General features: G+C 41.4%; 1 protein-coding gene and 1 long non-coding RNA gene across 2 annotated transcripts in view; both read right to left on the reverse strand.

Annotated features, from left to right (window-relative positions):
- The window catches only part of LOC137658130 (uncharacterized), an 11,180-nt gene extending 4,625 nt beyond the window's left edge, over positions 1–6,555 (reverse strand). The window contains exons 1-3 of the long non-coding RNA XR_011047256.1: positions 6,392–6,555; positions 4,931–5,823; positions 4,555–4,719 (exon numbers count right to left, since the gene is read on the reverse strand). This is a non-coding gene — a long non-coding RNA (uncharacterized lncRNA). The remainder of the gene's footprint in view (positions 1–4,554; positions 4,720–4,930; positions 5,824–6,391) is intronic.
- Positions 6,556–24,311: 17,756 nt separating this feature from the next.
- Positions 24,312–93,244, reverse strand: LOC137658414 (mucosa-associated lymphoid tissue lymphoma translocation protein 1-like). Its single transcript, XM_068393104.1, has 17 exons — positions 93,155–93,244; positions 87,643–87,819; positions 82,958–83,109; positions 79,779–79,953; positions 72,014–72,176; positions 62,349–62,447; positions 59,609–59,701; positions 56,550–56,709; positions 52,652–52,864; positions 50,652–50,855; positions 47,994–48,201; positions 45,819–46,000; positions 44,072–44,188; positions 35,244–35,305; positions 34,215–34,394; positions 30,672–30,734; positions 24,312–25,409 (listed from the first exon to the last, which is right to left on the reverse strand). The coding sequence occupies exons 2-17, from the start codon at positions 87,786–87,788 to the stop codon at positions 25,290–25,292; spliced, it is 2,337 nt and encodes a 778-aa protein (XP_068249205.1). The 5' UTR covers positions 87,789–87,819; positions 93,155–93,244; the 3' UTR covers positions 24,312–25,289.
- Between the last annotated feature and the right edge of the window lie 13,496 nt (positions 93,245–106,740).

Raw genomic sequence — 106,740 nt, forward strand, 5'->3', positions numbered from 1 at the left:
AAGATAAAACCTATTGTAAAAAGTCCTCTAAATCAATAGTATATCAAGATAAAACCTATTGTAAAAAGTCCTCTAAATCAATAGTATTATAAAAAGTCCTCTAAATGAATAGTATATTGAGATAAAACCTATTAAACAATAGTATATTAAGATAAAACCTATTGTAAAAAGTCCTCTATATCAATAGTATTGTAAAAAGTCCTCTATATCAATAGTATTGCAAAAAGTCCTCTATATCAATAGTATATTAAGATAAAACCTATTGTAAAAAGTCCTCTGAATCAATAGTATTGTAAAAAGTCCTCTAAATCAATGGTATATTAAGATAAAACCTATTGTAAAAAGTCCTCTAAATCAATAGTATTGTAAAAAGTTCTCTAAAACAATAGTATATTAAGATAAAACCTATTGTAAAAAGTCCTCTAAATCAATAGTATATCAAGATAAAACCTATAGTAAAAAGTCCTCTAAATCAATAGTATATCAAGATAAAACCTATAGTAAAAAGTCCTCTAAATCAATAGTATATTAGGATAAAACCTATTGTAAAAAGTCCTCTATATCAATAGTATATTAGGATAAAACCTATTGTAAAAAGTCCTCTATATCAATAGTATTGTAAAAAGTCCTCTATATCAATAGTATTGTAAAAAGTCCTCTATATCAATAGTATTGTAAAAAGTCCTCTATATCAATAGTATTGTAAAAAGTCCTCTATATCAATAGTATATTAGGATAAAACCTATTGTAAAAAGTCCTCTATATCAATAGTATTGTAAAAAGTCCTCTATATCAATAGTATTGTAAAAAGTCCTCTATATCAATAGTATTGTAAAAAGTCCTCTATATCAATAGTATTGTAAAAAGTCCTCTATATCAATAGTATTGTAAAAAGTCCTCTATATCAATAGTATTGTAAAAAGTCCTCTATATCAATAGTATTGTAAAAAGTCCTCTATATCAATAGTATTGTAAAAAGTCCTCTATATCAATAGTATATTAAGATATAACCTATTGTAAAAAGTCCTCTAAATCAATAGTATTGTAAAAAGTCCTCTAAATCAATAGTATTGTAAAAAGTCCTCTAAATCAATAGTATTGTAAAAAGTCCTCTAAAACAATAGTATTGTAAAATAAAACCTATTGTAAAAAGGCCTCCAAATCAATAGTATTGTAAAAAGTCCTTTAAATCAATAGTATTGTAAAAAGTCCTTTAAATCAATAGTACTGTAAAAAGTCCTCTAAATCAATAGAATATAAAGATAAAACCTACCGCAAGAAATAAGCAAAAAATAAACTAATATATCTCGGGGAAACAAAGTGGAGAAAGGAAAAGTTTATTCTAAAGAAGTACCCAGAAATACAGTCGCGAAAGGTCCCCAAAAACTGCTAGAACATTACACTTTAGAGAAATACAAATCGTCATAGTTGTGTAGTAACGTTAGCCAAAATCTCTCAACCTAACCTGCAGCTGAAAGAAACCAACCAAGAGTATGCAAACAAAAAAGACCAGAAGAAAACTCAAGACTGCATCTAAAATGTTTAACACTTCCACAAGACTAAAATTACTGCGGGGTCTTTGTTCAGACAGCACCTATAACGTTTATGAAAAGAAGAAAACTAAGAAAATGCAGTATGAAAAAAGATAAAATGACCAGAGGATAACGCAATAGGCAGAAGAAATGTTTTAGTATAGCAGTTAAGAGACTATAATAAAACTCATGAAAAACGAGAAAACTCATTGCTAAAAAGACGAGATCAGAAGAAAAGCAAAATATTGGAAAATTACATTAAAAATAAAACAACAGTAATAATAGTTAAAAGGATATCTAGTATATTATAATATTAAACACATACAGTAACTTAACGTGAGCTAAAAATATTTTTGCTAAAAAGACGAGATCAGAAGAAAAGCAAAATATTGGAAAATTACATTAAAAATAAAACAACAGTAATAATAGTTAAAAGGATATCTAGTACAGTGATACCTCGGTAGTCGAACGACTCTATACTCGAACAATTCGGAGTTCGACCAAAATTTTCGAGAAATTTTTGCTGCGGTGCTCGACCAAAAATTCGGTACTCGACCAGCCGAACACGTGACGACCGCATGGGCTTTGTGATGATCGCGCCATCTCGGCCACTCTCGCTTGTTCGGGAAGCATCAGTTCTCTCGAGAGCGTCACTCAGACAACGCGCGATCAGCATTCGTTGTGATTTAGTGATTTTCAGTGCTTTTAATTGCTTTTTTAGCTTTCATAATGAGTCCCAAGAAAGTAATGAGTGTTAAGGGGAAGGAGAAGAGGAAAACAGTGCGAACAACGATCGAGTTGAAGAAGGAAATTATAGCGAAATATGAGAATGGTGTACGAGTGTCCGATTTAGCGGTAGAATACGGAATGGCGAAGTCGACCATTTCTACGTTTTTAAAGCATAAAGAAATGATTAAGAAGGCGAATGTTGCAACGGGAGTTACGGCGGTAACTAAGCAAAGGCCACAAGTGATTGAGGAGATGGAAAAGTTGCTTTTAATATTTATTAAAGAAAAACAGTTGGCCGGGGAAAGTGTTAGTGAAGCGTTCATTTGTGAAAAAGCGTTGCATATCTATGAAGAATTAGTGAAGAAAAGTCCGAGTACCAGTGAAAGTGATTCATTTACATTTAAAGCGAGCAGGGGTTGGTTTGAAAAGTTTCGTAATAGAACAGGTATTCATCGTGTTACTAGGCATGGGGAGGCAGCTAGTTCGGATCAAATTGCAGCCGATAAATACGTGGGGGAATTCGATCGGTACATAAATGAACAAAATTTGATCGCACAACAAGTCTTTAATTGTGATGAGACTGGGTTATTTTGGAAGAAAATGCCAGCCAATACGTACATTACCAAGGACGAGACGAAGATGCCAGGTCACAAGCCAATGAAAGATAGGCTAACATTGTTGCTGTGTGCAAATGCAAGTGGCGATTGCAAGATCAAACCCTTGTTAGTGTACCACTCGGACAACCCCCGGGTGTTCAAACGAAATAATATTTGTAAAAGTGCACTACCAGTTATGTGGCGCTCGAACACTAAATCTTGGGTCACAAGACAATTCTTTACTGAGTGGATAAACGAAGTGTTTGCCCCCCAGGTTAAGGCTTACCTCATTGAAAAGAGCTTGCCAATGAAATGTCTTCTGGTTATGGACAATGCTCCTGCACATCCTCCAGGTCTCGAGGATGACTTGAAAGAAGAATACAGCTTTATCAAAATCAAATTCTTGCCCCCCAATACTACTCCCATACTCCAGCCCATGGACCAACAGGTCATTTCAAACTTCAAAAAACTCTATACCAAGGCCCTTTTCAGAAAGTGTTTTGAAGTGACCAGTGACACGAAGTTGACCCTAAAGGAATTCTGGAAGGAACACTTCAGCATCCTCAACTCTGTTAACATGATTGACCAAGCTTGGCGAGGTGTGACCTATAGGACATTGAACTCTGCCTGGCGTAAGCTGTGGCCATCATGTGTCACAGAGAGGGAGTTTGAAGGTTTCCAACCAGAGGCGGGTCCAAGCACTGCTACCCCTGTAATTTCTGATGACACTGATGTCGTTGAGGAAATTGTTGTCATGGGCAGGAGTTTGGGGCTTGAGGTCGACAAGGATGATATTGATGAGCTTGTAGAAAGCCATTCTACCGAGTTGACTGTGGAGGAATTGTTGCACCTGCAACAACAACAGCAGCAGGATCTGATTGTGGAGCAGGAATCTTCAGAAGAGGATGAGGTAAGGGAGGATGTTCCAAGTTCTCTCATCAATGAAATTTGTTCCAAGTGGGCAGATGTGCAGGCTTTTGCTGAAAAATACCACCCAGAAATTGCAGTAGCAAACCGGGCAGTGCATATGTTTAATGATAGTGTCATGTATCATTTTCGAAGAATACTGCAGAGGAGGAAGAAACAATTAACAATAGACCAGTTTTTCACAAAAGAAAAGAAAGCTGCTACATCAAAGCCTGTTTCTCCTCCAAAGAAGAGACAAAGAAGAGAAGAAACCCCTGAAATAGATCTGCCCACCCTTTCATTGGAGAGAGAAACAACTCCTGAAGGAGAACTACCCCGCCACATCATGGAAGGGGACTCTCCTTCCAAGCAGTAACCTCCCCCTTCCATCCTCTCCACATCCATCCCTGTATGCCATCGAACCGCTGCTCAAAGGTATGTTCACTACAGTACAGAAAATGGTTTAAAATTGTTTTATTTTAGTACAGTAAATGGTTTAAAATTGTTTTATAGGATTTTCTGACCAATTTCATACACATTTAGATAATTATTGTTGTTTAGGTACACGTTTTATTAATATTTTGGGCCTGTTCGAGTGCTTGGGAACGGAATAGAATATATACCATTATTTCTTATGGGGAAAAAAAATTCGGTACTCGAACAAATCGGAGGTCGAACACGGATCTCGAACGGATTATGGTCGAGTACCGAGGTATCACTGTATATTATAATATTAAACACATACAGTAACTTAACGTGAGCTAAAAATATTTTTGCTACAATAGACTTACTATTTAAATTGACAAGTTTTTGTAGTAGGGCTATTTTATAAATTTTCTTCAGAGTCCCTTCGTTCTTGACTTCTCCAAATCTGTTGCTTTACTCTTGGTGTTTTAACGTTCATCCTGTTTGCAATTCCTTTCTTTTCTAGTTTCAAACATGAGTTTCAAATACACCTGGAAGAAATCAAAGCATATAGTGTACATATCAAATCTTTGGACTAGTCCTATCTTTGCCAGAAGTAGGCCTACTCTCTACCTCTGAAGTATCAAGCAATACTTTTTGAACTATCAAATAGATACCTTAAATTTCACATTGGATCACAAACTTTTTAATTAAAATCATTATGGATTTTTACGAAAAGTATATTACTAATTCCTCTCTTACCTTTCAAAATAGATATATTCTAATTGTCCTTGTAATCCTTGGAAAACCGTAGTTTCAACCACATCTTTTTCTTGAAGCTGAACATCTGAATCTGAAAAAAAATAAGTTTCATATATTCACAATCTTACAACCTATGAGCTATGCACATTCACATCTAGCTAGTTACACACATTTACAACTTTGTAGTTACATTCATAATCTCACAAGTTACATTCATAATCCTACATTCACAATCTCACAAGTTACACACTTTCACAATACTAAAAGTTACACTTTCACAATACTAAAAGTTACACACTTTCACAATACTAAAAGTTATACACATTCATAATCTTACAAGTTACATATTCACAATCTAACAAGTTATACATATTCACAATCTTACAACTTATACATAATCACAATCTTAACAAGTTATACATAATCACAATCTTACGCACATACAAGCACTTTCACAAATTCCATCTTTTGCGAGAAGGACATTAGTTATATGATAAATCTCACCTTAAATGACTAGTATATATCTTTTTAACGGCTCAAAATTAAGAATTTAAAACTATAAGTTACTTATTAAATCTATAACACAGGAAAAACAATACAACCGTTTATAGCCCACTGCAATACAAACGCCTTGGCCATGTCCTTGTTTATGTCTGGTGTTTGGCCAGATTTCATCTCACCCTGGCTACTGCGGATTGGTCCTGGTTGGGACCGGGCCAGGTGGTCCTGGTTGGGACCGGTTCAAGGTGGTCCTGGTTGGGACCGGTTCAAGGTGGTCCTGGTTGGGACCGGTTTAAGGTGGTCCTGGTTGGGACCGGTTCAAGGTGGTCCTGGTTGGGACCGGTTCAGGTGGTCCTGGTTGGGATTAGTCTGATCATTCACAGTAAACGAACCTGTAATATAAGTTTCATAAAGTCACTAGTTCTCGTTTTCCCTTAACTTTGAATATTTTATTCTTTTTTATACTAGACAATTTAGTTATAGACTTCAGATGCATTTACAAGCACAATATCTGCCCATCAAAACTAACTTAAACAATTCGAGAATTACGCATTAGTAACTAACGCCAAAAACTATGTTTATATCAAAGAGTTCTTTAATATTCCTTTTAAGGTCTCCATGGTTCAAATATAAAAATCTCTTAAAAGTCTACAACATTTCCTTCTACTTGATCTGGGTACCTAATGAACATATAATAATTTATTACGCTTCCGTCTCTTATGCATTCGAATCTCCTATTACTTTAGGCTACTTCTCTGATATTAAAGTTGCAGCCATTTAAAAATTATGAAACAAATTTTTCACCAGAAAGGACTTTTCCCCACTTAAAAGACCAAATTATCAATTTAAAATAAAACTTTAATTTTCAAATTCTAAAGTTTAATTTGAGCAAAAAAAAAAATCCTTTGCGTAATAGCCATGAAGCTAAACAAATGTCAAGTCAAAGTTTTATCCTCTTACCAGTACTGAAGGTTCTGAATTGGTGGGTAAATTTCCAATTAGATTTTCTTTTAACCAATTTACTCCACTTCAGCTGAATAAAATCTTCCCTCTTATAAATTTCTCTGGTTCGCATGCATCTAGTTCATCGTTCAAGCTTCAGCACCTCAGTCAGAATGCTCATTAAAAATCTGGAAAAAGAAAATTCATTAATGTGTGCAAACATTTCGGCTACTAAGACTTGCATTTGAAGACACTCATTACCAGCTGGATTGGGCATTTTTTAACGTTTACCAAGAACAGAATTAATAAAATAAAAACTCAATAAATGTTCTAAGATTTTAAATTTGCTTATCCACTTAAACTGCATGACTAAAAAATACTTGTGTATAAAGGTCATTCGTTGAAAGCACATTTAATGTAGTAAAAGATTCTCTTAGAAATGTTGTCCCGTGTTTTTCTGTAAATTTACCCATCCGGGAATTTGTTGAAAAATATTCGGAGGCTCATAATAGGTTAAAAATCAGGTAATAGTCAAGTCACAAAACAGAAAATCTGGCAAAATTGAATACAAAATTTATACGCAGTAACTCCAACTCTCCCAAAAGTATACAATGAACTTAAGAGTGAGACATAGGCTATACATTTTTATGACAGATTAAGGCAGTCATGCCCCAGGCCTATTCAACAGAAAGTACTAAACTAGCCAGTACTCGACAATTTCTTACAGAGAATTACAGTTGTGCTAGTAATTGGAGAATCGTCTTAACCCTAAAAATATGCAATTTACAAGCCCTTTAATATAAAAGTGCAGGAAATCTGTTCCTTTCAATTAAAAGCAAGCTTAAGTACTAATATTGCTAACAAAAACCTTCACAGGTCCGCAACCAAAACCACCAAACCTTCGCATGTCCGCAACCAAAACCACCAAACCTTGGCATGTCTGTAACCGAAACCACCAAACCTTGGCATGTCTGTAACCGAAACCAACCAACCTTGGCATGTCTGTAACCGAAACCAACCAACCTTGGCATGTCTGTAACCGAAACCAACCAACCTTGGCATGTCTGTAACCGAAACCAGCCAACCTTGGCATGTCCGCAACCGAAACCAGCCAACCTTGGCATGTCCGCAACCGAAACCAGCCAACCTTGGCATGTCCGCAACCGAAACCAGCCAACCTTGGCATGTCCGTAACCGAAACCAGCCAACCTTGGCATGTCCGTAACCGAAACCAGCCAACCTTGGCATGTCCGCAACCGAAACCAGCCAACCTTGGCATGTCCGCAACCGAAACCAGCCAACCTTGGCATGTCCGCAACCGAAACCAGCCAACCTTGGCATGTCCGCAACCGAAACCAGCCAACCTTGGCATGTCCGCAACCGAAACCAGCCAACCTTGGCATGTCTAAACGAAACCAACCAACCTTGGCATGTCTAAACGAAACCAACCAACCTTCACAGGTCCAAAACTACCAAACCATCACAGGTCTGTAACCAAAACCACCAAACCTTCGCAGGTCTGTAACCAAAACCACCAAACCTACGCAGGTCTGTAACCAAAACCACCAAACCTACGCAGGTCTGTAACCAAAACCACCAAACCTTCACAAGTGTGTAACAAACCTTCAAACCTTCACAAGCGTGTAACCGGAATCACTAAACCTTCACAAGCGTGTAACCAGCGTGTAACCAGAGTCGATAAACCTTCACAAGCGTGTAACCAGACTCGATAAACCTTCACAAGCGTGTAACCAGAGTAACTAAACCTTTACATGACCAAAACCACCAAACCATTCACAAGTGTGTAACCAGTCACTAAACCTTCGCATGTATGTAATTAGTCTCTAAATTTTCATAAGTGCGTAACCAATGTCACCAAACCTTCAGAGTGTGTATCCAAAGTCACTAAACCTTTACATAATTGTAACTAGAGTCACTAGCCTTTACATATGTGTAACCATTGTCAAACCTTTACATGTGTGTAACCATTGTCACCATACCTTCAAAAGTGTGTAACTGAAGTCACCATACCTTCAGTGTGTGTAACCGAAGTCACCATACCTTCAGAAGTGTGCAACCAGTGTCACCATACCTTCAGAAGTGTGTAACCGAAGTCACCATACCTTCAGAAGTGTGCAACCGAAGTCACCATACCTTCAGAAGTGTGCAACCGAAGTCACCATACATTCAGAAGTGTGCAACCGAAGTTACCATACCTTCAGAAGTGTGTAAAAGAAGTTACCATACCTTCAGAAGTGTATAACCAAAGTCACCATACCTAAACAAGTGTAACCAATGTCAATAAACCTAAACAACTGTGTAACCAATGTCACTAAACCTTAAACGTGTAACCTATGTTATTAAACCTAAAAAAAGTGTAACCAATGTCACTAAACCTTAACAAGTGTCTAACCAATGTCACCAAACCTTAACAAGTGTCTAACCAATGTCACCAAATCTTAACAAGTGTCTAACCAATGTCACCAAACCTTAACAAGTGTCTAACCAATATCATTAAGCCTAAACAAGTAACTAATGTCACTAAACCTTAAGTGCGTAAACCAATGTCACTAAACTTAACAAGTGTAACTAATATCACTAAACCTTAACAAGTGTGTAACCAATGCCACTAAACCTAAGTGTGTAACTAATGTCACTAAACCTAAACAAGTATGTAACTAATGTCACTAAACCTAAACAAGTGCGTAACTAATGTTGCTAAACATTCACAAGTGTAACCAAAGTCACAAACCTCCCCCAGTGTTTAACCAAAGTCACTAAACCTCCATCAGTGTGTAGCCAAAGTCACTAAACCTCCACCAGTGTCTAGCCAAAGTCACTAAACCTCCACCAGTGTCTAGCCAAAGTTACTAAACCTCCACCAGTGTCTAGCCAAAGTCACTAAACCTCGACCATTGTCTAGCCAAAGTCACTAAACCTTTACATATGTGTAACCAGAGTCACTAAACCTCGACCATTGTCTAGCCAAAGTCAGTAAACCTTTACATATGTGTAACCAGAGTCACTAAACCTTTACAAGTGTGTAACCATTAGTCACACTAAACCTTCACGTGTAACCAGAGCCACTAAACCTTTACATGCATGTAACCAAAGTCACCAAACCATCACAAGTGCGTAACCAAAGTCACCAAACCTTTTTAAGTGTATAACCAAAGTCACCATACTTTCAGAAGTATGTAACCAAAGTCACCATACCTTCAGAAGTGTGTAACCAAAGTCCCCAAACCTAGAAAAGTGTGTAAGCAATGTCACTAAACCTTAAAAAGTGTGTAACCAATGTCACTAAACCTAAATAAGTGTGTAACTTATCACTAAAACTTTACAAGTGTGTAAACAAAGTCACTAAACTCTCACAAGTGTAATCAAAACCTCCAAACCTTAAGAACCAAATTCACCAAACCTTCACAAGTGTGTAATCAAATTCACTAAACCTCCACCATTGTGTAGCCAAAGTTACTCTAAACCTCCACCATTGTCTTGCCAAAGTCACTCTAAACCTCCACCTTTGTCTAGCCAAAGTCACTCTAAACCTCCACCTTTGTCTAGCCAAAGTCACTCTAAACCTCCACCTTTGTCTAGCCAAAGTCACTCTAAACCTCCACCTTTGTCTAGCCAAAGTCACTCTAAACCTCCACCATTGTCTAGCCAAAGTCAATCTAAACCTCCATCATTGTCTAGCCAGTCACTCTAAACCTCCACCATTGTCTAGCCAGAGTCACTCTAAACCTCCACCAGGGTCTAGCCAGAGTCACTCTAAACCTCCACCAGGGTCTAGCCAGAGTCACTCTAAACCTCCACCAGGGTCTAGCCAGAGTCACTCTAAACCTCCACCAGGGTCTAGCCAGAGTCACTCTAAATCTCCACCAGGGTCTAGCCAGAGTCACTCTAAACCTCTCCCATTGTCTAGCCAAAGTCACTTCACCTCCACCATTGTCTAGCCAAAGTCACTTCACCTCCACCATTGTCTAGCCAAAGTCACTACACCTCCACCATTGTCTAGCCAAAGTCACTACACCTCCACCATTGTCTAGCCAAAGTCACTACACCTCCACCATTGTCTTGCCAAAGTCACTCTACACCTCCACCACTGTCTTGCCAAAGTCTCTAAACCTCCACCAGTGTGTAACCAAAGTCCCTACTCCCCCACCATTGTGTAGTCAAAAGTCACTAAACCACCATTGTGTAGCCAAGTCACTAAACCTCCACCAGTGTATAACCAAAGTCTCTAAACCACAACCAGTGTGTAACCAAAGTCTCTAAATCTCCACCATTGTCTAGCCAAAGTCACTAAACCTCCACCATTGTGTAGCCAAAGTCACTAAACCTCCACCAGTGTGTAACCAAAGTCACTAAACCTCCACCAGTGTGTAACCAAAGTCACTAAACCTCCACCATTGTTTAGCCAAAGTCACTAAACCTCCAGCATTGTTTAGCCAAAGTCACTAAACCTCCACCATTGTCTAGCCAAAGTCACTAAACCTCCACCATTGTCTAGCCAAAGTCACTAAACCTCCACCAGTGTGTATCCAAAGTCACTAAACCTCCACCAGTGTAACCAAAGTCCCTAAACCTCCACCAGTGTGTAACCAAAGTCTCTAAACCTCCACCAGTGTGTAACCAGTCACTAAACCACCAGTGTGTAACCAAAGTCACTAAACCTCCACCAGTGTGTAACCAAAGTCACTAAACCTCCACCATTGTGTAGCCAAAGTCCCTAAACCTCCACCAGTGTGTAACCAGAGTTGCTAAAACTCCTCCAGTGTAATTCACTAAAACTCCACCAGTGTGTAACCAAAGTCTCTAAAACTCCACCAGTGTGTAACCAAAGTCTCTAAACCTCCACCAGTGTGTAACCAAAGTCTCTAAACCTCCACCAGTGTGTAACCAGTCACTAAACAACCAGTGTGTAACCAAAGTCACTAAACCTCCACCATTATGTAGCCCAAGTCACTAAACACAAGTCACTAAACCTTCACCCGTGTAACCTAAGTCTCTAAACCTCCACCAGTGTGTAACCCAAGTCACTTAAACTCCACCATTGTGTAACCAAAGTCACAAACTCCACCAGTGTATAACTTAAGTCACTAAAATTCTACCAGCGTCTAACCTTAGTCACTAAACCTTCATAAGGGTGTAGCAAGAGTCAAACTTTCACAAGGGTGTAATCAGTCACTAAACCTTCACCAGTGTGTAACCAAGAGTCCAGAGTCAATAAACCTTCACGCAACATATTACTTTTAAAAAATCCAATAAATTTAATTTCCAAAAATCCTCTCGATGGTAACTAAAAATTAGGAGAGTTGCATGAAAATGTTTCTCCAGAAAACTACACAATTTCATAATGAGAGAACTGTATTAAAGTTTCATTGCTTTGCACGTTCATGGCTTCTTAGCCAAATATCTCGAGGCAAAACCCAGTTAAGCAAAGAATACTTGAAAATGCATAAGTGAACATTTATTTGTACAATATAAACGGACATTAAACCCCCTTTTCCGGTATGGAGGACTGCAAATAAAAATTATGAGAAACTGTAAAAATGGAATTTAGATGGTTTGACATGGCGATATCAGCTTAAAGATAAAATTCACAAAACCAGTATTTTAATTTCACCGTGTAAGCCTAATATTTGGAACATGGGAACGAAATACAACGTGAAAACCATAACAATGGCTCTTTTAAAAGAATACTTACATATGATATCTACGAATGGTCGTCACATATCAAGTCCATGACACAAATGGCTCAGTACAGGCTGAAGGTTCAGAACTTCAGAGTGAAAAACTTTGAAAATGAAGGAAGCAGAAATCCTTGTTCTAGCGTCCTTGGGAGACGGTGGCTCCATCTGTTTATGGCCATCATTGTTGATGCAAATCCTAATTTTTTCTTTCGTGGAATTGTCTATTGGAAGTCTTTATTGATACTGAAGAAATTTATTAAAATCAGAGCAAAATTTCCCTTCCAATTAAATTATTTTAAAAGTTTCTGCTCCTTTCCTAGGAAAAAAAGATTTTCAAATTTTAAATATTTTCAACTTTCATTTATTTTGTGAATAGCAGGATAACGCCAATTGCATAGGTGAAAAAGAGATGGAAAACAAAAACAGGGCATAACTAAAGTGAATCACTGGGCAAGATCTACCCTCTTATCTAGTACATTTAGTTTCAAAATGTATGATAACAAATATCATGTTAATAATCTCAATACTCGTATGGAACGTCCAAGAAGTGTTTTGCAATCAATTTGGTAGCATTGTTTCGAGCATTTAAGGCATCAAGGTGTGGTAGAACGCTTAGAATTAACTGGGTGTGGAAATGCGCTTTTATTTTTTAATTACCTTGCATAGATACTACTGAGTTTACCCAGAACTCACGTCCAAAATAAACTTCTTTTTTTTCTTCCCGTTGTTAATTCCAGTGTTTATACTCTTACATTGACATATTCTGATAAAAAGTGGTAACCAATTGTTACAATTTCAAGAATACTATACATAAGATCATGCACATGTCTAGTTATAAAGGCAGTTAGCCTGCTACTATAGAGGAGAGAGTTTACCTACCTTCTCAATGTTATATTTTGATATGTTCCAACTACTTCACTCACGAAATAATCAGCAAACGCGTTCCTCATGTCATCTGCTCGTACAGTACATTAATAAGATGTTCAAGCTCTTCTAATCCATTTATTGTTACAGTGATTTAGTTCATTTGACATAAGGTTTGTTTTGTCATTCCACCTTGCGTGTAACTGTCTCTACGAACTGGATAATTCCTACAAACGTATGAAGAACATAGCTCGCTTTGAGATACGGTATAGGGATGGTGGAATATCCTCCATTTGTTGCTTAAAATTCCAACATACCTTCTTCCTCTACATAATGACAATTGAATACTCTTTTTTTCACTTAATAGTCTTTCTCCATATGGCCGCATTAAGTTTTCATGCAGACCGAATTCTTCAACTCTTAAAAATGCATAAAGCAGGCTATGGTTTTGAACTTGATTGGGGGAGATAAAACAGATTCTGCAGAATATATATATATATATATATATATATATATATATATATATATATATATATATATATATATATATAATATAGAAAGATGTATTTTTGAAAGTGGTCGAAGTCTTTCCCATACGCTCCAATGTTCCTTAAATGTTACTTTGGACAATTTTAAGTTGTTAGAAAGAAATATAATTCTATTTCAATTCTCCAAAGAGAGTAGCATATGCGCTATGCACATGCATCTCTGGGTATTTAGTGGGTGCACACAGTGATCTTTTTATAGTTTCTTTCTTTTCTCTCTTTAGATATAATATACAAAGGCACAACAGGTCCCTCCTCTTATCCATTATTTATCACACTGCATATTATTTTCCATATTTAAAAAAAATCGTTGATATCCGTCTGTCTGTCGGGAATAGAAGAGTAAGAAAAGTGTGCTCTTTTTCTTTAATGGGACCTTCACCAGACCTGGAATTTGTGTAGTCTCTTTTCATTGGTATTTTAGCCAGCTGCTATTTTAAACACTTCCTCGAATTGGGTTTTCAATAGACCATCATTTAATTGATACTACCATGTTTAGCGTATTTGTTTTACTGCTGATTACAGAATAAATTTGTCAAAAGTTTGCTTTTTTTTCTATTGAATTTGACTCTAAACCAAAATATTTTTGTTTATTCATTATGAAGTGATAAATAGAATATTTAAAAAAAAAAATTTTTAATCGTGTTCTCTAAATGATGGTGAAGTGCAGTGAAAAAAAAATAATTGAAGTGAATATGTCATTTGGTAATAATTCCACAATAAATATATGTCTAAATATATAAAATTACTCGTTAGTAATAATGGGCTTTACCTTATACAGAAATATAATGAAAATATCCATTTGTTTCCTTTGACACAAGAAGTATTCTATAATGTATGATTATAAAAAAGCAGATAAAAAACCGATAACAAAAGAAAAATATTTCTGAGAGAGAGAGAGAGAGAGAGAGAGAGAGAGAGAGAGAGAGAGAGAGAGAGAGAGAGAGAGAGAGAGAGAGAGAGAGAGAGAGAGGAGGGGGGGAACAGACTATTGGACAGATGCAATAACAAAGAATGGAAAGTTTTTATATGTTTTTCATCACAAGGGTTCATAACTGGAGAAATTTACAGGTGAGAGAGAGAGAGAGAGAGAGAGAGAGAGAGAGAGAGAGAGAGAGAGAGAGAGAGAGAGAGAGAGAGAGAGAGAGGTTAATATGAATTTAGCTCATTTGACATAGGGGTTGTTCTGTCATTCCACCTTGCATGTAACTGTCCCTACTAACTGGATACAGTAATTCCTGTTTTTGGCATTTCACAGGCTTGGAAACGACATACTGCGTAGAATGTCAATACTGTAAATGGTAATTGTACAGAGGCACCAGTAAGATTATAACTGAGGGGCGAGGCAAATGACACTAACTTCATTTTAAGAGACAGCGAGCTTTTTATACAACAGTTTCAGTGGAAGAAGGTCACCAAAATTCTAACAGATCAATTCAAGAAAAACAGGCTCAAACCAGTTCAGTTGACAGAGAGGTGTAGAGCAAGAATATACAATACAAAAAAGAAAATACCATTACAATGTACGAGTGTAAAATACGCATGGTACATGGCTCCTCCCCCCCTAGAAATAACATACATGGGAAATATGGCACACTGCTCTTGAGAGGCGTACTGTAGGCGGGTCATATGGCTGGAGGTATGCAGGTTGTAGGCGATCAATGGAGACCCAGTTTTCTTTGCCACTCATGTTGATTAGAAATAATTTCGGCGTACAACATATCACGAGGAAAAGGCCCATATAAAGGGGCATCAGCAGTGGTTTCCTAGCGTCATTACACAGGAAAATGTGCGTTGCTGAGTGCAGATCTGTCGGCCTGTGTTGCTTAGCTGGGGGCTTGTAAGTTTGGTGGCATGGAGTCAATTTTCCCACAGTGTGACATAGGCGCTGGAGATTGTCGGAGGAGGTTGCTGACGGAAATAAATCGGCAGGGACGACTAATGGGAGCCATACACCATTTCTGCTGCCGAGATATCCAGGGCATCTTTAGGAGTGGTCCACAGTCCTAGGAGGACCCAGGGAAGCTCAGAAAAGCTGGGTAAACAGTTGGAGTCCTTGCAGAGGGATATCAAAGCTGCTTTGAGGGTGCGGTGAAAACATTCAACCATTCCATTGACAGCAGGGTTGTAGCCGGTTTCTGATGTTAGGAAATTCCCAGGATATTCGCTAATAATGTCCACAATTGAGGGGTGAAAGTGGTACCTTGTCAGAAGTAATATGCTCAGGGATACCAAATCTTGCTATCCATCCTGAGAGTAAGGCAGAGGTACACGAGGCGGACGTTGCAGTTTCCATGGGAATGGCTTCAAGTCAACGAGTGGAGCGGTCGATGATGGTAAACAGGTAATGATGTCCTTGTGAAGTGGGTAGGGGACCTACAACATCGGCGTGAATGTGGCAAAGCGCCGCTGAGGTTGAGGACAGATGCCCACTCCTGAATCTGTGTAGATGTACATTTGAGGTTTGGCATGAAGAACAGGCATGGACTCAATCCTTAGTAATGCCATTCCAAATGAACTTCGTCTTCAGTCGCTGTGCAGTAGAACAGCAAGAGGGATGTGAAATGGCATGAATGAAATCAGACACTTGTTGGCGCATGGGAGCAGGTATCCATGGTCTAGGTTAACCAGTGCTAACGTCACAGAGGAGAGTGGTGTTGGAGTCTTCGAGAGGGACATCCTCCCAACAAAGGGATGTGCAGGATGTCCTACATGGCTGGTACTCTGGATCTTTTCGTTGGGCTTCTGCCAAGGCATTGTAATCCAATGCCAGGTGAATGGCAGCCAAAGTGTTTCTTGACAGGGCATCGGCAATGGGATTAATTTTCCCAGGGAAGTGTTGAAGAGTACACTTGTATTCAGCCATGGCCTGAGATGTCAGCGTTGACGGGGGGAACAGGTGTCGAACTGTCGAGTAAAGGCATGTACCAGAGGCATGTGGTTTGTGCGAATAGTGGCGAAAGTGACGGACAGCCAAATGCCCCACCAACAATTTGTGGTCAAAGCTAGAGTAACCAGATTCTGCCTAAAACAGTTTTCTACCGAAGAAGGCCAATGGGCAGGACGAGCCGTTGACCACCTGCTCAAGTACTGCCCCAATAGCGACGTCTCTAGCATTGGTGGAGAGAAGGAGAGGTGCATGTGGCACAGGAAAAGTAAGAGCAGCAGCAACTGATAGGGCATTCTATGCTTTGCAGAAGCCCGCTTCTTGAAGGGGACCCCACTTCAGGTCTTTTGGCTTGCCCTTGAGGGAGGCGTATAGGGGGGAAAGAGTGGCGGCGATGCCTGGCAGAAAACAGTGATAATAGTTGATCATGCCCAAGAATTCTTGCAGTGCTTTGATGGTTGAGGGAGTGGAGAAGTTCTGAATGGCTGCTACCTTCTCAGGGAGAGGGTGGACTCCTTCAGGAGTGATGCGGTGCCCTAAGAACGATACTTTGTTGGCGCCACAAGTACACTTGTACCGGACAAGGCCATTCTGTTGTAGACGGTTGAGTACGATGTGTAGATAACAAAGTGTTCCTCTTTGGAGGAAGAGGACACAAGTATGTTGTCCACTTAACATACACAGAAGGGTAGGTCCCCTAAGATACCGTCCAACACAGATTACCAAACAATTCTTCATCACCCAAGGGGTTACTGCGCTGTAATTGTTCAGTGCCACTTTCCTCTTGGTAAGGGTAGAAGAGACTCTTTAGCTATGGTAAGCAGCTCTTCTAGGAGAAGGACACTCCAAAATCAAACCACTGTTCTCTAGTCTTGGGTAGTGCCATAGCCTCTGTACCATGGCCTTTCACTGTCTTGGGTTAGAGTTCTCTTGCTTGAGGGTACACTCGAGCACACTCTCCTATCTTATTTCTCTTCCTCTTGTTTTGTTAAAGTTTTTATAGTTTATATAGGAGATATTTATTGTTGTTACTCTTCTTAGAATATTTTATTTTCCTTTTTTCCTTTCCGCACTGAGCTATTTTCCCTGTTGGAGCCCCTGGGCTTATAGCATACTGCTTTTCCAACTAGGGTTGTAGCTTAGTAAGTAATAATAATAATAATAATAATGAGACATTGAAAAATGGTCCCAGCATTACGAAGGCCAAAACAGGAATAATTGAAGATGTCTGTAACGAAGGGGGTGGTGATGGCGGTCTTGGGGATGTCTTCTGGGTTCATGGCCACCTGATAATACCCCTTCAGGAGGTCGAGCGTGGAGAAAACCTTCGCTTTGTGCAAGTAGGAGGTCATGTCGGTGATGTCTGGGAGGGGGGTAATGATCTGATTCTGTCTGTATGTTCAGGCACCTGTAATCCCCACACAGACGCAGAGACCCATCTTTCTTCAGAACGATGTGTTGGGTGACGAACATGGGCTTAACGCCTTTTGGCAAAGGTTCATTTCTTCCATTTCAGCAAATGTTTGTTTAGCGGCTGCCAAACAAACTCAACTGAACCTGGCGAATACTGGTTGTCCCGTCATCTTGATATGGTGATAAACAGTGCTCGGCGGGTAACCATGGGTGTTTGACGAAGTTCTGGATGGAAAACATCCGGGTACGACGTGAGTAGGTGGGCGTAGCAGCCGTGGGTGCGCTGATGTGTCGAGGAGTATGAATCCACATTGACTAACCATCGGCGAGCTACATCAATCAGGGGGTGGAAATATGAGAGGAAATCCGCATCGAGGATTGGCAATCTGATGTCAGCAACGAGAAACTTCCAAATATATTTGGCGCTTCCAAATGATAATGTGAAGGTTTCATAACCGTGGGTGGGTATCGGAGATCCTTTGGCAGCTACCAGGTGGACGTCGGCAGACTTGGACAGACTATGTCGTGTCCTGGAGAGTGGCCTTGGCAGAAGGGAACGGCAAACACCCGTGTCTACCGAAAATCGCACCCTGTACCTGCATCACGTAAAAAAAAAAAATTAGTTACTGGGCAGGCCACCGCCGCAAGTGATGGCCTACTTACACGTTTTTTGGCCACTGATAAACATCCACACATTTCTTCGCAGCAGCCCCAAATTTGGAGTAGCAGTAGCATAACTGTGGCTGATGGGCGTCAGTAAGGGGTTGGAGAGGTCGTTGGTTGGGGCGTAAGCTAGGGGTGGTATATGTGGGTGGTGGGCGGCTTTATTGCTGTACGGTACGTCACAGGGTGGGCGTGTGTCCTAGCGCATTAGTTGAGGCGTTGATGTAGGTCTTGAAGGTGGTGAAGTGGGTGCCCATAAGGGCGTCGACCTTGGTCATCAGGTGCTTCGTGGGCAAAATGTAGACATTGGGATGGTAGCACATACAGTTCAGGTAGCCACCGTACCTAAAGGGCCCAAAGTAGATTCGCTTCAAGAGAGCCATCTGTGGCAGGTTGCAGGTGAGCGATACTGGTGATTTCCCTGAGGGCGAGCGAAGCCATTTGGGTCCCCAACGGTTGTTGAGAGAGTTGAAAAAGTTTACTCATTCTGGCGGCCGGTGATGGCGAATACTGCTCCAGGAGGTATGATGTGAGGGCGTTGTACATTCTTGGGGTGTCCCCTTGCTTGCATAGCCAATTGGAGATTTCCGGGAAAGTGTTCCTGGGGATCGCTGAGGGAACATAATCTGCATTGGTGCTTGACCGAGTCACACCCTTGATGCAAAACGGGACTTCAGCACGTTGAAACCAGCTAACGTTTCATTACTTGCGAAGGGCTATACAGTACAGTAGTTTCATTGAGGCAGCATGTGCCGAAGAGGCAGGTTCGGTGGGCGCCATCTTCAAACAGTAGGGCACAGCAGTGAGGAGCCAGGTTGGAGGGAGCAGACACTCCTCTGGTCACTAATATGTGGAGGCACCAGTTAGGTGATAATTGAGAGGCAAGTCGAATGGAACTAACTATTTCACCAGACAGAGAGCTTTTTATACAACAGAGGTGTAGAGCGAGAATGTACAAAAAAAAATTTAAAAATAAAAACAGTTACAATGTATGAGTGTACGTGCGATACAAAATAATGATAGTAGGATAACTTTTACTCCTGAAAACAAAGAACAATACTAATATGAGATACCAGTATATAAGACATGAAGATGATATTTTTTCTTTTATAAGGAGATATACATTTACAATTCTTTGTAGAAATGATAGTTGAGAAAAAGGGAATAAAACCACAAAAAAATATTGTGTCAACAAGTTCAACACTTGCATTACAGGGTGGAAGTCAGACGGGAGAAGCGATGATGGTTGAAGAACCCTATGTAGTACTTATTGTGTGATTTGAACTCTTATGCCTGTTGAGTTTCTATCTATAATGGTGGTAAATATTAATAATAGTAGGATGGTAAAACCTTTGACTGGTACTTAACGGGATATACTGTACTGTGGTACTCTCCACAAAGAGACTTATTACATCACCCTGGATCTTCTACAAGGATATGTAATAGAGTACTTAAGAAGTTGGAACGTACTACAGTGCCCTCTACTTTATTGATTTTCAACTATTATACACATGTACATATGTACCATATTAATAAGGGTAAACATGAGATCATACTTTTAACACCCCCACTTGATCTCATGCTAAGTAATCAATTACATATTTTACAAACAAAACAATTTACATTAATTACATGATTAAAATTGTAAAATTTCATACATTAAGTAACAAACAATTTAACATTCTTCTAGCAAGATACAGGTTTAGTGAACACATCAGCTATATTTGCAGGCACATAAAAAAATTCAACAAGATCATCAGTTACAAAATTCCTGACAAAATGATAACGCACATTTATATGTTTCGTTCTTTGCTGATTAATAGGATTCCTTGCTAAACCTATTGCACTATGATTATCAATACCTATACTGACTTTAAGTGTATCTTGACTAGTAAGTATAAATGCTAACGGCTTCCTAAGGAAAAAAACTTTTTGGATAAAAGCTAAAGGCAATATATTCAGCCTTGCAACTCGATAGAGCAACAACATTTTGCTTCTTGCTTTTCCATGAAATAAATGCACTGTTTTTGCTCAATCAGTAGATATAGCCAGAGATACTCTTGGGATCTGAATAAGACAATGTCCAATCTGCAACCCCTTCAAATACCTTAGTACACCTTTCGCTACATTCATCTCTCTGACACCAATCTGCAACCCCTTCAAATACCTTAGTACACCTTTCGCTACATTCATCTCTCTGACAGTAGGTTTTGACATCTTTTGTGACAGCTTTGTAACTATGTAATTTAAATCTGATCTAGTTACCATTATGGCATAAATGAAACTACCGACAATTTAGCATGAGAGATATTTAGCAGGATGTGAATCAGTTTTATTATGCTTGCCCTGCGTGTCAAGCTGTTTTGAAATCCTCTCTAAGGTACATTCCTGCATTTGATATATTATTTTGTCATGTCCTTGAAAATAATGTTAAACCGAGGCCGAAAAGGGGCATAGGTTAAATGCTATTTGTAAATTTTGTATCTAAGAAGAAACCTTTGTTTTCATTGTAATGATTTTTATTGATATTTTGTGATTATCAACTATGTAAAATTTTGAAGTTTCACTTAGAGTTTGTAATGCAAAATTGTATTTTATTTTCATTGAAATGAAATATTTGTATTTGTAATCTTGTATGATAAGATTATTGTGTTTGCATTTGTGAAAATTTGTTGGTTAATGACCCCCCAAATTTTTGCTAGGCAGGGGGATTTGTCATTTTGTATGTTAAATTCATGTATACTGTAATACAAAACTTGTGAAAATGACTTATTTTTTTCATGTATGTAGATGTAAAAATAAAACTATTTCATTACATGAATGAGAAAACGTTAGCCTAGCCCTCCAAACTCGGGTAGCTACCGACCTGAACGGGGGGACGACACTAAAATGAAATACTCCATCGGGTAGGATGTCGATTGGAACGGTAATAACACGTATATAATATCCTGCTAACCTCAGGTTCCTCTCAATAAAAACTAAATAAAAGGACCTAACTCTTAAATATAAGAATAGTAATCCATCCATATACCAAAGGCACTTCCCCCAATTTTGGGGGGTAGCCGACAACAACAAGAAACAAAACAAAAAAGGGGACCTCTACTCTCTACATTCCTCCAGCCTAACCAGGGACTCAGCCGAGTTCAGCTGGTACTGCTAGGGTGCCACAGCCCAACCTCCCACATTTCCACCACAGATGAAGCTTCATAATGCTGACTCCCCTACTGCTGCTACCTCCGCGGTCATCTAAGGCACCGGAGGAAGCAGCAGGGACTACCGGAACTGCGTCACAATCGCTCGCCATTCATTCCTATTTCTAGCACGCTCTCTTGCCTCTCTCACATCTATCCTCCTATCACCCAGAGCTTTCTTCACACCATCCATCCACCCAAACCTTGGCCTTCCTCTTGTACTTCTCCCATCAACTCTTGCATTCATCACCTTCTTTAGCAGACAGCCATTTTCCATTCTCTCAACATGGCCAAACCACCTCAACACATTCATATCCACTCTAGCCGCTAACTCATTTCTTACACCCGTTCTCACCCTCACCACTTCGTTCCTAACCCTATCTACTCGAGATACACCAGCCATACTCCTCAGACACTTCATCTCAAACACATTCAATTTCTGTCTCTCCATCACTTTCATTCCCCACAACTCCGATCCATACATCACAGTTGGTACAATCACTTTCTCATATAGAACTCTCTTTACATTCATGCCCAACCCTCTATTTTTTACTACTCCCTTAACTGCCCCCAACACTTTGCAACCTTCATTCACTCTCTGACGTACATCTGCTTCCACTCCACCATTTGCTGCAACAACAGACCCCAAGTACTTAAACTGATCCACCTCCTCAAGTAACTCTCCATTCAACATGACATTCAACCTCGCACCACCTTCCCTTCTCGTACATCTCATAACCTTACTCTTACCCACGTTAACTCTCAACTTCCTTCTCTCACACACCCTTACAAAATTAAGAGTAAATAAATCCTTAAAATAATCAAAACATCAGGACACGGTGGTGAAGGCTACCTTCAAGGTCAAACACGGCCCCGAAGGGTAGCCATGCAAGCCCATAACCTAAATTAAGTGTTTCAAAATAATTGATTAAACCATTAAACTTGTAGATAAAGCATCGCAAAAAGTAAAATGGTAATGAGCAAGCGCAATGTAAAGGATCAAAACGTAAAACAATTAGTATGGGGGACTAATTGTTAGTCGTCGAGTAACAACAAGGCTCTCGGAGGTAGCGAAACCAATATGGCTGACCGGGAGCAGCATCTCCGACTCCGAAATAAAAACATCTAAGAAAATGAATCTCTGGGAAATCGCTACTTCCAGAACCTCAAAACTCATAGTTTTAGTACTCAACTTGGTGGTAGAAGCTGGAATATCCGACATCTTGCGCAGGAAAAGGCACTCAAAACCAAAAGTCACAAACAAAGAAACGTGCGTGCTTACACAACAGATGCTATGAAAGGAGTGAAGATGATCGCATGGGTGGAGGTAGTAGTAGTAGCGATCAGTAGTGGAATGTAGAACGGCACCTCGCAGTAACGGGGGTATTTGAAGAGGAGATATCTAAATGGCACGAGACCTCTGACAGTGGTTTTCACGCCCCAGTTAGTTATACCGACACCTTATATAGGTGAGCGAGCTGGGTTCATCCCTGGCATTCCAATGCAACTCTTTTCTCTGGTAATATATAGCAGTTATATACCTTAGAAATGATGCTAAAAGGAGCATTTCACGGAGCGGCACAGGTTGAGCTCAGAAATAGATTTTTCCTTCGTCAAAATCCCTTTATTACATATACAGTATGTTTATGTAAAAATAAAATCTATTTCATATACAGCATGTTAATGTAAAAATAAAACAATTAATTTTTATATGTGTTAATGTAATTGTAAATGAAATATCGCTGTGTTTAACTTCTATGAGAGTTCTCGATTCTGCTTCGGCGCCAGTTTTCTGACGGGCGAGAGCCATACAGTGCAAGATGATTCAATAATGGGTTTGTCGTGGGGTGTCATGTTGTGTATGCTAGTCCCAGACGCTTCTAGTGGATCACGAATATTCGGGAGTAACACACCCACACACATATAGGACAGGTGACGAACGGGAGAGGGCAGACGAGAGAGACCTGACTGAACGCTGCTCGTGTTTGGAGGCATCCTTCAGCTACGCTCTCTGTGACTCTGGAGTTTAGTGACTACATACAACGATAAAGTATTTTGAAGATGACAAAGCATATTGAAGCTACATTCATCATCAGACAGAAGCACCCATTTTATACCTGAAACTACTCAACACCATCTGTCCCTCGCTGCATAGAAGTTTTGAGAGTCAACTCGACCTACTTCATAAGAGTTATGAATATCATTTAGTTTTGGTGTCGTGAATATTCGGTGGCTTTTTGTATAATACTGTGAATATTTATGCTAAATCTTGAATATAGTTAAATTTTCTGTTTGCTGGTTATTATTTTCATTTTGCTGTTAATGTTTTGCTATTGTTTCATAAACCTTTTGAGTAGATTTTTGCTTAATCCAAGTCATATACAATAGTTGAATGTAATAGCTTATCACCTAAGATGATTAGCCATTTTATCAAGAAACATGCATTGAGGACAACGCATAGAAAAATGGCATACGTTTATTTGCCATTTAGATCAGAGGTGCAGTGAATGATAAGATGTGGATATACTTGGTAATGTACCTTAGCAAACCAAAAGACAAAAACTCACAGATGGAAAAACACAGAATAATAACTCCCAGGATATTTAATTATAACATGATCGAAAACAAGAGATGTCGAATTAGTGTGCAACCATTTAAATTTAAGGCAATATCTACACCTTTAACCAAACTCAGCCTTATGTCACTTGCCTGGCCGTAACTCCCTTCTCGGCAGGTAGGTAACGTTTTAGCGGCCAGTTTAAAGTATGAGATTTTCTTTATTGGTTTTATTCAAGAGTTTATCATGTTTGCACTTCTAATTGATAGCTTATTCTAATCAACAGTAGGATTAATGGTCATAATATCTTTCTTAAATCTCAGTATACAATATCATGAATAGCCAGACCATCCTGGTACTTGATCTTCTTTTATGCCACAAGGGTAGATAAAAAGGGTTATATAAACTTGAACTAATAAATTTCTATGCTGACTGCATATATTGTGAATGTGTAATTTGCCAACAGTTCCATATAAGTAATATTGAACCCTCCAGTCCAAATCACCCAGATCTAAGGGTATTTTCCTAGGACTCTCAGGATCTATCCTACAAATACTGTATACAGAAGCAAATTAAACAAGGACACACAGAAAAAGCAAATTAAGCCACAATGTTAGCATCTTCTACACTAAGGAAAGTTAACAATTAATATCAAACCAATAATTTCATTGGGAGGTGAAGATGAAAACAGAAGTATGACTTTTGATAATACATACAAAAAAGGTACCAAAAAACTAAATAATACAAAAATTCAGCTGCTTTCTGATATGAGGGGATGTACTGTATAGAGTAAAATAAGAAGAAACAATTGCATAAGTACAGTGGCCAACAAGAACTTAATAAAAAGACAGATCAAAGACCATGTATGGTAGGCATAGGCCAAATAAAATATAATACTCTGAGACAGCAACAATAATTTCTTGAGGGAGTTATCAAATACCTATTGATCTAGTAAATGGGGATAGACTTCACTGTATCAGTACCCCAGGCTATCAACTACTGCACTATCATTTATATCTCTGGTATACTGGTAATAAGTTTAAATGTGGGTTTAGATTTAAATTATTTTCTGGAAACGACAGAAATATCTGCCTCTTTTATAGTTCATTTCTAATGTTATTCGTTATATTACAAAGAGATGGCGTTCCAAAGTTGAATCTGCACTCGCCAACAATATCCTCTTCTTTTGTGAAAGTAACAGCCACACACAAGTCATTCTGAAAAGATAAGAAATAAAAAATAGTTACCCAAATTGCAATTTTAATAATAAGATTATTTATACCCACCTGACGTTCAAGTGGTTTTATCTTCGATAAGTGACCCTTGCATTGACTTACAAATTTCTCGTTATCCATTAATCCTCCTAGCCAACCCCACTGGTATACTACAGCAATATAGACAGAGTTGTCTGGCAAGATGTATGTCTTATATTTCAGTTTACTTAGTCAAAGCAAATTCAACAGCTTCTTGACCTCGCTTATCCGGTGGAGAGGAAATATATGAACCATGAAGAAGTATAAAAATAAAATAACCAATTTTATTGAAATTCTAATTATTTCTATGAAATTCACCTGAGGTTGATATGGCTGCATCCCACATTTAGCATGAGATAGTGAGGGAAAGAGACAAAGGAGGGGAAGTGAGGAAGAAGCAAACCAAACGTGTAAATATTAAACACCCAAGCACTATCTCACCTTAGTGCTATGGATTTGTTCCTACAATGTAGACATGTAAACCCTCATCCTTTAATTAGGGAGAGTATCGGTGCAAAGTGGAATCGGTTATTATTATTATTACAAGCTAGGCTATAACCCTAGTATGAAAAGCAAGACGCTATAAGCCCAAGGGCTCCTACAGGGAAAAATAGCCCAGTGAGGAAAGGAAAGAAGGAAATAAATAAACTACAAGAGAAGAATATACAATCAAAATTAAATATTTTAAAAACAATAACAACATTAAATTAGATCCTTCACATATAAACTGAAAAAACTTCAAAAATATGAGGAAGAGAAATAAGATAGAACAGTGTGCCCAAGTGTATCCCCAGGCAAGAGATCTCTAATCCAAGACAGAGACTATGGCACTACCCAAGACCAGAGAACAATGGTTTGATTTTGGAGTGTTCTTCTCCTAGAATCTCTTCTACCCTTACCAAGAGGAAAGTAGCCACTGAACAAATATACGTGGCTTGTTATTCAACTGGGGACGTTGTACACCTGTACATAACAGCTCCTGATTTTTTGTGGTTGTTGATAATGGAATGGAAACCAGCCCTAGATTCACACGCCTTCTGTGCCTCTTGTAAGGGGCATGTCTGTTTGGAGGTATCTCAATGTTCCGAGTATCGATCACAGTATCCAGTGCAGTGAAGGGGAAGCAGCAGCAAGCTAGGCGATCGGCAGAGTTGGACTTGGCAATGCCCAAGAAGACACCAGCGAAGTCTGACGCCGCTGCCGTCTCCTCGGGGTGTGACTGCTGTTACCACCCCTAGATTAGTTCTAGGGGAGAATGCTGCATGAGTTGGGAGATTGATGATCAACATTAGCTAGTTTTTCAGGTTATGTTGGTGCATCAGAAGCCCCTAGCATTTCCCCGTCCTGTTCAGAGGCTGAAGCCACTTCAACTATGACCATGCAGGCAGTTGACGAGTTTGACCGGGGATTCATTAGGTCTTTCACGTAAACCCTTGATGACTTTTAATGGAGACTCCTCTCCCCCAGTACTCCCTGTGCATTTAACAAAGTACCAAGATTAATGATGGTAATGAAGGGCACAGTAGCTCCCCAGTTCAGGAACCAAATTGGTTGCCCTCTCTTAAAACCGAAAAAAAAAAAGGTGGCAAACATGGTATGGTGGCACCCAGCTCGGCTGGTAGGGTGCTGCAGTCGGGAAGCGTGGTCCCTGGAGTGGAAGGAAAGTGTTGCCCTGTGTTGTGGGTGCGCCTTCCCTTTCCTCTGTGATAGTGTGGCTCAGTGTTGTAGCTCCTGTTGGAACAGCCTGCGTGGTTTCTCCCCTCGAGGGAGCATCAATGTCGACGGTTGATCAGATCTCGACCACTCTACTTGCAGAGCCAGGAACTAGAGCCAGAAAGTTGAATAAGTGTGTACACTTCTTTCTTATCCTCCTCCTTGTCATCTCCTCTTCTTTCTCCGACTCAGATTCCAACTCCTCATCTCGGATGAAGAAGAAGTCAAAGTAGTCCAGAACGGCCAGCCGTAGTCAGACAGCTCCTTTGTGAAAATGCTTGTGCTCATTCATGAGTGCAATGGCCAGGGAGAGGTGACTGTGGCTCCACCTTCGGGGTGCCCTTCAGTTATTTATCGACACTTCAAGACCCCTCAAGAATTGAAACCCTTATTGGAGTTACCTTTGTCAGATCTTGTTGACTTTTCTTTGGATTGGATGAATGTCAAACAAGATCTTGCCACCCCTACTATCTAGGCAGCATAGGCTCAGCAAGTAGACCTGTTAGTTTGCGCTCTGAAAGGGGGCTCTCTCATTGCAGAGACTTGGGCAATCTGCTAGAGGGCTCGTTTGAGGGCATGAATTTTTTAGGCAAAAGAGAATGGGAAAATTATTAAATTTTTTAAATTTTACTCTTAAGTGTCAGTTAAAGCAGGCTATTGAAGAAAGCAATATGAACATAAGGGGAGATTGCAAGAAATAACAGAAAAATGTTATTTTTATTAGTAAAATAAATTTTTGAATATACTTACCCGATAATCATGTAGCTGTCAACTCCGTTGCCCGACAGAATTCTATGGAGGGATACGCCAGCTATCACAATACTAGAAGGGGGTGTATTTACCAGCGCCACCTGTGGCCAGGTACTCAAGTACTTCTTGTTGACACCTCCTCAATTATTCCTCGGTCCACTGGTTCTCTATGGGGAGGAAGGGAGGGTCGATTAAATCATGATTATCGGGTAAGTATATTCAAAAATTTATTTTACTAATAAAAATAACATTTTTCAATATTAAACTTACCCGATAATCATGTAGCTGATTCACACCCAGGGGGGTGGGTGAAAAACCAGTGTACAAGACTAAAGGATAGCTAAGTATCCCGTATTTCATATAATCAGTTATCCACAATAACAATGAAATAATAAGTACCTGGTAAGGAAGTCGACTTGAACCGTTACTCTGCCTTTAATAAGATCGTCTTCCTTACTGAGCGCAGCGTTCCTCTTGGGAGGCTGAATCAACTCAAAGGTGCTAAAGTATACAGGGCTGCAACCCATACTAAAGGACCTCATCACAACCTTTAACCTCGGCGCTTCTCAAGAAAGAATTGACCACCCGCCAAATCAACAAGGATGTGGAAGGCTTCTTAGCCGACCGTACAACCCATAAAAAGTATTCAAGAGAAAGGTTAAAAGGTTATGGGATTATGGGAATGTAGTGGCTGAGCCCTCGCCTACTACTGCATTCGTTGCTACGAATGGTCCCAGGGTGTAGCAGTACTCGTAAAGAGACTGGACATCTTTGAACACTGACTTGCTTCTCCAATAGGTTGCATCCATAACACTCTGCAGAGAATGGTTCTGTTTGAAGGTCACTGAAGTAGCCACAGCTCCCACTTCACGTGTCCTTACCTTCAGCAAAGCAAGGTCTTCTTCCTTCAGATGAGAATGTGTTTCTCTAATCAGAAGCCTGAATAGTAAGAAAACTGAGTTCTTAGAACTTGGAAAAGAAGGTTTCTTGATAGCACACTATAAGGCTTCTGATTGTCCTTGTAAAGGTTAAGACCTTTTTAGATAGTACCTAAGAGCTCTAACTGGGCAAAGTACTCTCTTCAGATCATTCCCCACCAAGTTGGACAGGCTTGGGATCTCGAACGACTTAGGCCAAGGACGTGAAGGAAGTTCGTTTAGCAAAAACCGAGCTGCAAGGAACATGTAGCCGTTTCAGATGTGAAAACAATGATCCTGCTGAAGGCGTGGATCTCACTTACTCTTTTAGCTGTTGTCAAGTACACGAGGAAAAGAGTTTTTAATGTGAGGTCCTAAAAAGAGGCTGATTAGAGAGGTTCAAATCTTGATGACATAAGGAACCTTAGGACCACGTCTAGATTCCAGCCTGGAGTGGACAACCGACGTTCCTTTGAGGTCTCAAAAGACCTAGGGAGGTCCTGTAGATCTTTGTTGGTGGAAAGATCCAAGCCTCTGTGGCGGAAAACCGCTGCCAACATACTTCTGTAACCCTTGATCGTAGGAGCTGAAAGGGATCTTACTTTCCTTAGATATAACAGGAAGTCAGCAATCTGGGTTACAGTGGTACTGGTTGAGGAAACTGCATTGGTCTTGTACCAGCTACGGAAGACTTCCCCTTGAGACTGATAGATTCTGAGAGTGGATGTTCTCCTTGCTTTGGCAATCGCTCTGGCTGCCTCCTTCGAAAAGCCCCTAGCTCTTGAGAGTCTTTCGAAAGTCTGAAGGCAGTCAGACGAAGAGCGTGGAGGATTGGGTGTACCTTCTTTACGTGAGGTAGACTTAGAAGGTTCACTCCTAGAGGAAGAGTCCTGGGAATGTCGACCAGCCATTGCAGTACCTCTAAGAACCATTCTCTCGCGGACCAGAGCGGAGCCAACCAACGTCAGCCGTGTCCCTTTGTGAGAGGAGAACTTCTGAAGTACCCTGTTGACCTGAACGTCAACAACTGCAGAGACAAAACAAAACGTTAGTTCAACTTTGAAAACAGTACGAGACTATCAAAGAAATTCTTTCAAACTCTGTGGCGGAAATAGCATAATATGTTAACAGGTAAAACCGAAATGACGGGCTCAATGTTAATTAACTTCGGTACCAAGAAAAGACCGCCTACTATTAGGAAGGTCGAATATAAACAAATAAAAATTAATTTTAATAAGTTTATAATAAAAGGAAGTTAATCGAAGAGGCCTATAAGAGGCGGAGAGATATAAAATAAATCTATAACTTTTGTTAAGCAAAATTAAGAAAGAGAGTCTATACTCTCTTAGACACCAACACTTCCGTCTAAGGGAAGGGTCGGCCATTGAAAGGTGAACGAGAGTTCATACTCTCTTCGTCACCATAATTAATCAAATTAATTCCAAAAGCTAACTAAGCTAATATAGAAGTTTCCAGTAAAGCGACAGCCGAAATCAAAGAGAAATACTTCACCAAAGTCGTGAAAATACTCCAAGAACATAAGCGTATCCCAGAACGTCTTGCCGGAAGCACGACAGAGGAATAATTGAGGAGGTGTCAACAAGAAGTACTTGAGTACCTGGCCACAGGTGGCGCTGGTAAATACACCCCCTTCTAGTATTGTGATAGCTGGCGTATCCCTCCATAGAATTCTGTCGGGCAACGGAGTTGACAGCTACATGATTATCGGGTAAGTTTAATATTGAAAACTTGGACTGCTTGATTAATTCTTTGTATTATTAATAGTCTTGCAATAAATTAAAAAAGTATGAGATATGAGTTTACAGTAAATTTTAACATTACTTACATCTAATGCTTGCAGATTCGTAATAGTGCATCTGATAGGGTTATCAGTAACTTTTTCGATGACCTAGAGAGGAAAAAACCAAAGGGTTTAAGGGTTCAGTAAAACTATTATCAAAATTCATCAAATTTATCACAAAACCCAATCTATTAATGGTAAACTTTATACATCTGTAACCATAACTGAATATGATCATTATTCAACTTATCAAATTGCAAACACTCAACACACATCAATACTATACTGTACTTACACTTAGAGATTATTTCTAATCACCAGCAGTAATGATTTTTTAAAACCTCTAAATTCATAACAAAACTAGTGACAATATAGATCTGTATATCTGAAGCTAATTCAAAAGAAAAACTATTCTAGTATTGTGGCATTCACATCCATAGAGATGAAAAAAATTTCCCTTATGCTTTCTGTATTGGATACTAAGGACTAGAAAATCACCTCTTGTATTCATCTATAAAAACTAGGCAAATAGATATTACTAATCTCCAATTTTTGGCCAAACAACTAATTATGCCGTTCATATATTAATTTCAATTTGTGACTTTTAATGCAAAATACAACCTATGGGGAGATCTGCTGTGTGATGGGTTAGGAAACATTATTGAACAGTTGTTTGGCAAGAAGAGGGGTTTTGATGACAGAAAACTTATTTTTGGGAAGGTAGTGCATGGGTTTAAAGGTTTAAAGGTCGCTTATGAATGGCAGAGGCAAGGGACAGTGACACTGCCCTAGCAATCAGGACAATGCCCTAGAGACTGACCATATATTATATGATCAGCGCCCAAGCCTCCTCTCCACCCAAGCTAGGACCAGGGAGGGCCAGCCAGTGGCTGTTGATGACTCAGCAGATAGACCTATAGGCTCCCCCAAACCCCCCAACCTTAGCTCACAAGGATGGTAAGGTTGCAGACACAAATGGCACTAACAAGTCTGAGCGGGACTCGAACCCCAGACTGGGAAACACCAGGCAGAGACGTTACCGATCAGGCCACAGCAACCCAAGGACTTTCCTGTGAAGGTTAGAACAGGAAATCCAGTACATGATAAACCAAAGAAATATAATCCTTCCTTGCCTAGGGTAAGTGTATCAATGTGCAAAGAATGGATTCAGTGTGTATAAGAGAAATCCATGGGTAGAGGTACTATCTAATCCATCACAGCACCTCCTGTGCAGTGTTCATCTGCTAACTGATGATACATCCCTACTACCTCAGAAGATAATGCTTGCCCAAGCGTTTGTTTTCTCGTCCAGCAACCAACTTTTATACCCAGAAGAATGTCTTGGGTATATCTCACTTATCTTCACAAGTCCAGGGAGGCAGGAGGGTCTTGGGAACCAAATAGGATCTTCCAAAACTAGGTTTTTCCTTCGTCAAAATCCCTTTTTTGGGAGTTTGGCAGCTGTGCAGTTCCCAAGGACTAATACCAGAGCATAAAAGAATGTAGAATTGTGTACCATAAGGGTCAAGTCATCTACAGTATAACCAAGCAAGTGGCAATTTATGCTTACAAAGGTGAAAAGAAAAGAATAAAAAGTCAACTTAATCATCATATGAGAGGAAATCCCTGGAGAAATATATGGTAATCTAACCTACCATAAGATAATGGTATGTTGGTTCCATGCCATATCTATGGCACAAATATTATGCATACATATATAAACAAAATGTACATGTAGCATATACAACTAAACCATCATAATACAAACTTATGTATGCCAAGCTAACTAAATAGGACTTTATTGCTATAACTGTTTCCTATAAAGGCACCATCACTCTATATGTTTACAATAAATTGCCACAATTTCTGTAGATTATACTCTGTCCAAGGTTACCAAAAAACTTCCAGCCTAGGTTATGCTATATGTATGGAATTAAATTAATACTCCTGTTATGTAATAATCAAAATAATAATGATAATCAAAGTCAATGAATTCCAAGCTAAAGGGGAGATGGTGAATGGTTGTAATACCTGACTGAACATTGTACGCGATCAATTAGTGGCACCTGTATCAAAACTATTGCCTAATGCTAGAATTACTTAAATGACTAATTCAGATCCTGATTAACTGTACTTAATATAAAAGTTGGCGTAAAAATCTTGAAACTTGTCAGTTAAGAGCACGAACATGATGTCCTCATTTGACGATAATAGAAAAAGATGATTACAGGGTGAGAAACAAATGCATGGGTAAGCATTGTCTACAATGCTTGTAAGGGTTCTCAGTCTGTGACTCACAGCAGCCAAACTACCAAAACAGGAGTTTTGACCAAGAAAAACCTATATTTGGGGAGGTGCTGTGTTCCCTAGACTTGTGAAGGGAAATGGGACATACCCGAGACATTCTTCCAGATTGAAAAGATTGTTGCAAGACGAGAAAACAAACGCTTGGGTAAGCATTGTTTTCTGTGTTGGCAATGGTTCTTTGGGAGATGTATCATCAGTTAGCAGTCACATTTAACCCTTTTACCCCCAAAGGACGTACTGGTACGTTTCACAAAACTCATCCCTTTACCCCCATGGACGTACTGGTACATCCTTGCAAAAAACTGCTATTTAAATTTTTTTTTTGCATATTTTTGATAATTTTTTGAGAAACTTTAGGCATTTTCCAAGAGAATGAGACCAACCTGAACTCTCTATGACAAAAATTAAGGCTGTTAGAGCAATTTAAAAGAAATATACTGCAAAATGTGCTTGAAAAAAATTAACTCCTGGGGGTTAAGGGTTGGAAATTTCCAAATAGCCTGGGGGCAAAAGGGTTAACATTGGAGGCTCTGTGATGGGTTCAAAAGTGCTTGAACCCATTGTCTTTATACATATTTAGTTCATTCCTTGCACATGGAGACACTGGCCCTAGAGCAGGGATGGTAATATTTCTTTGTTTTATCATTTCGTACTGGATTCCCTGTTCTAGCATTTACAGGAAAGGCCCCGAGAACTGCACAGCAGCCTAACCCCAAAATTATAGTTTAGGCAATTGATCGAAAACCAAAAAGGTGACATTTTCCTCAAGTCTTTTTCATTTACAGTCTACTTGATCATCTTCCCCCATTTTAGATTACCAGTGGTCAGTAACCAATCACTCACAACTGACTTTGAGAGTAAACTTCAATACAAGTAATAGTATCCCTTCTTGATATTCAAGAGCATGAAAAGGAGTAAATTGAAAATAATGTAAATTTTAATGAAAATTACACAATAAAGTTCTAAAGACGATGAACATCAAGATAGGAGAAAGCTAAAAATGTATGAACGAGACTGAAACAATATTGACAGTATATACAGATCTTTAGATTCAAACTTGAAGAAAAAGATATTTCACTTCAAAATAATTTAATGTGAAGCCCAATGAATTTAATATGACATTCTTTCATTGAGAGGATCTCTACAAAATGCTTGAGTTTTAATAATCAACTAAATAGTTAGCATGAATTATCAATCTTCAATAAAACTACAAACACTAAAAGTTACAGTGGCTTTGTTCTAGTTTAAAGTTAAATTCTGATCAACAATTAATTGACTTACTTCTGCATCTGAAGTACTGGGTGTAACAGTAACAACCAATCCCTCTTCGCCTGTAGTTACGTCACCTGAATTCTTGGAAGTAATCCTAATAACCACATCTATTGAGTTTGATATTATCATGGGATAACCCTCTTGTTCACATTTTATTTTGACTTCCATCACATTGTTACCAACTTTAACCTGCAACATGAGTAAAATTTTAAGCTTCCAGTTGTATCATATAAACCAATTTCAAACATCTTGCATGATAAAATTATTATTAAACTAAAAATTAATTTTCAAATACATATTAATGATAAGCCATATGCGTTTCTAATATTTTATGGACATTATCAGTGTTCCAGCTGCATCCCTGGTTGTAGGCTACTTTTTCTTGGAATGTAATTATGTCACAGCAGGACAAATACTTTGAGTTCTTAACCCTTTTACCCCCAAAGGACGTAATGGTACGTTTCACAAAAGCCATCCCTTTACCCCCATGGATGTACCATTACGTCCTTGCAAAAAAATGCTATAAAAAATTTTTTTTTCATATTTTCTATAATTTTTTGAGAAAATTCAAGCATTTTCCAAGATAATGAGACCCACCTGACCTCTCTATGGCAAAAATTAAGGCTTTTAGAGCAATTTAAAAAAATATATACTGCAAAATGTGCTTGGAAAAAAATAACCCCCTGGGGGTTAAGGGTTGGAAATTTCCAAATACCCCGGGGGTAAAAGGGTTAATGATAAGCCCTATGAGTTTCTAATGTTTCACGGACATTATGAGTGTTCCAGCTGCATCCCTGGTTGTAGGCTACTTTTTCTTGGGATGTAAATATGCCACAGCAGGACAAATACTTAAGAGATCTTAAGAGAGTAGATCTCATCATAATTATCAGGTAATAATTAAATTGACATAAATGAAATATGCAAGAAAACTGAAACCAAGTGGTATCCAGCTTTTAGAATATGTAACAAAAATGATTGACTAAAATTTTCCTTTAGGCTCTTAACTACTATAACAAAAGCTAACAAAATAATACTAACCACCTCTTCTTTAGTACCGCCAACATTACTCATCTCTTCCCATTTTTTAAGCACTGTGTGATCTGAAAATAAAGTCATCATATTTCAATGTATAAATAGTATCTATTCATTTGTAATAGGATACAGTATATAGTTCATAATTGCAAGACGAAGAAACCACAGTTTTATTGAATTAAAATAGACTTTCCTATGCTCAAGTATTTTTTTCAACACATATCAAGTCACTACTTATCAAATTTAGCCTGTAATGACCATAGTCTTTTAATTCCTAATCCAATAGACTTACTTTGCCTTTTTAGCCTAGGTTTTATTTTTTCTTAGTTTCTTTTCCTAATTTGTCAAACATTTAAAAATTCACTTGCCAAGAACATTATCAATTTTGTTCTCTTTACCTTTCCTTTCCTTATACTGTATAATCAGATCTGGGCATTAAGAAAGGTCCCCTTTTTTTAAATTTGTTTGATGTCGGCTAACCCCCAAAATTAGGGGAAGTGCCTTGGTATATGTATGTATGTAAGTATTTTGAGTGCCGTGATCAGATCAGCTGATCTGATCATGGCACCCAAAATACTTATTGATAAAATACACCCAAAATTTAAAACAAAAGCACATATTTTATTAAAGCACAATTAACTATTTAAATAATCGTAATCTTCTAAATTTTCTAAAGTGCAATAATCCTTCCGAAACGAAATTGAATAGAGAGAGAGAGAGAGAGAGAGAGAGAGAGAGAGAGAGAGAGAGAGAGAGAGAGAGAGAGAGAGAGAGAGTGTTCTCTCTTATTTGATGCCAGGATGCCAGAAAATTTTCTTGCAAGAAAAAAAATGTTATTTTCATTAGTAAAATAAATTTTTGAATATACTTACCCGATAATCATGTAGCTGTCAACTCTGTTGCCGACAGAAATCTACGGTCGGGATACGACAGCGATCGCTATACAGGTGGGGGTGAACACCACAGCGCCATCTGTGGTCAGGTACTCCAGTACTTCTTGTCAACACCACCTCAATTTTTTCCTCGGTCCACTGGTTCTCTATGGGGAGGAAGGGTGGGTCAATTAAATCATGATTATCGGGTAAGTATATTCAAAAATTTATTTTACTAATGAAAATAACATTTTTCAATATTAATCTTACCCGATAATCATGTAGCTGATTCACACCCAGGGTGGTGGGTGGAGACCAGCATACATGTTAACAAAGAAGCTAAGTATCCCGTATTTTATTTTATTAGTTATTCAAAAATAACATAAAATAAATAAGTACCTGGTAAGGAAGACGACTTGAACCATTACTCTGCCTTTATTAAGTACGTCTTCCTTACTGAGCGTAGCGGTCCTCTTAGGATGCTGAACGACTCTTAGGTGCTGAAGTATAAAGGGCTGCAACCCATACTAAAGGACCTCATCACAACCTTTAACCTCGGCGCTTCTCAAGAAAGAATTGACCACCCGCCAAATCAACAAGGATGTGGAAGGCTTCTTAGCCGACCGTACAACCCATAAAAAGTATTCAAGAGAAAGGTTAAAAAGGTTATGGGATTATGGGAATGTAGTGGCTGAGCCCCCGCCTACTACTGCATTCGTTGCTACGAATGGTCCCAGGGTGTAGCAGTTCTCGTAAAGAGACTGGACATCTTTGAGATAGAATGATGCGAACACTGACTTGCTTCTCCAATAGGTTGCATCCATAACACTCTGCAGAGAACGGTTCTGTTTGAGGGCCACTGAAGTAGCCACAGCTCTCACTTCATGTGTCCTTACCTTCAGCAAAGCAAGGTCTTCTTCCTTCAGATGAGAATGTGCTTCCCTAATCAGGAGCCTGAATAGGTAAGAAACTGAGTTCTTAGACCTTGGAAGAGAAGGCTTCTTGATAGCACACCATAAGGCTTCTGATTGTCCTCGTAAAGGTTATGACCTTTTTAGATAGTACCTAAGAGCTCTAACTGGGCAAAGTACTCTCTCCAGTTCGTCCCCCACCAAGTTGGACAGGCTTGGGATCTCGAACGACTTAGGCCAAGGACGTGAAGGAAGCTCGTTTTAGCAAAAAACCGAGCTGCAAGGAACATGTAGCCGATTCAGATGTGAAAACTATGTTCCTGCTGAAGGCGTGGATCTCACTTACTCTTTTAGCTGTTGTCAAGCACACGAGGAAAAGAGTTTTTAATGTGAGGTCCTTAAAAGAGGCTGATTGGAGAGGTTCAAATCTTGATGACATAAGGAACCTTAGGACCACGTCTCGATTCCAGCCTGGAGTGGACAACCGACGTTCCTTTGAGGTCTCAAAAGACCTAAGGAGGTCCTGTAGATCTTTGTTGGTGGAAAGATCCAAGCCTCTGTGGCGGAAAACCGCTGCCAACATACTTCTGTAACCCTTAATCGTAGGAGCTGAAAGGGATCTTACGTTCCTTAGATGTAACAGGAAGTCAGCAATCTGGGTTACAGTGGTACTGGATGAGGAAACTGCATTGGCCTTGTACCAGCTTCGGAAGACTTCCCCTTTAGACTGATAGACTCTGAGAGTGGATGTCCTCCTTGCTCTGGCAATCGCTCTGGCTGCCTCCTTCGAAAAGCCCCAAGCTCTTGAGAGTCTTTCGAAAGTCTGAAGGCAGTCAGACGAAGAGCGTGGAGGTTTGGATGTACCTTCTTTACGTGAGGTAGACGTAGAAGGTCCACTCCTAGAGGAAGAGTCCTGGGAATGTCGACCAGCCATTGCAGTACCTCTATGAACCATTCTCTCGCGGGCCAGAGCGGAGCCAACCAACGTCAGCCGTGTCCCTTTGCGAGAGGCGAACTTCTGAAGTACCCTGTTGACAATCTTGAACGGCGGGAATGCATACAGGTCGAGATGGGACCAATCCAGCAGAAAAGCATCCACGTGAACTGCTGCTGGGTCTGGAATCGGAGAACAATACAACGGGAGCCTCTAGGTTATCGAGGTAGCGAACAGATCTATGGTTGGCTGACCCCACAGGGCCCAAAGTCTGCTGCAAACATTCTTGTGAAGGGTCCACTCTGTGGGGATGACCTGACCCTTCCGGCTAAGGCGATCTGCCATGACATTCATATCGCCCTGAATGAACCTCGTTACCAGCGTGAGCTTTCGATCTTTTAACCAGATGAGGAGGTCCCTTGCGATCTAGAACAACTTCCACGAATGAGTCCCTCCCTGCTTGGAGATGTAAGCCAAGGCTGTGGTGTTGTCAGAGTCCACCTCCACCACCTTGTTAAGCTGGAGGGACTTGAAGTTTATCAAGGCCAGATGAACCGCCAACAGCTCCTTGCAATAGATGTGAAGTGTCCTTAGCTCCTGATTCCATGTTCCCGAGCATTCCTGTCCGTCCAAAGTCGCACCCCAGCCCGTGTCTGATGCGTCAGAGAAGAGACGGCGGTCGGGTTTCTGAACAGCCAAAGGTAGACTTCCTTGAGAAGAAAGCTGTTCTTTCACCACGTGAGAGTAGACCTCCTCTCTTCGGAAACAGGAACTGAGATCGTCTCTAGCGTCATGTCCTTTATCCAGTGAGCCGCTAGATGATACTGAAGGGGGCGGAGGTGGCGTCTCCCTAACTCGATGAACAGGGCCAGCGATGAAAGTGTCCCTGTTAGACTCATCCACTACCTGACTGAGCATCGGTTCCTTCTCAGCATGCTCTGGATGCAATCTAGGGCTTAGTAGATCCTTGGGGCCGACGGAAAAGCTCGAAAAGCTCGACTCTGAAGATCCATACCCAGGTAGACAATGGTCTGGGATGGGACGAGCTGGGACTCCTCAAAATTGACCAGGAGGCCCAGTTCCTTGGTCAGATCCATAGTCCATCTGAGAATCTCCAGACAGCGACGACTTGTGGGAGCTCTTAAAAGCTAGTCGTCTGACGGAGCCGGACACAAGATCATGGTACTGCTGCACAGTCTGTGAACTGTCAACCATGGGGAAGCGAGGAAGTACAGCGACAACCCGAAGCTGTCTAGACTGTCTGGGTCGTACAGACAACTCCTTATCGGGTTGCTGAGGTTGCCGCACTGCGTCACAACAAGTCACTTCTGCTGGTTGTTGAACGTCTTCCCAGTGACACACTGACTCCGTAAACAAAAAATCCTCTAACAAGGACTAAGATTGGACTGCATGTCTTGCAACAAAGCTCAAGGTCTATGGGAGCAGGTGTGGTAACAGACGGGGTTAGCGACTGAAGTGGAACCATTACCCTCCCTGGAAGCATGTTATGCTTAAATAAAAGTCCATAGGAGGCTAAGCAGCTAAAGGCTCCTCTCCAAATGACAGAGTCCTCAAGGGAATATCAGAAGGAGGGAGAATAGCACTTTCTCATCTACAGGAACCATATCCGAGAAAAGCTAAGTTCTCTCAGTGAGGGTTTCACTGGTGCAAAAGCAGCAGACTAGAAGGCAACGTTATGAAACTGCTTGACAGTCTAGTGAGTTGGCAACAACCAAAGATGTGTGACTGAGGAGCATGCGGTAAGGTATGCAGAGCATGCTGTATGCAGAGCATGCTGTATGTAGAGCATGCTGTAAGGTAAGCAGAGCATGTTGCATGGCGTGCGGCTTATGCTGCATGGGATGAGGCTCATGCTGCATGGGATGAGGCTCATGCTGCATGGTATGAGGCTCATGCTGCATGGGATGAGGCTCATGCTGCAAGGGATGAGGCTCATGCCGCATGCGTTGAGGAGGATGCCGCATAGTATGAGGCTCCTGCCTCATGGGTTGAGGCGGTTGCCGCATAGCATGAGGCTCCTGCCTCATGGTTTGAGGAGGATGCCGCATAGCATGAGGCTCCTCATAGCATGAGACTCCTGCCTCATGGGTTGAGGAGGATGCCACATAGCATGAGGCTCCTGCCTCATGGGTTGAGGAGGATGCCGCATAGCATGAGGCTGCCTCATGGGTAGAGGAGGTTGCTGCGCAGAGAGAGGCTCTTGCCTCAAGAGTTGAGGCTCTTGCCTCAAGAGTTGAGGTTCTTGCCTCAAGAGTTGAGGTTCTTGCCTCAAGAGTTGAGGCTCTTGCCTCAAGAGTTGAGGTTCTTGCCTCAAGAGTTGAGGTTCTTGCCTCAAGAGTTGAGGCTCTTGCCTCAAGAGTTGAGGTTCTTGCCTCAAGAGTTGAGGCTCTTGCCTCAAGAGTTGAGGTTCTTGCCTCAAGAGTTGAGGTTCTTGCCTCAAGAGTTGAGGTTCTTGCCTCAAGAGTTGAGGCTCTTGCCTCAAGAGTTGAGGTTCTTGCCTCAAGAGTTGAGGCTCTTGCCTCAAGAGTTGAGGTTCTTGCCTCAAGAGTTGAGGCTCTTGCCTCAAGAGTTGAGGTTCTTGCCTCAAGAGTTGAGGCTCTTGCCTCAAGAGTTGAGGCGGTTGCCGCATAGCATGAGGCTCCTGCCTCAAGGAAAGTGGAGGTTGCTGCATAGCGCTGGTACCTGGCAACTCCCAATGCGGCAGCTCACGCATGGAGGCAGGAGGAGCCTCAACATCATACGTCTGGCAGGGTGGACTGCGCAGAGGTGGAGGAGCGCTCGCAGGAGGAGGTGTGCTAACCTTCTCTGCCTGAAACTCCTGCATCAACACCGCAAGCTGAGACTGCATTGTCTGCAGCATAGACCACTAGAGTTTAAGAAAGACAACAACAAACGGAGCTACTGTCCGTTGAGACTGAGGGTCTAAAACAGCTGGTGCGGCAACAGACGGAGTTACTGCCTGTTGCGATACCACCTTGCCTCTCAGGGAGGTGTGCAGTTGTCGTACTGCAGCAAGTCCGAACTGACCCAGTGCTAATGGCACCACCTAGGAGTTGGACTTGCGCGGAAGGGACCGACTTGCACTTAAAAGCTGCAAGATTTGGTCCATGGTTTCTGCGAGAAACCTCTTCCGCAGACGAGGAAAAAAAGGGCTCTCTCGTCTTTGTGTGGGTGGGGTGATCACGTCGGCTACGTGAGTTGGTTACACCCGAAACCACGGAGGGAAACGTCTGTTCGTCGATCAAGGCCTGATGAACCCATAAGTCCTTCGACGTTACTTCTCCCCTGCTTGGGAGCTTGTAAGAGGTCCCAGACTAGGCGAACAACTGGCACGAACAGACGAACCCTCGAACGCAACACTGTAACACTTTGCGCTTATCACTTTATCACTTTTGATTTTCTGTTTGCACTTATTTCACTGAACTCGAAACTTTAAGTGGTTTGTACCTGAAACACGCAATTCTATCCTTCATTAAAAGTTAGTAATTGCGAAAACAGTATTACAATGTAACAGAAAAACATAATGAAAGATAAATAATTCAGTGGCTGGAAAAGAGACTAAACACTAGATCAAATAAACTACGTTTAAAATCTCTCACCGCATAAAGCCTGAGAACAAGAATAAAACTCTAGAAACGTTTACCTTCTTCCCCTAAAGAGACTAGGGAGAAGAGCAAAAACGATAACAACGTTACCCGCTTGAACGAAACGTTTATCCTCCTCTCTCTCCCTCCGTCTCTATCTCTCTCTCTCTCTCTCTTCACTTAGAACCTGAGAGATGAGCCCAATTATATATATCGTTAAAACATATTATTGTTAAAGGAAAAAAACTGAAAGATTTCCCAAATAAAAAGTTCCTTTATTAGAATTAAAACCATTTAAGCTAAGAAAGAATGAACAAAACGATAGAATCGTTCTACTCTTACTGCAACGTGACACCGTGAATACTCTCTCTCTATCGTAACGATAGAGCGCAAGTTGAACGTTCTGAACGTCAACAACAGCAGAGACAAAACAAAACGTTAGTTCAACTTTGAAAACAGTACGAGACTATCAAAGAAATTCTTTCAAAAACATTAAAATAGCATAATATGTTAACAGGTAAAAACGAAATGACGGGCTCAATGTTAATTAACTTCGGTTCCAAGAAAAGACCGCCTACAATTAGGAAAGGTCGTATATAAACAAATATAAAAATTAATTTTAATAAGTTTATAATAAAAGGAAGTTAATCGAAGAGGCCTATAAAAGGCGGAGAGATATAAAATAAATCTATAACTTTTGTTAAGCAAAATTAAGAAAGAGAGTCTATACTCTCTTCGACACCAACACTTCCGTCTAAGGGAAGGGTCGGCCATTAAAAGTGAAAGAGAGTTCATACTCTCTTCGTCACCAAAATTAAATAAAAAATTAAATCAAATTAATTCCAAAAACTTGCTAAGCTAATGATAAAGCTTCCTGAATAGCGAAGGCTAAACTCTAGAGCAAATACATCACCAAATCGTGAGCAATAACTCCAGAATCAACAGCGTATCCATGTAGGTCTAGCCGGAGGCACGACAGAGGAAAAATTGAGGTGGTGTTGACAAGAAGTACTGGAGTACCTGACCACAGATGGCGCTGTGGTGTTCACCCCCACCTGTATAGCGATCGCTGGCGTATCCCGACCGTAGATTTCTGTCGGCAACAGAGTTGACAGCTACATGATTATCGGGTAAGATTAATATTGAAAAATACTAATTTACCCAGCAAAAGTATCTTATTTTTTAATGTAAAAGAAAATATATTACTTTAAGAAAATATATGTCCTATTAGTGTACTATACTTTCATTAAATAAATATTGATCAATTGGAGATGAAACAAAAATAAAAATCTCGCGTAAAATGTGATATTCTACCCTAGTTGTAAAGTCAAATTTATGCTACATAGTACTCATAACAACTGATACAGACCAATGAAATACTTTGTATCGTTACTCAATATTTCGAACATTGGAATACTAACATAATCGATAGTCTATTGAAAGGAAATCACTTGATTTGCCTGCCCGTTTTTTGTGGCTTCACCAGAAATATGACATCATCAGACATAAGATACAGTATGAACTCTACAGATAATGAAACTTTTCTTTATATATTTTTATTTAAAATGGATACTGTATATTATCGATAAAATAAAATACTAACTTACCAAAATAAATAAATTAAATTTATACAAGAAAATACATTATTTCTCAGGAAATACTTGCCCTGTTAGTGTATTATTTCTGACAGACTTGTAATGTCCTCACAGTGAAAAAAATGCCCTAGAGACTGACCATATATTCATAGGATCAGCACAAAAGCCCCCTCTCCATCAAGCTAAGACTTAGGAGGGGGAGCCAATGGATGCTACTGACTCAGCAGGTAGAACCTATAAGCTCCTCATAATCCACCATCCCTAGCTCACAAGGAAGGCGAGGTTGCAAACAATACTAGAAACTACTAAGCTTAACGGGTTTCAAACTCCCGTCCGACAAACTGCCAAGCATGGACATTTCCAATAGGCTAACACAACCCAAGTCCGTGCCTTGCCCGTTGATATCATGATCCTAAGGTGAGAGACAATATTTCTCTGCTATATGTGTTGGATTTCCTGTTCTAGCCTTTATGGAAAAGTCCTTGGGAACATCTAAATGGTGTGAGGCCTCTGGTTGTGATTAATTATCACGCCCCAGTTAATTATACCGACACCTTATAGGTGAGCGAGCTGGGTTCAACCTAGCATTCCTAGACTATTTTTTCTCTGGTAAATTCATAGCAAGTTTTTACCTTAGAAATGATGTAAAAGGAGCATTTCACTGGGCGGCACAGGTCTGAGCCCAGAAAGACAATATTTCTCTGCTATATGTGTTAGATTTCCAGTTCTAGCCTTTATGGGAAAGTCCTTGGGAACCATGCAATACCTCGCCCCAGCAAAAGTTTCTTTGTGAAACCACTACTTTTTATCATGAATGAGTTTTTTCAATGGAAAAATTGCACATAATTCTCAGGTAAGTAAATAATTTTATAGTACAGCAGGCACCAAAAAAATGCGAATAAACTCTTTTAACTCACAATCTTGCGGGAGTGGAGCTGCTGGATCGGTGAGAGAAAAATCATACTGAAGATCACAGACAGACTGAGGAACCTGAGGCCCATTTCCATCTTCATCAATCATGTGGTTCCTGAAAGCTGGAAAATTAAAATGAAACGGTACTTTCAATTTCAACTTTTACTTTACCTATTAGGATAGTCAGCCAAAGTAGGAAAAACAATTTTTTTCCAATAAACTTTGCAGGACATTTATCATTATATCAACTGTGGATCTAAGAATAGTGGAATATAACCAGTTATCCACATTAACCCTTTTACCCCCAAAGGACGTACTGGTACGTTTCACAAAACTCACCCCTTTACCCCCATGGACGTACCGGTACGTCCTTGCAAAAAACTGCTATTTACATTTTTTTTTGCATATTTTTGATAATTTTTTGAGAAACTTCAGGCATTTTCCAAGAGAATGAGACCAACCTGACCTCTCTATGACAAAAATTAAGGCTGTTAGAGCAATTTAAGAAAAAATATACTGCAAAATGCGCTTGAAAAAAAATAACCCCAAGGGGTTAAGGGTTGGAAAGTTCCAAATAGCCTGGGGGTAAAAGGGTTAAGAACCTAAATATCTGAATACTTAGGATGAGACTAAAAAATTTCATGGAGTTCTTGACCTGGCCCAACATCTCCCCTATTCAAATTTCTTTAATCTTAAAATTGTAGTGGCTAAACAAATATTTTGAAAAAAAAAGTTTTCTTATCGCACAGTGTCTAGTTCATAGGATTTAATTTCAATAAGAAATGGACCTTTCACTTACTTTCATAATAGCCATACTCTTCACTCATTACCATTTTAATCATGTTTGAATGGGCAATTACTAATATATAATTGTACCACTACCAGGGGAAGATCAATACGGCTACTTCGCATTTATCAATCCCCTATCATCATCATCAGCATCATCATCATCATCATCATCATCATCATCATCACTGTATTATTATCATTATTATTATTATTATTATTATTAAAAGGTAAGCTATAAACTAAGCTATAATCGTAGTTGAAAAAGTAAGATGCTGTAAGCCCAAGGGCCCCAACAGGGGAAAATAGCCCAGGGAGGAAAGGAAACAAGGGAATAAAAAACTACAAGCGATGTAATAAACAATCAAAATAAAATATACTGCACTAAGAATCATAACAACATTAAATTAGATCTTTCATATATGAACTATAAAAACTTGAAAAAATTGAAAAAACAGGAGGAAGAGAAATAAAATAGAAAAGTGTGCCTAAGTGTACTCTCAAGCAAGAGAACTCAAATCCAAGGCAGTGGAAATCCATGGTACAGAGGCTATGGCACTACCTAAGACTAGAGATCAATGGTTTAATTTTGGAGTGTCCTCCTAGAAAAGCTGCTAACCATGGCTAAAGAATCTCTCCTACCCTTACCAAGAGAAAAGTAGCCACTAAACAAATACAGTGCAGGAATTAACCCCTTGAGCGAAGAATTGTTTGGTAATCTCAGTGTTGTTAGGTATATAAGGACAGAGCAGAATGTGGAAAGAATAGGCCAGCACTATTCGGTGTATGTGTAAGCAGAGACAAAATGAGTAGTAATGAGAGAGAGAAGTAGTGCTGACTGGCCAGTCAAAGGACCCAATAACTTTCTGGCAGTAGAATCTCAACAGTCAAGGCCAGGTCAAGGGCTCCATAGGGTGATGGGCCCCAAAAAAGTAAATGATAAAAATGCAGGAAGTGCAGACTCACCTTTCAAAACCCTGTCACATAATGCAGTAACAGGGATCTTTTTAGTGATCAAAGTCTTCAATTCTTGCATTAGCAATGATCCAGAATCTGGTTCTTCATATGTATTATAATTTTCTGATGTTGCATTCAAAAGACACAAATTACCTTTTGCATCTCTGTGTGTTTCTTGTTCTTGGAAGTCCCTGAAAATAAAAACATCATAGAGTTTGTTTCATCATTACTCCATATATCACATAATACATATATTTGCAATTTCAAAAGTTTCCAGATTTTGAGCCTTTACCCTAACAAACAGAGAAGCAAGTCTAATGACAAATGTGCCACATATATCAACAATAAGATATACTCGCATACCTCATATTTCCCAAGTCTAAAGAGCATCTAATGCTTGTACTGTTCTACAAAGTCTCGAGCTCAATATTCTCAGTAAAGAATCAGCAGTTTTTACCTAGTAATGGGCATTAGAAATTCCACTGCAATACTATAGGTACTTTTTAGTCACCAATGTCTACTTATGAATCTTTGGCTTTGTAGTGTGGGAGGCTACTGTGGGTAAAATAGCTTCACATTTTTTTCTTTTCGCTACAGTTGTTACTAACATTCTAGTCAATTTTCAAATTTATCCAAGATTTTGTTCATAGTGTTCACTTAATAATCTAAATTTCCAGTGTGGTTGGTTAGATCTGTATTCCCTCGACATTCAAGAGTTTGATATCCTAGCAATTCATGAATTCTACATCCTAGACATTAACATGAGTGACATCATCTACAATCCCAAGGGCAACATTTGCTACCGTCATGCATTAGCTGAAGAAATTCTGGAATAATTAAAAAAAATAACAAACAATTCTTTCAAACGAAAATGGTGGGTGAACAATGCATAAACAGTACCTAGGATGCAGCATCTCCATCAAGTGAAAGCGTACTTGCTCAGTGTCAGGTTCAAGCAGTATCTCGCCAAAATTACACCACAGACAATGAACTTGTGTATTGTTTTGAGCTACACATTCTTATATTTGCTTAGTGAATGAACATGGTATTCTAGTGTTAATAATAATGCCTTGTCAGAAACAGAAGAAGGTGCTGATTATAATGGAAAAAATGAAGATCTTTGATAAGCTGAAGAGAGAACAAGTGTTAATGCAGTACTACCTCTTCAGCATTAATGAGTCTACAGTGAGGTCTATACAGAAAATTATACAAAACTAGTCTTATAACATGGCACCCTATTCCCATGCTACTGAATAAAACACCTCCATTGTATTGTCTAAAGATGTTGCCAACATGCATACATTTGGTCATCCCCACCAATTCCAAACCTGTAGAAATTCTTTTGGAAGACAATATCATTTGTTGGGAAGAATATGGTTCTTTCAAGTTTACTACCACTAGAGAGTTATGGGGTCCTTTGACTGGTCTGACAGTACTACATTTAATCCCTCTCTCTGGTTACGGTTCATTTCCTCTTTGACTACACATACACCAAATAGTCTGGCCTATTCTTTACATATTCTCCTCTGTCTTCATACACCGGACAACACCAAGATCACTAGACAATTCTTTTTCCCTCAAAGGGTTAACTACGGCACTGTAATTGTTCAGTGGCCACTTTCCTCTCGGTAAAGGTAGAAGAGACTCTTTAACTATAGTAAGCAGCTCTTCTAGGAGAAGGACACTCCAAAATCAAACCACTGTTCTCTAGTCTTGGGTAGTGCCATAGCCTCTGTATCTTGGGGCAGAGTTCTCTTGCTTGAGGGTACACTCGGACACACTATTCTATCTTATTCTCTTCCTCTTGTTTTTCAAAGTTTTAGTGTATATAGGAAATATTTATTTTAAAAACTTTAACAAAACAAGGAGAAATTAGATAGAATAGTGTGCCTGAGCATACCCACAAGCGAGAGAACTCTAACCCAAGACAGTGGAAGACCATGGGACAGAGGCTATGGCACTACCCAAGACTAGAGAACAATGGTTTGATTTTGAAGTGTCCTTCTCCTAAAAGAGCTGCTTACCATAGCTAAAGAGTCGCTTCTACCCTTACAAAGATGAAGAGAAATATACAGGAAACTTTTATTTTTGGGGGGTAATGATGATTAGGAGTCAGTTTCAGGGACGAAGCAATATGAACATCTGGGGAGATTCACAGAAATAACAACAAAGACGATAACATACTTAGCAATTCTCGTTACTCTGCAAGTGTCATGAACATAAAATATGAGAGCAGGATCACTTCTTTGGAATCGATTTATAACTTCAGTAGTTGTGATGCAAGCTTGCTCTTCTACTTCATTGACCCACATCCCTTTTTTCTCAAAATGGAGAGGGAGGATATAATCTACCCCTCTATGGTGAAATCCATGACCAGCATAGTAGAATACAACTGAAAAAAAGAGAAATTTACAAATTACTGATATTTTTTGATAAAACTGGTTTTAATACACATATCAATCATATATATGCTCACATTCCAAGTCTCATATAACTGTAAATTGTCTTTAGCCTCCAAGACAAAAGTTCAATAGTATAAAAATATAAGTGGCCCATGGAGCCTCAGTTATTCACTCATCTGCACTTCCCCCACCTAGGCAGGAAAGGTGAGGGAGAGTGATCAAGTTCCTATTACACCTAGCAGAAGGAAACAATTTACGGGACCCGCAGGGTCTGCACCTCAATCCGTCCTGAAAACCAGGGTAGCTAAGTCAATCCCACAGGCTATTGTCCCATCCAGCATGTACTCCCCAAAGGATCAAACCAAGGATGTATACGCGAGAGATTCATTGACCTACACTCTTAACTGACAAGAGAATAGAACTATAGAACTTCTTTGGCATTAGCTTGAGCATTGCCATGGATAACACCGAAGAAACCTATACCTTCCCTTTCCTCTTCAAGCAAATACTTGCCACTGAATAGGAGGCAATGATCTACACTCGGCACAAGTGAACTACCATGACTCCTGCAGAATGCTAGCAGTATGTGTGTGGATCAATTGCTAACTTAGCCATAAACATCACTTCACCCTTAACTTCAATAACCCATATCCTGCTTTCACTCAATTATACCAGACAAAGCTAGCAAGCAACCACTCAAAGTGTAAAGTATAAGACAAAAGAAATACTTGGTCATAGGTGCAAAAGTACAATACATAAAGAAAATAATTAATACTCCTGATTATGGGACAAGAAGATTGAAGTGAAGAGTCTCAAACAGGAGAGTGGGCAGGAATTATCTCCCATACTCACCATCTGTCATTAATTACCTTGTTAATTAATTCAACGACCATTCCAACTCCGCTAGAGACATTAAACCCTTGCCACTGAATAGGAAGCAATTATCTACACTTGGCACAAGTGGATGATAGCAAACTATCATGACTCCTACAGAATGCAAGCAGTGTGTGTGTGGATCAATTGTCAGCTTAGCCATAAACCAACTAGTTACCTTGTTAACTAATTCAACGAACATTCCAACTCTACTGGAGACATTCCCTATTTCAAAGGACAAAAAGTTTGTATATCTAAAGGAACAAACTCATTCCATATGTGCAATGTAATAATGAAAAAACTACAGTGTAAGACTTTAAACAGTTGAATGGGCCTTGATGGCTGCTGGTGCCAAGCATGGTTGCTGGCAATATCAAAATATGATCTGGCAGCACTGTCTCTTCACCATTTTCACAGCCTGGTAAGATAAGGCTCACCAAGGTTTACAGCTTATGCATGCACACACCAGTGAGTCAAATGTGAGAGGTGATTAGTGGGATGCTGCTAATCATGTCAAAACACCTTTACAAAGATATCAAAGTACAAAGACAATGCAACCTACAACTCCTAAATGACGATTCAAATTCTACTAAGGATTGTGGGCAGAGTAGACCAAGATAAAAGTTTGAAAAACTTGAAGTCTAGCACAGTTGATGAAAACCTTGCATGCTACAAGGCATACAACTCCTAAATGACGATTCAAATTCTATTAAGGATTGTGGGCAGAGTAGACCAAGATAAAAGTTTGAAAAACTTGAAGTCAAGCACAGTTGATGAAAACCTTGCATGCTACAAGGGGAAAACAAAACCATTGGAATAACTACTTGATAAGAAATCTGTATCTAATAGGCTAGGATAGATTCTAAAAGGAAAAGTCTCCCAATGAATTAAAATGTCTGGTAAGGAGAAAGGAATTTCCTAAATTACTAAGCAACTTTCCCTTTTAAGATTTATCATAATACAAAATAGTCAGGGTCTAGTGTATTACAAGCTACAAACTCAGAACAAACTTACCTCCCTAGATGTTCAAAACAAACTCCAAACAGGAACAGCATGTAAAAAAAATTACGAAAACTAATTTATGTCTAGACTATACAGTATAATCGGAACTCTAAAAATCAAAACCTCCTGAAATGCCAGTCAGTCAATTCTTCAGCTAAAAATATAAAAATAAACAAAAATGAACAAAAATTGTTAAGTGCTTAAAAATTTTTAAGACAAAATATTTCTAAGGAATGGTCTAAAATTACTTTTTTTAGAAATAAAAAATAAAAAACTCAATACAGTATTCCGCTTGGTTACATTAATGTATCCTTTCTTAACTCCATGGACAAGTAAGAGCAAAACATTTAATAGTTTACTGTTGACACTTATTCTTCAAAAATCAATAAACCATATAGGTCATTTACATAAAGTCATAAACCGTACATTGCTTAGGTAGTATTTTCTATTAAAAAGGATACAGTCACAGTTAAGGACAACATACTATAATGGCTTTAATCAGCCAATTAAAAGTACGTAAAAATAAAATACATAATAAACAAGAATATAATATAGCATTACTAACCATAATCTCCATTTTGACAGTAACTCAAAAAGAGGCTTAGAATTGCCATGAACTCTGACTTGGTTACATTACAGCAGGTCATACAACGAAAACCAAGGCTGGTAAGAGCTGATGAAAATGATTTCATATCTTGAGCGGGAGTTTTCAAGACATGCTCTGATGAGTAGTCAGTATTTGCAATAAGAAGAGCCCATTTGTTTCTAGCTGAAAAATAATAATTAAACATTAACTTATAGAGTACAGTTCATACAAATACATGGGTTTATTATATATCAAAAATCCTTGCTATTACTCTTAACAATAACATTATTAAGCCACCAGAGAAAAGCATATCGTCACCCTCATAAACTAACTGCCTAAGTCATTTTCTCCACTTGTTGGGAAATAAAAAAGAAAACCTTATTTCCTAATTCTTTATATCATTGTGGTGAGCTTCAATTAACAAATTCTTATTCACAAATTCTTCTATTAAGAATTTGTGAATTGAAACTCAAGACAATGATATAAAGAATTACGAAATGAGAAGTTTTCTTTTTGATTTCCCAACAAGTGGAGAAAATGACTTAGGCAGTTAGTTTATGAGGGTGACGATATACACATGACATGTGGTTTGGCCTAGAAAACAAGCCCCTTTGCATATGCAGATGATGCTAGTCTCTTTGCATAAATTCCATTCCCTGAATGTAGATCTAGGGTTACTGAATCTCTTGATAGAGATCTAGCTAAAATTAGTGCATGGTGCTAATTATGACACATGAAGATGAATCCTATCAAACTCAAAGTATGATTGTAAGAAGGTCAAGGACAGTTGTTCCTCAACACCCGGATCTCAGCATTAATAATGTTTTTTGAACTCTGTATGACTTAATATTTTAGGTGTGATTCTCAGCAACAAATTTACTTTTGAGAAACATATTAGGTCTGTCTCTTCATCAATTGCAAAAAAAAATTGGCTTCTTGCGGAAGTCTTTTAAGATTTTCAGTGATCAATCTATTCTGAAGTGTTTTAATACTGTACTTTCATTCTACCTTGTTTCGAGTATTGTACAATTGTCTGGTCTTCAGCTGCTAATTCTCATCTAAATTTGTTTGACACGAACTTGAGGTCTATTAAATTTCTTATTCCTGATCTAGATATCAATCTCTGCCACCGTCGTTCAATAAGCTCGGTATATATATTGCAAAAGATTTTTCCTGATTCTGACCATCCTTTACATTCAGAACTTTCCGGACAGCATTTTATTCTAATAGTCAGGCCTTCTCCATCATGAGGCTCAATATTACACAGTATTCTAAAAGTTTTATTCCAGCCATGACCAACTTGTGGAATGATCTTCCTAATCGGGTAGTTAAATCGGTAGAACTTCAAAAGTTGAAATTTGCAGCAAATGTTATGTTGAATTAGCTGGGATAAGACTCTTTTTATAGTTTATAAATGAAAGATGTTTTAATGTTGTTACTGTTAAAATATTTTATTTTAACTATTTACTACTTTTCATATACAGTAGTTTATTCATTTCCTTATTCTCTTTCCTCACTGGGCTATTTTTCCCTGTTGCTACCTAAGACTTACTTTTAATGAAATAATGTAATGCAGCCAGTCTCTCTATCCTCCACACATATAATGATTTATTAATCATAAAGGGGGAATAAACATTCATTTAACTGCAAATGTGCATTATGATAAAAATTTAGATGAAAATGATATAGCTTTTTTGGAAAAAAATCTGGTGGGAATCTTCACTCTAGAAAACAAATTCTTAATCTCCCATGCACATTAGCTTTCATCTAATACACTTACAGGCAGTATAGTTTTACCTCCATTGACCTACAACTCTTCTATGGAATAGTTAAGTGTAAAACCTACATTAACAGAGGGCCTATAGCTTCAAACTTTCCAAGATTCAAGAGTGTTTTAACAGTTAATTCTTTGAAACCCATCAAACCGATAATTTCATAATGAAATTACAGTACTATCAAGAGTAGACACAAACTCTAACCTGTAAGCTGCTGGTTAAGCGGTGTTCCTTTCACTTCAATTATAGTTGATGATGGAACACAATAGCCTTGGCTATGTGCTTCTACGCAGATAACAATAGGTCCCTGATTTCCATGACACCAGTCTTCTTTGTTGACCTCATAATGTAAATTTAATATATGGGTATAATCACCCACTTTATCAGATACAGCTGTAGTTCCAAATCTATTGATATCTGTGGGATATAAAACAAACGTCAAATGACAATTAAAAACATTGTTTCATAGAACCTATGAAAAAAGAAAAATACAATAATCATCATATACTATATACACTAGAAATATGAAAACAGGTATGCAATTGGGATAATAATTATGTACAGCTACCCACCAACTTTCAAAGGTTTATCTTTTGGTTTCCTGCAGGTATACCATAAATAATAGCTACCCAAAGAATTGAGCGTAAGTTGGGCATCTTAAGAACAAGCTCTTAACGTGTGATCATAAACATAAAGGGGTTATGATATTAATCCAAGTTGTAAGTTTTCTTGCCTCATCACATGAAAGGTTTATGGCTTTTTGCACCAATTATAAGTAAAGGACTTGTAATGTACTATTTCTAACCTTTATTTTGCAGAATTTGTGCCAAATACAATGTCTCACATGATACTCAAGGGAGTTTTCTTGAGTTATATAAGAAAATAGAGGGTCTAAGGCTGATGATAATGGGCCAGCATATATTCAATATTTTTTTTTAAATTTGGAGGTACTGTACATTTTTTATCTAACTTAGCTAATGTTAACCCTGGTGATACAATGACACACTTCCACATCAATAAATTTTTCGTCCTAAGTGTTTCGATGACACATTTAGCTCGTCACCGAATACTTACTTCATGGAAATATTCACTAAAAATGCTGCGTCATCAAGGAAAACGAGATTTGCTGGGCTTGTTGAAAATGTGTACAGAAAGCAGATAGCAACAGGGCATGAGTAAAAGTGGTCAAGCACACGTTCAGTACCTAATGAACGTTGACCTTGTTTACAAGTCTCCCCTAACGTAATTATCAAATTTTTCATGAATACTCATTTTCTTAAATTTCTCACATTTTCACATAATTTTCATGTCATTGCAACGATATTCTGATTACCACATGAAAAATTTTGATCATTGATCAAAAGTTCATATTTGCTATTGTTTGACTGTTCAAAGGCAAAGAGTTTTTCTTTGAGGTTTGTGAATTTTTCCCGACAGGAACTCATTGCACAATAAAAGTGTTTTGCTAAAGAAAAACCTATTTTTAGGGGGGTGCTGTGTGGTCTCTAAGGACTTTCCTGTGAAAGGCTAGAACAGGGAATCCAATTTGACAAATACCAAAGAAATATTATCTCCCCTGTTATGGGTCCAGTGTAACAATATGCAAAGCACAGACTCACATAAGAGAGACCTTAAACTCAGGCTCACTAGAATTTGACACAGCACCTTAATTGCTGAAATTTGTCCGCTGTAAGTGACGTCACTACTACCGTCATCACCTCGTACAAAGGAACCAGAGTCCCAGTAGGAGACCATGCTACAAGCTCATCAATGTCTGCCCAACCACCTAAGAGAAAAGTAATTGGCCCTCTCGCCAATGTGAGGCTGGGAAGGAGCGAGGATCCAGGAAAGAACACAGCACCTCCTCAGTTTTTTTCATCAAAATCCCTTTTTTGGTATTTATTTTGGTATTTATGTGGTGCGTGGTCTTTAAGGACTTGTACCAGAGCATTAATAACTAGACTCGTGCACCAGCAAAGACAACCGTCAATGACCAAGCAGGACATACACACATGCGCATATTTCCGTAGATAAGAAGAAAATCTAATAAGTCTGACTCTTACCGCAGAGGGGATGACTGAAGAATACTGGATACCTGGCATTTTGTTTCTCCTGCATGAATGTTGTACTGCCTGAAATTTTTTCAGTTAATTTTTAATGAATACCCTATGCCCAAACCAACCAGTAAAGATCTGGATATCCTGAAATTGCGTATTAGCAAAGAGCACTAAAGAAGTAACCATTTTTCTCACATTATGGGTTTTAAGGATGGACACATGATCAGCTTTTTCAAAATAAAGAAACAGGAGTCAAGGGCAATTGATGAGTGGCAAAAGGAAAAGGTGCTAGGAAAAACAGCAATGATGTATGATGAACCTAACTAACAAGGAAAACATGCATGAACAGCAACACCGGTCGAAATGGTGAATCACTAAACATAGGTAAATAATTACACAATAAGGAATGCCAGCACCATAATGAATGCATTACATAACTATGAAAGAAACAACCTGAACATGGGTACTTAAATCAATACTGTAATGTGCTTGAAAGCGCAGCAAACATGTATCCCAAAGCCTTCAACATGGATAAAGACAGAATTAGAATGGAGGTTTGGGGGTTATGATGTAGGTATGCTGGCAACAACTGGAATGATGGTTCTGTGACGTCACTCATAGCAGAAGACGTTCAGATTCAGAGGTGCTATGGTAAGTTTGAATGAGCCTGAACTTGAAGTCTCCACTATACTCACTGAGTCCATGCTTCACATGTTGATACACTGACCCTAGAGCAAGGGAACAATATTTCTTTGGCAATCAGGTTGCAATGGATTCCCTGTTTCAGAGCCCTTAGCAAGATAGTCTTTGGAGACCACACAAAAACTCCCAAAAAATAAGTTTTTCCTTTGTCAAAACTCCCTTCTTCATTTTCTTGTAACGCAAGATGAACCATGTGAAAATTGGTTGATTTCTCGGTTTGTTTACCGTTTGAAAAGGCGGTAATTGCGGGAGCACATAGCAGAATCTGTATGAGCAGCACATTTTCAGAACCATTACCGAAGGAAATTTTATTAACAATATATTGCCTTTGGGAGTTAGGATAGGTTTTGCAATGGGATGAGAAGGGCCAGAATTACCATTATTAAGGAAGGAATAACTGGATTTATGAATTTTAACAAAGGAAGCAAGTGAGGTCAATGGCTTGTGAAGCCCATCACTATCAAAAAATATGTAGCTGAATCTATGTGTTGTACAAAGGAGGGGGTCCTGGCCTGTAGTCGTCATCCCCACTAAAATCAGCTAGCCTAGTTTTCTCTGGCTTTTCTCCTGAACTAACAGCAAGTTTCCTTTACGCTTAGAACTGTTAATTTGACTGGCGACCATTGAAACTAACTTTTCCATGACTGATACTGAGGGTGAAACATACTCTTCACAACGATTATTTAAATCGCAGGATTTCCATGCAGTAATTGCTAACAAAATCAGGGGAAGGCATCTTAATCAACAGTATGTAAACAATCTGGTGAATGTGATTGCAGCCAAAACAATGGAAAAACCTGAAGAGACAAAGAGTAGCTGGCATGGCAGTTCTAGGCTTTTTACTACCTACCACTAGAAAGTTCCATTCCTTTGTTTAGGCCATGTAATTATTGAAGGGAAAGAGAATGGAAAAATTTTTGAGTTTCAAAATTTTATGGGTAAATATTGCTTAACCTGATCTTCTGGAGAAGAAGCAATATGAACATCAGGGAAGATTAATAGAAATAACTACAATTGGAAGGGTGTAAAATTAATTATTGTACATATAAACACTGGAGCACAATTTCAACCCCAAATGAGAAAAAAATTACGTAAACTATGAATATAAAGTAACATGCTAGCTTTCAAGGGTTATTCTTTGGCTGTTTAAAGTTTGGTTTTCTGACTCAAAATTTTGAATGAGAAAATTTTCCACAATATTTAGCAAAGACACTAAGAATAAATATTTCTGGCCCTTCACTAATATCTTTGAATAATTCCATTCTAAAATATCAGCTTTATAACATATTTTTATTTCTATATTTTCCACATTTAACTGACCTAAAACAGTGGGAAGTTCTTACCGTTAAGATTTCTACCATTGATGTAGCACAAAAACTGTACTGCATGCCTACATCGTACCTCATAGTAAAGGTTAACAGTATCTCTAAGGGCGTAAGATGAACGGATTTCTGGGTGCCTGATAATTACTGGAACATCTGGGGCAGTGCATGGTTGACTAACCTGGCATAAAATTAAAACCTTTAATGACTATTTTTAAAAAACCTTACAATAACCGCTTTCTTCAATGTAAGTATTAATATGGAATAAGGGCTTGGGTATTTTAATTTATAGCATTTACCAGTAAGTATGATACAGAAAATATTTGCATCTTAACAGAATCAAAACAATCAAGAATTATGAATTTTAGGCAAAAATAATAAAAAAGACAAGTGTTATAAAGTTAAGCACAGTTGAGCCTATTTATAACACTGTTAAATACATGATTTTTTGGGCTATATATAAATATTAAAGGATACTATAACAACTTCTAACACTGTATTGCATAAAAATCCAACAGTACAAAATCCAGAAAAAAGAGGCAGAAATGTTGTTCTGCTAGGAGTGACACCAATAATTTTAACATCTTTTACATCCACTGTGAGTAGGCACCACAAGCATAGAATGCACCTGTCCTGTCATAGTACAATCTCTTTAGATACTTCATTGAACAAAGATTTAAAAGTTTGAATGTATAACAAACCTTAAAAAACCTTCAAAAATAATAATTGTGAAGTGAATAAGTGTACTGCAGCACTACTTAAGTATTAGAAGTATTTGAAAGCCTTGAATATGTTTGAAAAGTGTAATACAAGTGCATGAGGATAAGCTTCCAAGAATAAAGTGGTGTTCCAGAACTCAGATAGTGATATTGTACATTGTAACAATGAAAAAAAGATACTAATACCACTGCAAAAGCCACTTGTGCTAACCCTATGCTAACAGACTTTCAGAAAAAGCATTCTCTAATTACTGTGGGCTTGAATATGCCTTCCTTGGTCACAAAGATTATCACCAGAACATATGACCATATTATGCAGATTAAGAAGTTTCAACTTGCATGTATTCAACATATTGACCAGAGGCAGGCCAGTTTATCCTCCTAGCTGATTTTGACAAGACCTTATATTTGGTTGTCTGTCTAAAGGATTAACAAAATTACAAATTTGGAGGTAATCCTTATTTACCCTAACCACCAAACACTCGAACCCTTGCAAGTGATGCAGAGTTAAGGTTCTTACACCTCATGACAAATGGTTTAGCAATACAGTACACCTCATGCACCAATGATTTAGCAATACCCACAGGTTCACAGCCCATGTAATAAAGGATGCAAAGCAGGAAATCTCAGTGTAATAACAATGAGGTATATATATGTTAATGGGTTTGCCTTGTTGCATCACTCTCTCCCTCGTAAGGAGAGTGGGGAATGACACTTCTATATCATATAACAGAACAGCTACAAGCTAAGTGGAGCTTACCAGCAAGCAAATCAATCCCAGCTGACAGGGTTTCCAATATTGTGTGTATAAAAAGGGGATAGATGAAAAGGAAAGGCTCCAAATATAAACTTTCATCTCAAGTCTAACATGTAACCTTTATCCTCAATCCAATGCTAATGGTCCTGTGAGAGGGGCCAAGGTCACCACCTACGATGTAGGTACTACAAGCTCTAGCCAAAAGGTGGTCTGCCATTACCAGACGCTTACCTGGAGTACCTACGCTACAGGACAGCACTCTTTGCTTCCCATCAACCAGCCTTGTTCAGGTTGAAGGTCTGTATTGACTATGAGAAAACGTAGCCGGAGCTACTGTAGTTCCTCGAGGTTAGCGCGAGAACTTAGATTCCCCAGGAACAAAGGTGCTACTACCTGAGGAAAAATTAAACAAATTATGTGACAAAAACTCCCTCAGGAGGAGCACCTTGTCCACGGACAGACAAGGCGTCCAACGAGAGAACAGACACAAAATAAAGACTGCACACTCCCTTGCCCGGCTGACATCAACGGGAGAAGGAGGGCGGCAGCGTAAAATCTATAACAAAACAAGAATTAAAATTAATTAATTCAGCCAAGGATATTCACTATAAGAGAACCACTCGAGCCTCCGGCGGGAAGAGAGTTTCCCATGGAGAAGAAGCTGAAAAGTTAAATTACAAATAATTATGATTTCACTTAATTAATGAAGAAACCATTTGGAAGCGCAACCTAATGGGATAGGTGCTCAGCCCACCCGCAGAGTACACTGCCGGCCACCCATGAAAAGTGAGCGGCAATGACCTTGAGAAAGAGCAAGACCGAAGTCAAGCTCTGGAAAGGCCGCACTCCCTTCCCCCAGCCGATTCCACGTAGAGGAGAAAGAGACAACAACACTTGAATGGAGGAGTATCCAAACGAAGACAATTCCCCTGCGGCGGCGGTTAGGATACACGGAAAGCCATACACCAAAGGGATAACCGATGTTCAAGGGAGAAAGGTCGGAAAGGAAGGTTCTTTGTCCTTGAGAACCTGTCGTCCTACGCTGTCACACAAACAGCGCATACACTGAAAAGAAAACTTACAACATATATATAAAAACATAATGAATGCTTTCATATAAATGAAAGAAAAATATAAGTTAAAAAGACAAAGTCTAATGGCAGTCCAAAATAAGCGAGAAGGAAGAGCGGTAACAACCACTCTCCATCTGAGCCAAAAGCAAAGTGAAGCACAATTACAAGTGTGAGGCTAGCTACCCTCCTACACCCCCGTTAACTAGCGGGATGGGTAGTTAACCCTTGCTAAATTCTAATGGATCGTCCTCTCAGCTTCACCGAAAGTAATACCCCTATAAATAGCGTTGATTTGTATTCCAGTTATGGAACAATTAGCAATTTTTAACCACTATGATTTCTCCTGACCAACTTATATAGTGAATGGCTACTCTCAAAATGCCCAGTTAACTTTCTACGAAAAGATAGATTCGTCTAAATATTCTTACAACATACTTTGTCTCCATTACCAGTATTTTCAAAAACTCCTAGTTACTTAACATAAGTCAATAGACTGAGAAATATTTTTTAAAAAAAGGGAAACAAACTTACAGTGACAGTACTTTCAGCAGATCGGCAAATTCCCTCAGTATTTTCAGCTTCACAGAAATACATACCAGTATCTGCAACTCCAACACCATATATCTGAAAAAAAAATAACTGTTTTACATAAAGTATTTACATAGTTTTAGTTAGAATATAATGTACGAAACCATACTGTATGATCTATTTTCATTTTTTAAAGTAAAACGTTTCATTGACCAATAGTTTTATGATGGGTGGCTAGTCCTTTAGTACCTTGTGTAAAGGTTAAATAAGATTTAATATCTAATATCCAAAAGAATATAAAATAAGAAAGCATTATACTTATAAAACAAAAATTATCTCTGATAACAATTCAATTAAGCTGAAGATAATAAAGTGTCAAAATACTAACTATCACTACTACCAGTACTACTTACCACTACTAGTCTATTACATAACAACCAAAGCACACTCTGAGAGAGTTCTATGAATAGACTATTCACTGCATTAATTAAGTTATAATAACTATAAAATAAAATAAAAAACTGAGTTTATATGATCTAGGAATCTCGTCCATTGGACAGTTTAAATAGGTAATGCTTTTATGTTATTATTTAATGCATTATATAAAAAAATAATAGTATTGTAAAATAGTTTGAAAAAAAAGATTAAAACTAGAAAAGTACCCTGAGAGTGCACACCTTTATAATGGCAACTTATTTCTTGAGGTTAGGGTTAATTCGGTCGACCTTTTGCTCGACCTTGACCTTGATCTCTGACCTAGTACTTTCAAAATTGAATCACTTCATGGTCTCAACATAACAATTAATCCCTCACAGCTTCACTACTCTATGAGTAAAATTATGGGCAGAAAGTTGTTCACATAAAAACAAGCAAACAGGGGTAAAAACATAACCTCCTCCCCACTTCTTTGGCAAAGGTACTTACAATATCAGGGTGCACTGTGTGCATGCACAATTCCAAGTAAACTGCTCGGAAAAAAAAAATGCTCGTAAAATTATTTCTTTGACTATCAATTACTCGAAAAACAGATTGCTAGAAAATCAATATTCATTCTTTAACCCTTTTACCCCAAAAGGACGTACTGGTACGTTTCACATAACTCATCCTTTTACCCCCCTGGACGTACTGGTACGTCCTTGCAAAAAACTGCTATTTACATTTTTTTTTGCATATTCTTGATAACTTTATGAGAAACTTCAGGCATTTTTCAAAAGAATGAGACCAACCTGACCTCTCTATGACAAAATTTAAGGCTATTAGAGCAATTTGAAAAATATTTATTGCAAAATGTGCTTGAAAAAAAAAATGCCCTGGGGGTAAAGGGTTGGAAAGTTCCAAATAGCCTAGGGGTAAAAGGGTTAAACTACTCAAAATCCGATTAACATTTTTTAAACGTTCATTAAAAATGCTTAAGCTTTGAACACCATTGCTAAATACATTTATCTTAGCTGTTAATAACTTTATTTTCTAAGCTTTCTTATTTTCAGTTCACTATAAATACTTTAGCATTAAAAAAATTTGAGAAGTATCTTAGCTATCAATGACTTTGTTTTCTAAACCTTTGTATTTTTTGCCTCCGCCAACGGAGTTGGAAGGTTATGTTTTCTGCCCTGTTTACTTGTTGTTTGCTTGTGAACAACTTCTTGGCCACAATTTTATTCATAGAGTTGTGAAACTTTCAGGGAGTAATTGCTCTGTTGAGGTGTGGAAATGATTCAATTTTGAAAGTCCTAAGTCAAAGGTCAAGGTTAAGGTTGGGCAAAAGGTCGATCAAATTAACCTTAACTTTAACCTCAATTTCGCATACGGTTGTCACACAGACTTCAAATACGTCTATGTTATAAATTGATTCTGGGAAAGGCAAGCTGGTTTCCAGAAATAAGCTGCACCCTCAGAGTGCTTTTTATTTTTTGTTTCTTTTTCATCAGTATTTCTAGATACCATGAACCATCACGATGAATTTAAGTTTCGTAGAAAGCGATAAAGGAATGAAGACTATATAGACTATATTCTGCATAAGTACAGTATGGGCTTTTAGCAGAAACTTTCCTCACCACTGGGGATCATAAGGCAATATAGTAATAATTAACTTCATAGTTATTTACTTACCAGTGGTAAGCCCCTTCCTTAAAATCCAAAAATATCCTAACACGCAAATATACACGTAACAAAAGCACATACGGTACATGACTGGCTAACATCACATATTCTTGTCTGTATTTTTACCGGTAAATTTACACTTTTAACCTATACTGTACTGTATATAGTTATTGTCTCTGACACATTAAGCATCTTTAGCTATAATTATAACATATAAACGAGCAAAGACCTAGAAGCACACCTTTGAGAGACATGCAGCAAATATGTATTTACAAATATAAAGTACATGAGAAAACGGACAATCTATTCCTCAATAAATGAAATAATCTAAATTTCCTTAATTCCTAGCTAGAGATTGTGAGCCGTGCTCCATAAAATATATCTAAATACTGTTCTGCTTCTTTAATCATCTTTATATTTATCATATGAGTTAGCAAACCATTGTTGCTAATGATTACTTCAATAATCATATGACTCGCCAACTAAAATATAAACTATATGGACCAATACTTTCAATTCTTACAACAGTACTTTTCTACAGTTGATAAAAAATTCATCAAAATTGATACTGCATTAGGTTCCACAATAGAAATAAAAAGTACCTAAGATTTTCTCACTTCCACTTAACAAGAAAACAGCTAACCTTAAATATACAACTGGAACTCTTTTGGATTTCTTTTCCATTCTTATACCAAGTGTAGACAGGCTCTGGATCGGCTAAAACTTCAAATTTCAGGAAAAGCTGCAAAAAAAAAAAAAATACAAAATGAATAACAATTCCTTATAGCATTCTGCTTTTCCAACTAGGGTTATAGCTTAGCAAGTAATAACAATAATAATATGCGCCAAAACCTTCCTAATATAAGATTAATTTTAAGGTGAAAGAAAAATATATAGTATAGAACAGCATGAAATACTTATCAAACGTTTGTTTGATATAATGTAAATCTTTATAAAGCCATTTTCTTATTCCATTTATACAACCCTAAAATTTTTTATTGATTGGGTACTTTAATAAAAAAATAAAAGTGTAATTTGTATTTTTTATAGCTATACAGACTTACGTCCTTTAAAGTAATATGCCTTCAGCAGTGCTAGAATGACCATTAAATCATTAACAAACAAAATGCCAACTCGCATATCACAGATTAGCTACTTTTGTCCTTTAGGCCACAACTGAGAGGGATGGTTAAAGAGGAAATTATAATCTAAAGGACTTTGGTTTGTATTACTAGGAAAAATATATGTTACTCTTAATACTGTATTTGTCATTTATTCCCATTTGCATACAACACAAACATTTGTCTTTTAAAACAGAGAAACCCTTCAATGGTGGGAGAAAGTACCCTAGATAAAAACAAGAAAGTTCTTCTCTTTCCTGGACATGTCATTGTTTTTGGTTCTCTACAGGAGCGAGGGAGATAATTCCACCAACTTCCTAACAGCTAATCATAACAATATAGAAGCTACTAGGAGCTCGGCCAGTACTGGCTTAAAAGGAACACAGCGTTAGGAAAGGGAAATCCTATATTCTTAACAAAGAGATGGCATCAGGAATGTGCAACGATCTTCCGCTGGAAGTTGGTCAGAGTGCTTGCTCCCTAGCGCGTCTAGAAGAGAAACTCTTCTAGTCGTCTTTTCCCCAACAGGAGAGAGACGCACAGTCTTCCTTTACCCTATGAGAGAGGCAAGCAAGTGCATTTAGAAGAGAAACTCTTCTAGTCTTCTTTCCCCTAACAGGAGAAAGACGCGGTCTTCCTTTCATCTGTGGAAGAGGTTGGGCAGGTGGTCGCTAAGTGCTTGCACGCAGGCAGCAAAGAAGGTTCCTCGTTACGATAAGGAGACACCTCAGGAGCAAGCTCTTGAAAGCTTGTTCTTACAAAGGACGTAGCGCTACGTTGTGTCCACAGACAAGGTACAGTGATTGCAGGCAATCGCCTCCCACTATCATCGTCCAGCTCCAAACAACTGTGCTCTGATTTACTAGAATGGAGCATGGACAAATCTAACACCACTCGGTGGAATCTCTAGGGGAGAGGAAAGTACTCAGAAGGTCGTCTCTCCCACGGGCAGGAGGGACGATTGACCTCTTTTTCTCCTGTTGGCAAGTCTCTTAGCGGGTGAGGGTCTTGTTGGGCAGAAGCTAGTGAAGGGGATCTATCCCTCAAAAGGACAAATCGACCAACCCCTAGTGAAGAACACCTCTCCCTTGGCAGGGAAGGTTGTTCAGTAGCTGGAGGCAGACTTCCAGAGAGCTCACCCATGAACCATCCCTAGGACATAGCCGAAGCTAGTCCTTGGGATTGACCGGAGGAGATCCCTCGACAAGTCACTCCGAGGAGTGCTTGTCAACAACTGCTCACGCCTGGCTGCTGAAGCAGAGCAAACGTCTGGATGAGCAGAAGCTGAGGTCAAGTCAGTCTCTCGGAGGGGAAGATCGGAATCAACCTCTAGGGAGGATGTCTGCTCTCGTTGCGTGCTCAACAGCAAGAACTCTTGCAGCCTCTCCTTGCACGGGAAACCCATGAGGCTCTAGGAATGACACAGAAGACGAACTGCTTCATCGGAAAGAGACTCCTCTATGGCAGCGGACAGTGCTGCTTCACTAGGGGAAGCAACAGAAGACACTGGCTCGAAGGGTTGTCTCAGAGTCACATGAGCACCTCTCGTACAAATGCGACTCGCAGGGGAAGTCAAACGACTAGACATCGTAGCATGATTAAGTCGACGGAGAACAATGGCGAGATTTCTTTCCCTTCGAGACTGACCTCGAAGGTGAAGAATCCCACTTCACCTTCTTCCGCCGCTTACCAAACCTCAACTACTGGGAGGGCAACCACTTCCTAGAAACTGCACAAGGAGACTCCTGTGTGCAGGAGTGACCCCTACATGCAAGGCAGAGACCGTGAGGATCCGTCTCCTCAGCATACATGAAGGTCCTGAGACAGACCCGCATCTTTAAATAGCATCTCACGGGTAGTCACACCTGAAAAAGAACATGGCAATGAAGGAAAGTTTTTGTTTTTTAGGCCAGTTAAAAGTAATGAAAGGAAATTAGTTGATATTTTATCCCTTCTTAAGCTTCAGGCAAATCTCATCATGGTAACACATTGTTTTTCTAAGATTTGGGGTGCAACACTTCCTGCTTCAGTCGCAATATGTTATTTTCATTAGTAAAATAAATTTTTGAATATACTTACCCGATAATCATGTAGCTGTCAACTCTGTTGCCCGACAGAAATCTACGGTCGGGATACGCCAGCGATCGCTATACAGGTGGGGGTGTACACAACAGCGCCATCTGTGGTCAGGTACTCCAGTACTTCTTGTCAACACCACCTCAATTTTTTCCTCGGTCCACTGGTTCTCTATGGGGAGGAAGGGTGGGTCAATTAAATCATGATTATCGGGTAAGTATATTCAAAAATTTATTTTACTAATGAAAATAACATTTTTCAATATTAATCTTACCCGATAATCATGTAGCTGATTCACACCCAGGGTGGTGGGTGGAGACCAGCATACATGTTAACAAAGAAGCTAAGTATCCCGTATTTATTTTATTAGTTATTCAAAAATAACATAAAATAAATAAGTACCTGGTAAGGAAGACGACTTGAACCATTACTCTGCCTTTATTAAGTACGTCTTCCTTACTGAGCGTAGCGGTCCTCTTAGGATGCTGAACGACTCTTAGGTGCTGAAGTATAAAGGGCTGCAACCCATACTAAAGGACCTCATCACAACCTTTAACCTCGGCGCTTCTCAAGAAAGAATTGACCACCCGCCAAATCAACAAGGATGTGGAAGGCTTCTTAGCCGACCGTACAACCCATAAAAAGTATTCAAGAGAAAGGTTAAAAAGGTTATGGGATTATGGGAATGTAGTGGCTGAGCCCCCGCCTACTACTGCATTCGTTGCTACGAATGGTCCCAGGGTGTAGCAGTTCTCGTAAAGAGACTGGACATCTTTGAGATAGAATGATGCGAACACTGACTTGCTTCTCCAATAGGTTGCATCCATAACACTCTGCAGAGAACGGTTCTGTTTGAAGGCCACTGAAGTAGCCACAGCTCTCACTTCATGTGTCCTTACCTTCAGCAAAGCAAGGTCTTCTTCCTTCAGATGAGAATGTGCTTCCCTAATCAGGAGCCTGAATTAGTAAGAAACTGAGTTCTTAGACCTTGGAAGAGAAGGCTTCTTGATAGCACACCATAAGGCTTCTGATTGTCCTCGTAAAGGTTATGACCTTTTTAGATAGTACCTAAGAGCTCTAACTGGGCAAAGTACTCTCTCCAGTTCGTTCCCCACCAAGTTGGACAGGCTTGGGATCTCGAACGACTTAGGCCAAGGACGTGAAGGAAGCTCGTTTTAGCAAAAAACCGAGCTGCAAGGAACATGTAGCCGTTTCAGATGTGAAAACTATGTTCCTGCTGAAGGCGTGGATCTCACTTACTCTTTTAGCTGTTGTCAAGCACACGAGGAAAAGAGTTTTTAATGTGAGGTCCTTAAAAGAGGCTGATTGGAGAGGTTCAAATCTTGATGACATAAGGAACCTTAGGACCACGTCTAGATTCCAGCCTGGAGTGGACAACCGACGTTCCTTTGAGGTCTCAAAAGACCTAAGGAGGTCCTGTAGATCTTTGTTGGTGGAAAGATCCAAGCCTCTGTGGCGGAAAACCGCTGCCAACATACTTCTGTAACCCTTGATCGTAGGAGCTGAAAGGGATCTTACGTTCCTTAGATGTAACAGGAAGTCAGCAATCTGGGTTACAGTGGTACTGGTTGAGGAAACTGCATTGGCCTTGTACCAGCTTCGGAAGACTTCCCCTTTAGACTGATAGACTCTGAGAGTGGATGTCCTCCTTGCTCTGGCAATCGCTCTGGCTGCCTCCTTCGAAAAGCCCCTAGCTCTTGAGAGTCTTTCGAAAGTCTGAAGGCAGTCAGACGAAGAGCGTGGAGGTTTGGGTGTACCTTCTTTACGTGAGGTAGACGTAGAAGGTCCACTCCTAGAGGAAGAGTCCTGGGAATGTCGACCAGCCATTGCAGTACCTCTATGAACCATTCTCTCGCGGGCCAGAGCGGAGCCAACCAACGTCAGCCGTGTCCCTTTGCGAGAGGCGAACTTCTGAAGTACCCTGTTGACAATCTTGAACGGCGGGAATGCATACAGGTCGAGATGGGACCAATCCAGCAGAAAAGCATCCACGTGAACTGCTGCTGGGTCTTGAATCGGAGAACAATACAACGGGAGCCTCTAGGTTATCGAGGTAGCGAACAGATCTATGGTTGGCTGACCCCACAGGGCCCAAAGTCTGCTGCAAACATTCTTGTGAAGGGTCCACTCTGTGGGGATGACCTGACCCTTCCGGCTGAGGCGATCTGCCATGACATTCATATCGCCCTGAATGAACCTCGTTACCAGCGTGAGCTTTCGATCTTTTGACCAGATGAGGAGGTCCCTTGCGATCTAGAACAACTTCCACGAATGAGTCCCTCCCTGCTTGGAGATGTAAGCCAAGGCTGTGGTGTTGTCAGAGTCCACCTCCACCACCTTGTTAAGCTGGAGGGACTTGAAGTTTATCAAGGCCAGATGAACCGCCAACAGCTCCTTGCAATTGATGTGAAGTGTCCTTTGCTCCTGATTCCATGTTCCCGAGCATTCCTGTCCGTCCAAAGTCGCACCCCAGCCCGTGTCTGATGCGTCCGAGAAGAGACGGCGGTCGGGTTTCTGAACAGCCAAAGGTAGACTTCCTTGAGAAGAAAGCTGTTCTTTCACCACGTGAGAGTAGACCTCCTCTCTTCGGAAACAGGAACTGAGACCGTCTCTAGCGTCATGTCCTTTATCCAGTGAGCAGCTAGATGATACTGAAGGGGGCGGAGGTGGCGTCTCCCTAACTCGATGAACAGGGCTAGCGATGAAAGTGTCCCTGTTAGACTCATCCACTACCTGACTGAGCATCGGTTCCTTCTCAGCATGCTCTGGATGCATTCTAGGGCTTGGTAGATCCTTGGGGCCGACGGAAAAGCCCGAAAAGCTCGACTCTGAAGCTCCATACCCAGGTAGACAATGGTCTGGGATGGGAAGAGCTGGGACTCCTCAAAATTGACCAGGAGGCCCAGTTCCTTGGTCAGATCCATAGTCCATCTGAGAATCTCCAGACAGCGACGACTTGTGGGAGCTCTTAAAAGCCAGTCGTCTGACGGAGCCGGACACAAGATCATGGTACTGCTGCACAGTCTGTGAACTGTCAACCATGGGGAAGCGAGGAAGTACAGCGACAACCCGAAACTGTCTAGACTGTCTGGGTCGTACAGACAACTCCTTATCGGGTTGCTGAGGTTGCCGCACTGCGTCACAACAAGTCACTTCTGCTGGTTGTTGAACGTCTTCCCAGTGACACACTGACTCCGTAAACAAAAAATCCTCTAACAAGGACTAAGCTTGGACTGCATGTCTTGCAACAAAGCTCAAGGTCTATGGGAGCAGGTGTGGTAACAGACGGGGTTAGCGACTGAAGCGGAACCATTACCCTCCCTGGAAGCATGTTATGCTTAAATAAAAGTCCATAGGAGGCTAAGCAGCTAAAGGCTCCTCTCCAAATGACAGAGTCCTCAAGGGAATATCAGAAGGAGGGAGAATAGCACTTTCTCATCTACAGGAACCATATCCGAGAAAAGCTAAGTTCTCTCAGTGAGGGTTTCACTGGTGCAAAAGCAGCAGACCAGAAGGCAACGTTATGAAACTGCTTGACAGTCTTGTGAGTTGGCAACAACCAAAGATGTGTGACTGAGGAGCATGCGGTAAGGTATGCAGAGCATGCTGTATGCAGAGCATGCTGTATGTAGAGCATGCTGTAAGGAAAGCAGAGCATGTTGCATGGCGTGCGGCTTATGCTGCATGGGATGAGGCTCATGCTGCATGGGATGAGGCTCATGCTGCATGGTATGAGGCTCATGCTGCATGGGATGAGGCTCATGCTGCAAGGGATGAGGCTCATGCCGCATGTGTTGAGGAGGATGCCGCATAGTATGAGGCTCCTGCCTCATGGGTTGAGGAGGTTGTCGCATAGCATGAGGCTCCTGCCTCATGGTTTGAGGAGGATGCCGCATAGCATGAGGCTCCTCATAGCATGAGGCTCCTGCCTCATGGGTTGAGGAGGATGCCGCATAGCATGAGGCTCCTGCCTCAAGGGTTGAGGAGGATGCCGCATAGCATGAGGCTCCTGCCTCATGGGTAGAGGAGGTTGCCGCATAGCATGAGGCTCCTGCCTCATGGGTTGAGGAGGATGCCGCATAGCATGAGGCTCCTCATAGCATGAGGCTCCTCATAGCATGAGGCCCCTGCCTCATGGGTTGAGGAGGATGCCGCATAGCATGAGGCTCCTCATAGCATGAGGCTCCTGCCTCATGGGTTGAGGAGGATGCCGCATAGCATGAGGCTCCTGCCTCATGGTTTGAGGAGGATGCCGCATAGCATGAGGCTCCTGCCTCATGGGTAGAGGAGGTTGCCGCATAGCATGAGGCTCTTGCCTCATGGGTTGAGGAGGATGCCGCATAGCATGAGGCTCCTCATAGCATGAGGCTCCTGCCTCATGGGTAGAGGAGGTTGCCGCATAGCATGAGGCTCCTGCCTCATGGGTTGAGGAGGTTGCCTCATAGTGCTGGAACCCGGCAACTCCCGATGCGGCAACTCACGCATGAAAGCAGGAGGCGCAGCAAGAACATGCGTCTGGCAGGGTGGACTGCGCATCGGAGGTGGAGCTCTCACAGGTGGAGGGTGGGAGCAGGCAGCCGCAGTATCTGCTGAGCGCACAACCTCGGCGGGTTGTAGGTTAACAGGCTACATTGTCAACCTTCCAGCATGATACTCCTGTATGAAGGAGCAAGCTGAGACTGTATAGTCTGCAGCATGGACCACTAGGGTCTATGAAAGACAACAACAAACGGAGCTACTGTCCGTTGAGACTGAGGGTCTAAAACAGCTGGTGCGGCAACAGACGGAGTTACTGCCTGTTGCGGTACCACCTTGCCTCTCTAGGAGGTGTGCAGTTGTCGTACTGCAGCAAGTCCGAACTGACCCAGTGCTAATGGCTACACCTAGGAGTTGGACTTGCGCGGAAGGGACCGACTTGCACTTAAAAGCTGCAAGATTTGGTCCATGGTTTCTGCGAGAAACCTCTTCCGCAGACGAGGAATAAATGGGCTCTCTCGTCTTTGTGTGGGTGGGGTGATCACGTCGGCTACGTGAGTTGGTTACACCCGAAACCACGGAGGGAAACGTCTGTTCGTCGATCAAGGCCTGATGAACCCATAAGTCCTTCGACGTTACTTCTCCCCTGGGCTTGGGAGCTTGTAAGAGGTCCCAGACTAGGCGAACAACTGGCACGAACAGACGAACCCTCGAACGCAACACTGTAACACTTTGCGCTTATCACTTTATCACTTTTGATTTTCTGTTTGCACTTATTTCACTGAACTCGAAACTTTAAGTGGTTTGTACCTGAAACACGCAATTCTATCCTTCATTAAAAGTTAGTAATTGCGAAAACAGTATTACAATGTAACAGAAAAACATAATGAAAGATAAATAATTCAGTGGCTGGAAAAGAGACTAAACACTAGATCAAATAAACTACGTTTAAAATCTCTCACCGCATAAAGCCTGGGAACAAGAATAAAACTCTAGAAACGTTTACCTTCTTCCCTTAAAGAGACTAGGGAGAAGAGCAAAAACGATAACAACGTTACCCGCTTGAACGAAACGTTTATCCTCCTCTCTCTCCCTCCGTCTCTATCTCTCTCTCTCTCTCTCTCTTGACTTAGAACCTGAGAGATGAGCCCAATTATATATCTCGTTAAAACAAATTATTGTTAAAGGAAAAAAACTGAAAGATTTCCCAAATAAAAAGTTCCTTTATTAGAATTAAAACCATTTAAGCTAAGAAAGAATGAACAAAACGCTAGAATCGGTTTACTCTTACTGCAACGTGAAACCGTGAATACTCTCTCTCTATCGTAACGATAGAGCGCAAGTTGAACGTTCTGAACGTCAACAACTGCAGAGACAAAACAAAACGTTAGTTCAACTTTGAAAACAGTACGAGACTATCAAAGAAATTCTTTCAAAAACATTAAAATAGCATAAAATGTTAACAGGTAAAAACGAAATGACGGGCTCAATGTTAATTAACTTCGGTTCCAAGAAAAGACCGCCTACTATTAGGAAAGGTCGCATATAAACAAACATAAAAATCAATTTTAATAAGTTTATAATAAAAGGAAGTTAATCGAAGAGGCCTATAAAAGGCGGAGAGATATAAAATAAATCTATAACTTTGTTAAGCAAAATTAAGAAAGAGAGTCTATACTCTCTTCGACACCAACACTTCCGTCTAAGGGAAGGGTCGGCCATTTAAAAGTGAAAGAGAGTTCATACTCTCTTCGTCACCAAAATTAAATCAAATTAATTCCAAAAACTTGCTAAGCTAATGATAAAGCTTCCTGAATAGCGAAGGCTAAACTCTAGAGCAAATACATCACCAAATCGTGAACAATAACTCCAGAATCAACAGCGTATCCATGTAGGTCTAGCCGGCGGCACGACAGAGGAAAAATTGAGGTGGTGTTGACAAGAAGTACTGGAGTACCTGACCACAGATGGCGCTGTTGTGTACACCCCCACCTGTATAGCGATCGCTGGCGTATCCCGACCGTAGATTTCTGTCGGGCAACAGAGTTGACAGCTACATGATTATCGGGTAAGATTAATATTGAAAAGCTACTATTAATCAGCGGTGCTTCACAGGATATGTATAGAGGCATGAAGCACCTATATGGTGAACAATATCATCCATCCATCCATATACCAAAGGCACTTCCCCCAATTTTGGGGGGTAGCCGACATCAACAAAGAAACAAAACAAAAAAGGGGACCTCTACTCTCTACGTTCCTCCAGCCTAACCAGGGACTCAGCCGAGTTCAGCTGGTACTGCTAGGGTGCCACAGCCCAACCTCCCACATTTTCCACCACAGATGAAGCTTCATACTGCTGAATCCCCTACTGCTGCTACCTCCGCGGTCATCTAAGGCACCGGAGGAAGCAGCAGGGCCTACCGGAACTGCGTCACAATCGCTCACCTTTCATTCCTATTTCTAGCACGCTCTCTTGCCTCTCTCACATCTATCCTCCTATCACCCAGAGCTTTCTTCACACCATCCATCCACCCAAACCTTGGCCTTCCTCTTGTACTTCTCCCATCAACTCTTGCATTCATCACGAAACTAAAATTAAGGTAATTCTTACATCTTTATTAGCCTCCAAGGTCACATCTTTTAGATCCTTTCCATGTACTATGGTGGGTTTTGCTCTTTTCGTTTGTAACGAAATGGAATGAGACCAGAATTCTTCCAATTTTCCTTGAATATTCTGCACTGCTTTGCACTGATAAATACCTGCATTTTCCTTACTAGAAAGTAAAAAAAAAATTAACATTAGATTCTGAAATACAGTACAATACTACCTCCAATTTTAAAATAATTTACATCATTCCTAAATTAAAATTTTAATAACAATAATTTTTATTCCTAGATTCACCTGATTTTCATATTCCTTTGTTCTTCAAACATGACTTACATTGACACTACCCCAATACACACACACTCTCTCTCTCTCTCTCTCTCTCTCTCTCTCTCAACAGTATAAGTAAATAAAATATGAGAAATATTTCAAATAAAACTATTGAAATTAGTATGGTAATTGGAAAATGACAGATAAAGTAATAATAGTTTCTTTTGGTCAATATGAAATATCTTTCGGTAGCATGCCTTACTAATAAGGGGGCTATTCGATACGAAAATTGAGGTAGATGGCAGACTACGCACAGTTGATATACTGATTTGGAAAAGTATGAATGTAAACAATACATAGGATTATAATTTGCTATGCTTTTATTTATGAATACGATTTTAAAATGTGAATATTACATGCATTATTATTGGATACAATCAAGTGAAACACCAGTTTAATCAAACTCCAGTTTATTTCAAATATGTTATTTTCATTAGTAAAATAAATTTTTGAATATACTTACCCGATAATCATGTAGCTGTCAACTCCGTTGCCCGACAGAATTCTACGGGAGGGATACGCCAGCTATCACTATACTAGAAGGGGGTGTACTCACCAGCGCCACCTGTGGCCAGGTACTGCAGTACTTCTTGTTGACACCACCTCACTTTTTCCTCGGTCCACTGGTTCTCTATGGGGAGGAAGGGTGGGTCAATTAAATCATGATTATCGGGTAAGTATATTCAAAAATTTATTTTACTAATGAAAATAACATTTTTCAATATTAAACTTACCCGATAATCATGTAGCTGATTCACACCCAGGGGGGTGGGTGAAAACCAGTGTACATGACTAAAGGATAGCTAAGTATCCCGTATTTCATATAATCAGTTATTTCAGAATAACAATGAAATAATAAGTACCTGGTAAGGAAGTCGACTTGAACCGTTACTCTGCCTTTATTAAGTTCGTCTTCCTTACTGAGCGCAGCGTTCCTCTTAGGAGGCTGAATCAACTCTAAGGTGCTAAAGTATACAGGGCTGCAACCCATACTAAAGGACCTCTACACAACCTCTAACCCAGGCGCTTCTCAAGAATGAATTGACCACCCGCCAAATCAAAAAAAGGATGCGGAAGGCTTCTTAGCCTACCGTAACAACCCAAAAAACAACAATAAAAGCATTCAAGAGAAAGGTTAAAAAAGGTTATGGGATTAAGGGAATGTAGTGGCTGAGCCCTCACCTACTACTGCACTCGCTGCTACGAATGGTCCCAGGGTGTAGCAGTTCTCGTAAAGAGACTGGACATCTTTAAGATAAAATGATGCAAACACTGACTTGCTCCTCCAATAAGTTGCATCCATAATGCTCTGCAGAGAACGGTTCTTATTAAAGGCCATCGAAGTGGCTACGGCTCTCACTTCGTGGGTCCTTACCTTCAGCAAAGCAAGGTCTTCATCCTTCATGTGAGAATGGGCTTCTCTAATCAGAAGCCTTATATAAAACGAAACTCCGTTTTTGGACATGGGCATCGAAGGTTTCTTGATTGCACACCATAAGGCTTCTGACTGTCCTCGTATAGGTTTTGACCTATTAAGATAATATTTCAGAGCTCTGACAGGGCAAAGAACTCTTTCTAGCTCGTTACCTACCATGTTGGAAAGGCTAGGAATTTCAAACGATCTAGGCCAAGGACGTGAAGGAAGTTCATTCTTAGCTAAAAATCCGAGCTGTAAAGAACATGTTGCAGATTCGGATGTGAACCCAATGTTCTTGCTGAAGGCATGAACCTCACTGACTCTTTTAGCTGTTGCAAGGCAGACGAGGAAAAGAGTCTTGAGGGTAAGGTCCTTGAAGGAAGCTGACTGGAGAGGTTCGAACCTAGGAGACATAAGGAACCTTAAGACTACGTCTAGATTCCAGCCTGGAGTGGGTAAACGACGTTCTTTAGAAGTCTCAAAAGACTTAAGGATGTCTTGAAGGTCCTTGTTGGAAGAAAGGTCCAAACCTCTGTGGCGGAGAACTGAAGCCAACATACTTCTGTACCCTTTAATCGTAGGAGCCGAAAGGGATCTCTCATTCCTTAGATGTAATAGGAAGTCAGCTATTTGGGTTACAGAGGTATTGGTAGAGGAAACTGCATTGGCTCTACACCAGCTTCGGAAGACTTCCCACTTGGATTGGTAGACTCTACGAGTGGATACCCTCCTTGCTCTGGCAATCGCACTGGCTGCCTCCTTCGAAAAGCCTCTAGCTCTAGCGAATCTTTCGACAGTCTGAAGGCAGTCAGACGAAGAGCGTGGAGGTTTGGGTGCACCTTGTCTACGTGAGGTTGACGTAGAAGGTCCACTCTTAGAGGGAGAGTCCTGGGGACGTCGACCAGCCATTGTAGTACCTCTGTGAACCATTCTCTTGCAGGCCAAAGGGGAGCAACCAGCGTCAGCCGTGTCCCTTCGTGCGAGACGAACTTCTGAATGACTCTGTTGATGATCTTGAACGGTGGGAATGCGTAAAGGTCGAGATGGGACCAATTCAGCAGAAAAGCATCCACATGAACTGCTGCTGGGTCTGGAACTGGGGAACAGTACAAAGGAAGCCTCTTGGTCATGGAGGTGGCAAACAGATCTATCGTAGGCTGACCCCACAAGGTCCAAAGTTTGTTGCACACGCTCTTGTGAAGGGTCCATTCCGTGGGGATGACTTGATCTTTTCTGCTTAGGCGATCTGCTGAGACGTTCATGTTGCCCTGAATGAACCTCGTTACTAGAGTGAGGTTTAGACTTCTTGACCAAATGAGGAGGTCCCTTGCTATCTCGTACAGGTTCCTCGAATGGGTCCCTCCCTGCTTGGAGATGTAAGCCAAGGCTGTGGTGTTGTCGGAGTTCACCTCCACCACCTTGCCTAGCAGGAGGGACTTGAAGTTCATTAGGGCCATATGAACTGCCAGTAGCTCCTTGCAGTTGATGTGGAGCGTTTCCTGTTCCCTGTTCCACGTTCCCGAGCATTCCTGTCCGTTCAAGGTCGCGCCCCAGCCCGAGTCTGATGCATCCGAGAAGAGATGAAGATTGGGGGTCTGAATCGCTAACGATAGGCCCTCCTTGAGAAGGAGGTTGGTCTTCCACCACAAGAGAGTGGTCTTCATCTCTTTGGTGACAGGGATAGAGACTGCTTCGAGCGTCAAATCCTTGTCCCAATGAGCTGCTAGATGGAATTGGAGAGGGCGGAGGTGGAGTCTCCCTAACTCGACGAACAGGGCTAACGATGACAGGGTCCCTGTGAGACTCATCCACTGTCTCACCGAGCAACTGTTCCTCTTCAGCATGCTCAGGATGCAATCTAGGGCTTGGCTTATCCTTGGGGCCGATGGAAAAGCCCGAAAATCCTGACTCCGAATCTCCATTCCCAGGTAAACTATGGATTGGGAGGGAATGAGCTGGGACTTTTCTAAGTTGACTAACAGACCCAGTTCCTTGATCAAGTCTAAAGTCCAGTTGAGACTCTCCAGACAGCGACGACTCGTGGAGGCTCTCAACAGCCAGTCGTCTAAATAAAGGGAGGCTCTGATGTCCGATAAGTGGAGGAATTTTGCAATATTCCTCATCAGATGCGTAAACACCATAGGAGCTGTGCTTAGGCCAAAACACAGGGCTTGGAATTGGTACACAACCTTTCCAAAAACGAATCTCAGGAAAGGTTGGGAGTCTGGATGAATAGGAACGTGAAAGTAAGCGTCTTTCAGATCCAACGAGACCATCCAGTCCTCCTGCCTGACCGCTGCTAGGACCGACTTCGTCGTCTCCATAGTGAACGTCTGCTTGGTGACATAAGCATTGAGCGCGCTGACATCCAGCACCGGTCTCCAACCTCCTGTCTTCTTGGCCACCAGAAAGAGACGGTTGTAGAAGCCCGGGGATTGATGGTCCCGGACTATAACCACTGCCTTCTTCTGTAACAGGAGCGACACCTCCTGGTGCAACGCTAGCCTCTTGTCCTTTTCCTTGTAGTTGGGAGAGAGGTTGATGGGAGAAGTGGTCAGAGGGGGTTTGCGGCAGAATGGTATCCTGTAACCCTCCCTTAGCCACCTGACAGACTGGGCGTCTGCACCTCTCCTTTCCCAAGCTTGCCAGAAGGTCTTGAGTCTGGCTCCTACTGCTGTCTGGAGAGGAGGAGAGTCAGTGTTTGCCTTTTGAAGTCTTGGGACCTTTCCTAGACCTGCTCCTGGAAGAGTCTGGACGGGAGCTTCCTCGGCTGGGGGCTCTGCCACGAAAGGGCGGAATAAACCTTGTAGCAGGAGTATCAGCCACTGGGGTGCGGTAAGTCCTGGGAACTGAGGGAGCAACCTTAGTCTTACGAGCTGAAGAGGCCACAAGATCATGAGTGTCCTTCTGAATCAGGGCCGCAGACAAATCCTTGATAAGCTCTTCGGGAAACAAGAACTTAGAAAGCGGAGCAAAAAGGAGTTGAGACCTTTGACAAGGTGTGATGCTGGAAGAAAGAAAGGTGCAAAGTTGCTCCCTTTTCTTAAGAACTCCTGACACAAACATTGAAGCAAGCTCGCCAGACCCATCCCGAATTGCTTTATCCATGCAGGACATTAAAAGCATGGCTGAGTCCTTGTCCGCAGGGGAGGTCTTCTTACTCAAGGCCCCCAGGCACCAGTCTAGAAAATTGAACATCTCAAAGGCACGAAATACACCCTTTAAGAAGTGGTCTAAATCGGAAAAGGTCCAGCAAACCTTAGAGCGCCTCATTGCTGATCTACGAGGAGAGTCGACCAAACTTGAGAAGTCAGCCTGGGCAGAGGCAGGGACTCCCAAGCCTGGTTCCTCTCCTGTGGCATACCATACGCCCGCCTTAGAAGTGAGCTTAGTAGGGGGGAACATAAAGGAAGTCTTCCCTAGTTGCTGTTTAGACTGCAACCACTCCCCTAATATTCTTAAAGCTCTCTTAGAGGACCTAGCAAAGACGAGCTTAGTATAAGTTGACTTAACAGGTTGCATGCCCAGCGAAAACTCAGAAGGAGGAGAGCGAGGGGTAGCAGAAACAAAATGGTCCGGGTATACCTCTCTGAAAAGAGCCAGGACCTTACGAAAGTCAATGGGTAGAGGAGAAGACTTGGATTCTTCCACGTCTGATGAGGGATCCAGGTGCGCAGCTTCCTCCTCAGAAACCTCATCACCAGAGTGTAGCGAAGTGAGAGGTAAAGTAACAGCGGTATGCTGAACAGCAGAATCTGAACAAGCGGGTGCATAAACACTTGTGGTTTCATCCTCAAGTCTCTGTTGCTGAGTTAAAACCTGAGGTTCAGGCTGCAAAGACTGGTCAAGAAGAGTAGAGGAAGGTAGGCGCATGGGTTGAGGTGGCTGACTCCTAGCATGAGTTTCTTGTCTCAAGAGTTGCGCTTGCTGTAAGGGTTGCGGATGCGCAGTAGCAGGTTCCTGAGGAACGAGTTGAGGTTCCTGAGGTGTGAGCTGCGAGAGTTGAGGTAGCGGCTGCGCAGAACGCAGTTCCTGTCTCGCGAGTTGAGGTTCCTGAGGTGCTAGCGTAAGGAGTTGAGGCTCTCGCCTTGAGGAGGGTTGAGGTCGCTGCAGCGAGTGCTGAGGTGGCTGGCTCATGGATGGAAGAGGTTGTCGTACCTCAAGAGGCTGTTGCCTCGCTGGTTTAACCGCAAGAGGAAGCGGAGGAAGTAAGGCATAAGACTCCTGCTCCCATTGCTGAGGTTGCCTTAAGGAAGGCGGAGGTTGCTGCACACCGCTGGTAACTGGCAACTCAGAACGCGGTAAGGTAGGCTGAGGAACCTCAACTTCGTACGCCTGGCAGACTGGACTGCGGTGAGGCGGAGCGCTCGCAGGAGGAGGTGTAACCTTCTCAGCCTGAAACTCACTCATTAAGACCGCAAGCTGTGACTGCATGGACTGCAGCAAAGCCATCTTGGGATCAACAGACGCTAAGGTCTGCTGAGGCAAAGCCTTAACAGAAGATGAGGTCTGTTGCGGCATCACCTTACCTCTCTTAGGAGGTGTGCAGTCACCTGATGACTGCGGAGAGTCAGAGCTAATCCAATGACTGCAACCAGGTTGTAGAACTCTTGAGGTCTGGACTTTGCGTTTGAGAGGTCTTGAGACCTGAGTCCAGCGTTTTCTCCCCGACATTTCTTCTGCAGACGAGTAAAAGACGGGCTCAATCGTCTGCGGGTGGGAGTGACGGTCTCTGTAAGACACGCCCGCAACCACCGAGGATACTTCTGTGCGCCGATCAAGGCCTGCCGAACCCTTTTGCCCTTCGACATTGCTTCTCCCCTGGGCTTGGGAGCTTGCAAGAGGTCCCGGACTGGGAGGACGACTGGCACGCACAGAAGTACCCTCACGCACCACACTGACACTAGCACTTGGCACCGCACTGACACTAGCACTTGTCACAGCACTGGCACTATCACCTCCCACTGCACTTTTGACCTTAAGTTCTTTGACTTCTGCCATAAGAGACTTATGGTCACTAACCACCGATTCCACTTTGTCACCTAAAGCCTGAATGGCACGCAAAACATCGGACATATCAGGTTGAGCACAAATAGTAGGTTCGGGGGTAGCCACTACAGGGGGAGGAAAAGGTTGAGGATCATGAGGTGAGGAAAAAAGCGAAGAGCGAGAAGAACTCCTCCTAACTCTCTCTCTCTCTAACTTGGTTGAATATTTAAGGAATCGAACAAATTCAAGTTCCGAAAGTCCGGCGCATTCCTCACATCGATCTTCCAACTGACAGGGTCTTTCCCTACAGTCAGAACAAGCGGTGTGAGGATCAACCGAGGCCTTCGGAACACGCCTATTACAAGACCTACATCGTCTATGGGGTGGGGCTTGTGAAAGGTCAGACATCTTGAATCAAAGAGTTAGTCAAGGGGGATTCCAAATCAAGCAAAAAGATCGTTAACCATTAATCAAAACCAAATAAAAGCTATCTAAGCTAATTAGAAAAGTTTCCAGTATAGCGAAAGCTGAAATCTTAGAGAAATACTTCACCAAAAGCCGTGAACAATACTCCAAAATCATAAGCGTATCCCAGAACGTCTTGCCGGAAGCACGACAGAGGAAAAAGTGAGGTGGTGTCAACAAGAAGTACTGCAGTACCTGGCCACAGGTGGCGCTGGTGAGTACACCCCCTTCTAGTATAGTGATAGCTGGCGTATCCCTCCCGTAGAATTCTGTCGGGCAACGGAGTTGACAGCTACATGATTATCGGGTAAGTTTAATATTGAAAAATAGCTGTATTTTTTACCACAGTAAAAAATGACCAGCTGGGTGGAGATAGGTGAGTGGCGCAAAGCACTCCCTGTATAAAGTAGCGCAGGCTATTTGAAATCATCGTAAAGCGTGAATTTTATCGCGAATATGAGAATTTTTATCTAATAGGTATTGCATTGTTCTTGGTCGCATAGAACTGAAACCGTAAAGAAAGAACCTGCGATAAAAGAGGCTTGACTGTACAATATGAAAAAAACTTACCAAACCTGCCTAAGGAGCAATTTGTTTTCATTTTTCCCAGGAAGAGGTACATCATTGCAGTACCACTGCAAATCTGGATATGGTGATCCAAAAAGTCTAACTTCCATCTCATATGGATGTCCTAACTGCACTGCAACTTCTTGATCTTCTTTAGGATATCCAAAATTTACTGGTACTGAAATGCAAAAATAAAAACATGGTTATAACACAAATTGTTTCATTAAGGGGGGGCATTTCCTCCAAACCCCAAGCTCTCATTACTCCATCAGGTTGCTAATCCGCTTATAAGAATATAACCGTTGGCAAACATGGATTACTAAAATAAACTGCCTATAATGTCCATACTAAAGGACATAATTTTTTCTAATCCCCTCTTTCTTTTATTTTGAAATAAATATTCTGATTTTTGTATGCAGTAGTATGTCTCCTTTCATAAGGTTTCTCCCACTCAGCCAATTTTTTTTTATCTTTTGTTATAAGTTCCCGAGATTTGAGCTACAGTATTTAGCATATCTATTACTGTACTCTTCCCCAGAATTAAATCAAAGTCCTGCTAAAAATCTATTCGGCATACTCAATATAAAATATTAGGGAAGTTCTAAGAATCTTGCTGGGTCCCCTTACCAGAATAAAATCAAGGGGTGGTGCCCATTGCCGATTTCTTTCTAGAATTTTCCCTTTAGCTGAAATCTCTGGCCATTCAACTGTACTTTTGTGTAGTACGAAGCTAGTGTGTGATCGTCATTTTGACACTATGTAGTCTGTGTGCTATGTCCAGCTGCAGTCTGCAAACCACTACAACATTATTATGATTATAGTCAGACCTTAACATTTGTGGATCACAGCAGCAAATCCTGAAAAACTGAAATAACTTCTGTATCCTTAATAGCACTACAAGAATCCCTATTTTAATATCTAGCTAGAAAAAACTTTGAATATCAGCCTAAAAAGAAAATACAATAGTAACAGTATTTGTAGTTTTGTAATAGCAAATTTAGGAAAGCAATCAGAGTTATAAAACACTGAATAGAAAATACAAAAGGAAATTATCACGTAAGAGGTTGAAAATTCACTTAAATAGTAGTACGCCGGTTAACATAGGTTTGCCATACATCAGTTCCGATTTTTATAACGGTCATCCTTAAATATTAAATAGAAAGATAGCATCTGTACACAATTTCACTAGACTTTATATTGGTCTCAATGTCGACCCATTACATTAAAAATTGGTAAAAAAATTTAACTCTAAAAACAAATGGCACCGGAAATCTAAAACCCAAATCCAGTATACGAAAGCTTGACTAAAGTTAGGAAAAGGAGAAAGTTATTAAGCTATGCAAGCTAAAATAATAAAGATGAAGTTTATTAATTAACTAGTAAGGGATTTCAGATAAGGCCAATCCATGTTTACAAGAAGTCAAAACACCTGCTAACAATGCAAATGAATCGAATAAAAACATTTACTCAATTACCGGTGCATTTAACCAAAATTTACACTTACATTTTCATGTTGAAGTAACAGAAAGAAGAGAAACCTAATTACTGTTACTTTCCTTAAACAATTTGGGCTTCTATCCCACTTTGAAGAAGACACACTAAGAGGAGTTACTGTTATTGCCCAACAAACTATAGCGGTTGGGCGTAAAGTGATGTGGTTGTACCATTGTCTCCAACTAGGATGATGGTTTCTTTCAATGAAGTGATGAAGTAGCAATGACATCACTCACAGAAGACAGATTTCAGGATTAGCAGAGCTGTGGCGTGTTTTATTTGGAGGAGGAAGAATGTGCATCTTTTTTCCCATTGCTTACTCTCACCTCAGGCTTTGCAAGTTGAGGAGTTGACTTCTGAGCGACCTTCAATGACAATGCTCCAGGGAGAAACCACATTAGTTGCTCGAACATTGATGACATTACTGGGGAACTCTTTCATTGGAGGGAGGGTAGGCACACTCACTGTGGCTTGCAACACAGACACAGGGGTTTTGGGCTCTAGAATCATAGGCAAAAGGGTAGCAGTGATAGGAATAAGGGTAGGGGTAGCAAATATAAAGGTGACTGGATCAGAGGTGATGCAAGGAGTAACACCAGGTACTGGGGCAACAAGAATTTTTCACCATGGAACCAACTTACACCAAACATTAATGCCCCAATTTGAGATGGAACCTTTAATACTACCACTGGTGTCAAAGGGCACGCTTTCACAGTCCCTCTTGAGCTTCAGGATCACGAGGCACCACCAACGGGGACACCACATGGGACATCATTGGGGTCACTGGCATTGGAGTCAAAGCTACATCACTCTTAATCACTAATGTCACAACAAAAGATACTGGCACTGGGGTCACTGGGGTCAGGTAGTCAAAGCTACCAGGCTACCTGCTTCCTTAGCAAAGTCAGACCTAAGGAGCTCGAGTCTGAGCCTGAAAAGCGCGATTACATAGATCTGAGGTTTCATCTCTCCTGATGTATACTCCTCAGGGACTGAGCCACAGTGTATGCACAGAATCATTGATAGCAGTTGCATTAGATAAGGGAACGAAAAAGGTGAAAGACTTCCTTTGAGTCTTCATGGGTGTTGCCAAAAGAGACACAAGAGAAAGCTTAGCTCTATTCTTCACCCTCAAGGCATACATCTGCCACTGCAAAGGAGGCCACAACCTACACTCGGTATACACATATGATTGTGAACAATCAAGCCCCTTGCAATACGCACAGAGAAAGTGTGGATCTACAGCCGGTTTTGCCATAAACCAGTTGCAGCGTTCACCCTTTCCCCGTCAAGTACGAATCTCCTTCACATCCATAGTCACAAACAGCAACAGCCAACATTTTCTTTCTCAAAGAAAAAGAAAAAAGATCAAAACTATTGGTTAGAGCACAATAGAATAGCAGTACTTATTGCAACTGAAAACAATAGTGAAGAGCTTCCAACCAGCGAGGGAAGCGGGGTTACTCACCCACGCTCACCACCTATTGTTATCTACCTTGTTAACGAATTTAAAAACAGTTCCAGCTCCACTGAAAACCTTCCCCTATTTTAAAAGACAAGAGGTTTATATACACATATGAACAAATTATTGTTGTGTATATATGCGCTGAACAATGAAAACATCAATACTGTATACACTTTTCTCATTTCAATAAAATCACAAATGCGTTGTACAGTATTATACTTACCATTTGTTATGAGTAGATTTCCAATTTTAGTGAGTCCACTTTTTGTAAGAACAAATTGAACATCTTCTACTGTAAAGTACAATTGAATAAATTTGTCCATTAAATCTCTTGCTGGAGACCCCTTCAGTTCCATTTCCCGGATGTCAGCCGAGCTAAAATAGAAGATTCAACTTTAATGAATAAAAATGAGCGAAGTGTATTTCACAATGAAACCTCTCATAGTTCAACATCATCATTGTAAGTCTATAAGGTTTGATAACAAAACACATCTGGGGAGAAAACTGGTTAAATAATTAAATTAAACAGGGTAACTATGCCTTTAAACTAAAAAACACTATCCATAATAAGGGTGAACACTAAGTCGAGGAGTGAGGCTTCAGAACAGTTAGAGAGTTACAAGCACACTACTACTGCAGAACATTACCATAGATAACAGACATGCATAATATAAAGCTTCCTCAGGAAGAGCATCATTATTTTTATGGCAAAAAGATGACAAATTTGGGAATATTTTGTACTTTTCCTAACTATACAAACCTGAAGCTCTTTACATAGGAGTATTATTTTGGAGCTAGCTGAAAACCAGGGGGGTATCCCACCACCTCACTCACACCAGCAATAGTAAACATCATCATTTTGCAATAGCGGCAGGACTTCTAGGGGTAGGTGATGGCGGGATCAGTATGTGTAAAGAGCTCCAGGTTCGTATAGTTAGAAAAAATACAAATTATTTCCAAATTTATCATTTGCTCCGACACTATAGACAAACCTTATGCTATTTACATAGGAGACTCATCTAATTGTGGGTGGAAGTCCTAAACCCAACTGGCTGGAGACTGTCCCAGTGGTATGAGAGTGATCTTGTTGAATGGCTCTCTCAATTACTAGCCTGATCTAGGAAGAGATCAAGTTCTTAGTGATCTTCCTTTTATCCATCCCCATGCTCACAAAGAGCCTGTTGATCTGTGGGCAGGCTCTTTCAGTTCTCTTCAGATATTTCCTCAGGTGCCCTCACAGGGTAGAGTAACAGCTGATCAGAATCGTCAGTCACGGATAAGAGACTCTCAATCCACAACAGCCTGAATCTAGGATCCTCTACAGCCGGATTTTCAGTCTTGGCTACAAACTCAGGGACGAAATTGAGTGTCACTTGCCCCTGTCCTCTTGAATGGGCAATATCATAGGACTGACCATGAAGCTCACTGACTCTCTTTGCAAAGGCAGGGCTAGAAGGAAGAATGTCTTCAGGATCAAGTCTCGATCTGAGTCTTGTTGAAGAGATTTGTAAGGGGGCTCCTTTCAGTGAACAAAGTACCTTCACTACATTCTAAGGAAGTAGACTGACTTCTGACTGAGGGCATGTGCCCTCAAATTTTTGTACAAGTACAGACCCTTCTTTGCCAGTAAATCTGCATTTTCGTTTCCAGACACACTTTCGTGTACCAGAACCCAGAAAAATTGATCTATTATACCTCTAAAACCAATAGTAAAAAGCCGTTCAAAAATCTTTAAAACTAAAGGGTTATTGGAATTAAAAACTTCTAAAGCTTGAAGGATACTCCTTTGCATCACTAAAAATGGTCAAATTAACCCCCCCTTCCAACGCTACTTTTTCAATAGCGGTTAGTATGCCGTATAGTTCGGCCGTAAATATGGAAGCTATTAGAGGAAGTGCACCTCTACAATTAAAAACATTACTTTATACTCCAAATTCAATGCCAGCATCGGTTTTGGAGCCATCTGTACAGTATTACAAATGAGGTCGTCGTACTTCTTCATCTCCAGAAGAGACAGATCCTGAGATGAAGAGAAGTACACTACTGCCCCTGACCAGTTGTCAACCCAAGATGTTGCTTGCAGGCTCACCATGGCTGCAGCTTCTATAGCAGCTGAATCAGGAGGCCGAGAACAATATGCCCTCGTACAGTACTCGAGCTTTCCACTGTAGTGCCTATCATCTGAGATGATGCTGTTGAATCAATCAGAAAAGGCAAAGGTGTTGCTTCTAGTGCATAGTATTTTCGCTGTCACGAGAAGGCTGGAGGTAAGATCTTGGTAGACCAACTTGCATGAAAAGAATTATTTACACCTGAGATCTGAGAATTGATTCTGTTCGCTGTGCCCTACACAATTACCAACAATGGTAGCTCTAGGAGGGTCTCAACCTTTCATGGGCATCAAAATCTGGATCAATCGCCGTCATCCTACCTGTGATAGGCTTTGTGGAAACCTCCCTAAGGTCATTAAACTTCCTGATGAGGGCCAGGACCTTTATGTAGGTGGTCTCTGTCTTAGGACTTTCAATTTCTGCTGGCAACAGGCCTGAAACAGGAACCAAAGGGTAGACACCATCCCAAGACCCTTCTCCCTTCACGAAGGAAGAGGACTCAACAGGAACCACTGCAAGTACCTCCTACCCATTGGAGTATACTTGGACTACACCAACAGAACGAGGTTAGTATTCCACAGTGGAAGAAGGAACCGAACATCGTCATCCAGAATACGAGGTTGAGCTGCACTTTACTCTCTTTCCCTTTTCCTTATCCATATCACAATGGTGTGCAGGGGTACAGTATACCGCCAGGAGACACAATCCTTACGTGTAAGAGGGTCACTGGAGTCTGGCCTGTCTTGTTCCAAAGAGAAACCTTTTCTCAGATTGGTCTCGGTGCATTAGACAATCTTGCTGGTCTGACTAGTGATGAAATGTCTTCCACTGATGGATCAAAACAAGCGACTAAACCTCAGAGACATTAGAAAAGCTTTCACTCTTTGTTCATTCGCGAGGAGTTGCCTGGGTCAGTGTCCTCCTCGTACCTGAAGACCAAACACTGTGATTGGTAACTCAATGAATGATCCCTCAGTGATGGATTAAAAAGAGACCAGGCACATACAAGCTGGGAATGTGAAGGTCTAGAATTTTGGGACTGAGAATGGGAGAACAAAGAAAGGGGGGAAACTGAGAACAGGGAGACCTAGAGAGTACAGCTTGAGTAGGAGGATCTTTTACCTTTGGAGAATTGGAATGCGGAGATCTGCTGCCGATCTTACAAGTGGAAATATTCACGCATGCGGCAACGATCACGTGCCTGGAGGTGATTGTGTAAGTGGTAACAATCGTGCTTATGGAGGCATTCATGCACATGGTGATCAAGCTTACGAGGTGTTCAAGTGCGTGGAGATAATTTTGTGCATGGTGATTGTGGAGCTTGTAAGCAAGAGGAACAATCAGAGGACTCAACACCTCAAGTAAATTTCTTAGGAGTAGCCTCTTAAAGTTAGAGTGCGCGGCAATGTTCGTCGACATGGAGGAGTCAACGATATATCAAGGGAACCTCTTTGGGCAGGAAAGGAATGAGAGCAAGGCTCTGTGTCCTGACCAATAGTGCTCATACCTCATATCTTGCGTGACTTGGCACTGGTAACAATGGTGTCAGCTCTTGCACAGCATCTCATAGTACAATGCCTACACAGGGGAAAGGGTTTAATAGAAGCTTTGAGGCTCCCATGAAACCATGCTGAGGAACCAGACTGAGACTCAGAGAGCCAGACTGACCAGTAATCCTGTGCCTAGGTAATTCCTTCTTCCTTCTTTAGGGCAGGCTTCAAAGGGTCAGCAAGCAAAACAAAGGCAGAAACTGAAGAGGTAAGAGGGGAAGCAGAGTAAAAATGCTTCCAATCCAATCTGTCTTCACCAAAAGACAGGAATTTCCTGGCTGGTGACGATCCCCCTGGAGCAGACGAAGGAGGATCTGCAGCAGCAGCAGGCAAGAACATATCAATGGATGACATCTCATGACTCTCCTCTGCATGTGGTGAAGATGAAGAGGAGGGAGTAGGCAAAGAAGTTTTCTAGGTACTAGCACCTCCAGAAGCTTCTCCACTGATGGGGCACCATCAATACTCAATGCAGGCCACAGAATACCAAGATCGAGGTTCTTCCAGGAAGAGAGGTCGTCAACAGCAGGCTAAATGATGGGTGTACAGAACTTTGAGAGAGAGGCAGGGGTGTCATACTTTCGCTGATGGAATGCAATACTCATGTCTCACTCAAAAGACCCCAGAGCAAATTCCTCTGGGGACCAAGCCCTAGAAGAAGTCTAAGGACCTGAAGTTGGGAGGAGAGAGCTAAAGAATTTCTTCGGCATCAGCTTGGGCACTACCAAGTCTAATGCTGATGAATTCCTCTTTAACTTCTTACTTTTGTTTGAATATTTCACCCAATGCACAGGAGGCCTCTCCATACTCTCGTCACAAGGGTGACTATGAGCAGTCATGCCCCCTGTAGAAGATACATAGTTGGTGGGGATCGATGTCAGTCTCGCTCCTGTCCCGGCCACCTCCTTGACCGAGCTTAAAAAGGCAAAGCAGCATGTCTGCCCAAGGAACCAACATCACCAATCAACTTCAAGGTAACCAAATTCTCTACACAGAAAGAGCTTAAAAAAAATTAAGCAGCCAAAGCAGGACGCAGGGAGGTACATCTGTATACCACTGAAGCCGTAGTTAACATGTGTTGTTCCACTTGGGGATTACCAGTCACCCAACAGTCAACTATGTTTACTTCGTTAAAAAGCTAAACGGTCATTCCAGCTACGAGGGTTTGTATTATGTGTAAGAACAAATCATTATTAGTGATATAAAAAAACACAGTACAGGTATATATATTGGCCAAGAGAACTTACGTCAGAACAGGATCTTCAGCGAACCAATCTTGTATAAAACTTGCAACAGATTTCCAATTATTATCCTCTTTCAGTGCATTTTCCAAATTCTTTTCCACTTCATAAGGAATATCAGCAAAATTCAATTTTGATGATAATATATGCATGTTGCCTGCTCATAAAATGTTTCACTACAATCTGAAATTGGTTAAAAGTATTTAAATTTAAGGAAATACCTCCCCATTTCCATAATAAGCAATTTAAAATATCTAACATACAGAACAATTTTGGATATTAGCTTACTGGAGTGTGGATATTAATGGGTGTTTTACTCTACAGTCATAGGACATCCTTCTTTACAGTCATAGGACATCCTTCTTTACATGTTTGAGAGGTGGGATTGTGATATATGAAGCTATATTGGTAAAAATCCCTCAATCCTTCTTACAAAATTCAGATTGGTACCTACACAATTGAAATTTTAAAAAATCAAATTAAAACTGATTATTTCAATATTTACCTGAAATGTATGCGCTATCAATAATATCAATGAAAAACTCAGCGGTGATACAAGTAAGAAATAATCCTTTTTATATAGATGCATGCAAACCCTCTATTTCTCCTAGTTAAGATGTAGCAGACATCCCCAAACCCCAGTTAACTTGATTTCTCATTTTGTTAACATACTCTAAAACTGGTATTGTGTTGTCATGTATGATCCTGAGATAAGTCCTTGAAGATGGATGGACTGGGATCTGGAAGTATGCATGTCCTTGAGATCCAGTGTGCTCATGAAGTCCAGTGGTCTTACCGCCTGTCTGACCGTGTCTGCCGTCTCCATGCTAAACTGAGTTTGTAGATCAAACTTGTTTTGAGCTGAAAGGTTGATGACGCGTCTCTAGCCTCCAGATGCCTTTTTCACAAGAAAGTCGAATGAAAAAGCCTGGGGATATGTCCGAGACCCTCTGGAGAGCGCCCTTCTTCTCAATGGTCAGGACTTCACCCCGGAGGACCTGCTCCTTTGCAGATAGATCCCTTCGCATAGGAGCTTGATGGAACTGGATTCCTACTCAACTGAAGAGGAGAGCTTGTCAATTGCTGATGCTCCTTTTGCTACCAGAGTGGTCCCACAAGGCCTCTCTTGAAGATGCCTTGCCGCCCTGGCTGAAACGTTCTTAGGAACCATCTTGGCGTCCTTTGTCTCTTTTCCAGGCTGGAAGGAATTCCTCCAGCAGCGATGGTCTGGAGGACTCCTCCCGCCTAGAGGAGGGCTGTTCCGCTCTTGCTGAAGAAACTGCCACCGGATGTTCAGTCTCCTTGGAGACAAGACGTAGCTCCGAAGGGACTACCTCTATTGCTAACAGACAGAACGAGGACGTCAGAGATCTCCCAAGGAGATTGGGAGCCTTGGCTTGTATGAGGGTGGCTGGTGTACCCCATAGGAGGATTCAGGTGCCTCATTCTCCTTTTCTTCGTCGTCAGCACCAGCTTCATTTGGACTTACAGCAGTCCTGTTGGATGTCCCCTACCACTCCTGCTCCTCGCACCTTCCTAATAAGAGGGATGAACATCTTCAGAGATGGAGGCATGGGAGGGGCTGGGCCTGAGGCTTTCCGTCAAGGACCAGATGGAGGCATGGGAGGGGCTGGGCCTGAGGCTTTCCGTCAAGGACCAGATGGAGGAAAGGCCTAACTGGAAGGGACTAATTTCTCTAACAGGATCCTCGGAGTGCTAGCTACTGCCTGGTCTGAAGGGGGCACACCCAAGACATCTCGACGCACTGCCTTCACTAAGGCATCGAACCAAGAAGGTTCTTTGGCCGACTCAGAGAGGACAAGAATCTCCCTAGGAAGGCTAAGCGATGGAGATCCCCTTCTTGGAGTTCGTGGCCTTGGAACCTGGAATGAAGGGGAGTGAGTTCTCTTACCTGGTATGATGGGCATAGGCATGGCTTCTCGCTCTGGCTTGAAAGAGCACGATGTAGTAATGGTAGAGGAAGATAGCTGGATCCTCAAAGACTTTTTCTGGATAGCTGGAAAGGGTACTGGACGTCTGCCATGCTGGGACTCAGCTGGAAAGTGATGATCACCCCATGAACGAAGAGGCTCTCATGCATAAGTAGAGGTTTAGGCAGGTCCTGGATACATGGGACTAGGGGATGGCAGATCTGGGCGAGTGTACTTCACGAGCATAAGTAAGAACAGGGTTGGTCATCAAGTGACTAGAGGGCTCACAAGATTGAAGCGGCGAGCATTAACGCATCAGTTGAAGGTGACGAGCAGACTGGAATCCCTTAGCAGGATGAAAAACATCCTCGGACGAGAGGGCAAGCAGCGATCGCGAGTTGAAGGCGAGTTCTCATAAAAAGGAGGAAAGATGTCATCTCTTCGTCAATCGTGAGTTGGTCATGCGAAGGTGAACCGGTGAAGAGTCGGTGAAGAGTCCCTGGAAGAGCAACAGTGATCAGTAGCTGGCGAATGATGATCATGAGTTGGCTAGTGGCGATCCCTACCAGCCGAATGATGATCACGCTAAGGTAAGTGACAATCGCGAGCTCGCAAGTTGTGATTACGAGCTGACTAGTGAAGATCACGAGATGGCGAGTGACAATCACAAGGAGCCGAGTGACAATCACGTGCTGGCAAGCGACGCTTGTGAGCTGGCAAACAACAAGGAGCTGGCAAACGACGAGGAGATAACGATCGCCAAGGAGCTGGCGAATGACGAGCTGGTGAACGCCGAGGAGCTGGTGGACGACAAGTAGCTGGTGAACGACGATTAGCTGGTAAATGTCGCGTAGCTGGCAAACGATGAGCAGCTGGTAAATGATGAGTAGCTGGCAAATGCTGAGGAGATGGCGAGTAATGATCACAAGCTAACTGACAACGAGGAGCTGGCGAGTAATGATCTCGGGTTGGTGAGTGACAATCAAGAGTTGGCAAGTGACGATCATACGGTACTCCTAGTGTAGTGAATAAATTTTTAAAAGTTCAATGTGTTATCCTTCTAAGGTTAAAGTATCCCAAGTGCGATTATGGTAAGGATTTATTTGTGATTTACTTTATCATAATGGAAGGCCCCCACTAGGTCTCTGACCTGAAAACTACTAGGTTAGGTATGTGGGTTTGTTAGATTCTGTGGCCTTTTACAAATCTCGAAAGTGTTAAAAAATCAGGTTTTGTCCTGTTTTTGCACGCCCGAAGTCCCAGGTTCCCTCCTGTATCCGTCGGAAAGGAGGGGGTCCATAATGGTATAACGGCTTATTTGCAGTGAAAATAAAGGTCAAATTCATTAAAAGCACACTACACACCATTTACAATGTCAAAAAGCTGTTTTTCCTTATAGAAATGTTGTACCGTCTTCTTCTTCTTCTTTGTCTACATCTTTTCCCACTTCTATGTAGGGTCGATGTTTCTGGTCAGCTTTCTCCATCTACCTCTGTCCCACACCTCATCACCGGTTAATCCCTTTGATCGAAGGTCATCCTTGATACAGTCCACCCACCTTCGCTTTGGTCTCCCTCTCTTTCTCGTTCCCTGTACCTCCATTTCCATGACTCTCCTCCCAATATACTGTTCATTTCTTCTCATGACATGACCATACCACCTCAGTCTACTTTCTAGGATCTATAATTTTACCTTTTGTGGTCCGTCAGGTACATCATATTTTTTATCATTTACTGCATTGGTTACATTAGGTAGGGTAGCATACATTAGGTTCATTAAGATGGTTTTATTCATCTTTTAAACTGCATCTCAACTTCCTATAAATACTCCAAACAATTACTGCATACACTTTGTCTTGAGACATGATAAAATTAGATAACCAGTAAAAATTTACTGTAGTACAATATTCCTAATGAAGAATATAGTGTTCCTTGTGTATTTAAAGACAATTAAAACTATTCAGATGAAAATACTTGGGGAACTCCATATTTTCAAAATTAGCAGTGTTTTAAAATTCTAGAAATCATGACTTAAACACCACGTGGGATGAATGAAGTTTGTCGAGGCAGGTGCAAACTTTCTTATTACTTTTTAAATCAATTTTATCTTTTGGAAATTGTTGTTTATCCTAGTCTGAAATACGATATGACGCTAGTTTTACAATTTAAGGAGCCTTTGTATACCAGCGGCCAATTTCTTCCACATGCATAGAGAATGGACACCAACAAACCTAAACTTCCCCACCTAAGCTAACCTACAAGCTGCATTCTTAGCTACTTACCTAGCAAGAGATGGGGGGCTGACTCCCCACTGCAACCCCCTTTACACTGCCGTATTTTTAGCTGGCGGTCATCATGCATACAGGTGGCCGCTATCATACATACACCCCCAATTTAAGAAATATGATTTTGAGTTTCCATGGCAAGAGTGAAGCCAGTAAGGAAGCAAACACAGGGTGGAGACTTAGTCTTAGGCTAAGCTAAGGATATGGAAGTCTAAGATGGAGTCGCAAGGGGTCATAGCCCCAGGGTTATATTATAGTTGTGGACAGAAAAACTTATCTACTAAACAACAGGTGTTTCCTATGAAAAATCAGCCGTTTTCTTTGAAAATAACACATATATACTGTAAAGGAAAACTTAGTGATATATATATATATATATATATATATATATATATATATATATATATATATATATATATATATATATATATCTACCGATAAGGGGGGACACCCGACAAAAACAAATAGAATTCGGGGTGTGTGTATGATAGCGGCCACCTGCATATATGATTACAGCTGACTTAGAATACGGTAGCATAAGGGGGATCGCAGGGGGGGGGGGGGTAAGTGGGTAAGGACACAGCTTGTAGGTTAGGTTGGGGGAGGGGAAGTTGGGATTAGTTCATGTCCATTTTAAATCCACAAGGGAGGAACTGGCCGCCGACATACAAAGGCTCCTAGAATTATTTAACGAAAAAAATATTCCCTGTAATAATGAAAGCTAAATTCAGTGAAAACTTATTACTTAATAACTAAAAACGAATTTCTCCGTTTAAAATGTTGTTCCGTCCATTTCTAGAATTTTACCATGGCTCCTAGGTTAGGTACAGAACTTTAGGCAATTTGGGGAACCTTTAGTTAGGCAGTGTTCTTGTGATTGTTTCCTTTTCAAATTAGATCCCTTTTCCAATTATGTTCGAAATAACAAAAAACAAAAACAAAACAAAAATACGTTAATCTAATACTGTACTAGCAATTGACTGAATAACCTGTTTCGTCTGGGCTAACCTAAAGTTGGGCTAATATGGAAAAAATGCCTTAATATTTCCTTTTTACTGATTTAGTATCTATTTTCGTCCCGTAATTGACTTAAGTAATGTCTCTTCTTAATTACACAATAATTCTAAATTTCTGAATGACGTAAACTTGTCAGTCTCTATGCATTAAAATCATTCCTTTATAATAGGTGGAAACAACATATTTAAGCATAAAAGCTTGAATAATAAAAGGTTCTTTACTCACAATGACTTAAAATAAAAGCCCCTTTTATCAATTTGTTAACTTAACTTAAACTACCACTTACTTGGGATATAGAAATGTCATTATAATTTTTAGTCTATTTTTCCTCATTACGGTTTGGGGACTAATGGGGGATTGGTCTAGGGTTCCTAGGGGGAGGGGGGGGGTGTATACTTACGAGGACTAATAATTTTCGTTTATTATTTATATCAAAGACTTTACTGTCTATTTTTTATATCAAAGACTTTATTGACTTGTTTTATATCAAAGACTTTATAGTTGTTTTTATATAAAAAAAACCTTAATGTCTGTTTTTTTTATATCAAAGACTTTATTGTCTTTTTTATATGAAAGACTTTATTGACTTTTTTATATCAAAGACTTTATAGTTGTTTTTATATAAAAATAACCTTATTGTCTGTGTTTTTTATATCAAAGACTTTATTGTCTTTTTTATATGAAAGACTTTATTGACTTTTTTATATAAAAGACTTTATAGTTGTTTTTATATCAAAAACCTTATTGTCTTTTTTTTATATCAAAGACTTTATTGTCTTTTTTTTTATGAAAGACTTTTTTGTCTTTTTTTATATGAAAGACTTTTTTGTCTTTTATATCAAAGACTTTACTGCCTGTTTTATTCAATAATTCGTTATATTTCTAAGCTGGATATCCTAACACATGTAACCTTTATTTCATATACTTCATAACTTACAAGTAAAATCTTTGATGATAGAAAATTATACTTTAACAGCAACAACAGTTTGTTTTCTTTGCCCTCTTGATAATCTTGATGTCGTCGTCTTGTGTTATGTTGTTAAATCTCATTAATTTTATGTGTATCATTAATCTGATGTTGAAATGTACCAATGACCTGGTTATATTTTCAATTTTGTTTTTTAAAGAACTCGAGAAAAATTATTTAATGGTTCATAGTCACTGTATCCACCAAAGGTTTTTTTTTTTTTTTTCCATTATACCATTTAGGAGACGATATAACTTTTTGATAACTGTTGCGGCTACCCAGATCTTTCTCTTATAATATTCACCTTTTTTTCTTTCTTATTGGGTAGTTGTATTGACAGCAATTTTGTATTCTACACGTTCTGTGTTTTTAACTAATTCCACTTTCTTTCTCTACGTCTTTTTACCTGCATTTCACCAAAGTCTCTCCATCAAACCAAGGAGATTGGTCTTTAACAGTTACAGTCTTTTCCATCAGTTGGTACATGGCATCATATTAACTTTTACTCACTATATTATAAGTGGTCGTAAGACAGCCAACACATATATCCCAACAACAGTTAGTTATCACTATCACATGTAATGTTTATAGCATAATTTATTTTCTTTGTAACTTCAATAAATACCGTAAGAGAAAATTTTGATTCATATACAGTTTCTCTTTACTACTGCGTGTTTCTGGAGGGGTAGACTAAACATAATAAGTTTGTGCACCGGAGAGATAGTAAATTTCTCTTCAACATTTAAATCGGATACAATGTTGTCCATTCTATCACTCAAAACTTTAGAATTTTTGGTAATTTTGTATATTATTCCATGGTGTGATTTCGCACAAGATATATATGATTTCCTATAGCAAATAACGTGATTTAACCGATTTTGATGATCATTTCATTGTTCTTTACTTCTTTCTTTTATTATTTAAGTTTCTCCCAATATTGTAGTTACCCCTAAAACTTTCACTCCCATACTTTACGTTTTCTTCAGCAAAATAAGGGTAGACTACACTGAATTTAACTCGTTGGATCTAACGTTACTACTGCTAAGCTTATGTTACCTCTCGGTACCTATTTAGGTCTGCTTAATTTTAAGATGTATGTCCTCCGCACCAGCCCATTGTTAATTGCTCATATAAATTATTAATTTTTAGTAAGCCAGAATAGGTAGGATTATTAGGTATGTATATTCCTTATTATTATTATTATCAAATGCTAAGCTACATCCCTAGATGATAAAGCAGGATGCTATAATCCCAGGGGCTGCAACAGGGAAAATAACCCAGTGAGGAAAGGACACAAGGAAAAATAAAATATTTTAAGAACAGCAAAAGCACAAATAAATATTTCCTATATGAACTATAAAAACTGTAAACAAGAGGAAGAGAAACTAGATAGAACAGTGTGCCCGAGTGTACCCTCAAGCAAGAGAACTCTAACCCAAGACAGTGGAAGACTAAGGTACAGACGCTATGACACTATCCAAGACTAGAGAACAATGGCTTGATTTTGGAGTGTCCTTCTCCTAGAAGAGCTGCTTACCATAGGTAAAGAGCCTCTTCTACCTTTACCAAGAGGAAAGTAGCCACTGAACAATTACAGTTTAGTAGTTAACCCCTTGGGAGAAAAAATTTTTTTTTGGTAATCTTAGTGTTGTCAGGTGTGAGGACAGAGGAGAATCTGTAAAGAATAGGCCAGATTATCCAGTGTCCGTGTAGGCAAAGGGAAAGACTCGTAACCAGAGAGAAAGATCCAATGTAGTACTGTCTGGCTAGTCAAAGGACCCCATAACTCTCTAGCGGTAGTATCTCAACGAGCGACTGGTGCCATGGCCAACCTACTCTTCGTATTTTGCTCAAATTCCTGCCTCCTACTCGCTCCTTCCGTTATATTGCCCTGCCCTATAGTCTCGATATGGCACCTCAACTGGGTTATCCTATGCCCAATGACCCTCACGTATTTGGAAGCTGAACCAAGGTGAGCCCACACCACTTATGGGTCCCCACAAATCATTCGTGCACCATTCCATGAGCAGTTGTTGTGACCGGCTGACCGACCTGGTCAGTCAATCTGCATTTCTGGCACACCCCACAACTAGATTTCCACCAAACAAAGAACAGGGATACAAGGGAGTTTTGGTGTCCTGTCAGCTGGATAGAGGGAAGAAACAAGCCTGGCAACAACCTAACAAGGAGCGAGGATTCCAGGGGTGAGCCAGTAAAGTGTGCAAACTATCCATTCCACAGTCATTTGCGAGGACAATTAAGGACTCTTTCAGCATCAAAATGAGTGCAGGTAAAACATGTGGCCACACATTGGTGCCTTCTTTCAATTTTGTATTACCTCTGTTCATGATAAATTTACGCTACTGCCTCCTATCACTCAACTGCATGAAGCCATCTCTCAGTGTGTTTGGTACTCTTTGGTTATCCTTGGTATACTAAGAAACCCACAATACCAGTGACCCTGAGTTACCCTTATTCCAATTTTTCCCCACCATGTAAACTAGGGGTTCCTAATTCCTAAACCTTAATCTGTAGTCGAGTGACAAGATGTGCATGCGCTGCTTGTCCTTCAATTCTTATTATATGATGATAAGACTTTTGAATGCTGAATCTTTGTTCATTTTCTGATTAGCTGCTTTAAGCACTCAGTAGGTAGTAGGTTGGCCAGGGCACCAGCCGCCCATTGAGGTACTACCGCTAGAGTTATGGGTCCTTTGACTGGTCAGACAGTACTACTGTGGATCCTCCTCTCTCGTTACGGTTCTTTCCCTTTGCCTACATACACCAAATAGTCTGGCCTATTCTTCAGATTTTCCTCTATTCTCATACACTTGACAACACTGAGATTACCAAACAATTCTTCACCCAAGGGGTTAACTACTGCACTGTAATTGTTCAGTGGCTACTTTATTTTGGTAAGGGTAGAAGAGACTTCAGCTATGGTAGGCAGGTCTTCTAGGAGGCCACTCCAAAATCAAACCATTGTTCTCTAGTTTTGGGTAGTGCCATAGCCTCTGTACCATGGTTGGGATACAGTTCTCTTGCTTGAGGGTACACTATTCTCTTTTATTTCTCTTCCTTTTGTTTTGTTAGTTTTTATAGTTTATATAGGAAATATTTATTTTAACGTTACTGTTCTTAAAATATCTTACTTTTCCTTGTTTCCTTTCCTCACTGGGCTATTTTTGCTGTTAGGGCCCCTGGGCTTATAACATCCTGCTTTTCCAACTAGGATTGTAGCTTAGCAAATAATAATAATATGAAAGACCACCTATAGGCTGTCAAACTTCCCTCCACACTGTGCCATTGATCACCAAGCTCAAGAAAGATATAAAAAACATTCACCACTGAATAAATAAAAAGTTGCAGGCGTACCAACCAAACCTACTTCAATGCGGTGTTAAATGCTTACTAGTCCATTGAACAGTATTTTTGTCATTTATACTGGTACAACATTTCTGATAACCAATTGATTTACTGACTTGAGTTATGCCAAACGCTACCAAAAGCTTTAGTTTGCAGAAAATAAGTTAACTTTTAACAGATAAATCTTCGAAACGATGATAATCTGAAAACATAATGAAATATTTCATGATTCAGACAAAAAAGTTAAAAACCAACAAAAAACAAGAAATTTTCCTTTACTTGGTTTAATTGACTGTTTTGAAATTATAAAAATATCCAAAATTAGTTAATATAGACTATAACAAAAGAAATACAATCAGAACAATACATTATGTAAAGTGATGCAATACATAGTAGCATAGCCATATTATATGTTCTAAGTGCAAGAAGACTCATACTGTACATAAGAATGGTGCAGGTGTCACCCCTCTGAGTTTGGATAATCCCCAGCTGGGATAAGACTTTTTTGTTTTATGTTTGGTGATACCTTGATGGATAATTACTAATTTGTATAATTTTCTAGATTTTCTATTGTTGGCCAATTATCAGGAAAACCAAAGGGCTGGCCATTTGTCCTCGTTATAAAATCGCCTAACCCATTTCACATCGGTATTAGGTATAATTCAATGAAATATGACCATATCTATTTAGATTGGGTTAATGAATTTGGATCGGAAAGCCCAGCAATATCGGGCCTGGAGGACCATTTCGCGGCCATGTGCAACAGGGAGAACGCCCAGCAGTTGCATTAAGGGAAAATGAGGTTGGACAGTATGATGGAACACAGGAAGTCAAGTAGGAAATACTGTAGGAAGTTGTGAAGCAGGGACTGAAAATCAGGTACGAAGACTTCATTTAATGCCTAAAGCAGAGAACACATTACACTAACCCCCTACAGGGATTATGTCTTCAATTATCACAGGTCTTGCTTCTCAGTCACCAAATTCATTAAGCACGAACCAAGTAGCAATGCCTTAATATGACAAATTCGAAGATAATTTGTATTTTTCCTAACCATACAAACCTTAGCTATTTACAAAGGGTATTACTTTTAGCGTAGCTGAAATGGCGAGCCATTAGAATTTAACGAGGGTGTATTACCCCCGCGCTAGTTAGCGGGGGGGTAGGGGAGTGGTAGCTAGCTACCCCTCCTCCCCCTCACACACAGGTGAATACTCACTTTCACTTAGAGGTAGGACTTGTCTTGGGGGACAGGGCTGGCGGGCAAATATGTGTAAATAGCTAAGGTTTGTATGGTTAGGAAAAATACAAATTATCTTCGAATTTGTCATTTGTTCCGTAACCGAAATACAAACCACGCTATTTACAAAGGGTGACTTATCCCTTAGGAAGGGTGGAAAGTCCCCAGCCATACTGGCTTTGGCTTTACCCGGGGACTCAGAATCCGAGTGAGTCGCACTCGAGAAAAGGAGTCCCTGCACCTCACAAGTTCCTTGCACCGCAAGGAACCATGTGGCCTACGTAAGCTTGTGTGTGAAGGAAGAAGTGTGACCCGTCTTAGGCAGATGACCTGGAGTTCCAGAAGGAACTCTGGGTTAAGACGTTCCCAATACCACCTCGTCAGGGTATGGGGGACGCGACAGTATTGACTCAATACTCGGAACACAAGGAAGCATGGTTTACCTGCAGAGGTTCGAGGTCAGCTATGCAGAGACCAGGATGCTGCTTCCCCGTAGAGGGGATGATGAAGAAAGAAGTAAGGGCCAGACATACTTCTTTCGTTCATGCAGACTAAAACCTGATAACAATGCCCTCAACCTTCTGCTACCTGTCCAAAAAGGAGCCTGAGGTTAGACCAGCTGTTGTGTAGCCACCACAGAGCGATAGAAAACGTATCGAGACTCCTGTGGGTCACGCCCTGCAGGAAGCGGGCTGCGAAGGTCATCAGACGCTTCCAGACTCCAGCTTGTAGCACCTGCGTCACAGAGTAGTATTACTCGAAGGCGAGGGACGTTGCGATGTATCCAACATCGTGCTGTAGGGCGACGTGACGGGGGAGGGTCTGAAGACAGGTCGAGATGAATGTCCTTGAGTCCGGGCTGAAGAGGTATACTGGTGACTCTCCCCCCATGTCCTCCTTGTGTTCCCAAATCGGCTGCAACTGAGGCCAAACTGCAGCTGTTCCCAGCGCTAACCTCTCGATTCCTGTACTGGCAAGAAAGAGAAGGTCTTGGGACATCAGACACAGAATGGAGACTCAAAATCTTGAATGAATCGGACCGAAGGGTCGGGACCCTCAGATTCTGAGTCTAGCCAACAACTCAGGAGCGAGCCTGAATGTTGCCTTCCCCTCTTCCTTAGAAAGGGGGGGAGTAGTAAGAGACCAAGAAGATTGCTCACACACTGGCCGTGGCCAGAGTGAGCAGAAGACCCAGGGCGGAATACAATCCGAGGCCTGTCGTAAAAGGGTCTTGAGAAGATCTCTTAAAGGACTAAAAGTCCGAGCCATGCTCCAAGTTGGAGGTCTTCCTCCGACTAGGGCAGGGACGATCGTAGCTTCGCATGAGCGAGGATAGATCCAGCGGGCAGGAAAAAGTTATTCCTTTAAGCCTGAAGGTCAGGGAAAGGCTGAGCGACAGGCTTCATTGCCAAGAGCGGAAAGGAGTTTCCTCCCGCCGAAAGGCAATAAGACCGTTATTGCTGGAGAAGAGGCCTCACGGGAAGAAGTATATCTCCCACGGCACCAACCACCTTAGACTCTTCACTTTGCCTGGGAGACCCCTGTGGATGACTATCGCAGATGACGCGACCTCCGTACCGCGACTGTAGCGGGTTGTCTCTTCTAGAGGAGGAAGCGTAGTGTCTCCAGGCATGAAGCCGAAGCGACGCCCCGGTTCGGGAGAGATGTCGCAGTGTGGTTGCTTGAGTAGTCTGCGCCGTGGGAGAAGCTCTCCCGGGAGTTCCGTCAGGGGAAGCAGAGGGTCCAGAAACCGTTCTGCACATAGTCCCAGTGGAGCTCTCCCATTGAAAGGTTGACAGACAACCTGGTTTTGTTGAGACCCATTGTCCGCAGACAAAAAGGAGGGAAGACGCAGGCGTCGAAGTTGTCCCACCATCACCGGAATGCATCTTGCCAGAGTCTCGGGGTCTGAGACTGGGGGGAAAACTAGCGGAAGCTTGAGGTTCCAAGCTGTCGCGATCAGGTCCCCCAGACCAGCACTTGCTGGTTACCCAAGGTCAAAGACCCCTAGGTACACTCTCTCTATGAGGCTCTGCTCGGATAGTCTGAGAGAGACATTCCCCTGCCTGGAATGAGAGAGCCGATGGTGGAATTGAGAGAATCTCAATCATCCCGATATCTCTACTGCAAGATGTGAAGGTGTGAAAATGCGTCCCCTGCTGGTTAGCATGAAGTCGACACGCAACGGGGCGACTTGGCAGGAGCGGTAGGATCTGAAGAGGGGCCAGACTAAGGCCCTTAAGCCTGCCTGAATGATGGAGAGGTATCCTTCAGGTCTTGACCATAGGCCTGGACCGGAACATGCCCCCCCCCCCCCCCTTTCCTTTGACGAGTCCGAGAACCGCATCAAGAATGTGGGGAAAGGACGAGAATATCCACTACCATCAAGAGGCTCCATAGGTCAACACCCATTGCAGGTTTAATAGTTCCGCTGGTCCCATAGGGCCAGGGAGTCCGGTTAAACATTGCCTGAAGCCACCGGAACTTGGATCGCCCCACATGGAACTTATCCTGAGGCGACCGTTCGGACTATAAACGGGTCAATGAGGAAAGAAGAACTAGGAAACGTTCCAAGGTAGGGCTGAAAACTCTGCTTGACTGAGAACAGGTACTGCGACTCTCCTCAGTCTTGCCACGGTGAACCGAAAGGAAGGCTCGGAGGATGTGGTAACAGAATCTGGCGTCCCCAGGTGGTCACCCATCCAAGTACCGACGTTGCTTAACCTCGCTGGACGGACGAGAAGCGGGGTTTCCAACGTGGTAAGGCGGTTGACTCAATATCATGGCCAGATACTCCAGATGTTGAGGCAGAGGAAGAGAAGGCTCCAAGCAAAATACCATGAGCCCACACTCATGGTCAGCATTCGGAAGCTTTTCCCGGCGCTGAATCAGGTCGAAACCCGAGCCTACCGGAGTTGACCAGCCCTCCAAACAGCAGAGGAGGCGGAAGTCTGCACCTGAGCGGCCAAGAGGAAGGCAGGGAGAGTTCTCTGGGGAAACAAACCTGCTATGCCACGGCGGGATAGCCACACTGCATCATAAGCAGGAATACTTGCAGTTTAGGCTGAATTCGACGAGCACCCTGGAAGATGGATGGAATGGAAACTGAAAGTACCCGTCCTTCCGATCCAGGGTTAAAGGAGTCCTGTCGCCTCGTTACCAGTCTGATCGATTCTGCTGGTCTACGCTGGCCGAAGTTTGTTCGACAAACTTGATCAGGGCTGAGAGGTCGACTATGGACGTCCCCTCTCAGATCCTTCCTTACAAGAAAGGATCGACTGAGGGGGCCGGGGGTGAAGCCGTCGATGATCCTAAGGAAGACCTTCGCCTAAGGTATGGATCATTCTGCCCAACCGGGCAACTCTGCTGATGCTATGGCATAGAGGTTCAGAGACACTGAATTCGCTGACAGAGACGGCAGGCGCGATATCCTTGGCTACTCACAGAGATTGTGCGGGAATGGGCATCGGGAAGCTGTCATTCGGATGAGTAACCTTAAGCATCCTCCCGGCGAAAAAACCTGCAATCCTAGAGTTCGTGAACTCCTTTTAGGACTATGCCCCCCCCGGGGGAGTCTCCCGTGCCATCTGTTCCTGACAGGAGGAAACTGCAATTGGACACCTTGTCCCAGTTGTCGTAGCCGATAACTTAGGCCGACGTGGTTGAAAGAAAAGGGAGCTGGAGCCCTGCAGAGTCTGGAAGAAAGCGCCTTGGAGGAGTGAAACCGGAAGTCGATTTACTCCGCACAGCAGATGTTTAAGTCTCTGTCCTTGGGCAAAGACAAAACTCTTCTCAAGGATGGAAGGGTGTCTGAGGTCGTTGACCTCCACAGATGAGACACCCGAAGGAAGCCTTCAGTCAGTGCGTCCAGATGGTACAACATCGAGCTTGTCCGCAAGTAGATAATTAACGACGAAAGGCCAAGGTGCCTGAGCTCGAGAGGAGGAAAGTACCCTTGATCTTCCTGTAGCTTCCTTGAACCAAACCTCGGGCCGTAACCGAGGAGGGAAAGAACCTGGTAAGCTCCCAGAGGAAGAGGTAAGCAGTCACCCCTTGTCCGATGGAGAAATCTTCAACGGAAAGCCCCCCCGCCAAAAATCCTTCCAGGGCGGGAGAAGGAGAGAGTACTAGTGCAGGAGAGGGGACCCTCGAGACCGACCTCTTGGGAACCAACTTCGCCCTGGGGGAAGTCACCACGAAGTCCACTCCTCTCTTTCTCTTCAGCGTAGGAGAGACAGCCGCTGGTTTGTTACCCTGGCCGGTGAGTGCTGGTTTCATAAACCTCATTAACGCCCGTGCCAGCGGATCAAACCATGTCTGCTGCTCCAAGGACACAGAGTCCGAAATCCTCGCTAAGGTGAAAGGGATCGGGCGATCCTTTGGAGAGGACACGACGGTTCCTGCCTGAAAAGAAGGTGGGAAGAATGCTGTACTGACCTGTCTTCGTCCTGCACTACCAACCTGTGCTTGGATGGAGGTGATCCCGAGTGCCGCCTAGGAGCACGCGTCCCTGCTGCTACCACCGGCTGTGGAATTCGCCGCGAACTATGGTCGCGCGAGGGCGAACGGTCGCGCAAAGGCGAATGGTCGCGCGGGCGCACAGGCGAGTGGTCGCGCGGGCGCGCAGGCGAGCGGTCGTGAGGGCGCGCAGGCGAGCGGTCGCGAGGGCGTGCAGGCGAGCGATCGCGCGGGCGCGCAGGCGAGCGATCGCGCGGGCGCGCAGGCGAGCGATCGCGCGGGCGCGCAGGCGAGCGATCGCGCGGGCGCGCAGGCGAATGGGCGTGACGGCGAGGGATCGTGCTGCCGCGTAGGTGAAGAAGATCGCTGGCGGTAAGCGATGGCGAGCAGCATGTGTAGGTGAATGATCGCGTGATAGGGTGCGATGGTGATCAGCATCCGCAAGAGGGCGATCGTTCAGGGTTGTGCGATGAGGAGCAGCATGCGAAGCGGGCAATCGTTCAGGGTTGTGCGATGGCGAGCAGCATGCGCAGGTGAATGATCGCGTGAAAGGGTGCGATGGTGATCAGCATCCGCAAGAGGGCGATCGTTCAGGGTTGTGCGATGAGGAGCAGCATGCGAAGCGGGCAATCGTTCAGGGTTGTGCGATGGCGAGCAGTATGCGCAGGTGAATGATCGCGTGAAAGGGTGCGATGGTGATCAGCATCCGCAAGAGGGCGATCGTTCAGGGTTGTGCGATGAGGAGCAGCATGCGAAGCGGGCAATCGTTCAGGGTTGTGCGATGGCGAGCAGTATGCGCAGGTGAATGATCGCGTGAAAGGGTGCGATGGTGATCAGCATCCGCAAGAGGGCGATCGTTCAGGGTTGTGCGATGAGGAGCAGCATGCGAAGCGGGCAATCGTTCAGGGTTGTGCGATGGCGATCAGCATCCGCAGTTGAGGGTCGCGCGATGGCGATCAGCATCCGCAGTTGAGGGTCGCGCGATGGCGATCAGCATCCGCAGTTGAGGGTCGCGCGATGGCGATCAGCATCCGCAGTTGAGGGTCGCGCGATGGCGATCAGCATCCGCAGTTGAGGGTCGCGCGATGGCGATCAGCATCCGCAGTTGAGGGTCGCGCGATGGCGATCAGCATCCGCAGTTGAGGGTCGCGCGATGGCGATCAGCATCCGCAGTTGAGGGTCGCGCGATGGCGATCAGCATCCGCAGTTGAGGGTCGCGCGATGGCGATCAGCATCCGCAGTTGAGCTAGTAGCTGGCGAACCATGTTCCTTCAGAAGTGTTGGAGAACGTTGGCGTGCCAGCTGTAACACACGTGGGCGATCCGGAGATCGCTGGCGAGCTGATGATCGCTGACGAGCTGACGATCGCTGACGAGCTGATGATCGCTGACGAGCTGATGATCGCTGACGAGCTGATGATCGCTGACGAGCTGATGATCGCTGACGAGCAGAAGGCTACGCGTGGAAGCCCGCGCAAAGAAGAAGAGTCCTTGACCCCGACCTGAACCTAAGTTCTAGATCGCGAGGGCGAACGTGGGCGCACAGGGCACGTAACAGGAACTGCAGGGAAGATCATCTGAAAGCGCTGACGAACAGGAGAGCGCTGACGAACAGAAGGGCGCGCAGGGAAACCCTGACACGCAAGGGAAGAACCCCCGTGGGGGCAACCCTTTGCCCCGAAGGGATCGTTGTCCGCCGGGAGACTGATGTCCGTCGGAAGACCGCTGTCCGTCGGGAAGACCGTTGTCCGTCGGGAAGACCGTTGCCCGTCGGAAGACGAGATTAGACTGCTGTCCATCTGCACCAAGACGGAAGATCGAGAAAAAGAAGTTGTAGGCTGCAAACGGAGATTCAAAAAGGCGCCTCAAACACCCTTATAGGGAGATGAGAGGCCCTTACGACGAGGCGGACGGAGGGCCTTACGGCGAGGGAGGCCAACAGCAACAGCAACAGAAGAAACCTCCGAAGAGGAGTCTCTATGAGTGTACTCTCTCGCGAACGAAAGAGAAACACTTCGTGGAAGAGACTGGTCAGCCAGTGACCTAAAAGGGGCAATCCTCCGAAGAGGAGCTCCTGCAGTTGCCCAGCCCCTTGAGCGAAACTGCAGGTGCGACCGCTCAGCACCAAGAGCATAGTCGCACGAAAAAAAAAAAAGGCAAGAGAAGAACCCCCCAAAAGAGGAAAAGCTCAAGCCTGGACAGGAAAAAACTTCCCTCGGAAGGAAAGTTATCCGCCCAAGGAGGCAAGCCTCCTGACTGTTCTAAAATGAACTGGAGAGCTGTCCGTCGACACGGGAGTACTACCAGTAGAAGGAGACACGCCCCTGACGACAATACAAGGGGGAGGCAGCAACAGCCGAATCCCCAGGACTCAACCAGACAGCTCACACCGTTGCTATATTACAGAAACGAACTAGATCGGTAACTGTAAAAAATAAAACAAATAATATTAGTACACATTCATTCCCCCGGGAAGGCTCCGAAGAGGAATCCCGAGGAAAAGGAACAAGAATTACACAATAGGCACGTGCCCTCAAAACCACTTACACTCGCGGAAGGAGAGCTGTAACCAAAACAGAATTATAACAATTATAATTATGTAACTATGTAATTATGTAATTTAAAAATGAATGAACACTAAAGAAAAAAACGAAAACCCCGAAAGGAATCGTTCTACAAGCTGAAAAATTAACAACTACAATTAGATTCATAAACTAATTGAGACAAAATGTACGGCGTAGCAACCCCACCCACACGGGAAGGAAGCTACAAGGGCGTAGTAAAACATAGTAAAAGGGTGAACGACCTCAAGAGAGAGAGAGAGAGAAAGACCGAAGTCAAACTCGATCGCAACCCATAAACTTAGGCCGTGGTGGCCTAACTGCCGAGGCCTCCACGTAGATATCGTACACTACACACACACATCTGAAAAGGAAACTTACTTATTTCTATACTCAAATATATATACAAACATGAAAACATGTTTACATATATATTGAGTAAAAGAAAAGTAAGCGATTAAGTAAAGACAAAACAGACAATGGCTGCCAAGCGAGGACCAAGACAGAGACGTCTGTCACAGTCCGAGCCAAAAGTGAAAGTGAGTATTCACCTGTGTGTGAGGGGGAGGAGGGGTAGCTAGCTACCACTCCCCTACCCCCCCGCTAACTAGCGCGGGGGTAATACACCCTCGTTAAATTCTAATGGCTCGCCATTTCAGCTACGCTAAAAGTAATACCCTTTGTAAATAGCGTGGTTTGTATTTCGGTTACGGAACAACTAAATTTTGAGGATAGAGTACAAATGTATAAAGTATAACCATCACTGGGTTTGTTGAACTGAATGACAACGGTCATATGGTATAAAGGCCATTAACGCACAAACCATGACAATTGTTCGGTATATTTTCTGACTTCCATTAAAAATAGTTACGAATATAATTCTAATTTTTTAACACAAATATAATATACCCATAGCTACTAGATAACTTATTAGAAGATAAAAGTTTTGGCCTTGATTTGATATAGCCCAGTACTGAGGCCATTCAGTGCCCAAGTGCAACTAGGGGAATCCCAAACAGTTATTGTAAATTGTGAAATTAAAGTTGAACGAGGTTACATAGCAAAATCTAAGACAGGAAGCAAGAATGAGGTAAAGTAGGATATAAAACAAGTGCACCTGCATGGTAAAATATCTTAGGTAAAAATGAATAGCTTTACGATACAAGAGACTTGATTTATCTCATATCTTATTTAATCAGCCTCCTACAACAGAAGTTGGTATTTATCCCTCAACAGTCATATTTTCCTCTAATATAAAGTAAACAATTTAGGAAGACAAAA

Source organism: Palaemon carinicauda, chromosome 19 (assembly GCF_036898095.1).
Source record: "Palaemon carinicauda isolate YSFRI2023 chromosome 19, ASM3689809v2, whole genome shotgun sequence".
Lineage (NCBI taxonomy): Eukaryota > Metazoa > Arthropoda > Malacostraca > Decapoda > Palaemonidae > Palaemon > Palaemon carinicauda.

Excerpts from the sequence above, each read along its gene's own strand:
- LOC137658414 (XM_068393104.1), bottom strand. The coding sequence starts at position 87,788 with ATGCATATATTATCATCAAAATTGAATTTTGCTGATATTCCTTATGAA. Across the intron at positions 79,954-82,957 it reads AAATCTACTCATAACAAATG|TACCAGTAAATTTTGGATAT; the intron begins GTAAGTATAATA and ends TTTGCATTTCAG. Across the intron at positions 35,306-44,071 it reads AGCTCCACTCCCGCAAGATT|ATCACACAGTGCTTAAAAAA; the intron begins GTGAGTTAAAAG and ends CTTTATTTTCAG.